General features: G+C 31.5%; 7 protein-coding genes and 1 long non-coding RNA gene across 14 annotated transcripts in view; 5 read left to right on the top strand and 3 right to left on the bottom strand.

The window, feature by feature from the left end:
- LOC108913509 (protein RRP5 homolog) overlaps positions 1-3,638 on the top strand; it is a 15,787-nt gene extending 12,149 nt beyond the window's left edge. The window contains exons 18-20 of the mRNA XM_023455923.1: positions 2,781-3,039; positions 3,100-3,265; positions 3,386-3,638. Coding sequence (XP_023311691.1) covers positions 2,781-3,039; positions 3,100-3,265; positions 3,386-3,548 — 588 coding nt within the window. The 3' untranslated portion in view covers positions 3,549-3,638. The remainder of the gene's footprint in view (positions 1-2,780; positions 3,040-3,099; positions 3,266-3,385) is intronic.
- An 8,469-nt stretch (positions 3,639-12,107) lies between these two features.
- LOC108913518 (L-galactose dehydrogenase-like) lies at positions 12,108-26,337 on the top strand. 5 transcript variants are annotated; one of them, XM_018719079.2, is made up of 8 exons: positions 12,108-12,280; positions 13,006-13,168; positions 17,810-17,927; positions 17,985-18,146; positions 18,220-18,453; positions 19,677-19,808; positions 25,925-26,094; positions 26,148-26,336. In XM_018719079.2, exons 2-8 carry the CDS (start codon positions 13,029-13,031, stop codon positions 26,251-26,253), a joined length of 1,062 nt encoding a protein of 353 aa, XP_018574595.1. In that variant the 5' UTR covers positions 12,108-12,280; positions 13,006-13,028; the 3' UTR covers positions 26,254-26,336. The 5 variants fall into 5 exon arrangements, with proteins under 5 accessions (XP_018574595.1, XP_018574596.1, XP_018574593.1 ...); XM_018719080.2 differs by having other exon boundaries at positions 12,140-12,280; positions 13,013-13,168; XM_018719077.2 differs by lacking the exon at positions 12,108-12,280 and adding an exon at positions 12,299-12,389 and having other exon boundaries at positions 13,013-13,168; positions 26,148-26,337.
- Positions 26,338-30,979: 4,642 nt separating this feature from the next.
- LOC108913510 (splicing factor 45) lies at positions 30,980-35,749 on the top strand. The gene is made up of 3 exons (XM_018719065.2): positions 30,980-31,800; positions 31,857-32,251; positions 35,369-35,749. Exons 1-3 carry the CDS (start codon positions 31,293-31,295, stop codon positions 35,654-35,656), a joined length of 1,191 nt encoding a protein of 396 aa, XP_018574581.1. The 5' UTR covers positions 30,980-31,292; the 3' UTR covers positions 35,657-35,749.
- A 2,082-nt stretch (positions 35,750-37,831) lies between these two features.
- Positions 37,832-42,397, bottom strand: LOC108913517 (zinc finger protein OZF-like). The gene is made up of 3 exons (XM_018719075.2): positions 42,064-42,397; positions 41,422-42,009; positions 37,832-38,599 (listed from the first exon to the last, which is right to left on the bottom strand). The coding sequence occupies exons 1-3, from the start codon at positions 42,187-42,189 to the stop codon at positions 37,970-37,972; spliced, it is 1,344 nt and encodes a 447-aa protein (XP_018574591.1). The 5' UTR covers positions 42,190-42,397; the 3' UTR covers positions 37,832-37,969.
- A 293-nt stretch (positions 42,398-42,690) lies between these two features.
- Positions 42,691-43,544, top strand: LOC111692149. The gene is made up of 2 exons (XR_002763153.1): positions 42,691-42,905; positions 43,027-43,544. It is a non-coding gene; the product is annotated as an uncharacterized LOC111692149 (long non-coding RNA).
- Positions 43,545-45,528: 1,984 nt separating this feature from the next.
- On the bottom strand, positions 45,529-63,977 carry LOC108913516 (dynamin-like 120 kDa protein, mitochondrial). Of its 2 annotated transcripts, XM_018719073.1 has the most exons (16): positions 63,852-63,977; positions 63,555-63,801; positions 63,369-63,504; positions 62,615-62,725; positions 62,493-62,537; positions 62,005-62,437; positions 61,749-61,939; positions 61,592-61,641; positions 61,439-61,537; positions 56,766-56,897; positions 56,563-56,708; positions 54,651-55,000; positions 49,981-50,453; positions 49,639-49,927; positions 46,731-46,841; positions 45,529-45,951 (listed from the first exon to the last, which is right to left on the bottom strand). In XM_018719073.1, the coding sequence occupies exons 1-16, from the start codon at positions 63,878-63,880 to the stop codon at positions 45,887-45,889; spliced, it is 2,907 nt and encodes a 968-aa protein (XP_018574589.1). In that variant the 5' UTR covers positions 63,881-63,977; the 3' UTR covers positions 45,529-45,886. The 2 variants fall into 2 exon arrangements, with proteins under 2 accessions (XP_018574589.1, XP_018574590.1); XM_018719074.1 differs by lacking the exon at positions 62,493-62,537.
- Positions 63,978-64,996: 1,019 nt separating this feature from the next.
- On the top strand, positions 64,997-66,908 carry LOC108913513 (BTB/POZ domain-containing protein 1-like). Its single transcript, XM_018719068.1, has 2 exons — positions 64,997-65,264; positions 65,327-66,908. Exon 2 carries the CDS (start codon positions 65,327-65,329, stop codon positions 66,635-66,637), a length of 1,311 nt encoding a protein of 436 aa, XP_018574584.1. The 5' UTR covers positions 64,997-65,264; the 3' UTR covers positions 66,638-66,908.
- A 1,757-nt stretch (positions 66,909-68,665) lies between these two features.
- LOC108913514 lies at positions 68,666-111,804 on the bottom strand. Of its 2 annotated transcripts, none has more exons than XM_018719069.1 (4): positions 111,752-111,804; positions 81,755-81,855; positions 75,004-75,404; positions 68,666-69,042 (listed from the first exon to the last, which is right to left on the bottom strand). In XM_018719069.1, exons 2-4 carry the CDS (start codon positions 81,846-81,848, stop codon positions 68,884-68,886), a joined length of 654 nt encoding a protein of 217 aa, XP_018574585.1. In that variant the 5' UTR covers positions 81,849-81,855; positions 111,752-111,804; the 3' UTR covers positions 68,666-68,883. The 2 variants fall into 2 exon arrangements, with proteins under 2 accessions (XP_018574585.1, XP_018574586.1); XM_018719070.2 differs by lacking the exon at positions 111,752-111,804 and adding an exon at positions 111,570-111,723.
- Between the last annotated feature and the right edge of the window lie 32,375 nt (positions 111,805-144,179).

Raw genomic sequence — 144,179 nt, 5'->3', positions numbered from 1 at the left:
AATGAAAAATATTTGAGAACAATATAACGAATGCATAGAAAAACGTAAGTTTAATACAATTTTCCAAAAATTTGAGATTGAGGCTACAATTTTTTTGTCTATCCGTGGACATGACATTATTAATTCGTTCATCCATTAAAATTGAAAATTATTTTAATTTGTGACAGCGTTTAAAAGGGTAAGCTGCTAGTGAACATTTTATTTGCCCATTTAATTTTTTTAATTAGATATAGATTCCTTACTCCATTTAGGAAGAATTGATAAAATCATTAATTTTATAATTAGCAATTAACATTTTTAATGATGTTTGGTATAAATCCATTTGAGGGAGTGCAGAGCCCAGTGGTGTACACAAGTTTGAAATAAAAAATCAGTCTATGTGTCATGTGATAGAGTTTTTCAAACTTTATTTTTCAAAAATCCCAAATTAAATGCTTTTTTTCTAAAGTGCTGCTTCCATCTAAAATGTAGGCAGTGGCGGCGCATGAACATTGATTGCATGTGTTTTGCTTAGGGTTGTCATATTTGTTGAATTCGATTCCAGGATATTAAGTGCCCGGAGAGACCCTAAATGGCGCCGCAGGCAAAATTTTTTATAATTTTCAAGGTCATTTTTCTGGTACCTCTGAATTTCAAGGAACAATCCATTTATACAAAAATGCAGACTTTCACAAAAACGATTTTTGAAATTGATACCTTTTTGAAATATCTATTCACGAATTACTTACTGACGGTATAAATAAATTGGAATAAACTAAATATATTTTATTAAAATATTGAATATTGTTTATAAACAAAAAAATTGTTTGTGAAGTTTACCAATGATTCAACAAATTTTAATTTTCGGCTTGTTCCACTAACTTCAATATTTAATTGTGGTGTTGGTATACCTAATTATTTTATTTTTAGTTTATCCTCATAAGGCAGAGAACCAAATAAAGTTTTTTGTAAAAACGAAACACTTCATTTTAATTACTATAATATCCCTAGATGCCTAAACGAAAATGCCGCTCGCAGAAACAAACCACCACATACCATGTACGAAATATTACTGCATTTATTGTAGCAGTGGCTGTCGTTGCAGCCACATAAGTCCATATATTCGTGTACTGGGTCACGCGCTTGATTAGCATCTAACTGTTCGCTGTGCACACATTTTGTATATCAGGCTGCATATATTGAGGGGCGTAGCTCGCGTCGTAATAAATAATAATATAAGCTATTTTTTTATAGATTTATTTAGCGCGAGAACATTTGAATTCTTTAAATATTTTGTTGATATTTAATATGATCAAATACATAAAATTTTATGTGTTCTGCAGCTCTGCAGCTCTCATGGTAAAACTGCCACTGAATGTAGGTACATATTATACCTATTTTCTATTATTCCAAATGATTAGCATACATACGTATGCTAAAGAGATTACAGTATGGACATTATAATCATCTAAATTTATTTAAATACAATGGACAAATTTCACTTGATCCCTGAAATGCACAAATCAAGTGAGTGTGAGAGTGTGCACTTGATATAGAATGAGATGGGAATTTAGGCAGCAAGTTCTCCATTCCCTACTCTAGTAGGTACCTTATATACTACCATCGAGTACAGACAAATCTATTCTGTGTTACTACACTACTGAGCATCCTAATTTACGGCTCAAATGAACTTGGGTTACCTGTAGATGCCATTAGTGAAAAATCGCATAGTTAAGGCAAATATTTTTTCTTTATTGGGTATTTTGCCACCTGTGAAAAAATAAAAAAAAAATTAGTTAATAAAGCCTTGCGCCAAATGGATCAGTCAAGGGTTATTGTTATGAAAATAGTTTTGTCTCGCCAAAAAATCTCATGCTAAAAAAAGCAGACAAAAATAGCAAATACAAAAACACATATCATAGTTTGATGTTTAAATTTGGAAATATTGACTTGCAAAAAATTGGGGGCGCATTTTACCCGTGAGCCCCCCTGCCTGACTAAAATTTTTAAACAGTTTTCGTGCAGTTCATTAGAACATTCATTGAGTGTCCAACATACCAAAATTCATAATGATATGTTAACTGGTTTTGGAAATATTTTGAACAATATCTCCTGAGGCCCCTTTTAGGGGGGCGTAGCTTCCTTAGGAAGCATTTTTCGATCCATGTTTATAGGAAAAAATAATCTAATTGTTGATCGTAGAATCTACTGCTAAAGTATTGCACACTAATTATGAAAATAAAAAAAAAATTGAAAATAAATCATTAAGTTGTTGGAAATATTTTAAGTAATTATAAATTAATTAGTATAATATTTTTAATATAACCCCTGTATATTTTTGTATATTTAAATACAAAACCTTCTGATTACAGCGATACAAGATTTGATGTGTTTATCCTCGTGTTTATCTCTTATAGTAAAGAAGATATGATCAAAGAATGAATTTCGATTTGGCAAATTCATTTGGTCATGTCTGCCTTACTATTAGAAATATAGTTATCGAACTTTAATACTATAATCATAAAAATGTGTTCTATCTAATCTGTGTAAAAAGATTATTCTATTTAAAAAAAGTCTATTTGTTTAACGTCTAATACAACATTCTGATGCTAAAGGAAATTCATCAACTTTTGTATTTAACATTTTTTTCTATTTTAAAAAATATGAAATATATCATTTTGTAGCTTTTCTTCTGAGCAATTTTGAATGTTCATGAAATTTTATGCTTAAAATGACACATCCTACCCCCTATTCTAGTGTGGTGTCATATTTTATAAACACAGGCTAATTCTTTTTTTTAGGAATCCTTTGATAAAACCTTTGACGAAGCAGTCAAATATAACGATGCTTTAGATATATATCTAAATGTTATCAAAATGCTTTCTGAAAGTGAAAAATTCATTGACATGGAAGAAAAAATTAGAAAAGTTAAAAATAAATACAAGCAGGATCCAATTATGTGGCTAGCAGTAGCAAAAACTTACTATTCGATAAAAAAATTTAAAGAGGCTAGAAATATTAAAGAAGCAGCGTTAAAATCTATAAAAGACAGAAAAACACGTAAGTTATTAATGGGAAAAATACTAATAGTATTGTTTTCATATATTTTTAATATTGCAGAATTAAATTTAATTATTCGTTTTGCTATTATGGAATTTAAATATGGAGAGGAACAGCAAGGAGCTGCAATTTTTGAAACAATTCTCAGTTCAGATCCAAAGAAAGTTAATGTTTGGATAATTTATGTGGATCAGCTTGTCAAAAAAGATAGAATTGAGCAAGCTAGGTGAGGTTTCAATCCAATTTTTTACCAAAAATGTTTTACTAATCTTTTTGTCTTTGCTGTACCAGAGCATTATTTTAGAATTCAGATTTTCTAAACCTTTCGCCCTAATGTTATTTTTAGGAAAGTCTTGGAGAGGTCTATTTGTCAGAGGCTACCATTGAAGAATATGAAAACACTCTTCTTGAAATTTAGGATGTTCGAAGAACAACACGGAACTCCAGATTCAGTGGAGGCAGTAAAACAGAGGGCTGCTGAATATGTTGCAAATGCCGTTAAGAGTTAAAATATTCAGTTACATTTAATACAAAAGTTATTTTTAAATGTTGTGTTATTTGTTTCACAATGGATTTGTTAATAAATGTAATAAAAACTATCCCATTTTTTATTCATTTTTTTGTCATTAAGACTGGTTTCTATTAAATTCTTTTTTCCCAAACATTCTGACTGTTTTAATTATGTTAAATTTGTTAAAAACATGTTTACTACAAAATCGCACGGGAAAATGTTTGATATATATATTTTTAAAATAATTCAATACATATTTCACTGTTGCACCTTCAAAATATAACATGCACAGTTTCAACAAAACCTGTCAAGTGCAGTATTTCTTAAATGACGTCAAGGTGTATAAGCTATTAAAAATAATCATGTAATTTTGTACACAATTGCGATTGACTGGTAATATTGAAAAGTGACTTGTACTGTAAGGAATGCGTTAAAGTAAAAAAACTTGCCAAAATCACATAATAATTCACCTTTCTTTTAGGACAAACGTACCTGTGGCAAAAAAGTCCAATGTACAGGGTGTCCCGAAATTCATGCAACAAAATTTGGTAATAGATTTTTAAGACAAATTTGGGGAACCCGTATTTTTTATTTTTGCCCCTCTTTCAGAGTTACAGCCCCCTGAAGTCTGCCCCTAAGGATGATCTTTTTTTTATATCTCAGAACCCTGTTGTACGAGAATCACTAAATTTGGTACACAGGGGTTTTATGACATGTGGAATCTGATGGTGCTACGTTTTTTGTCGGGGAACCCCCTTAAGACAATTTTGGGCCCCCTTTTAAATTTCTTAAAAATTATCAGTTCACTAGAAAGCCAATAAATTTAGAAACTTTTTGTCTCTATAGTTTTTTCGTAAAACGTAATGTTTTCGAGAAAAATGTCAAAATGTGATCGAATGCACATCGTGATTTGCCATTTTCCTCAAAAACATTGCGTTTTACGAAACAAATATCAAGAGACAAAAAAGTTTCTAAATTCAATGGCTTTCTAGCTAACTAATAATTAAAAAAAAATCAAATTTGCGACCAAATTTTTCTGGTTCCAAAGACAAGGGGGCCCACGAAAAAGTGTTAAGGGGGTTTCTCCCCAAAAAGCGTAGCACTGCGAGATTCCACATGTCATAAAACCCCTGTGTACCAAATTTACTGATTCTCGTACAACAGGGTTTTGAGATATAAAAAGGACTATCCGTAGAGGCGGATTTCAGGGGGCTATACCTCCGAAAGAGGGGGCCAGTTGGCAAAAAGAAAAAATACGGGTCCCCAAGTAATACCCGTGTCATGTTTATACTGTGCATTTCATTTGCCAATTAACCACAATAAAAGTAAGTTAAAAAATTGGTTATAATTAATTAAAAAGGGACACTGATTTACAGTCTTCCTTTATAATAGAAGTTGTGACAAAAGAATGCTAATATCTTTTGTTTTTGTTGTAAATAATATATTTCTGTCATTTCATTCATTTGGCCATTATATGTATTACTTAGGTTGTCATAATTAAAAATTATAAAAAAAATAGAATAAAGTCTCCCGGAATGGTTTCAAATGAAGGGTACAGGGGAAAAACCAAAATAGTCACATTTTATAATTTTTACAGGAGAGCAATTTTAAACTTAATAACGTTATATTGTGTCTACAAAATAACAATCATAAAGTTGTATTTGAGTGACTGACAGACGATGTGTCAAAAAAAGAATAGGTGGTTTGATATATGTACTTATTTTGTGTGCGAATTTAACCAAAAATATGGTTTACATTGTCGCACTACCAAAAAACCAGTAGAAAAAGCAGAAAGCTCCATGGACTTCTTTCATTCTTCCCCTTTATGGTCAATATAATCAGTAAAACAAAATAAGAAATAATGTTACTGAAGAGGTGCAAAGCAAATATATATTTGTCAATAGTCAAATAAAATACAAACTTAAAAAAAGCTAGTCATGTGGTAATTGTGAAAAATAAGCTCGTGCGTCTTCACGACAAAACTTCTTAAGATCTTGAATCGTCCATGCCTTTGTCGTTTTCTGGTTTGTTTCTCAAACATCAATTTTATCTTCAGGTGTATCACCCATCTTCACTATTTAACTAACTAACGTAGGTACCAATTGTTTATTATTTATACTAATGAAGTATAGGATGAAAGAAATTGACGATGAATGTTAGTAACTAACACCGTCGCGTCGCAAGGTACGAATGACTGGACTTTTTTGGATTTTCCCCTGAACGGCTAGTTTTCTAACGTAAAATTCAAGCGACTGATTTAGTTCTTCCCCTGTTAGTTTTACACCATAGGTTTAAAGGTTTCGCCATTACCTAAAAAATGGCACGATAATCATAGAATCGCGAAAAATGGACTTTTTTGGTTTTTCCCCTGTATCCTTCAAATGCATTTGTTACTTTTACTGTTTTATTGATTTGAAGAATATAAGGAATATAAGTTTTAATGTGCATAAATAATTAGGTGCTATAATTATTAGGAATTGTTTTCATTGTTCCTCAAAGTCTCAAATAGCACAAACCCGTCCTAATGATATTTTCAGAACATCTGATGATATATACCGATATACCTACCTTAAAACCAGGGATGTACAGTTTCAACTATACCTATCTAGCCATAGGACGTTCTTATGTTACAAATAAGAAGAAATACTCCAGATATCCCACTGTATGTACCAGAGACATGATTCGGGCTATACGCTATCATCAGGACAGCTTGAGAATGTCTGAATATATAGCAGACATAGGTTATCTTCAGGTCATCTAAGACATCCAGGGATGTTTTATGTTACAAAACAGGATATCTCACCGTATGACCCAGAGAAATACGGTTTGGACTATATGCTATCCTCGGGACAGTCTGGGAATGTCTGAATATTATGTAGGATATACAGGGTGGTCCGAATTTTATGCAGGAAACTTCGAGGGCAGATAGATCTCTTTAAAATAATAGGTGTTTGCCTTATAAACATAGGTCTAGAACGGCCTCGTTTTAGAGATACAGGGTGTTGAAGTTGTTAAAAAAAATAGATTTTTTGTTTATATCTCCGGAATCTATTAACCGATCTATCTGGTACAGATAATCTATGATAGTAGGCCTTGCATTCCCTCAAATGCGAGCTCTAGAGGTTCAACCAGTGGTGTACAACTGGACAGGGGTCGCCCTCTTCATAAAAAAACCTACGCCACTGTATTTTTTACAACATATTGTTAACGGATTTATATTCTAATGCACTAAATACGTAAAAAAGGTAACTTGAATTTTTTCCCTAAGATTCGCCGTTCTCAAGTTATTCATACCAATACAGTTCCCTTGTGGCAGACATTTCAAACCATAATATTACAAGAATATTTATGTTTATGCTTGAAAGTAATAATTCAAATAGATGGTTTTCTAGAGAGTTTATAAATTATTGGGAATTTTGATGGTAGCAAGAAGAAAGGTCCACAAACTTTATTGCGAATTATTCCGAGCCACACTTTCACAGAAAATTCGTCTTGAAAAGATCTTGTTCGAATTTCATGAGGATTGAACGTANTCTCCGCATTTTGGTGGTCTCTATGAGGCAGCAGTTAAATCGGCTAAATATTACGTTAAACGGGTTGTGGGTGAAACTGTTTTAACCTTTGAGGAATTGAGCACTGTCATGTCACAAATTGAAGCTTGCTTAAATTCCCGACCCATGCATCCCCTCTCAGATGATCCTTCCGATCTTAACGCATTAACCCCTGGACACTTCTTGGTGGGGACTCCATTAATTGCATTGCCTCAAGAAGACTTAACTAGGGAAGTTGCCGGAAGATTAACAAGGTTCAGACTACTAACACAAATGACTCAACACTTTTGGAGAAGGTGGTCACGAGACTATCTGTCTCAACTACAATCCAGACATAAATGGCAATTTCCACAAGACACTTCGATCAAGGTTGGTTCTCTAGTGCTATTGGTAGAGGACAACACACCTCCGTTGTACTGGAGATTGGGAAGGATTACAGAACTACACCCTGGTAGCGACCAAATAACTAGAGTTGTGTCGGTAAAGACAGGTGCGGGCGTGTTTAGACGGGCAATTACGCGAGTGTGCCTTTTACCGGTAGAAACTGAAAGGGATCAAAAAAATTAATACTGCAACATTGTTCATTTAAGAGTTTACTATTTGGTTTGTAACCTATTAGTTATAAGAATAATATGTATTGTATATTTAGGTTATGTTAATGTATTGAAAGGCGGGCTTTCAAGGCCGGCGGTATGTTGGTTAAATTGTTTGGCATTTGAATAGTGGCGGTGCGCCCGTGCCGTGGGGAGGGGGTGAGCTCGATGAGGCTCGAGTGGCTGCGCGGTCGCGGAGTCAGTAGTTGTACAGACTGGAAGAGAGACGGAGTGTAAGAGTGTATACATGTCTGATAAAACCCATAACATTACTTGTTCTATGTAATAAAGTTATTGCTCTTTATGGTGTACTAATTCAATAAGAAAATAAATAAACAGAAACAAAAATGCATGAGCAACACTTTCAGTCCGACGCGATCGCATTTGTTTCAAAATCAAAACAATGAATTTTGATCATAATGTGTACGCATTATGCGCGTCTGTCTGTTAAAAGCTGCTTAGGATTGATCCTATGATGATCTACATATAAGCACAGCTAGGGTTACCAGATCTATTTCATGACGGACAAAAAAAAAGGACGTACTCAGGAAATATCTACTTCTTTCTTTCGTGACACACCTGGAGCAGATAATAATTGGACGGAATCGGGAAATGTGGAGAAGAAATCCACGATTTTCCAGGACACCCGGAGAAATGACATGTTAACCCGGTGCCCGAAGATGTATGTACCATGAAAACCCGAAGACTCCGGGTCAAACCCGGAAATCTGGCAACCCTAAACACAGCAAAAGGACCCCGCACATTTTATATGGAAAACGGTCTTCCGGTGAAATTTGCTAAAAATTTAGGAAATTGTTCGTTTTGTACCCCTGATCAAAAGTGTCAATGGGATCGAAGCTCAAAATGCCCATCTTTAGGCTCTACGGCAATTTTTAGTGGCCAAAAACGGCAAAAATTAATTCAGCGCGTCTTCTCTTTCGTTTTATTTACATTCTTTCTAGAAATCCGCTTCAGTTATGAACTGCGAACTCTTGGAAAATCTTTGGCAACTCTTTGGCAACTCTTGGGAACTCTTTGAAAAAATGCATGAGAGTTCCGAGTTCATTGAAGGTTATTAAAACCACAAAATAATATTGAGACGGAGTGTATTAAATCTTGTATAATTGTGCATTCAAAAACCCTCTCACACAAATACATATACACACATATTCCTACATAAAATACTCACACGCATACAATTTAATGAAAACTTAAGGGACTGTACAAGCATTAAACATAATATTAAAAAAATGAATTTTTGCCGTTTTTGGCCACTAAAAATTGCCGTAGAGCCTAAAGATGGGCATTTTGAGCTTCGACCCCATTGACACTTTTGATCAGGGGTACAAAACGAACAATTTTCCAAATTTTTAGCTAATTTCACCGGAAGACCGTTTTCCATATAAAATGTGCAGGGTCCTTTATGAGCTAATTGATTAACTTTGATGCTATTCAATTCATAATACCAACGACGTCACTTATCTGTTTGAGACGGAAGTGGAGTAAAGGAAATCAGCAGCTTGAGGAACTTTCTACTTTAGAGACCTTGGTCAGTGCTTGTTTATACATACATAACTGAAGACTGTTTACATCGGTATAAGTTGCACAATATAGAGATTAGTAAAAAGTTAATATGAAGTATGAATTAATGGCTAGAGGCAAAGCATCCACTTTGCTTCAAGGCATGCGCATTTCTTTTTGATTTCAATAGAATCGTTTTCAATTTTCATTAATTAGGTATTTTTCGTAATGCCGTGACGTCACTAAGGAACAACACTGACGAATTGGCATGGAAATGCAATAATTTTTTGTCCGTTTTTCTGATAATTATATTTCCATATCTGTTGCAGCCTAAACATGTTCACATTATAAATTTTTTGGCGCAAAAGAGGCAATGCTTGTTCAAACAAAATATTTATTTTGACACAATATTTAAGATTGCGTTCACTTTTAGATTATACACACTAAACTGACTTTTTAATCGCGGTTCAGACCATGTTATGTAATCGTGGAAATTTCATGTTTTATTTAAATTGTCTGTTTATATACAGTGTGTTCTGACGGACGTCAGGAAACTCCAGGAGGTGATTCTTGGGATTAAATTAATAGCAGTATGTAATGAAATTTTTTTTCGAATTGTCAATGGTCACAAGTTACAGCTTGTCAAAGTTCAATTTTTTTTTATTTTTCTTTTTAAATAACTTATTTAATTTAAGTTTGATTAGTCTCCCATTTGACACAATCACTAAGTAGATCAAGCTTTATTGGACTATACTCCGCGGTCGAAATTATAGAGAGTGATTCAGACATAATACGCACATCGATAGAATCTATAATCGTCTATAGACTGAGTTACACTGAACGTCGATCTATATTCTATCTCTGTCTTTTGCACTTGTTAGGGAATAGGGAAATGCTTTTTTAGTTGGGTGTAAATGGACTTGATTTACCAGTCCTGAGAAACGTCATGGCATAAGCGTAGACGAGGTGTCTAATTCCATGGCTATAATAAATTTATAAATTAAAAAAACACAACTGGGACGTTTTAAAATAACCGTAAAAAATATTAGATGTTATGTTTTATATTCTTTTTTCAATATTTTCTATATCTTGTTGCCTTTTACGCAGACACGCCAATGGATTTTCGTTCCCGGCACGCTTCATCCCCCTTACTAGTCCAAAAGCTACCGATTAGTCACTCTCTATAATTTCGACGCGGAGTATAGTCAGAGAAAACTTTCATTATGCGCCGCTAGAGGGCACTTTACCTAGAAATCAAAATTTTTTTTGTTCATAACTTTTTCCCTTGCTAGACATCACATAAACTTGAACATTATTGAAAAGAGAAACAAAATCAGAAAAAATATGTACTTTATTCAAGCCGATAAATATAACCGTTTAGTAGGAATTCGCTATTAAAGTTTTATTAAACACCAAATTTTTGATAATTTTTTCTGTAATTAATCAAGTTTTCGGCTCTGTAACAGTATTGTGGAAAAATAAGATGAGGATAATGAATTTACTAATAATATTTTATTTATTAACGAAACTGGTTTTACCTACGATCACTACTGTAAATACTTAAAAACACACCGTCTGCGATCAATGTAAGATTTCTATTACGTACGGTAAAAAAATCGCAGTTTTCCTAGCAACCGCCTAGCAACAGTCAATACAATACTGTTTGTATTGAACGTTGCTAGGCGGTCGCTAGGAAAACTACGACTTTTTACCAAGTTGTGCGATTCTTTTACCGTACAGGAATCTTACATTGATTGCAGACGGTGTGTTTTTAAGTATTTACAGTAGTGGTCGTAGGTAAAGTATAGTACGTAATATGTGGTGTAATGTAATTACGCACTCATAGAATTAGGCATTCGCCGCTACGCGGCGTCGTGCGTAACTTTTCCATTCGTGCGTAAAATGCTTTTTACAACACTTATTACGTAATATACTATTACGAGAGATGGTCAAAAAAACGAATTATCATAACGCTCATAACAGTCATAATAATAATAGAAAACAAATGTTAACTAACAAAGTATTTTTCCATCCTATTTTATCATAACAAATGTTCATAGTGACCTCCTTTCACTTCACTAAATTTTCTGATACGTGAAACAATATCGGTGTTTTTAATTGTGTCATTTTTAAAACGTATCAGAAAATGTATTGCTGTAGTGAATATTATGATAAAATGGAATTGAAAATCTGTTATACTTTGTTAGTTAACATCTGTTTTCAACTATTATGAACATTATGATAATTTGTAATACCATCTCTCATAAAACCAGCTTCGTTAGTAAATAAAATATTATTATCAAAAATTTGATGTTTAATAAAATGTTAATAGTGATTTCCTGCTAAACGGTTACATTTATCGGCTTGAATAAAGATTTTTTCTATTTTATTCTGATATTGTTTCTCTTTTCAATAATGTTTAAATGTCTGTGATATCTAGCAAGAGAAACAAGTTGTCATGAACAGAACATATTTTGAGTTCTAGGTAAAATCCGCTTTAGCGGTAAATAAATGTTCCAAATTTTAACGCGATACGTAAAAGGGTAATGAAATTATTTATTAAATTAATTTTATTTTTGAAAACTTTGAAGGCCTATAACTCAAAAACCAAAAAGTTTTTATTTAACTTTTTTTTCGTAGATCCTATTTATTTATCGCCGTGAATATACAGTCAAGCGTTGTCGTGAAATTTGCTGACACCCTGTATAGCTTTCGTGGCACGAATATAGTACCTACTAACTTGCTATCCGGAACAAACAAATTTAACGTTTTAGTTGTAAGTTTTACATAAAAAACTTAACTTGACCTAACTTATCATTTTAAATAATCTTATAATGGATTAAGAGAAGCGCGCATACGGGGAGCTTCGAATTAAAGTGGACTGATTGTCTCTAGCCGCTATTTCTGACCGATATAGTCGCATGTGGGTACTTATAGCACAGATTCTGTTCCACAGAATATTATCTTATAGCGTTGTGTGAATAACATTCACTCAACGCTTATAGATAATTCAGCAGCTAAATTCTGATTGTTTACTTACACTGTTTACATATGTTTTAGACCACGTAAGTATTTATAATCTTTGTTAATGAGCGAAGTGAGGACATAGTGAATATAAAGTATAGTTCAGTATATGTATGTTAAAAAAATACATACCTTTATTTTTAACTACAGGTAATTGAACATGTTTATTTAAACTTTAATTTTTAGAGGCAGTGGCGCACATTGTAATATCAAATAAGAATAAATATTGATAATATACCGACATCGCGGAAAATTAGTTGTTAGAAGTGTAACGTACACAATTGGTTTTTTTAATAAAATCAATCTTTGTGACATAAAAGGTGTACCTATATAAAATTTCACATATTAAAAAAATTACACTATGAGTTTTACCCAAACTTTTTTAAACGCCACTGACAACGTACCTAAATATATAAATAAAATAACAAAAACTTTGGTCCTATGTAAGTGTATTAACAATAATAATTATTTAATAAACAAAAAATTAAATAGGGACACTGGGCATTTTAGTATTGAAACAAATATAAAAGAATATAAATTGAGTTCCAATCCAATTAAAAATATGGATTACGGTTTTTGTTTATAATAATGTAATAATGCAAAAACCACCTTTTTTGAATTATACAATACATATGATAATTTAAGCTGCTAAAATTTGAAATTATTTATTATCTGACTTAGATAAAAATTGTTATATTTTCATATCGCGCATATGTATTTACACAATTTATTTTAAATACGAATGTCAGTATTCATTTTTATTAAGTTTTTAGTAGATTAAAAATAAATATGGCCCTGCCAGATACATTTATACCAGGATTTCATGATGAAAATGAAGTTAGAAAATTAAAATATAATGATTTGGGGAAAACCGGACTTAAAGTGTCAGAATTATCTTTAGGAACCGGAGGATTTTCTTATTTTTATGGGTAAGTAATAGTTTCACTGTTTAGTTTCTTAGAAAAATAAAATTCAATAAATGTGCAGTTACAAAAGCGTGTTTCTTCGAAGATGTATCGTTCTGTGAATTTTCAGTGTAATTTCTTATTAAAATAAATCAATGAAAGTAAAAAAAGAAAGGAATTTAATTCTCAGTCGAAGAGTAAATTGTTACAGTAGTTCCGTTAACAGAACTTTATTAACTTATTATTTTTTTGAAATTCTATCTCAACAAATATTGTACGGACTGTACTATTTATGTACTTAGCGTATAGTCCTATCATATGGACTGTCGCCATTGCATGATACAGTCATTTAAGTATTACAGGGTGCCGTAAAAAAGAAGGCTAATCCGGCAACTACAAATTCTTGGGATCAAAATAAGATGATTTAGATAAGCTTACCTAAAGAAAATGTTTCCTTTAAAAGATATGGGTCGTTAAAATAGAATTTTCAAAATGGTTTTTTCTAGGTACCTATATTCCATGATTTTCGAGATATTAATTTCAAATTTGATTGGTATGTTATTTATTCTATTGCAGTTTATGGAGGTTTGTGCACTTTGAAAATGAAAAACTTTGTAGCTTGTCTATTGAATTTTCATGTACACAGTTCTTTTGTGATTATTTTATCTCTCTGTACATAAGCGCTACCAGCCGCTTTATGACGTGCACCGAGAGACAAGTACAATAAACTAAATTTAAAAGATGGGCTGCGGGACACCTTCGTGAAAATTCAATTTTCCTTTTCAAAAAAATAATGTGTACAGCGACGTATTTCTCACTTATGCCATGTTCGTAAGTTGAAGAGAAGTATCGATTTTATCACGAAATTTTTTTGGCATAAGTGTCGCAAGAGACCTAAAAATGGAAAACTTTGTAAGAAAATGTGGAAAAACATCTTTATTTGTCTACCAATTTCTCATTAATGCCAATTAGAAATATGACATTATTATATTCGAAAAGCTCATAAAAAACATTGGCATAAGTCCTACTAAGGACTAAAGAAAATAGGGCTTTGGAAAAGCTGCGGAAAATTTTTCGTTTTGGTCAACGTTTTTCTCGTGAATAAATTAAAGCTTATTGCAAAGAAAAAAATGAAAGTATTCATTTTTTTTAAAGGGCATAAGTCCCTGGTGAGGACTATATGCTAAAAATTTTTTGAAAAGTTGTAGGAAAATTCATGAAAATTTTTACGTCTTTCTCGCTTATGCCATTTTGCATGCACGTAGGAAACTACATTATAAAGTCATATAAATGTAGGCATAAGTCCACATTGGATTTTCATGTTGTAAATTAATTTGAATTTTAATACGAGTCAGGTCGACAAAGTAGAAAAATAATAGAAAATTGCCACAATTTTCTCGTTTATGCCGTTTCGTACACGAGTAGAAAATATTACTAAAAGCCATTTTCAAGAGTGGCATGAATGCCACAAGGTACCGTCGTATGTAAAAATTTTTAAAAAGTTTATTTCATCGCCTACGCAATTTTCGAAATACTTATACTTACTTGCATTTAGCGTATTTTTAATTTTTATAAATATAAGTAATTCATGTATTTAATGAAAGTTAATAATAAACTATTTCGGCTTAAGTCCCCACATATTAGAAATGATTTTTAATTATTCTTTGAGTCATGATCAGAAAAAGAAAAATTATATAATATTGCCACAAATTTCTCGTTTGTTCGTAAATGAGTAGAGTATTTTATCACAATAGACCATACGTATTTATGAACAATATATTTAAATTTTAAAAATTAAAAATATTATATAATTTGAATTAACCGCTTCAGTGCAAGGATGATCTACTTGAATTGAGCCGACTAAGGTAGAAGAAGAAGAAGAAGAAGAAGAAATAATTAAGCTAGAATACATAGGGAAGAAACTGATTTATAACTGATTTAATATCATGTATATTGAATTTTGTTTTTTGTTTCTGGTACTTTGTACCTTAATTACTTAATTTGTACTTTTATACATTTTATTTTTATATTAAAAGATTTATTTAAGTAATAGTAATTGAATTGAAAAACCGCTGCCAACTCAATTGTCAGAATGCTTCCTCAAAGACTTTGAATTACTAATTTTTAATTATAACTAACACAAACAATAACACTTAAAATAATACAAATTTTTATTAACTTAAAATTAAAGCATATCAAAAATAAAAAGTTTTTTCGGTTTTATGATTTTTTACATTTTCAAATTTCAAACAGTTTTATCTGCAGCTCTTGATGAAAACGGATCAAAATAAAGGCCTTACTACCAGCTTTATTATAAGTTATTAAGAATTATCGTAATAAAAAATAACATGTCGAAAAATCAAACTAAACCCAATATAAAGCTTTCTCTTTTTCATGAAATTTTTTTTATTTTAAATTTTTTATTCCCTTTTATAGTTAGAAATATTCATTTTTTATATAGATATCTTCTCCGACACTTGCATTATTTATCATACATTTTTTAAATTAATTTAAGTATATCGAAAATTGCGCAGGCGAGGAAATAACCGCAATTTGTAATTTTTGACAACTTTTTAAAAAATTTTACATACGACGGTACCTTGTGGCATTCATGCCACTCTTGAAAGTGGCTTTTAATAATATTTTCTACTCGTGTACAAAACGGCATAAACGAGAAAATTGTGGCAATTTTCTATAATTTTTCTACTTTGTCGACCTGACTCATATTAAAATTCAAATTAATTTACAACATGAAAATCCAATGTGGACTTATGCCTACATTTATATGACTTTATAATGTAGTTTCCTACGTGCATGCAAAATGGCATAAGCGAGAAAGACGTAAAAATTTTCATGAATTTTCCTACAACTTTGAGACTTATGCCTTCATATTGAACCCATAGAGGAGTGATGCCTACTTGACACAGTACATTATTTATAGTAAGTATCATAAATTTTCAACGGCATAAATGAGAAAGTTATAGAATGAAAATAAAAATTTTCCGCAGCTTTTCCAAAGCTCTATTTTCTTTAGTCCTTAGTAGGACTTATGCCAATGTTTTTTATGAGCTTTTCGAATATAATAATGTCATATTTCTAATTGGCATTAATGAGAAATTGGTAGACAAATAAAGATGTTTTTCCACATTTTCTTACAAAGTTTTCCATTTTTAGGTCCCTTGCGACACTTATGCCAAAAAAATTTTGTGATAAAATCGATACTTCTCTTCAACTTACGAACATGGCATAAGTGAGAAATACGTCGCTGTACACATTATTTTTTTGAAAAGGAAAATTGAATTTTCACAAAGGTGTCCCGCAGTCCATCTTTTAAATTTAGTTTATTGTACTTATCTCTCGGTTACCTGTCAATACTCTCAGAGGCATAAACGAGAAAGACGTCGTCGAAGTTCAGTCTAATATCTCCCGATCTATTATGTAATATAGTGGAAGATTATAAACGTTCACGAAGATTTTGGAAACATGTTTTGTACAAAGCAAGAGACGGCTCTGCTTTACTTTCAAATTTGAAATTTCAATCAATCAGCGGACAAAGAAGATTGTTGTTCAATATTATTAATTTCTAAACATAAATAATATTTACTACTAACTACTTCAGAAAAAGAAATTCATTGGATTATAATCGGTAGATCATGGTGGCCACTGCAGTGATTTGTCTTCGTCCGATACAGAGATTTAAAATAATTTATTATTTAAGAATTTATGTTGCCTTTTGCAATAATACGTCGATCCAGTTAGATTGCGGTTTCTCTTTATCTCTTCCAAGAGACATAATACTCATGGCGGCTAACGAACTTCGGTGGAAAGTTGTCTCTCAATACGTTAAGATTTTTTTTTAATAAATAATGTTGTCATATGCGTCAATGAATCAGGAGTTACTTTTGTTATTAATATATGATCTTATTCAATATTGTTGAAGTATTTATTTAATTTAAATTATAATAATTTGTTGAGAATCAGTTTGAGACTATTAAAATTTCGTTTAAAATGTCTTTTGTAATTTGTCAAAAAATATATAGGTAAATTTTGTATTTTTTATTGACAATATTTTTACGTTCTTAAAATCGGTGCACATCATAAAGTCTCCCATAGTCCGTTTGTATATTTTAAAATTCGAAAACTTTAAAATAAAACGAAAAAAATTCTAGATGTAAAATAATCGTAAAGAAAACATCCGTCTCAAATTTGTTAATATCTCGAAGATCATCGAAATTATTAAGAAAAAAACTATTTTGAAAATTCCATTTTAACTCACTGTATATTTTAAAGGAAGCATTTTGTATATAGAGAAGTTTACCTAAAGCATTGACATTAGTAATAAATTCATTCAGTGGCAAATAGAATATATTGAAAAATAGGTAATTCTTGCACCATAAATTGGAGCTTCAGAACAAGATATAGTTGTAAAAGATTATCTCTACGTTTGGGATAAACTTTTGAACAAAAAAAAAATAATGGTACTCGACTAATTGATCAAAAACTATATTGCAATGCAATTCAGCCGATACCAGTCTCATGTTGCAAATTTAATTCTGTTAAAATCTAAGCGGATATGTTTAAATTTTCCCTCTGATTGTATTCTCTTTTTAAATTAGTAGAGGTGCACGTCCCTATCAAAATATAAAAAAAAATCATATTTTTTAGTGATTTCGATGTCGATGAATGTAAAAAGACTGTTCATCAGGCTGTCAAAAGAGGTATAAATCTAATAGACACTGCCCCATGGTATGGCCATGGCGTTTCTGAAGAGATTCTGGGAAAAGTATAAAATAGATAAATAGTAAATAAGGCAACATTTTTACAACAAAATATGTTTCAGTGTCTCGAGGGTATACCTAGAAAAGCATATTATCTCGCCACAAAAGTATGTCGCTACGAGAAAGATCCGAAATTGATGTTCGATTTTTCAGCTTCAAAAACAAAAAAAAGTATAGATGATTCGTTGAAAAGACTTGGTTTAGATTATGTTGATATTTTGCAAGTAAGAAACGAGTTTTTTAATTCATTAAACAAATGTTAGAAAATGTAGGTATACCTACTATTTACTTTTATAGGTACATGATATCGAGTTTGCTCCTACAGTGGAAACTATTTTAACGGAAACATTGCCAACAGTAGAAGAAATAGTCAAGTCAGGTAAAGCTAGATTCGTTGGAATAACTGGATATCCAGTCTCAACACTGTTAGAATGTGCCGAACAAAGTTCTGTTAAAATCGACACAGTCTTATCTTACTGTAGATTAACTATGATCGACAACACATTGCAATCATTTATTCCCAAGTTTAAGGTAGGTGCTGTGTTGGTGATCAGACATTATTGAGTATACACAATGTAACTAATATATTTGGCCAAACTGCAATGGTAACGTCACAAATTAATGAAAAGATATGGTTTTTATCAAGTTAAATTGCAAAAGACTTGAGAGGAACCATTAAATAATGTTTTATTTAATGCATGGATGACTTGATTATTATTTCAAAAAGAATTTGATGTCATGACATTTTTAGCAAAGAAAAGAAAAAATTGCAAGCGAAAAGTACCAATCTATTGCTGAAACCACGCCTATGCATGTAAAAAGAAACTGTTATGTTCATATGTTGACGAAATTTGGCGGACCCTCTAACGTAGAAACTAGAATGTAGGTACTTTTCCGAAGGATTTTGGTGCGTTGAATTCGAATCCGAGGTCCAAATTTAAAAATATCAAAATCGCGATTTTTTTACATATTTGAAGTTAAGTTACATGGATAGGTAATTTTTTTTGCTAAAACCATTAATGGGGTCTTAAAGTACTACTTACTCTTTAAAACGAAGTCTATAAACCCTTAACCCAGAAACTCTAAACCCATAAACTCTAAACTCAAAGCCACAAGCATGTAAACTTAAAAACCCACAAGCCTATAAACCCACAAACCTCAAACACATAAGTGGAGTTCAGATTCGTGATCAGCGATATCAAAAAACATGTAAGACACTTATTTCCGGATGCCGATGAATTTAGGTTTGTGGTGCTGTGTTGTGAGTACATTCAAAAATTGAGAAATAATTCAAACTACTCAACATGCGATTTCTCAAAAACGAAAAATGATATCGAGATAAATCCAAGTGTGTTTTAAAAGAGTAAGTACAGTACTTTAAGACCCCATTTATGGTTTCAGCAAAAAATTACCTTTCCATGTAATATAATATAACCTCAAATATGTCAAAAAATCGCGATTTTGGCACTTTTAGGTTAGGATATCTCGAAAACCACAGTCCATTGAGAAATTTGAACCTCGGATTCGAATTCAGCACACCTAAATCCTTTGGGAAAGTATATTCGTGTTGTTGGGTGAAAATCTTGTCGGTCTGTATTATTATAACCAATTGCTGCATATAAAATTTGAGGCGTTTTTGGGTGTTTAAAAAAACACATATTCGTAGGGACTATTTTTTCATTAGATATGACGTAGAATCTGCCATTAAAGTTTGGCCAGCAATTTAATTACACTCTCTCCAACAACTCCTTCAGGAAAACAACATAGGTATCATTAATGCAGCAGCAAATTCTATGGGACTGCTTAGCAATTTTGGGCCCCCTCAGTGGCACCCAGCATCCCAACACATTAAAGATGTTTGTACCGAAGCTAGAGAATACTGCAAGGTAAGTAAGGCAGTAATCGTAAAATATTCTTTTGTGACTGAAATTGAATTTATTGTTTGTTTCCATGATTTGGGAAAATTAAATAAAATTTTCCACTCAACTTTAAGTGCAATTTCGATTGCACTTAAATGCCTAGAATACTTCAACCTATATTTTTTACTCGAAAATAATTGTTGATTATTATTTAAGAACGGGATTTTGTACAAAAAATATCGCCCAGCGTGTGTCACGAAACGGGACCCCGGCAGGTGCTGCTCTAGCGGCCAACACTTCAAGTCTAATAATTCCGCTGCACCAGATATTCGTCCGATTTTTCAGGAACGGCTCCAATTTTTGTACATACAATCTTACAAGGAAAGAGAGTAAATATTTTATTAATCAGTAATAGATTATCGAGGACAATAATATTTTTTTTATTAAGTAGACATTAATTTTTAGTTAATAAGCTTAAACAATCTTATAATTACTATTCCTTCAGAATAAAAGCAGAAATACGATTTTTAAAATTACGTGTAGTTTCTTCTTCAAAAGTGACCTTAAAACAGTATAACATGGAATAGGCAACAGTCTAATGTTTATATTTTCACATTAACAATCCGATAATGTAACTTAACTGCTATTTTCAGTAAAAATATATACCTAACCTGAATTATTTTTTTACTTTGGCGAGTCGTATTAACTTAAAAAATACTGTCTAATTACTAAAATATATAGAAACTTGCTACTAATTACGTTTGGAGAATAATATGTATAGGCATAAAATATATATAAAATATTATTGTATCTATTTAGTCCATTGAAATGAAGGCTGAACCTCCATTTTTTCCTCTGTCGATCAAACCTGGGCGCAAATATGTTTTCGACCCTCAGGAATCCGAATCCGCAAAATTTTTGACCTAGGTGGTCAGGCAAGGGGTCAAAAGGTAAAAAAACCGTAAAAAATAAGGTTTTTCGCAAATATCTCCTAAACTACGGCAAGTAACAAAAAAATAATTGCGCCATCGTGTTCCCAGTGAATTTTTACATCGATTGTAAGCTATTGCTTATTAAAATTAAATAAATTTATGTCATGTTTTGGACAATTACTAAGCAAGAGAGGGGAAGGCATTTGGGGAGTACGCGCACGCTACATGTATCGGCTGACTCGAAGCTGACGGCTCTAGTAGGGGCGTTTCTTTCGAATATAATGCGATTTCAAATATAATTAGCCTGCAGTTGTAGGATCTGAGTTCAATTGCCAGATACACTATTTTTTTTTGCTACTTACTTTAATTTTTAAATGGAAAACCAAAAATAATACTAATGAAGAACAGAAAAAAAACTTTTTTAGAACGAAATACTTATTGAAAAATGAAATATAGTGCTCTGAAAAATCGACTTCTAAAGCTTATTCTACAAATACTTGTTCATAAAAAGAGTCAAAATTGTATAAACAATTGTTCCCAGAATGACAACTTTTTATTTCTTAATTTTGAAGACTTTTGAGGAATTGAATAATGAATAAAACAAGTGTAGTAGTCCGGGCGAATTAGGTTTTTTTTTTCAAAAATCGGGGCTACCTCGAATTTTATGGGTTTAAAATTAAGTAAAAAATACACTAGAATAAAAGCCAAAATTTGTGTATTTGTAGAGGTCGAGCGTCATATTGTTTATAACAAAAAATAATAAAATAATTACTTTTTTTCAGTTTTTCGCTTATATCTCCGAAAATAAGCCTCTGATCGACATGAGGTATACTTATTGATTTTGTTCCTAAGGAAATTTGCTATAAGGGTAGGCTTTTGCGAAAGTTCGCAATTTTTTTTATTTTGCAACTTAAAAATCTGAAATTTACACAGACGCGAGATAATGTAATTACCTTTAGATCCTTTCTTGCGGAATTTCGATATCTTGACTTGGGCAAAAGATACACGCGCTCGCGTTTCCGACAATATAATTTTGCAATACGCCGCCATTTTTTTTTTGGGGTCCGGATTGCAGGTATTTGTTGAGCTCCCCAACAGTTATCTTTTCCTGTAGTTTCATCCAATTTCAGTCAAATTTGTTATTTTTATTTAATTCTGAAAATTTAGTACATTTTTCTATTCACCGCAAATTTTGCAATAAAAAAAAAAATTTGCGAACTTTCGCAAAAGCCTACCCTTGTAGCAAATTTCCTCAGGAACAAAATCAATAAGTATACCTCGTGTCGATTAGAGGCTTATTTTTGGAAATATAAGCGAAAAACTGAAAAAAAGCAACTATTTTATTTTCTTTTTTGTGCCTAGCCTTATTTGAAACAATATTGAAAATCTGCAAACCCATCTTCATTGACACTGTTTGCCCTCTATCCGATTTCTTATACAACTTTTCGCCTTACCGGGGCTGTCATCAGGTTAACTTTTTTAAGTATAGTTGCAGTTTTGGTAGCAATTCATGATGTTTTTCACATACAACAAACAGCAAGTTTAAATTTTAACATTTCATTCTGTATTTGACCTTCCATCTTCAGGTGTCCAAACTTCCAAATCTCTTTATTTTGGATCAGTTAAATGTTTAGAAAGTGACTAAAAATAAGTTGATTGTTAAGACAATATGAAATTAAAATTGTGTTAGTTATATTCATATTCAAGAATGAATTACTTTTTTGGTGGTCACTTTTTTCATTAAATATCCAGTGGTTTCCTCCTTATCGGTAAGTAGCTACTGATTTGTAGATTGAAAAAGAAATCTACCTGAGCCAGACTAATTTTTAAGTTGTAAATTTATTTTGAAGCTACCAAGGCTAGAACATAAATAACGATTTTATGTAGGACACCCTGTACGTAAAATTTAATCTTTATTCTTAATAAAGAAAAATTAGTACATATTATTGTTTTTTTATGCGTTATATTTTCGTACTACTTAAGCTTTACAAAATCTTATTACTTAGGTACTTTTAAAAAATTACCCATATTTATATATCAAAGATAATATTAGACCATTATGCTTTATTTTAGCACGCATTTTATAAGCCAACTCTGTATTTTCGCTTTAATTTTCAAGGGTAGCAACACCTGTGACAGAGTATACAAACTAATTATACTTACAAATTCTTGTATTTAGATAGAAATCACTACAATTCTGGTTTAAATATGAAATAAATATAGAGTCGTGTGTAAAATGTTGTCATTTTACTCGAGGACTTTCGTTTTTGAAATTTACATTTTGACACCCTGTATTTCAAAAATGGGGCTCCTAAATGAAAAGTGGCATAATGAAAGTCCCATTATTTTCATATCAGCTATCTATGGTTAACGGATTGACCTACTAATTTTCGGCACCCTGTATAATAATATTCAATTATGTTAGTTTCTTCGATGATTTGTGTTCTCATCTGAAGCTCTGTTACACTGTAAAAATATACATACTAAATCGCCCCCTTAAATAAGATGAAGTAGGTATCACTTGTATCATCGCATAGTCATTGTTGACATTGTTGAAGGTGTGATTAACGTTACTTGTCAGTATTAATATTTGTTGACGGTAATTATATATTCCAATATTTTTTTATAATATAAGGTATTGCGAAATTAGACAGCAATATTTTTCCAGCGTATTCTGCGACTGAAAATAAGAGAAAAGTTTATATGAACACGAGCGGATAAGGGGCTGCAGTCCTCTAAAGCTGAACCAAAAGTTGTGTTTTTTCCAGATAAAGCTGAAACCGTTCTCGATAATAAAATTTCTAACTGGATCTTACTATAACAATTTGAATCTAATGCTCAAAAGTAACTTCTAAATTTTAATCAGGGTTGTCCTAAGGGTACTAAATTTTGTTCCAGGCTTCTTGTAAGTTACCGATTTTTCAAAGAACGGTCATTTAGCGGTCACCAATGAAAAATAATATTCAATATTTCATTAAATTGAGTGATTTCAATAAATTGAATCGTTCGAGAGTCATATTGATTTAAACATTATGATACATGCTAAAAAAATGCAAGTTGCAGGTTATGCGAGTATGCAGGCGAGGATTCCGTACATATCTGTCACGGTGCATGTTTAATGGTGAAAAGGCAATTACCAGGGGGAGCACGTCTGTCATCTAAGGACATTAGAAAGACTCCTGCAGAGCTAGTGCTCGCTTTTGAACGTAACACCGATCTGTTTAAAATTCTATTACTAGCGGCATGCACAATAGGGTCACAAGTGGCAGAGTGTTGCGGATATCATGCCGCTTTTCAACAATAATATATTCAATTTAACATAACAATACCTCCCCTAAATTTAGAGGACAATTGTAAACCATTTGAATTGATAGCCGACCGATAGTTTAAACATTTACCGTGAAAATATATTGAACTTCGAATCGAATAATAATATTGTATAAAATAAATGCTATTGTTGTGTAGCGAAAGAGAAATAATGAAAAAAAAAACAAAAGTATTCCCAAAAAAGACTAGAAAAATAACTTTGTACATGCAAGTCAACATCAGCATCAGAAGACTACAAGGAGACAATGAATGTTCAGCATAATAACTAAATTATGTTTGTCTGTTTTTCGTTCACTTTTATTTAATCCGACTGTTTACTCTAAAAAAACTCAATAGGTACCTATAAGTAGTTACGTTTTAATAACATAATTTAGTGTTCTTTGCAGTCAGTTTTTATTTAGTCTTGTCAAATAAAATGATTATTGATTACAATTATTATTTTCCAATTATGGGCCGTGTCCACAAATTTCGTTTCGTGATTTTCGTAGAATATTTTAATACATAATTTTTAATTCAATTTTACTCCAAAATGTTACAACTTATTGAAAAAGTTATTTTTCACTATAAAATTATCTAAATTTTATTATTTTTATAGCCCTGAGGCCTGTTTTTGTAAAGTACCTATTCAACTTTTCACTCCTTACTTTTCACTTTTTGGGCTATTTTTTGTTTTATGATTTTTATGGTTCGAAAAGTGAGAACAAAGGAAAGTGAATAGTAACAAAGTAGCAAGTGAAAAGTGGAGTTTGCAAAGTTTTTTACATTTTATCATTTATCTCGAAAACAGTGCATTCCAGTAATATGCAGTACCTAATGGAACTACTTTTGAAAAGCCTTTAATACGGTGATATGCTTATATTTTTTCAGATAATAAAAAATTGAAGCTACATTTCATATTTGAATGAAATTGCCTCTGCCAGTTTTTTTTTTAATTTATAAAAATCGATTATTTTTCTGAAAGAAACTTGTTTACAGTAACTCTCTTTGTTGACTTTTAACACAGAATCCGTTTTTAAAATTTGTCCAAGTATTTTAGTTACACCCTGTACATGCCAATTTAAGAGAGAAAATCATTCATACCTTCAAAATATATTCTCTACAGAACTCTTCCTTTTATAAGTTGCTTATCGCCTTTTTATTTAGTGTGTTTTTGATTCATGAGAAATCATTTAAGCAAATAGACAATACTCTTTACAAAATATTGTGCGGAGTTGAAAAGTAAACAGGATAGGCACTGACGTAACGTACTATTTTTCAAAAAGCAGATACTCAAGAACTCGGAAGATTTCTGCAACTTCTCACTTACATTCTTCTACTTTGCAGATTAGGGCATTTTTTTATAAAACAGAATTACTCTTCACTTTTCTAATTACGTCGAATGAAAAGTGAGGATTGAAAAATAAAAAGTACTTGAAAAAACAACCCCCTGGTCTGAAACGCCTCGGAATGTTTAGAATTATGTACATTTTAAACATTAAGTAGTACTCAGTTCAAAATTTCATTGTCTTGTCTTTGAAGGTTTTGAAGGTACCCGCAAAAGCAACATTTAGGGACTCACATTTATAATAAAAAAAGTAAACTGCTACTTCCGGTGTAATCAAGATAGATGGATTGGGTAGATTTTTTTGACAAACTTCCTATTTAGATGTGGATATAAATTTTTAAATATTAAATTAGTTTCCCAGGTTTAATTTTTCTTTGATAGTGATAGAGTCTTTCGCATACTCTTCATTATACAGTCTCCCATATGAAAACAAAACGAATCATAAAATCTCTGCATTATTAAGTGCTGCTTCGTCTGTTATTGGTTCGCCTTAATGCCAAAGATACACGAAATTATTAATGTTGCCAATAATTTAATAGAAAACATATCTTATTTTATAGAAAAACAACGTGGAGCTGGGAAAACTTGCCGTTTACCACAGTCTACAACAGGATGGACCAGATACTGTTTTGGTAGGGATGAATTCAACAAAACTTCTGGATTATAACCTAAACGTATTATTAGAAGGGCTATCTGAAAAGGAAAAGGAGATGTATCACCATGTAATGAAGTAAGAGTAATAAAGCAGTGTAGATGATTTCTTTTAAAAAATCATGGTTTTAGAATTTTCACTACTGAACTCAAAGAGTCGCACTGGGAAAATATTGAACTAGAGAACTATTGGAAAACAATTAAGGGAGAAAGTGGATCGTCTGGGTTTTTCAAATAATTAATTAATTAATTTAATTTAAATACAAATAATGTTAAATATGTTCCATTGCTTTATAAAATATTTACACAACTCACATGTAGTTTGTATGATACGAAACGAGGTATATCTATAAAGAGTAGTCAATTTTTTAAAAATCAAAACGGCGGTATACATAATTATGAAAAATGTACATATACAGAAAGGTACATCAAACACCTTTTTCCGACGTAGTCGCCTTCAACCTCAATGCACTTTGTGAACCGAGGGATGAACTTTCTGATACCTTCCTAAAACAAAGTTGCTTTAATTTTTCGGTTCGATTTTTCATTGATGGTGAAGACGGATGTTGCCACAATACTGATTCTCTTTTCGTCCCATAAACAGTTTTGATTTCGTTAAAAATCTGCAGCGGCGCCTTTTCCTTTGCAAGACTGACTTCGTAATTATCGGGATTCGAATAGCGCTAATACAACAACACTTCTCAACTGATTGAGACAAATGAGCGCGCTTTCAGCTCTGCGCCAATATCCTTGACTGAATATATGACCTTGGATGGAGCGGTGTTGAGCGGGATTATAGCTCTTTACCCACCGTTCTGCTCCCAACACCTTGGCTTTGAATGCAGTGTTAAACAAAAACCACAGAGCATCAGAGTCTCAGTACTCTTACTTTGTGGATATGCCTCGTATTTCGGCAGTCGGTCGAAACTAGGTGACACGGAATAACATAAGTATTTATTATGATTTCCTCTTAACATTTAAAGGGCCAAAATTTTAACAACTAACAATAAGTCAAACCTGTTTAGTTTAACAATGTTACATTAGTTACAACACATTTGTAAATAAAAAAAATTAAATCAAAACTTGTGTATATTAAACTATTTGTAAAATACGGATAGTTGCACTACTACTTATTGAAATTGTCGATATTACACTTGTGCAAAATTATCGCCTAATTCTTCTCTGGTTGAAAAAGTAATAAAATGTATGAATTTATTTTCCAAAATCATAAATTTTCTATAAATATTTTTTTATTTATCGACAATTTTAAAGAAGTTCAGTTGAAAACATAAAATGCTTGTGTGAAGATCTACTTAGAAAATTGGTAAAGACAGATTTTAGAAATTTTTTGAGGGTAATTTACATCGCAGCATATTTACGTTTGGAAAATATAAACCAAACTCGTGTTTTTTTTAACAGGACATACTGACATACTGTATAATTTTATAAATATCACTTAGTAACGATTTAACCGATTGTGTTTAACGCAAACCCTTTTGTCAAGTCTTCCTTAATAATAAAGATAGAATTTTAAAATTATATCACTGTAATCGTAGGAAAGCAGCGTTAATATGTAAAATTATACACAAAACTATATTTAAACTTACCTACATTAAGGGTAAATTATATCTGAAATGTAACGTTCAGTTACTTTTTTATAAGATTTTTAAAAACGTGACAATTATATTTTACTAGATGTAAAAACAAAAACACATCATTGAGCCGTTTTCGTTGCTCTTGGATGGAGAAGCACTGATCAGGGCCGTAATAAGAATTTTTTTAACTACTTTATGTTTGACATTGTTTTTTTTTAATTGTCCAGATCGATGTTTATCTACAAGGATCAAACTTAGGTTAACACTCATACGGAAAGCGTTTAGATGTAAAAATGATCTTTTAATTGTAACCATAGGCGTCACATTTGGGAGGGTCAGCTGATATGTTTAATCATATTTTTTTTTATCTTTGACTTTTTGGTATTGTGAATATCAAAATCCAAAAATTCAGAGTATACTAGACTAAAGAGGTAATCAGGTAAGCTTAGATACTAAGGACCTTTTATAGCAAATTTAATTTCCTATAAAAATATCATTTAGGTACAGGTTTTTGATGTAAGTCTAGTCAGAGCGAAAAATGCAAATTAAAAATTAACTTTATGATTTTTAAATTTAAATGGATAATTTCGTCTACTCCTGTATAATCCATATCAAATCATATTAAATATCAGTTTAAACTTGGAAATGAACATTATCATGACTTACCTTAATTGACCAAATTTCAATGTTGTCATGGTAACGATTTAGAAGTTATAATTGGAATTTGTTTTTCAAACTTCTTTCTTTGATGACGAATAATTCCACAACGAGGCCCGATAGGATTTTTTTTTATGAAGTACTATAACTATTTTGAGCTCCCCTGTATACCCTGTATATGCAGAAAACATTGTGGGACGACCGACTGCCATTTTCGTTTTTTAGGAGTTTTCAAGCAGTTCAGGATACAGTTTAATACAGTTCTCCGTCAATTAAGTACTAATAGCATGCAGTTCTTGATTTCAGAACCAAAACAAAGCTACCTATAGAGTGGTATGTTAGCCCCTACCACGGTCTGGTAGCATTTAAGGCTTTACAAGAGGTACCTATTGTCAAAAGCCCTTACTGTGTCCAAAAATAACTATCTTTTTCTCGTCCAGCACATATTCTACTCTAGAAAGTAGGTTATAAAGCCATTGTAATGACTAATTCGCCAGGTTTGTAGGCATCACAGACCACCTAGACTGGCCGTATCTAATTCCAATGCACGGGTACCAGTGAATGCAAAATCCGGGGAAGTGGAGTGTGGAAGGCAATCTGATCGCGCGCATCTTTAAGCAGATCCGGATTAAGTAATATTTTTATTACATATTAAACATTATATTGCATCTTATGACAAATATTCAATTTTAAGTTTGTCATTCAGAAAATTTTAGTGTCATATTAAATAAAACTACAAAATAATTTAAATATATTTATTGTCCTCTAAATAATATTAATTTATTTAATATTTGTCTTTTCGTAGATTTTACCGAATTAAATAATTTGACTTGATGATTTATTCGTACATCGATATACTTTTCACATTCAGCCCTTACAAGTTCTATTAAATTATTACAATTGTTAGGCAAATTATCAAATTGATGTTCATGCAAATTTTCATATATGTTCACATTTAGAAAGTTTTTTAATACATGATAAACGATTTTATTTTTCTGTAGCCTAGGTGTTCTGCTTTCATCATTATTAAAAAATTTTATTAAATTTTCTGTTTCTTGGCATATTACTACGACATCTCGAGATGGAACGTCAAACAACCAAGATCTTTAATAAAAATTAATTGACTGTACGAATACTATATATTTGACATTAAACTATTTACACAGTCTTCACATTTTATTGGCTTTATTATGCATTTATCCTTATTATAATAAGAACTTGTTATTACGAAACCGCCAATATATACTATAATGTACTTACTAGTGTCCAGTCCTGTTTTTAATAGCCTTCACCCATCTTCGTTTTATGTCAACATTCGTTGGAAATCTGTAAAAATTTAAATATTAGGTTTGAAAAATCGAAGCGTACTTAATTATTTTTTTTGTGACAAAACTCTCTAATTTTTCTAATCGCATTTTGCCAACTCTCCTTTTCCAGGGTGCTGAACATGAATCTGAAATTAGTTTTATTTGCGATTTTTTCAATTGAAAAAAATAGTTAATTAATTTTCAGCTATCTCGAAATGACAGGAATTGGTAAAATTTCATAAAAATTTGAGACACACATAAAATAAATAATTACTAAAAATATTTTACAGTAATTCATTCATTATTTTATGATTACAATATCACGTTAATCACTACACTATGTGGGTGAACAAAATTATAAAGCTAACCCTGGAAACTTGTGACGTCAACCGAAAAAATGGCGTACATATTTACCTTTTATATGTTCCTTCTATTTTATTATATTCTATTTTACAATATATTTGCCCATGATAAAACGTCTAATTATCGAAATCACAGCGATGCGTACACGTCAAATGCTAGGACACGACTGAGCGCTGGGCTCCAAATCAGGCTCCAAAGTGTTTTCACAAAAGTCGCTCTATAAGCCAGTCTAGCTGGTCTGTGGTAGGCATACTGATATCGATGTATAGGGTTCACCTTCAAAATTGTGTCCCTTCTATCCAATATTCTTTTCAGGAACGGCCTTGATTTGGAATAAACCGTTTACCGGTTCCATATAGTTTTAAACAACGACGAATGATATTTATTACTATTTTTTTTCGACCGAATTAGTATTGGGTTCAAGAAATAAAGTATGTAAATTAATTACCAAGATTTAAAGTTAAATTTTCATTATTTAACGCTTAGCATTTCAAACAAGTAAGAAATAACAATTCTGGCATATACACAGAAAATTATTTATAGCTTCATATTTACAAAGAAAAAATTCATAGTCTCATATTTAAATAATATATTTGCACTATTAGTACTGTATCTTAAGTCAGTTTTAGACAGATTTGTGCAGCCACTATATAATTAATAGTCATAGTATATTAAAGTATATATATAAAGTATATTAAAAGTCATACTTGTATCTTTGTGTTTTCTCTGAAAATATTATGCTGAAGGGTGAATGCAATAAATACAAATAGAATACAGTAGTACTACAAACTGTTATTTATATGCTACATTGAAAAATATGAGGTGATTTTCAATCTTCATTTTTTCCATGAATAGTGCTGAACTTATTAATCATATTTTGTAATCTTTTAAAAGCAGATGTATTCCTTTTTATCTAAAAATATATTGAAATAATNGATATCTCGAGAGATTTTCATAATCGATATAATCGATAATTTTCATTCGAGTAGTCCCATCACTAATTTATTTTGCTGTGCTGTTACTCTAATGTTCCTGAAGTGCTTCTGATCCGTTCCGAAGTACAACTTTTGTCAATTGGAAAGCAGCTAGTGAAAGAAGAAAGAAGGCAAGGATATTTGTTAAATATCCTTGGGAAGAAGGAAGAAGGTAAACAGTAAACAGAAGAGGACACAAGGCAATTAACCTAAAAAAAGTGTGGACACTAAATATAGACAAATATTTTTGTTTTTATTTGACTTTGAAGTAATTTGTATCATTTTATTTGTGTTTGTGACTGTAATATTTTTGTTTGGCGGTTTGAGACTATTTGAGAATTAAATATTGCTGTAGCATCAATAATATAATTTTAAATAAAAATGTCGTTATATGATGATTATGATGTTAAAACCACAGCTACAGAAAAAGTGCAAGGATGGTCATCAAGTATTAAACTATTGCAATCGCAATTACAACTGAAAAAAGCTACAGTGACACAACCTAAACGTGAACAACAACGTAAAGCTAGTCTGGCCCCTGTAATTGATCTAAAATCTAAACGAGACGATGATGATGTATATCCTACTTTTCCAAAAATAAACATTAAAGGAAAGGTTGAATCTAGATTACCTGTAATAAGTTCATCCACTTACAGCAGTGAATACGATTGGAATGTTGTCGATGAATATGATCCTTTATGGCCAAACGAATATGAAAAAGTGGTAAAAGAAATGAGAGACCATCGAGACAGAGGAAGTGAGAAAGAGGAAAAACGAAAAGAGAAAAAACGGAAAAGTAGATTTAATGATCCTGAAGAAAGTCCACCACCACCTTCAATACCACCTGCACCACAAATGACACAACCACCCATTGGTAGCGGGTTTGCTGGTAAATACTCATTAAGACTATTTTTATTTGTAATTGATTATGCAATTGGGTTGCAGGAAGGTGGAATGAAGAAGAGGATGAAGAACCAGTAGCAAAACAGCCTAGGCCGAGTGGAGGTGTAGCGATAGCCCCACCTCCCAGTCTTCAGGAACCAGCCGAACCAGTTCCTATATTCCCTAACAAACCTCAGCCATCTACAAGTAGTTATGGTGGATCAGTGGCAGCCAAAATTATGGCTAGATATGGGTTTAAAGAGGGACAAGGTTTGGGTCGTATGGAGCAAGGAATGTCAAGTGCTCTACAAGTAGAAAAGACTTCAAAGAGAGGTGGGAGGATTATTCATGAAAAAGAAATCCTTTCACCCCCTTTGCAATCCGAAGATTCACTAGGGGTACAAAATCAAGTTCCAGGACAACCCACGATTACAGAAATAATGAAGAATCCTAGTAAGGTATGTGGAATTTAGTAAACGAGTGTCCCAAGAGTCATCATCAAACCGGCAAGAGGTGATAACTAAATTCGACCTTTATTAAAATATCTTTTCAATTTTCAAGATATAGGTATCTTTTTGAAATTTGTGAAAATCACTACCCTAATATGTGAATATTTTTGGATGCCACAGATATAAAATTACGTATTGTGTGATTCTGAGTTTTGCTAAATATTTGAGAGGAATCTTGCTACTAAATTCAATGTTTATTACTGCTACATTTTTCTCTCAATTTTGATGGATAATTAGAAAAAAATTACTATAATAATTTGGCCACAGTTAGCACAGACTAAAAATTTTTGCTATTTGTTTAATTCATATTCACACTGAACTTTTGCATTGCTTTTATACTATGACTTGGTATTCTACTAGGCTGTTTATGTCGTACATGTTCAAAATGCTAAGCAAAGCAAATAGAAAAACTGTTAATATGAGAGCAATGCAAAAGCTTAAAATGTGCAGTTTTAAAAGATAAAAAGCCAGTATTTAAAAGATTTTAAATGAAAAAAATTGTGAGAAAATTGTAACAGCAATGGAAATACTCTTTTTTTACATTTGATAGCAAGATATCTCTATCGTTCGCTGAATCACAGCATACGTGCTATTTCTAGTATTTTCCATTGCCCTGTTGCAGCGAGTCTCCATGCATGGCAGGACACTTCAGGATTTTTTTTTCAGGCTGCCTTGATTATTTAGATCATTATATTGACATGTCTCAGAAATTTTGATAAATGTTACATATTTGTTGAGGTTTATGTTTGTGTTTATATATATTTTTTCTATCTAAAGAGCCTTCATAAATGTTTAGAAGCCATGTGACCCCCGAGCTTAGGCAACCCAACATTGCACGACTGGTAACTGATCGGTAACCGAAAAATCCCTAAATCTTGACATCACCAATAATGATTCATGTACAATGAACAGTAACAAACCGTGAACAAATCATTACGCCTACGCTCGAGATAATGCGATCGCTGACTGGTTGAATAGAATCTCATGAAAAATTACACCAATCACAGCCCATGAAACAATGTTGTTTTAATGTAATATTGATCTTATTGTTTTAATAATTTTTAATTTTTCCGAAATTTAATTGACAAGTTGAAGGAAATCAAATTACTGTTCCAAAATAGTGAATCTCGGAAACGGTAAGATATACGAAATAGCTTAAATGGGGACAAAGTTGCATAATCAGGGGACCAACATTATGCTTCTAAAAAATCATGATTAGTTTTCGAAATATTTGAAAAAAAAAACGAATTTTGGAAATCTTTTTTTGTTTAATTTCAGCCTCGTTTGAGGTGATATTGAAAAAAGAAGAACACTTTCTCATGGCAATTTTTTGCCCTCTATCAAATGGCATAATCAATTTTTATATGTAATGTTTTGTCTCTCCAGGACCATCATCAACTTCATATTTTTAAATACGACCCTGGAAATTTTATTACATTTTTTGCAAGCCTTCATGTCCCCCAATATTGTACTGCCTCAGCTCGAACCAGATTCAGACGTTTTGTCTCTATTATTAATCTTCAATGTATTTGTTCCAAATTTTATCTATATTTTTTTAAGATTTCTATGTTTCTTGAATTATCATACACTCTAGTGTCGTTAGGCCTTGTGAAATCCACTTAGTTATTTAAACTATTACCATCACAAGTTACAATAAAACATTTATTAGAGTTTTAATCTCGTGCTCATAGTTATTTCTAAGTTTCTCGAGTGCTCAAAATTCAAACAAATTTCGATCTAATTATTCATACAAATACATCTGACATGCTCTTTCACAGTTACGGTTACAAGTATAATAAATTAAAATATTTAAAACTAATAATGTTTTAATGTATATGGGCTGGGAATAATCTAAATGTATCTTTTCAAGTTTAAAATAGATAAAAAATGCAGACATTATTTATAAAAGAATTAGATTTAGATTAGATTAGAAATATATATATTTCAAGAAAGTAACATTGAAGTTGCCACACTACAGGTTTGTCATGCAACATATGATTGGTAATGAAGTTAACAATTAGGTCCTTATGGAAATTCGGCTGATTTGGCACACTAATATTATAAAACAATGAGCTAGTCATGGCCCACCCTTGCTGGCTTGAGATATTCTGTTTATTAAATACAAGATAATTGAATATACAGTGAAAATTGGTTATAACTACATTGCTTTATACGACATATTGGATTTAACAACGGAATTTGGAAGTCCCAATTAAATCCTATAGAAATACCATATTAAAAATATTGTTTACTATGATACCATTTACAACATTTCGATTTAGCGATGCGTTTTTATAAACATTTACCATAGAATCTATCGGTTATAACGACCAATAGTGATATACGGCCTTAAAACCAATGCACCGCTCTTCCGCCCGTCTCCCGTCTTTTGATACCTGTTAGTTCGTTTGGGACAAATTACGACTTATCTATACAGTTATATATATTTATCTATTACCACTTTCTACATCCATGTCGAAAAGAAAAATGTTTATAATAAAGAAGAAAAATCACATATAATATAGAGACTAAAAATTGGAGAAACTAATGTAAGCAAGCAAAAGAATGTGGCGTGTCATACTACGATGATTTCAACAATTTGGAAGGATAGAAATAAAATAAAGCCTCTATTCGAAAACAATTAATTGAAAATGAAGCGTACGAGATCTTTTGAACACAAAGCAATACATGTACATACTTAAATACTAAAAATTTCTCATTTTTTCTATAAAAATTTTAAATAAAATATATGTAATTGCTTATTACATTTATCGGTTATAACAACCGGAAACAAATGGTCCTTTGAAGGTCGTTATAACCGATTTTCACTGTATTTGCCTTCAAAAAAATTTAAAACTATTTTAAAATTTAACTTAGCTAGACATTTAAATGAAAATATATTGGGTGCAGCCATACTCCACATGATAAAATTGTATGGTACATTCCCCCTTTATATTATTTTCAATGTAGACGTGTCTGTCCCATGAATGTAGATATTTATATTGTACACTTCTTAAAAATTTGTCTTAACGCAAACATAAATTATTAAAGATCGTTATCTTCTAGGTGGTACTGCTGAAAAATATGGTGGGTCCTGGAGAAGTAGATGATGATCTGGAACCAGAGGTTAAGGATGAATGCAATACTAAATATGGTCCGGTGGGTAGTGTAATAATACACGAAATACCTCATGACGACCACGAAGAAGCTGTTAGAATATTTGTGGAATTTCTAAGAATAGAAAGCGCTATTAAAGCAGTAGTCGACTTAAACGGTCGGTTCTTTGGGGGCAGACAAGTGAAAGCTTCATTTTATGATACCGAGAAGTTTGATAATCTCCAATTAGTAGATTAATCAAATATTACATTTACCTATTTATTAATGGGAGCGTAAACAAAATTGTACAAGTAAAATATATCTTTTATTTAAATTACATGTTTTCATATTCTTCTTCTTTTCATTTTATTGATTTTGCAAGATACAAATTTTTAGTCGTTAGCTCGTTAACCCTAATTTTAAAAAAAAATTACTCCATATATTTTGCAAAAAAGTTTCAAATTAAATAATTTAATGTTAAAGTATGTTGGTAAAATTTTGCTTTTTGTAACAATGACTCATAAAAAATATTGATTTTTAGGAAAGATCATCATTATAGTAAGAACAACCACCACATTGAATGAAATTGGAACAATTTATTAAAATAATAATTTAAAATAAAATATATTCATCCTTTTCGAAACCTATACACATCTTTCGCATATCCACATGAAGGAATTTTGGTTTCTTTGGTAATAATTATTTTTTTCTTTGTTCAATTTTCCACTTTTTCAATTCTTTTTTTTTCCAGAAATAGTTTTGCTCTTTGACAGTGCTCCAGCAAACATCTTGTCTGTGGATCCACATTTTTTTCATATTTGGGAGTAATTTCAGGCCAATAACATGCATTTTTAAGATGACTGAGTTTTTTGCTATTGTATTCACTCACATACCAAACTTTTCTTATAAATCCACAGGTAATGCTCACATGGATTCCAATCTGGAAACCATGAATGCTATAGTATTGGTTCAATATGATATATCAATTATTTAGATAATCCTGCACTTTACATCTAAAATGAGGTGGAGCATTATCGGAAAAAAACATATATGGATTACATTTAAGGGCACACCCTCAAGTAGTTCAGTATAAAAGGGCTAATAAGCACATCACTAATACTGGTCCAAAAAAAATTCTTTTGTGGTATATTGGGTAAAAATTTCCCCATTCCTTATTAAATTAAATTTGGTGAAAGTTCCTGGTTCTCAAGCCCCCTGAATAACATAAACAAACTCACGAATTTCAGGATGAAACCGCAAAGGAAAACCGCGATGCTATGGCAGTATTTTTATAATATTCTCTGTACACTAATGTCAATGAATTCATTACTCTCTTATATAGTGTACCCAAATCATCACTACTTTTATTAAATTTTCTAATTCCTATTTTTTATATACGGGGAAATTCAGTCATAATGTCATTAATTTTAAACATGTGTTTGGAAGGCCTAATAAAGACAGAAAATCGAAAGAAAAAATGTTACTCGATTTTTTAAAAAATAAGCAAGTTGCCCCTTAACTCCCTTTAATTCAGAACTCGTCTTAAATTAGGTAGATATGTACCATACTCATTGAAAAGCAATAAGTCACATAATAAGGTATACATACTACAAACTGAATAATTAGTTGAACATATGTAATACTAAAAACTCATATTCAATTACAAAATGTAGTGAATACGTTAATAATACTAAACTGTATAACATAACGTTCGAAAAAAATTGCCCATTATCCTTATACATTTGTTTTTATTAACAAATGAATAATACTTGCCAATATTTAAATATAAAAAATATCTTACACATTCATGTATCTAGCTAAAAAGCTGTCTTTATTCGATGTAGCTCCATATAGATTAAAAAGGCATTAAAAGCTGAGTTATTACCATTTTATTTTTTCTTCTGAAATTAATTGCAATAATTGTGTTAAGATCTGAACAAGTATTAACTGAAAAAAATAAATGATGAAAATTACGGACTAAAGTAAGTATAAACTAAGAATTTTTTATTGCTAGTTGCTACATAAATTATATGATGCGCCTACGGTTAATTTAAAATATGTGAAGCATTTTTCTACATTATTATCCCCTCCTTTAATCCCCTTTTCATGGACTATAAAGTAATGTCAAGTAAACAAAGAGCTATTTATGAATGACTAGCATAGTCTGTTTTATATTAGAAGTCTGTGGGAGTTGGCAGTCAGGAACGGTCCGAAAAAGGATTTAAATAATAAATAATTATATCAATTTTTTTTTCAGCATATGCATTTTAAAATTTGTTTAATCGCGTATTCGTATTCTACTCATTTTTCCCTATCTTCTCTTAAAATTAATGACATTATTACTGAATCACTCTGTATATTACTTAAAACCTTTTTTTACAAGATTTATGGAATAAAAAATTAATTTTCATATTCAAGCCATTTTCTGTTTCTAAATTCCACCCAGCTAATTATAGGTCTTTGATTGAAACAAGAACAAAATATGATTCACAAATACTTTGAATTCATTTAATAAAAATCTATAATGCTTTTAGAAATTATCTATTTCCTTATTTCTTATGATAAGTATTACTACTTAATTTCTTGAATATGTCCGTGCGTCTTCATATGCGCGCTGAGAGTATTGCTTTGAGTAAATTTCATTCCACATACTGTACAATTGTAGGGGCGTTCCCCGGTATGTATCCTAACGTGAATTTTCAATGTCGAAGATTCCCTAAATGCTTTGCCACAAAAACTACAATTGTGATTTTTCTCTCCAGTATGTATTCTCCTGTGTGATGTCATATGTGACGATGCTCTAAATTTTTTTCCACAGAAATCACACTGATAAGGTCTCTCATCAGTATGAATTCGAGTATGAATTTTCACTTCTCCCGTCGAGGCAAATGCTTTTCCGCATATTTTGCAAGTATGGATAAGTGGTTTCTTTTGACCGGTGTGATGCCTAGAGTGATTTTTTAATTGTTCTCGAGTTGGGTAAGACTGTCCACACTCACTGCACATGAAAGGACACTCATTTGTGTGTTTACTTCTAATATGTCCTATTAAATTGACTTTCTGAGTAAATGACCTTCCACAATCGTTGCAAATGTAAGCACGCTCGTTGGTGTGGATTTTTTTATGAGTGTCTAAAGAGCCACTGTATGGGAATGTTTTTTGGCAAATATCACAAGTGTACGGTCTTTCTCCAGTGTGTGTCTAAAATAAAAACATTGGATATATACAGGGTGTCCTAGTGTCAGCATACAAAAATTTACCAGGGGGTAGACCGGAGCAAAATAAGATTAAAATTCTTATAAATTTTTTTTCTGTGCTGTCTTCTGGCGTTGTTGGGTGTTGTTTTTTAGAAAATAATAATAACTTTCCGCAGTAACTCAAAAACCCTTTCAGGGAATTAAGTAATTTTTGGGTGGAGTGTACATCTATTAAAGGTCATTAAAACTACATGGTGATTATTTTGATCTGATGCCAGGGGCGGCCTAGGCCAACTTGTCCTCAAGGTTATGTCTTTATAACTTTTTCATATCCTAGTTTTATGTAATTTGATTACGTTTTCCTGAATCTGCAATCGATTCTGAACAAAAAATGTGCTCTTGTTTCATAGCTCAAAAATGAACCGTTTTCGAGTAAATTGGGTCTAAGTTATCGACTGCATTAGTTCGTAGAAAAATGCATGTGAAGATTTTATTTCTTGTTATCTAGTAGGTACCTGTCATTATAAAAAACAAAGTTGTTTACAAGTGTACATGTCAAAATTAATTACAGTACTCGAAGTTACTAGAAATTAAGTTTACAAAACAACAATATTATGAAATTTTCCAACAACGAATATGCTGATATGATATTTGTCTACGGTTTCTGTGATGGAAATTCATTAGTGGCCTCACGAGAATATCTACACAGATTTCCAAATAGAAGGCAACCTTCACAGCACGTATTCCAATGAGTTTTCCAAAGAGTCCGTGAAACTGGGAATGTTAAAATTGGAAATACAGAATGCTGCTGTTATTGATGATTGTTCCACCAGTGCCCGAAGAATATCAACGCAAGTAGGTATTTCACGAAGCAGCGTCTGGAGAATTTTAAACCGAGAAGAACTGCACCCATACCACCTACATAAAGTACAAATTTTGCGTCCTGGTGATTCCGAAAAAAATTTTGCAGGTGGTTGTTAGAAAATATCGATAATGGCGAAAATTTCCATCAAAAGATATAGTGGGGTGATGAAACTATCTTTACGAGAAATGTTATAAATAGTTTAAAAAATGTTCACACCTGATCCATTGAAAATCCGCATGTGATACGACCCTCTGCATTTCAAAGAAGATTCTCCATAAATGTCTGGGGAGGAATCTTCAACGGAGTCATTCTGCCTCCTCAAATCATTGTAGACCGTTTGAATTCAGAGATACACGAATTTTTTAGAAAATATTGTTGATGGTGTACTAGATGACGTTCAATTATCTTTGAGAAATCAAATGTACTACCAACAACATGGAGCATCTACTCGTAACAGAAGACAGGTATCGGAGTGGTTTGATTTACATTTTCCAGAACGCTGAATTCGGAAAAATGGACCTATTATGTGGCCTCCCGGTTCCCTGACCTCAACCCGTTTGATTTTTATTACTGTGGTCATATGAAACAACTGGTGTATGCCAAACCCAGTAACACGAGAGACAATTCAAAAAATTAATGCAGCCACCAAGCAAATTCAAGCAACCGTTGATTTGCGAAGGGTTTACAATTCCTTGGTCAAACGATGTTGGGCATTCATTGAAGTAAATGGGCAGCATTTCGAGCATTTATTGAAATAATTATTTTCTATTTTTATTATTAATATTGTCATTTTGCTAACATAATTTCGTTTCTGTTACATAATTTTCAATTTTATTTTCAGTTCCCCTATATGTAACCAAATATTAAATAATTCATAGAAAACTTGTTTAGTTTCTTCATATTCACGGGAAACTGTACCTCAACGGTAAACAAGTTTGTTTTTTATAATGACGGGTACTTACTAGATAACAAGAAATTAAATCTTTACATGCATTTTTTTACGAACTAATGCAGTCAATACTTTAGACCCAATTTACTCGAAGACGGTTCATTTTTGAGCTATGAAACAAGAGCACATTTTTTGTTCAGAATCAATTGCAGATTTAGGAAAACGTAATCCAATCATATAAAACTAGGATATGCAAAAGTTATGAAGTCATAACCTTGAGGACAAGTTAGCCTAGGCTGCCCCTGGCGTCAGATCGAAATCAGCACCATGTAGTTTTAATGACCTTTAATAGATATACACTTTACCCAAAAATTACTTAAATCCCTGAAAGGGTTTTTGAGTTATTGCGGAAAGTTGTTATTATTTTTTTCTAAACACCTTGTAACTCCGTGAGAGTGCATGGCAGAAAAATATTTTATAAGAATTTTAATCTTATTTTGGCCTGGTCTACCCCCTGGTAAATTTTTGTACGCTGACACTGGGACACCCTGTATATTAATGTACTTGTCAAATATTTTGAGATTAAGATAACTTTCGGATTTATACAAATAGTTCGATTTTTTAAGTGCATAAATGTAAGTATAAATTTTTAAATTTTGCAGTACTTTATTGTATAAAAACATACTAAAGATTTTACAAGCTATAACAAACAATATTGTAGGAGAAGATTACACAAAATCCTTGAGAATTTATTTTTAGAGAATATTTCTAAGCACAAACGAGAATGAAACGAGAACAAACATGAATTTAAGAAACTACCGTAAGGGATTATGCGGCATATTGTCTAAAATTTGTGGATGTTCTCAAAGAACGAATGAAAATCTTCTTGGGCTCACATCACTAGATAAGACAATAGATTTCAGATAATAAGAAGATAAAAGTAATCATATACTACCAGTCGTAGAAAATGGTAGTCTTTGCATAGATAAACTGTAATCTTTGTTAAATCTATCTCTTTCGACAACTTTTTAGGATGAAACTTAAAAAATGATCAAATAAAATATTATCTTACCTTCATGTGTATTTGAACCTGAGCATGTGTAGCAAACGCCCTATTGCATATTTTGCAAGTAAATGGTTTTTCCCCTGTATGAGTCCTAAGGTGTATCATTAATTTATTTCTTTCATAGAATCGCAGACCACATTCGTTACACTGATGTTTCTTGTCTTTGCTGTGATTTCTTAGGTGTTTTGTTAGATTGCCTTGTTCTAAAAACTTCTTTCCACATAAGGTACAACTGTAAGGTTTAATACCAGAGTGAATTTTCATATGCCTTCGCAAAGAATGGATCGTTTTAACTTGTTTGTTACATACAGTACATTCAAATTTGTTTCTGGCATGGCTTTCATTTTGAACTATGGTTGCACTTTTCTCTATAACTTGACACTTATTTTTGTATTCATCAGTTTCATTACTGATACAAATATCATCCAAATAAACGTTACTTTCATCTTTGTAATAACTAGGGTTTTGTGCCGATATAACTCTGCGTAACAAATTATCGTTCTCTATAGCTTGTAATCTGAATGAAATAAAATGTTTTAAACTATCCACACAGTAACAACATATTGATTTAGGCATACGATCATTTTCGATATACTAAAAAATTATATGTCTGTATAGAAATTTTTGAAGCTTTAGCACAGATATTACCTCCAAAGTAGTAACTTCTTGAAAAATGGTTATAAAATTCTCCTCAAGTAGAGACTTCATTGCCAAATCTTTATTTAAACAAATTCTACAAATATTATGAGCATTTATATTACAATTACTTTCCATTTTTAAATTCCTATAAAAACATAACCTAAAAAATATTTTTCACAAAAATTGTCGGTACTGTCAATCTGTAGAGGAAAAAATCTCTACTTTTCAATTATCCTTCTATTACGATATTCTATGGATATCCCTGTAGCCTGTACTAAGGGCCGGCTTAAGGGGGTGGGGGGCACGGGGGCTGTAGCCCTCAGACTAATAAATAAAGGGGACACCTTTATTTACATTCGATAGTGAAGTGTTGACATATGTGTATTTACAAACATTGGTACTTTGCGATGTCCTTGACATTGATGCCAATGTTACACTTTTATCTTTATAGCTAGGTACAGCGGTCATTTTAATTGATTATCGTACAAGGATCTACCTCATTCTTGACTTCGACTTACAAATTAGTTACATTGTAATATGCATAAGACTACGACACTATTTTCTTGCAACTTGTTTTATAATTATAGATTTTGAATATCTGAAAAAAAATACATTATTGAAATTCCTAGCAATACAAACGCTGTAAGTGGCATCATTGCCTGGTATTAAACGGTTCTAAAGGGGACGCCATTATTACAGTCTATTGTTGTGAAATAGATATTAGCCGAGTTCAGTGTTTTGTGTCTTTTTAAACTGTTTTTTTATCTAATTTCAATAAAAATGCCAAAGCGGCGTATAATATGCCGACAATTACAGGAAAAGAGCCAAATATGTGCTACTTCTTTTCACAAGTAAGTTTGACATTGTTTCCATGGGCGTTCTTACAAGGGTGTAAGGTGTCCTAAGTATTTTATTTGTTAATTTATTATGTTTGTATTTTGATACTGACACTAGCTCTGTGTTTATTTGTAGAATACCATAAGATCCTGCGATACGAGCAGTGTGGCTAGAAAATTTCGCCATATCTGAATATGATTTTTCAAAGGATAATTATGTCTGTCGAAGCATTTCCGTGCTACAGATATTAAGGTAACAGTAACTGGAAAACGATGTCTCACACATGGAGCTGTGCCTATTAATACAACATTTGGAAGGTAATACGTTTTAGCACAGTGTTGATGAAATGGTTGTGCCGTCTCAAAGGTTCCCTCTTCGAGAAATTGCCAGTGAAGGAAATTTTATAGATGTTGCTATAAAACATCTTCAATCACATGTTGTCCCTGTTCCATAAGAGACGAGCTGTCAATGTTGTGAGCTCAAAATTCAGCTTATTTTTGTTGCGTACATTTAAAACATGCTTATTTTCCCATACGATTAAATGTTGTTCAATGTAAATTCATTTTTCCGTTACTTTTAGTACAAATATGTTTTGTTTTCTTTGCATTGTTTATATTCCAGCAGATTTTAATTAAATATATTTTTGCTCCTTTTCTTGTAGTTTTATTTAAATTATTTATTTTAATAAATGTTCTTCCAGTAATCGAGAACTACTATGAAATAATAGAATTAATAGTAGGCAATGACATTGCTATAGCTATAGTATAATGATAGTTTCAATCGAGGAGTTTTCTTTAGTCACTCTTTTGTTCTGGAAATGTTTTTAAAATATTAATTATAGATTTTGAAGAAACCATTAACTTTTTCCTATTTATTGTCTATTTATTACACATGAAAGCTTAAATAATCGAGCACTTCTGATTTTATTCTATTAAAAAGTGTAATTTTTATGGTTTCCTTATATTATGATAGATTTTAAACCTAAACTCGGTACGCCACTGTACCAGGGACCATTGTGTTTACTTATGTATCATTTGTTTATCAACATACAATAGGTTGAGGTTACATGTTTACATTGTGTACTGAAATAGGGAATGCGGCCTCCCCTTTACTTATTACTCTGAGCTGTAGCCCCGGGCCTCGATAAGATTAATTTTAGCTTTAGAATCAAACCAGTGTTTTAAGGTTTTGGAATTTTTTTTTGCATAATATGTACAGGATGTAACTTTAAGTAGGGAGGTCAGTATTTTAGGGGTAATAGTACATATTCCCCAGATTACTGATCTGAAATAAAATTTTCTTAAATCAAATGAAGTCGAATTATAATTCTTTTTTCAAAATGCATTTAAACCCAGTAGTATGTATGCATTTATCAGTTGCCTGTTCTTTTTTTTTTCTTTTTTCTTTTTTTTCTTTTTTTTTTTTTTAACTAATCATATCTTATGAAAACAACAAAATGGCAGAGAAAAAATGTAATGGAAATTAATTTTGTTAAACAGATTAATTTTGATGACTGCAATATATTTTTACAATTACGATATCCTTTTGATGTCAACGTGGATGAAACACCGCGCCATTATTCCATGGCTAGAAATTGGCCTCAATGATTTGGGATCGAGGGGGATTATCCCTCTTTATCCTGCCTCATCTCGTGTAGGCCTGGACAGCCTTCGTAGGTGGGCCCCATCCGTCGTCTACCCCGACCGCAAATGCGGCCGGTGTAGGCGCTTTGTGGGACCTCCTTTTGTCCTGGCTGGGCACGCCGGCTAGGGCCCTTTCTTCTGGCGCTCTTCTTGCTTCGCCGGCTCGTCTGTGTAAACCCCGGGGGTAGTATCATGTTTATGTGTGGTATGGTTGGGTAGGGTAGTGCGGCTATGCAGCCTGGGATGCGCTTTGCTAAGGTGGCCCTTAGCCCAGCGCGGGAGGGGAGGGGTAAGGAGGGTGTGTATGTATGTGTGTGTGTGTCATTGTCTTCGTTTCTTGATCCTGACTGTCTCTTAAACAGAAAAGGTTAGCGGGCAGCGGGTGGGGGGGATGAAACACCAAACATATTAAAACAATTTTCAAGTTTTCAGAAAATTGTTTTTGTACAATTTATTAAATATTAACTAATTGGTATGTGGAAAGGCATACATTACTATCTGTAAGTAAAATTAATTTATTTTCAATTAAAATAATTATTTTGCTGTTCTATAAAATGTACATGATACAAAACGAAATAAAAGTATTAATTTGATAAATTTGAAACACTTTTTAATCTCCTCAAGTTTTTAAGGGTACTTTACTATTTCTTTAAAGCACTGTGTTTGGTATGCGAGTTTCAGTGTGCGATATCTGATGACCTATTTTAGGTAAACTACATATCAATCCACCAGTGATATGATAAAAAGGCCCTAGGTGGGTGAAAAACAAACAATTAAATTGGCACCGCAGATGTTTGATAGAGCCTGTTCAGTGGTGCGGTATAAAAAATTGCGAAAAAAAAAACAAAATTTGGGAAAACTAACTTATGACATGTGTTTGTAAAGATCGAAGGTAACCTCTGTTTATTATTCAATGGTTGGTAAAATAAATATATTTATTGATGAGGGGATTGTACGGAACTAGCAAAAAATATATATAACTGGCAACTTTTATTTTAAACAAAACAATAATTTTACTGGTAAATGTTTTACAATTAATATCTAACAAATTATATTTTTATGAAAAATATTACACATGAACTCGGTTTTTATATACAGTTGTATACGTGGAACTTCTTATCATGATGAATATTAAGATAAATGTAAATATCGGAATTGGGCACTAGATTTTCTAATAATTACAAATCAAAATCTAGTTAATCCAAAAAAAAAAATGAAACTGATAGTGTATAATCATGCGTTACAGGAAAATAAAAATTTATTAGAAAATGGTGATATAAATAAATGGGTAATATAATTAAAACAGAAACAATGTAGCAAAAAGTTGATTCTTAAAACAATTAGACTAGATCTCATTTTTCTTTGTTTAATGCTTGTATAAATTCCTCCAGTTTTTCTTGTATCTGTCGAACTCGTTCTGAAAAAGGTTGTAATTATTGAGATAATAAAAATTAAGTAAAACACGTGATGAGTCGGATGAACAATTTACGGGTTATGTCGTCGCTTTAGGTGCCTTGATGTTTGAAGAGCCACTAGAATTCTCGTAAGAGAAAGAAGATTTTGACCAAGACTCTACAGGAAGACATTAAAAATTCAGAAAAATCGAGACAATTTCAATCGAGATGTGATATTAGAACTACTTCGATGTTATTTTGAAGTTAATTACTTTAGGCGCAGTTTTCGCCTTTTTTCATTATTAGGCTTTTATCATCGGTGAAATAATTTAAAAAATTAATGAAATAAACCCTTGCTCCAAAAGGATCAGTCAAGAGTTATTTTTAAGAAAATAGTTTTGACTAATAAAAAATCTTAGAGCATACAAATACACATAACTATATCCCGCACACTTCAAAAAGTTGTTAAAGTTTCGATAATCTGTTTTCATCTTACGAACTTTTAACAAATTTGGAAATGAATCCTCTGCTCAAATCTAGGACCACAACGACACAAACCAATAACTACAAGACCACTGCCAATAACTACAAGACCATGGCACCAGAACGCCATGGATGAATGCACACAGCAAATATAAATACCAACCAGACGACTTATCACAAGAATCAAAGTTTCTTCTGAAGAGGAGTATTAAGGCTCTCGAACGTCAAGAAACCTAAACCAACGACGTGACAACTAGCCCGAAAATTGTTCAGTTCAACTTCCATGGATGTTTACAAACCAAGGTAAGAGCTGACTTACTTAATTCTTCGGCTAAAGTAACCCTTCTTCCAGTAAGTAATTTTACTTTTTTCTCATTGTCTTGACTGTAGTCTTCCAACACATCTTTAATTTCTTTGTCTAATCTTCTAGCTATAAACGTATACATATTTTTAAAATGAAAATTATTACTCTTACCTTAAATATTTAGGGGGTAAGTAAGCCAAGTCATTCACTGAGTCAGATTCTTCGTGTGAAAATAATGAAACTGTTTCCAAATTTAATACTTTGTTGTAAGTTAAATGAAGGTTTTCGTTAATAACTATATTCTTTTTAAAAAAAAAAATCAAGTGGGAAAGGAGGAAGAGAGTGCTGTAGTATTCATTGTATCTCCTACAGTTTTTTATAGTACGCTGTGTATTGTGTTTTGGACTCTGTGTTACTTTCTTATACATCTTTCTTTCTTGTAAGTTTGATTTAGTGCTTGATATGCGAAATAATGCAACATTTTTTAATGAATATCGACTCATTTGCTGTTCTTTTAATTTCCAAATTTCTCTTATGTGATCAACAGGCCCGGACTGGCCCGCCGGGCAATCGGCCGCCTTTTCTCATAGGTTTGACACCTTGCCCTCTCAAAGTACTTACATTTATAAAAAAATTCGATAAACTGATCACATCATACATGGCAATTGGAAAAACTAAAAATTAAAATAAAATGACCAGGAAAGTTGATCTCCAAATTCCTCCCGGGGAAAGCGAATTCAATACAGCTAAACCCTAGATAGGTGGGGAACCAAAGACAGACGTGAATCAAATATAAAGATTATTTTCTATTTGCTAATCATATTTAGCTGGAACTAGGGTTTTTATGTTTTTTTTTGAGTGCACAAATACACGAATTTTAAGTATATGCATAACCCAATGTTCAGCAAAATTATTTCTGAAAATTTTTTATAAGTTTTATAATAATATACGTACAAGATTAGATGTATAGTTGTGACCATTTGTTTTTTATTACCCTGAAATGAATAAGAATTGCGTAGGCCAATTTTTGGCTATTTTTTGGTCATCTATTGGCCACAAATGGCCAATAAGTGGTCAAAATATGGCTAATCGCTATTCTCATTTCTACTAGCATTATAACGTGCGCTTTAAATTACTAAAGTCGAAAAAATCGAAATTTTTTTATTCAAAAATAGTGTCCAAAATGTGTCATGTAATTTACAAAATTGGGAATATTGGCGATTCATATAGCTATAGTTCAGATGAATCTAGATAAAACTAAAAAAATTAACATTCATAAACAAAAATTAAGATTGTATTAAAATTAAATAAATATTGCTTTGCACCGCGTCTCATTCATAGCGCTTTGTTAATCTTAAGGAAATTAAAAATTCAAACTCGGAATTCTGTACCCATTTCTTACAAATTTTTCGAGATCAGGTGGATCGATTTAGATAAAATTTTGCACACGGTTTCTACTTATTAGTTATTATTTCTATACTTAACCATCGAAACGATTTTCTCAATAAAACAATTTTAATCAGATCGTCACTAAAAGCAATGAAGGTCTCAGTTGAACATGCATAAATAAAACTGCAAAGTTTGATTAAATCCATACACATTCGTTTTTGAGACATCGCATGAAAAGAATGCAAAAAATACATGAGTATAAACGGTAGATATAATTATATGCGGAAATAAATAATCGCACATAATAACCCTAGATAGATTTTATAAAGTTTTTTTTTAAATCGTTAAATGGTTTCGAGGAAGAATCGTATTGCCAAATCAGTTAGCAGCGGTTTGTTATTTATTGACATGCAGTAAACAACAAATAATATTTTATTTTTATTCAATAATTTATTTTTAACAAAACATTTTAATTTCACTTGCATTAATCAAAATTACGCTTAAAAAATTTATTGTAGGAGGAGGGGGTAAGGTTGTCCCTCAAAAAGTCAAGGTTTGTGCCTTCGTCGTGAAGTCAGTCCAGTCAGACGTAAGTGTTACAAAAATATCCTTGGATGACATCAATTTAGATGATTCTGCTTAATCATCTAATCTAACAACTAAATTAGCTATGTTAGCTTTGCAATTAATATTTTTTAAAAAATCGTTTTGATATTCATTTGTCTATAGCGTAAAATACGTGGTGCAATTTGACAACCCTAAAACTAAAAATGTTCCAAAACGTTTAGTCTTCTTTCATTAGAATTCAATTCTGCATTCGTGAAAGTGATACAACATTTTGAGCTTTTAATTTATAACACTTTTTATGTTAGTATTGTTTTCCCAAGTTCCAATACTGGAATGTAGCGTATTTATAATTATAATTTCAAATTAATCTAATTTCTTCAATTTGATTAAGAACATTTAATCAAATCTCTTGTTAAAATGGATAGGTCAAAATATACCAATTTTGTCTTTTGTTACGTTAAGCATAATGTAAGCAAAAATTTTCTGATTACATGTCCAAAGATATTGCAATATCTTGAAAATTAAACCCTAAAACAAAATTTTACTAATGGGGTACAAAAAATAAAAAAAATTTACACTTAGTATAAAAAACAATACATTTGAACCATAAGCATACCGTGGAAAAAGTGGTTGGGAGGTAAATAGCTACCACAAACCCTTATCTTCCGTTCAAGCTTTGATTTTTTTTTTAACCACAATTACACAAAGAAGTATACCCATGTGAAATATAAGGCTTGCAAAACTTCAACTGAATACCTCAAAATACAAAAAATCATCACAAAATTACCAAAATTGAATAACACCCTGTATTTCTTAAATGAATCAAGATACTGACAAGCAAATGTTAGTTTTTTCTGAAATATTGAGTCCGTGACATGCTAAATAACACTTGTACAATAACTTCTCGGGAAATTGGTAAACACTGTATACTAAATATATACTTTGCTTAAAAAATCAATTTACTCACCTTCCCTATTCGTAATTTGCTGCCGTAAGGCATTAGAGCTCACTTTCATCATTTGTTGGATTCTATGAAACAGCACCACATCGTAACAATCAACATCTTGCTGTTGATGATATAAATAAAAAGCTTTCCGACAGTCATAAGCTCTACCAAGAGCTTGGTTTAGGAAATGTCTCCTGTACACCGCATCCCAAACTTCACGGATAAATTCATTATCTACTTCAAGATTGTTACGTTGCAAGTTGTTTCTTATCGTCGTTAACTCGTCAAAACTAAGAATAGGTGGGTGTTTCTAAAAGAGATTATGTTAAGAAGAAACACCATGAGGAATTTTATGTGCCTTACCTGACTTGAATATAAAATTTTATCTAATTCATTCTTAACACTATTTCGTTTTGCTTGAGTTTCAGTCTGACTCTTCCAATACAACCATCTTTCTTTTGCTGAAGGTCCCAATAAATCTTTTAGAACTGTTTCGCTTTCCTTCAGCTTGTCTTTAACAGCAGACTCCAAGAACTTTACCGCCTGGTCCCAGTCCCTCTTATCGCTGATAGTACGATCCTCTAATGCATTCAACTGAATGACCCTCAGCATTTCCGATGCTTTGTCCTCCCAGGAATGCCTCAGCATGGCTTCAGTTACCACAGCTTCTTTAAGTTGGTCGAAGATATCATCGTGATCAGTGGCATCGGCAGCTTTCTTCATGAATGTTTGGAATTCAGACTTCAAGGTTTGCCAACCTGCATCCACAGATTGGGCCGGCAAGGCCGATTGCGCCCACTGCCTGAGTTTGATGTCTACAGCAGTGTTAAAGGTTTCTGCAAACATTAGAAAATATTTATCAACTTCATTCCCATAAAATTTTATATCGAGTATTATTGAAGGCTGATCATAAATTAGAAATATAGATATTTTGATGTGTATACGTTTGAAAAATTGTTTGGGCAGATGGGTGTAATGAAAACATGGAATTATTTTTTTGCTGACTAAATATGAACGAACTGAGACGAACCAAGTACTGATTGAAAGCCAAAAGTGGACCGCATCCAGTGGTTGCTCGTGACATTGAGAATAGGTGAAGCATATTCATTGTTGAGTAAAAAGAAATAAAAAAAGCGCTGCTGGCAAAAATTTTCAAATTTTCAAGGTCAAACGGCTTTAAATGAATCTGGAAATTTTTAGTTGCATTTGCAATATTACTGAAAAACTGACGTTGGTGAGAAGGATTTTCATTTAGATTTTATAAGAAATAGAAATATTAGCACACCGTACATGTATGTTCCAAAGAAACTTTGTGGTTACGACAACCTCGCGTGATGTTCCCAAAATTGTTTAATCCCTTCTTTTTCCACACGCCCGACTTTATAGGCTATTGAATACAGGATTTTAAAAGTAACTATGACATTCAAGATATTTTATTACATGAATCGTTCAAATGGTCAGTTTAGATGAGAAAAGCATGGAGTGCCTTAAATTAGAGGGTGGAAATTGGAGATAGGGGTGAAAACGCACCCCTTTCAGTTTTTTAATTGTAGCTCGAAAACGAGGCAAAATCTCACTATAGTTCATAGGAAAAATTATTTAAAGAATTGAATTTCCCTTCTAAATAGCTTATTTAAAAAATTAAAAAGGAAAATTTTAAGCAAAAAATTCGTTAATAAACATTTTGAAAAAAAAGCAAAAACTTTCAGATTTTTTTTACATTTTTGCCTCTAGTTTTTTTTGAGTAAAGATAGGTATAGGCATTGGTTCATAGAAAAAAAAGTAGATTAAATTTCCTTCAAAACAAGAGATTGTAAAGTATTTTTGGATGAAAACTGACTAATATATGGCTGCTCAAACTTGGCCAATTTTTCGATTTTCGTCGCGTTAACCATTATTCGTTTTAATTCTCTTTTTTGCGAAAAAGGAAGGAAATAAGACGTTCAAGGATTTTCATCACATGACGTGTTCGGGTCATACCAAAATTTTGCTTCGTTTTCGTGCTATATTTAAAAAACTGTAAAAGTGCATTTTCACCCCTATTTCCAATTTCAACCCTCTAATTTAATAGCACCCCGCGGTTTTTTCATTTTCAATGACCCTTCGAACAAGTCATGTGATGAAAATCCTCGAACATCTTATTTCCTTCCTTTTTGCAAAAAAAATGAGAATTAAACGCGGCGAAAATCGAAAAATTGGCTAAGTTTGAGCGGCCATATATCAGTCAATTTTGAAGGAAATTTTATCTACTTTTTTTTCTATGAAGCAATGCCTATACCTATCTTTACTCAAAAAAAAACTAGAGACAAAAAAGTAAAAAAAATCAGAAAATCAAATTTATTGCTTTTATTAAATTGTTTATTAATGATTTTTTTGCATAAAATTTTCATTTTAAATTTTTTAAATAAGCTATTTCCATGGGAAATTCAATTTTCTAAATAATTTTTCCTATTAACTATATATATTTTGTTTCGTTTTCGAGCTACAATTAAAAAACTGAAAGGGGTGCATTTTCATCTCCAATTTCCACCCTCTATTTTAATAGCACTCTGCGGTTTTTTCATCTAAAATGACCCTTTGAACGATTCATGCAATAAAATTGCTTGAACGTCATAGTTCCTTTTTAGCCCTGCTTTTTTGGATATAATCAATAGCCTATTACACCCACAATTACAACATACAGAAAAGCTTTTTTAAATGAACACTTCCACACAACCACTTATACTCCGAATACCATTCATTCCGAAACTTTCGAACGTACACGTTGTCTTTTGACTTAATAAGAAGAAGTTAGAAGATAATATATTTTCAATATAGAATTATACCTAAATTATAAAATTTATATAAAATTAAAAATAATTTTAAATTGCACAACCAAACGAAAATTTTAGGTGAAGGGGTGCGTCACCTGCGTCACCTGACGAGCCGCCACTGACCGCATCTAATGCTATGCAAGCGAACTTTTTAACTTTTAAATGTTGGAGTAAGGGCCCTCTAAAAATTTCACTCGAAATGAAAAATCTAATGATGTAAAATAGCATGCTATTTAGTTTTGGGTGATATATATCAAAATATATATCATTATATATATCAGATGAATTTTGTTAAAAAAAAACTATATTCAAATTAGTTTTTTTATATTGCTAATGCCTTGCTGATTAATTTGACACCAAATACATGTCATATATATGAACTTTAAGAAAAGTTATCAAGTGATCTTTATTTTTTTTTCATATTTAGATTGGAATTTTATATTTTTTTTATCATACTGACTTCTAATTTTTGTTGCGTGCTACTGACTGTTTATAAGCAAGTACGCTGTTTATTAGCAATTTAGTTTTATCAACCCAGAAATGAAAAATGGGAAATTTCTAGAACAAGAAAATTTAGTCTTTGTATATCACAATACGTACTTAAAAAAAATTAAAGATAAAAATTGAAATAAAAATTATCAAAAACTTATAATAAAGAAACTGCTTTAAAGTAGTACTTAAAAATCTGAAAATTTAGGGGTGTACTATAAATGGGGAGACCTAAGAGCGCACGTAATTTCAACTCACCCCTTTCCACCCTAGGGGGTGGGGTGAAGTTTTTTTTTAGACGTACCCTATTTATTTTGCGATTTTCGGATTGTACGCGTAAAACTACCCCCAGAAACGCGTTCTTGGGGGTACGTCTAAAAGACCACCCCTCACCCCCTCTGCACCTACTAAGGTGGAAAGGGCCAGTTGAAATCAGGTTCGCTCTTAGGTCTCCCCACTTATAGTACACCCCTAAAATTTCAGATTTTTATATTCATTTTTGACGGAGATATTCCAGGTACCCAAGAGCTACTACAGTCCAACTCAAGCCTACCACACCACAAGTTTTTAGTTTTAAAATGTAAGGTTATGTTTGAAATTTGGCTTTATTCATGAAATGGCGGGAAAATTGATATATATCAGCTATTAACATAAATATAATAGCTGATATGTATCAAAAATTGATATATATCAATTTGTTATATATTTTCACTCACATCACTAGAAAAATCGATCAAAAACTGGATGAAGCCTCAAATTTGTGATAATCAAGTCTTAATTTCAGAAGAACGACTGAAAATTCCATACAAACACCACAATTAAGCTTGCAAGATGAACTCATAGCTAGTTTTCAAGCATCAGGACTCTCAACACTCAACGTTCTCAAAACAAATTATTTTTTTGACATTCGCACTTATTCAATTGCTTTGTTGGTTTTGTTTTTTTTTGACAAATGATGCTAAAAACTATTAAACATAAACAGCAAATTAATAAATTATTTTAAGGTAAGTAATTTTTTCTGCTTTGAATGTACAGAGGGAAAATTCCAAAAACACAGTATTTCTCGGATCGTTTCAGCACCTGTAGGGATAAAGATAAACTCACGTTCCAGTAGGTTTAAATTTCCACTCTTTTTTGGATAAATGAAATGATCTAGTCACTTACCGCCTATTATTAACTGTCACTACCAAATGTATAATATAAACGATATAAATAAAGCCTTATCAGTCTGTGGCGAGAAAACCTACTTTACAAAAAGAGACTTCATAATTTCATACACTGCAATATTTGGCGATAGCCCCACTGAAAATGAAATTACAATCGTTTATAAAAATAAGGAGCTTTTGAAGCAGGATGAAATCAAGAATTTTTTTAAACATAAGACTGCATGTGTAAATGACACTGAACTGAACACCTTAGAGTTATTCAAAGCTCTTGACAAGGACGTAAAATGTTACATCACAAGTGAAGATGTAGTTCAAGCCTGGAAGGATACAAAAATTCCATTCTCCATTAAACTTCTAATGGAGTGCTTCAGTTCAATTACCGAGGCGAATTTGTTAGATTACTTTACATTTAGGGAGTTATACATGAAATTTAGTAAATAATTATATGGAATGGAATAAATTCCTCCAACGTTTGTTACGAATTTTTTTTCATACTAGAAACAAATATTTTTAATTTTAAAAATATTAATAAAAAAGAATCAAATGAAAATACAAGAAAGTGTACCTGATGTTCCAGTCTGTGCAGCAGGGATATAAATGTTTTCAAAAACGTGATCTGAAACCTTCTCCCAGATTTTATTCAACAGTCTTTCTTCCCACTGCTTGGGGCTAACTTGCGACAAATTAACGACTTCATCCAATATTTCACCTCTAGCCCTTTCAAAGAGTTCGTCTCTGTCTTGCTCGCGTAGCCTGGGGAAGTTGTTTTTCCACTCTGTTTCTAGATTAAACCGTCTTGCTTTAAAAGCATCCGCCTGTTGCTCCACTGTTTCCTTCACCATTTTCCAGAAACAATCGGCTACTGCCAGACTCAAATTTCTCGTTGTTACTTGAGTTGATTTTATTACCCCGTCCCTAAAAAATATTATTCACTTAGACAAAACCTACCATAATATTTTCAAATATAATTCAATACTCATTATTCTGTATCACATAAAACATATAAAACTTCACAACTGACACATCCACTAGCTAGAATCAGTGTACATTTTGATTCAAATATGGTAGGAATACGTGGTGAGCTCCAAAAGTAACCGATTTGCATTCAGGACATGTTAGTTTGCGCGCAACATGTATTTGTTTACTGTATATTTTTATCATTTGTCGGATTTTGATGATGGAGAGATGTAACCAATGAATTTTCATCAAGTTTTGCTTTAAACTCGTAAAGAGTAGTGCAGAAACTACTGATATGATACGGAAGACCTTTGGGGATGAATGTATGGGCAAAACACAGGTACAAGCGGTTTAAAAATGACCGCACGTCTTTTGATAGTAACTCGCTTTCTGGCCTTCGAACAAAATAACAACGGAAATTATTGAGCCTGTGCAGCTTGCGATTGAAGATCGTCATTTTACTGTGGGCTAAAATGACCTTGGAATTTCGGTGTTTTGAGATTTCTAACTCAAAATTTGGAAATGACTAGCTTGTGTACAAAATTAATTCCAAAATTGCTTACGGTAGAGCAGAAATGGCTTCGCTTCGAAGTAGCTCAGGACAACTTGGAAACAATCGCTAGCGATAAAAATGTGCTTAAAAAGAACATTATTGGTGACGAATCATGGGTTTATAGTTATGATCTGGAAACATAACAACAATCTTCCCAGTGGAAGCTTCTATCTCAGTCATGGCCATGGCACGTCAAAGTCGGAACAATGTCAAGTCCACGTTGACAGTTTTCTTCGATTATGAAGGTGTTATGCACCTGAATATGATTTAAGAGGTCAGATAATCAACAAAGAATTTTACCTTGAAATTCTGCGTGACGCAGTGAGAAAAAAATGGCCTCATATTTGGGCGAATGGCGACTGCCTTCTTCACCATGACAATGCGCAAAACACAAAATTACACAACTTCGCCAATTTCCGTACAGTCCTGAGGTAGCCCCCTGAGACTTTTAACTGCTCCCCAGATTGAAAATTCTGCTCAAAGGGCACCAATTCGACGACACAGACGATTGAAACAAATGCAACGAGTGCACTGAAGGCCATTCCAAAAACTGACTTCCAGAATTGCTTCAGGATGTGGAGTCATGTTATTCAGTCAAATGGAGATTATTTTGAAGGATGCCACAAACTGGATGACGAAGAATAATGTCAATGTGGAATTATGAAGGTAAGCTACTTTTGGGACATGCCTCGAACATCGGAATAGCCCGGAATAAACAGGGCATTTCGTTAATACTTGTGTGATAAAAAAGCAATGTGCTTTCAAACTGCTGTATAGCTTGTTACGAGGAGCAAATAGTAAAAACTGGATCTAAAGTTCATATTTTTCCCAAAAGATGAAGCTATGTGCAGTTTGGAATTCAGCAATTTAGCAAGTAGTAAGTATATCTGTTACAAGTTAAAGTGACGGCAGCGGAAAGCATTGAATCTTTATGATAAGGTTTGTGGTTTAGTTATATGCAACTTACTTAAATAGTTTTGAGTTTCTAAAGAATCCCTCCTCATAATCCTTTATAGTTTGTATCGAGTCATCCTTTCTTCCTCTACCAGTTACGACAGCGAAATATCCTAAGGCTTTCATCGGGAATAGTTTTCCGGATAATATTTTTCTAATCTAAAATATAAAGTTATTTATACTCCTGACTGTTGTTACTCACAAAACCTTTTATACTCTATTAGGATCTGCTAAGTTTTCTTCGGCCATGTCCACTTTTGTTAGTACAAAGATGGTCCGTTTGCCTTGCGGATCACAACTGGCTACTAAATCAGTTACGTTACTTCTTTCGGCATCTACCGATCCGTCCTGGAGGAAATAAAGAGGAAATCTTACATGACGCAACGGACATATTTCATATCAAAAAGATATTTTGGTAGTTACTTAGAAGCAAGACAGATTTAGGTCTCCATCCTTTTCTTGTACAAACCCTCGCTTAATCATCCAAACTCTAATCTAAGTTACAATGCAGTGGTATATAATAGGATTAATAGGTAACAATTTTGACCACAAATATGTTCTTTTGAAGCAATATGATAGTCGAAATTTAAATCATGAAATTCTCCAATTTATAAATTTTTGTAAATAGGATTAATCATATTTAACCTAAGCTACATTTTATCACTTTTCTTCCGAGAAAGAAAACATCTACATTTCAATTACGCAATGTTTTGGGAAACGGTAAGTACCTGTTCACCTCAGAACATTAGATTTATTTTCAAATGAAAATTAGTGTCGATGCATATGGTATCTAAATGGGACAGTCCATTTTTAGGTCAAGGTTATGTTGTTTCAAAGAAATTATTCGGAACACAAAATGTCTGCCTAAATTTTGAGAAAACTGTAGTTGACTGTCATGAAACTATTTTAGATATACAGGGTGTTCTGAAAGTCCGTCAGGAAACTCCGGGAGGTGATTCTACGGATTAAAATAATAGCAGTATGTAATGGAACTTTTTTCAAATTGTCACTTGTTTGCAAGTTACAGCTTGTCAAAGTTCAATTTTTTTATGTTTCTATATAAATAACTTATTTCATTCAAGTTCAAATAGTCTCTCATTTGCCACACCCACTAAGTAGATGAAGCTCTATTGGATCAATCAGAGAAAAGTTTCATTATGCGCCGCTAGATGGCACTTGACCTAGAACTCAAAATTTGTTTTGTTGATAACTTTTTTCTCTTGCTAGATATCACAGAAATTTAAACATTATTGAAAAAAGGAACAATATCAGAAAAAATTATGTACCCTTTGTTCAAGCCGATAAATGTAACCGTTTACCAGGAAATTGCTATTGTGTTATATACATCAAATTTTTGATAATTCTTTCTGTAATTAATCAAGTTGCCATGCTTCAAATAAATATCATTAGTAACTTTGGTGTTGCGAATTGTAATAAAAATTGTTTAAGGCAGGTATGGTTGATTTCCCACTATCATACATTTTTTTTCGTTTCTGTAATAGCATTGTGGATAAATAAGATGAGGGTAATAAATTTACTAGGAATATTTTATTGACTAACGAAGCTGGCTTTACAAGAGATGGTATTACAGCATAGCAACTTGATTAATTCCAGAAAGAATTATCAAAAATTTGAAGTTTAGTAATACATTAATAGCGATTTTCTGGTAAACGGTTACATTTATCGGCTTGAACAAAGAGTACATAATTTTTTCTAATATTGTTTCTCTTTTCAATAATGTTTAAATTTCTGTGATATCTAGCAAAAGAAAAAAGTTATGAACAAAACAAATTTTGAGTTCTAGGTAAAGTGCCCTCTAGAGGTACATAATGAAACTTTTCTCTGATTGGTCCAATAAAGTGTCATCTACTTAGTGGGTGTGCCAAATGAGAGACTAATAGAACTTGAATGAAATAAGTTATTTAAATAGAAAAATAAAAAAAATTTAACTTGGACAAGCTGTAACTTGCAAACAATTGACAATTCGAAAAAAATTTTCATTACATGCTATCATTTTAGTCTGTAGAATCACCTCCCTGAGTTTCCTGACGAACTTTCAGAACACCCTGTATAGATTTCTAGTGAAGTAAGAGGTATTAGGTAAACAAATGCCTTTTTTGTTTGGTTGTCAGTTTACCAATCTATCACCTGACCATAGCCATAATGCGTACTATAGAAAACGAAAAGACAATATGCTATATCTGTCCAGATATAATTTGTTAAACTAGAATTCATTCCAAATTTTAAACTGATGGAGAAAATACACTTCATGTGTCGATAAATATCCAATGTTCAGGTAAATTGTGACTCCCTGTTTAGTATTCCATAAATAACATAAATTTTAAAAGTTTTAAGGAAACAGTATTTGACAGCCTCGAAACAACTCTGATTTATATCTAGGAGACCTAAATTAGAGTGTATGACACAGTGGCGGCTCGTGACATTGAGAATAGGTGAAGCATATTCATTGACTAAATAGAAATTTTCAAATTTTTAAGATCAAACGGCTTTAAATGAATCTGGAAATTTTTAGTTACATTTGCATTACCGAAAAAAATAGAAATATTAGTTCGGCTTGTGAACTTCTGCAAACCATGTATGTTCCAAAGAAGCTTTGTGGTTACAACAGCCTCGCGTGACGTTCCCAAAATTGTTAAATCCCTCCTTATTCCACACGTCCGACTTTACACCCACAATTAAACTCGAAACTACAGAAAAGTTTCTTTCAATAAACACTTCCACACAACCATTTATACTCCGAATACCATTCATTCCGAAACTTCCAAACGTACACATTGTCTTTTGACTTCCCCTTTTTTCCATTTTGAGAGAATAAGGCACAGGTCTCTCCCAATTTAAAAAATCCTTTTTGTCCTCAATTTTCCATCGGAAAATGGTGTTTCCAATAAAATACATACTGCGTTATACATAGGAAACATTTCTACAATTATTATATAAAACAAATATTAACTAAGAACCGTTATAATCGTGCACTGGGCGACGCGTATCGTATGAACTTTTTAAAGGCAGGCAATGGGCGATGACAACGCTGCTTCAACATCCACGTCAATCGTTCCCCCACACTGTAGTTTACTCTCGTGCTGGCCGCCTCGTTGCCATGACAACCGCCGTAAACAACGCTTTGAAGAGAAGCGGAATACAGACTGATTTCGAACTGCGTTACTTGCGTATCTATATGTTGTATGGTACGAGGTTGATGTTCGCGCTCAAGGAAGGCAATGTTTTTTAGAAGGCGTTTACCGCATAACTTCTGTTTATTTCTGTGTATTAAACAAATACAATACATTTTCCATATAGAATTATACCTAAATTATAAAATTAAAAATAATTTTAAATTACACAATCAAACGGAAATTTTAGGTGAAGCTGACGAGCTGCCACTGGTATGATAAAAGTTATGGAGGTCTGCAACTCCCCAAAAAGTAGGAATTCCAAATGATAAGGATTTGTTTTAATCAAATAATTATTGTATTGCTGAGTATTGCTGTAAAGTGTGGACGAAATATTTTAAATAATTCATAATGATATTATTATGTCCCTTGTAGAAATTATCTAAATAAAGTTATATTAAATGAACAAAAAGCATGTGCTGCATGTCAGATTAAGAAAATTAGGTATAGATACTGTGTTGCTTTTTCCTTTATTTTCCATTTGTTAATTTTCAATGCTTTCAGTCCTGATGAAGTTTTTAAATAAAAATGAAATGTCCATTATATTTTAAAAATCCATTGAATAAAAAGTTTCTGATAATTCATTTGCTTTTTTTTTGCTAGAATATTGGACAATTTATTATTTTAATCATTTAATCTATTGGAGTGGTTTCTTGATAATTATATAGGTTACAATAAATTAGTTTAAACACTAGTAAATTGTTATTAATTCTTACACCCGTTGCACACATGCCAGAATCGGCTAACCGGATCCGGTTACCTGGCAGCAAGGTGCACAGTCTTATGGCAGCTTTCACATGTGACGGAAGAAGCTATCTGGCGAACGGCTGCCGAGTTGCAGCCGGTCGCCACCACTGACAGCCCGGCTGCCATGTACCGGCTAACCGGCGACCGAAGGGGGAGTAGTGCATAGATTTGTACCGACACTTTCACACTTACCGGGTGCTTGTCGGGTTCAGTCGTCTGGTTTTATTCAAAGGAACAGCACGTGTCAATTATTCTTTTAAATATTTCTACGCAACTATGTCGAATGCTTGTACGCTAGAAGTAGATATTGAAAGGAGGAAATTGACATTCTAAAATAGTTAAAAAAAATTCTTCATGAAGTCGCAGATTTTCAAACAGTATCTAAAATGCTCCCAACCCTTCCGTTTTCATATTTATTGGATACGCCCAATAAAACCTTTTTTTTTATTGCGACGATGTCGGCAGTAGCCAAGCCAAATAATTGCAATGCGTCTCAATTCATCTCTTGTTGTGATCAAAATGCAATCGGCCAAACCGGTTTGAAAATTAAATTACGTGTGAAAGAGCTAGCCGGATCCGGATAACCCGATCCGGCAAGTGTGAAACGGCGCTTGGGTGGCAAGTAAAATTTATTTGCTTCAGGTACTAAATATTCAGGTTCTGTACTGTTACATGTGTTAAAGAAACAAGCTTCTGTTTGCCGATTTTTTGCAGCTAATCAGTGATTGTATACTAAGTTAACATAGTGCGCTGGGAATTGGTAGAAAGGAAATATTTGCAGAGAAATAGATGGGAATTATCGCAAATTTTAGAAAAATTTTGTTTTTTTGAAAATATGTATATAAACTATAGGTAAGTTGGCCTGAACCACCTACAACAGCAACAACAGCTATCAATATCTCATAAAGTTAATTATATAAAGTTGGTGTCTTGTGCAGTAAATATGCTCACCTGTATACATAATATTATAGCATTAGGATTGTTCATATAAGCCTGAGTCATCTGTTTTATACTTTCTCTGGTGTCAGCCGCCATATCTGTCGTTTGTGTCTAAAAAATAAAAATAAAATTGATATTTAAAAAACAACTTTTCATAAAACATACCGAAATTATTCCTGGTAGATCTACTAAAACCATTCTTTGGAGACCAGGTCCTATAATCACGAAAGGTTTTTAATAACACCAATAACAATTATTACGTTGAATGTAAAATCAAGTTTCATTTATCATCTCGTACTAAAAAAATTAACCATCCAATTACCTTTGACTGTCATAGAAATAACTTCACTGGATACTGTTTTTCCTCCTTTCACACTATTTCTCATTCGGAGTTCAACTTCTCTTCTCAAATCGGCTAGATCAGATTCTTTGGTAAGATCAAATTCCCTTGATGAATCCCTGAATTGTGCTACATGATACGGTCCTTCTGAAAGAGTAACCTTTACAGGTGCCCTAAAATAAAAATATTTTTCTCAAAGACGATTTCTAAAGCGATATATATCATTTCTTCAATATACCTCGTCATCATCTCTCCAGCACCTCTTGGAAAAATTCTAGCTTGAGCAATCATTTCTAATACAGACGTTTTACCACTACTTTGATCTCCAACTACAACTACTCTTGGAAGTTGATCTTGGGTATTGTAACCACTATCAAAATCGGCTAGTTCATCCAAAACTTCACTATACATATCAATGAGACTTCTTTTAATTTTTTTTGTAACTGGTTTCCTTCCTTGCTTTAATAAAAGGTTCTGCTTGCGAAGTTCTTTATTCTCTTTCTCTAATCTTTCTAGTTCCTTTTGATATTTAATTTGTGTTTGTATCATTTCATCTTGAATATCATTCAGTCTGGTCTGGGCTTCTCTTCTTACCCTATCACTGTCGTTTTCAGTATTGGCAAAGGGCTTTGCGTAGACAGTATTTCGGTCCGTGATTTCTTTTTTAGTATCTGAAATGATTCATAATGTATATCCTAGACGCAATAAGCAGCAGAGAAGGCATACCTAAGTACAGTCTGTCTATAAATTCGGATAGATTGGGCAAAGTACCTAAACAAAAAACAAATTGCAAATGTAAAAAAAGAGAAAGATTGTACTCAGATATGAGCAACACGGATTGTATATACCTGTCAAATTATTTTGGGTTTCTGCTGCCGCTATGGCATCATCTAGCCTCTGGTCAAACCAATTTTTAAATTCATTGTATTTCGATTCAGAAAAAGCTTTAATTCTTGGATCTAAAATAAAACACAGAATTAAATGAAAAAATTGGTAATATGTAATGAACTTTAACATTTTTTAAATCTTGTCTTAGTCAATGCTGCAATAAAATAACTTAGAATGTGGCATTATTAAGCCCTCCAAATAAAATTTCACTTTATTCATACAATGGTTGTTTGAATTATCATTATTTAAAAAATAACTTGATGACGACACTTTTAGCAAGAGTAAGAAAAAAATTTGAAACAAAAGTCCATGCACTGAGCCCTTATAGCTGAGCCCAGAAACAAATTTGATTAAAATAACTTTGTTTTCATTTAATCTAAAAAAATACAATTTTTTGAAGTTTTTAACATCTACCATATCTTGGAAATAAAAAGCATTATTGGATACAATTTTATATGAACTTTCTTTATAAAATTATAATGGAGAATCCACTGTTAAAGTTATGTTAAGAATTTTAGTTACATCCTGTATTTTTCTCGTATGTCAAATCTCACTCAAACTGTTCATCCTGTTGCTATTTTTTATACTAAAGTAATATAAAACATATATGTATAAATAAAAAACAATATATTACATTGTGGGTCTCGAGGGATACAAATGAATAAATCGGAATAAATAAATAAACAGTACATTATGTCTAATTTTATTACTTACCCAATTCAATATTATTTTTTATGTTATCTTTAAATTCCACGAGGTTACCTCTCCATTGCTGCCATTTATCATTATCTGGTAAAACTTCTTCTAACCACTTTAAATCGGGTAAACCATCTTTCCAGTCATTGTATTTCTAAAAAATTCTAATGGTACTATTTATATATTATCCAGGCACAAAGTTACCTTTTGTAGAGCTCCTCCGCCAGCAACAGCTCCACCAAGAATTAAGTATCTAATTTTTAAAACACCTCTTAGAGCTCTCACGATTAACATTCCATATTCCCTTTTCTGATAAATATACTGTTGTTTTAACAAAGGCCTAGATCTGTCCAATGCTCTACCACCCCATAAACTACATACTCCCCTTTGGAAACGCCTCTGAGATCCATATTTTAAAGGATCACGAGAATAAGAAGTAATAATAATCCGGCTAAAAAAAAGGTGTTTAACATAACCTAAAAGTAAAAGTTTTTTACGAACCCAAATTTGCCTTTAACTAAATGCTCCATATGAATTATATTTTTTATACCTATAACATAATATCAGTTATTTTTAATAAACAGAACACATTTATGTAAAAGACAAATTTTATGTCATATTTGACATTTCCCGACTTATAAGCGTTTTCCATTCTTCTGCACTTTTGCACTGAATACGCACCGAGACTATTTGCATCCTTTATTATTCGATATGATAATAAAGGATGGATACATTCTCAGTGCGCTTTTAGTGCATAAGTGCAAAGGAATGGAAAACGCTGTTAGAAAGAAAAGAGGATTCATGTGTTTAGTGTTGTGCTGGGTAAATTGGAGCATTCAAATTTTCAAATATTTAACAATTATAAAAATAAAACGCTTTCATGTGGGAGTAATGGATTATAAAATGATTTTAAAGCATTAATAATAAAGCATGTGATTATATTTGGGTTTAAAGTAGGTTTCTAATTTATTTTTCGCTTATATGTCCTGGTATAAATTGGATATAAGCTGCTTTCCAATTGGCAAAAAAGTACTTCGGACCTTCGGAAGCACTTCAGGAATACTTCAGATTAGTATTTTGCGTTCTAATAACCAGGATGTAGCCACATGAACATCAATATCCAGTCCGTTTTTTTTAACCTTGACGGAGTGTCAAAGGCCCTTACATGTTACATGCGCAATTGGATGTTGATGGTTACAAGGTCACGTAATTACAACGAATTCTTGATCACGAATGCATGTGGATCTTACTGTAGAGTTTTGTACTTTCAAACTGTTTCCACATTACATTTATCTTACTGGTTTCGATCCACACTGAAAGAGAGAGTTATAATATAAGAAAATGTTCAGATCTGTCAGTTCTGCACTGAACTGTATCGAATTGCCAATTTTAAATTTTGTTTATTAATTAAAACCATAATCATCCACGTATCCCACGACACGTTCCCGTACTAAAACACATGTCTGTCAAAAGTGGGAGAGTGAGCAGCTTCTGATTCTGATACACGGTCTATAAACTTTACAGACCGTGTCTAGGTGAGGAGTCTCTCAACAGATTTTTCAGTTTCATGCGACGCGATATGGTATGGAATCGATCATTTCGTTCAGAAAGCGATTGGGTGGATTGGGTTTAGTCCACATACTTCTATCCTATAGAAGTATGTGGTTTAGTCACAGCATTTTGCTGTGGTTTAGTCACAGCATTTTGCTGTAGTTTAGTCATTTGGGTCATTCTCGGACGGCACACCTCTATCTTTATTAAATATTCTGTGTCCTGATTATAGAGATGATGGTCGATGGCCTTGGCTTTGGTCTTGTGTTCAGTTCAAGGATAAAATTAATTTATAAACAAAATAAAATATTATTTAGCAGTTCGCATTGGTGCGCGTTGTTTGTTGGTTGGTGTTAGTACGCGGTAAGTAATAAAACAATTCATATTCTCTTTACTTAATTAATACTTTTATTTATTGATTCTAGATGGAAAAGGAAACTATTTTTATGGAACGATTGGCTTCTTTATATAAAAGGGAAAGACTTGTTGCTTTTTATAAAAGTCAGAAGTTTGCTGATTGTACTTTTAAATTAAATGGGGCAGAAGTCAAGGCACATAAATTAATATTAGCATGTAGCAGCCCAGTTTTTGAAAAAATGTTTTTTGGGGATATGGCCTCGAATGAAATTATAATTTCTGACATAAATGAGGAGGAATTCAATCAAGTGCTCGAATTCATTTATACTGAAAATATTAGCATTACTTCGGTAGTTAATGCTTGGTCTTTATTTTATGTAGCAAATAAATACCTATTAGATGATCTTATTCATGTGTGCTTACAGTACATCCAGAAGAATTTGACAATGAACTCGCTGGTTTTGAGTTATGAATATGCTGAGATGTACAGTTTACGCGATATAAAAAAGAGATGCTTTTCAGACATTGTTGGTTATGTTAATGGAGCATTTTCAACTGACTATCATATGAAACCATCTACTTTGTGTGCTATATTAGAAGAAGAAAACATTGGTCTGGACAAATTTGAATTAGTGATACAAATTATAAATTGGGCTGCCATAGAATGTGATTTTAGAAAAGTAGAGGCTATCCCAGAAAACATTGTAGAAGTTCTGAAAGAGGAGGACATATTAAGATTTATAAGAAAGGATTGGTTAATTAGTATAAAATGTGATGAGTGTTGTGATGCTTTAATAATGTGCCAATGTATAGATGAATTACTACATGAAAGTTTGTTGTTACTTGATGAGGAATTGACTTGGAGTGAGGACTCTTGTGAAATACAAAAATTGTATAAGCCTATGCAAAATATTTGTCGTCTCAGAAAAGAATTTAAAATAGCTTGTAGAGTAGACCTGCATAATTCGGAAGAGTATGTCTCGAGTGTAAGTGTAAATCGACGGATGATACTGTTTGGTGTATTAGTTAATACAGAAATGAACCCAACGGGATATTTTGGAACGGGGTATGAGGGTTCGATAACAGTTCGCGTGTGTGAGCAAAACTGTAATGCAAGTATTGCAAAGCCTACTACTTTTAAAGGTGTTATATATTACGATTCCGATTTATATTTGTCTTTGAAAGACTTAGTTACTCTCGAACCAAATGTTCTTTATGATATTAAAGTCTCATATAAAAATCGAAGTAATATTGGAGTTACTCCAGTACATTGTTATTATATGAGTAATAAACTGACAAATGATTGTAAAGATTCAGTTATTTCGTTTTTTGAAATGTGTGGAACTCTTGTGAAGGGACTTTCTTTTTATGCTGCATAGTTAATTAATTTATTTCTTTATTTAATTGTGTAGGTATATAATTATGTGATATTTATGATAATTGTGATTATTTTTGTTAAAACTTTTGCCTTATTAAATTGTTTCCTTTTTACGTACCGTATGTTGTTTAACTTAAAGAAGTACTATTTATGCAGATAATCATTATGCAATTATATTTATTTCATATTTCTCAAGATTATATTTCATGATCCTAATTGTAGGTAAAAATAAAAAAATTATCTTCTGCATTGTCAAAAACGGTATTCTATATTTTTTTATTTCTATTCAGTTGTAATTTTAAGTAATAATAATTAATTGAGTATTAATGTGTATGAAAATAATTTATGAAACTGAAAATTTTTGTAAAAATAGGTCACCATTAACATATACAGAGTGTACAAATATGCAGCCAATCTTTAATGGTGGACTCTATAGAACGATTAAATGAAAAATGTTCCTACATCCAGAAATTTTTTTCTTCCCAAATACAGTTTAAGTTTGAAATAGTTTATTTTTTCAGATACATATAAGAAACTAACAAACGATTTTATTGAAATTTGATATGCAGCTTTAGTTTTTGATTGTCCTACAAAAATTTATCTTTGCTGTAGGTCACTAGTATGCATCGATTTCGAGATACTTAAGTGGAAAAATGTCATATATTTAAGTTATTTCTGAAATAATGCTATTTCAAATAATCGCATGAATGAAATGAAATATTATTTACTTGGTTGCCCTCTTTCATTGATTTTGAACACTCTGTATCTCGAAAATGAAGTAATTGTGGACACTTGCTTATAATAACTTATTGTTAATTTGTGACAGAACCAATCATTAAAATTTGGCCAAACATTTAGTTACACCCTGTATGTTCACCAGTTATACATACATATATTATAATGTGCAATTGTACAGGGTGTCCCGAAATTAATGCAACTAAATTTGGTCACAGATTCTTAAGACAAATTTAGGGGACCTGCATTTTTTATTTTTTGTATTAAGGGGAACCCCCTTAATACATAATAATTTTTCGTGGGCCTCCTTGTCTTGGGAGCCAAAAAAATTTGGTCGCATATTTAAATTTCTTAAAAATTATTAGTCCTTTAGAAAGCCATTACATTTAGAAACTTTTTTGTCTCTTGATACTTTTTTCGTAAAACACAATGTTTTCGAGAAGAATGTCAAAATGTGATTGAATGGATATTGTGATTCTCCATTTTCTCAAAAATATTACGTTTTACGAAAACAATATCAAGAGAGAAAAAAGTTTCTAAATTCAATGGCTTTCTAGCTAACTAATAATTTTTAAGAAATTCAAATTTGTGACTAAACTTTTTGGATCCAAAGACAAGGGGGCCCACGAAAAAGTGTCTTAAGGGGATTCCCCGCTAAAAAGCGTAGCACTATCAGATTCCACATGACTTAAAACCCGTGTCTACCAAATTTAGTGATTCTCGTACAACAGGGTTCTGAGATATAAAAAAGACTATTCGTAGAGACAGATTTCAGGGGACCGTAACTCCGAAAGAGGGGGCCACTTGGCAAAAAGAAAAAATACGGGTCCCCTAAAGTTTTGAGAATCTATGACCAAATTTTGTTGCGTTAATTTCGGGACACCCTGTATTTTAAAACTTATTTCAAAAGCACTCAACTGACTTATTCATAAGAAAAATGGTTATTTCTTTAATCAACTAAATTAGTTTTCTTATCAAACCATAACAATAACAATTAATGAGTGATTAACCTTAAACACGGGGTACTATTTGCAAGGTCGCCTTATTGAATTTATTTTTGAGACGAAATATTTAAAATAATTTTTCATTTTCAAAATTTAACTAAATTGAAACGTGGCGTAGGTCGTATATTTTCAAAAAAATTAAGGTCATTTTGTGACATCGGTAGCCCAGAAAGGTGTTTCAGAATATAATATAACTAAAGGTCACGAGAGTTCGCTCAGTTGTCTGACCTGTGTTGTGTTATCATATCAAGTAGAGAATACACCAACGTAATAATAAAACGAAAACGGTCTATAAATTACAATTTTTAATATTAAAATATAATTTAATATAGATACAAAACTACACCTAAAAAGATTAAAGCTGATATTCACATGCGAAAAGACAAAACGAGAAGAATAAAAATTTTTTTTAACCAAGAATTTGATTGACCCTTCCAACGACAAAGTTAATCAAATTCTTATGACTTTGTGGTAAGGTACACGATGTTTCTTCTTAAACATTTAAAATTTACAGGCGAATTCCTGGGTTTCTTGAGGCTACGAAATTTAATAACTCTTCACTATCTTCGCAGACGAAGGGTTTGACGTGGTGACAAGCTACGTCGTGCCATTTGAGGCCGTCATTGTAGAAGTTGTTCAAGATAGAGAGACAGGATTCATCATTACCCTGAAACAAAGAAAATTGTTAGCCTCAGCTTTTGCTCGCTTTTATAGATTTTTATATCGTGTCGTTAACCTGTGAACTGGTTTAACTAGATTTTTGCTTCGAGGAATATAAAGCATAAAACATATGTGTACCTACTTAATAAGTGTATAAAGTCGTTTTTTTCGCCAAATAATTTAAAATAAAGCATCTATTTTAAACTAATTCCATATGAAATCAACTATTTGGTTTTCTCTAGTTGATTTACATCTAGTTTAGACAATATAGAGTCTAGAATGTAGAACTATATTGTTACATAGAGTTGAGAATAAAAATAATAGTCGAAGTGCGTATTGCGCAGGGAATACTTTTGTTTTACTGTAATAAATATTTAATATTTGTGCGTACTGTGACATAGTTTGTAGGTTTTTAGTGTCAGCAATCGCAAACAGTGTTTAACATAATGAACAGCCCGAAATACAAGTGCAAAAGGCTATTATTATTATCTCCGTGCCGATATTCTACTATTCTAGAAGGCTTTTCAAACCACAAATATCATGTTATTGCACTTGTTTCTACTGCAATCCATTTATAATTTATGTGAATTGAAAATACCCTAATAGCCGTACTAATCACTATAAAAACAAACATTTATTTTATTTGTTACCTATAATACGAAAATGTTTTAAAGACAACCACGCAGACACAAGGTCAGCTTATACACGTTTTGCTGTTTTTTTATACCTACAGAAATTTGCGTTTTAAAACATCATAATGAATGAGGAATCAGTGGCATACAAACGGGGGTTAACCAAACATGATTACTGGCAATACATTTTCTATATTTTATTATTTATTTCAGTTGTCTTTTTTCTGGGAAGACATTTTATTGGAATCATAATATACAGTGATGTGATAATGTAACAGATGGATTCGATACCCTTTAAAAATGCGTCTTGTCAATTTTTGAACCCTGTTGATTGTCTATTCCAACGAACTTTCATTTTTAAAAATGTAACTGTTTCAGTCACTGCGTCAAAAAGTGCCATCTATGTGCTAGTATTGGCCTATCAAATTTATTTAAAATCGAAAATGGTTTAGGGTTATTTGAAAAAAACTAAAACATTTTGCTCACTTTAATAAACGTATTAACTTTAAAAGGTAAAAAAATAGTACTACTCGTATTATTTATCCTGAATTAGGATAATCGAATTAATCACTAATTTTCTTTGAATTGTATACAAAAAATTTATTACAAAAAATATAATGTACTTAGTTGGTAAATGACACATACCTAGTTCTACATATTGAATCTATATACGACCTTGTAAAACTTTTTAACGGTTAAATGACCTCAGTCCAATATTTTCTTAACAGGCAGAACGAACACTTTTAAGCGTGAAAGAATTGCGTACAGACGATCAGCAGAAATGGTAACTCGTCCTAGTTTCGTCAGTTATAGTTATTATTTTTTTTAAGTCAATTTAATATTGATTTCTGTCAAGGCACTATACTTATATACATTTATTATATCTTTATAGTAAAAAAATCGCGTTCTTCTATATCTGTATGTTCTTTTGCAGTTTTGAACATATTTTTCAATGCTATGAAATCAGTTTTACAGAAATATCTATCAGAGATAATGTTTTCTACATCTTTTCTAAATATTTATCAGAAAGAGTGGACTACAATTTAGGTTAGTTATTTTTATTTTAGAAAACGATCGCTGCATTTGGGAAGATTCAATTTTAATTCAGAAAATGTTGTATTTCATAATTCGTCAGAAGAGAATTCAATTTCAATTTCCTGAAGTAGAATTGACTAATATGAAAAACAAATAATGCTATACGAAAAACATTACTGAGGTAATTGAAATAATGTTTTTTGAAAATGAAGTAACCATTTTTGAAACGAAAAACTAATTAAGACTAGATTTTTTTAATCTAGTCTTAATCAGTTATATTTAATTAATTTGAATAAGTTTAAACTTAAGATGTACATTCGTTTGTTTGATTACTATTTAAAAAGTGACCAAAAATTTTATTTGAGAAAATTTTAACTGCTTGATTTGACTTTGATATACTAATTTTTCGTAAAATTTGAGGAGATACCTAGATTATGCAGTTTTCATCCGGGACAACACTTTTTTTTGTTGCCCATTAATTAATCTTATAAGACCATTTAGTAACGCTAAATTTGGAGTTTAATTCATTATATTTTTCACCGCTTTCTAAACATTAGCCGTTCTCTTTCGCTTTATGATTCCCAGTTATTAACCATGATAAAAAAAAACAAGTCAACAATTTGGTTGAGTGTACGATGCTATTGGTTTTTCATCCGATTGTAATTACGAAATTAGATATGGTCGATGGCCAAAAGAAGTCAGATGATTGAAGGGGAAACTGAACTAAGAACTATTGTCCTTATTTGTTGTTAATCCTAATCGAACTAATAAGTAAAAATAATCGATGAGTTTCATCCAGAAGTAGATCTTTTAACATGACCACACCAACAAATTTAAATATTTGAACTTTGCATGCGAACTTGATTTGACCCTTTAGTTTCTCCAGGTCAATCTTGCGTCAAATAATTTCACTTATATTTCTTTCATTGTCTAGCCTAATTAATGCTGCTGTTCTTCGGCATATTTCTCTAATGTGTGTATTTTCCATTTGTTAGAAATGGGATATAATAGCATTTATGGATTTTGAAAAAGTTTTCTATATGGTACCTAGGGAGAAAGTATGGGAAAGTTTAAATATAAGCGAAATCAAATCCAAAATAATAAGAGTAATATAAAAACAATAGGAACTTTGTAATTAGAAAAAACAAGAAATCTGAAGCGTTCACGACAAAATAAGGATTGAAACCAAAAGGAAGTTTGAGTCCAGTAGGTCTAGGTTATCTTCAGAATTTGTATGGATAACATATTAAAAAAATGTGCACCTGAACTAAAAATGTTACATATTGGGTATAAGAATTTACAAAGACTTAACATTGCAGACAGAGCCCTTGTAAGGATGGCAGAAATCCGCACCATTTACAACATGTGCAAAATTTACTTCCGGGACATACAGAGAGACGCCTGAATTTTTATCAGTGGTTGTTTGAATTCTTACTAGAAATACTTTGGACCGATGAGGCTACGTTCACAAGGCGAGGGGTAGTGAATTTTCAGAATCTGGATATTTGGTCACAAGAAAATCCTCATGAAATTCGGAGTCATTTCTAAACTTTCTAGAAAACCATCTATTTGAATTATTAGAGCATGTTCAATTAAATATACGACAAAATAGCTGGATACAAATGGATGGTGCTCCTGCGCATTTTAGGAGAATAATACAAGAATGGCTTAATGAAAATTTTATGAGATGATGGATAGGTAGAAGACCAAATGCCAATGTCAACCATAATGGTGCAGAGGGTCCAGTGTCTTGGCCAGCCAGTTCGCCTGATCTAAACTCCCTGAACTTCTTTGTTTGGGGTGACCTACCTGAAAAATTTACTCTACTCCAATAGATACTAGACCACAACTACTGCAGCGAATAGAAGACGGGTGTAATGAATTAAAAGAAAACCACAAACCAGCACATGATATTAGCTTCAATTAGTCGTTCCATTAATAGAAGATGTCAGAAATGTATCGGTGTGGGTGGTTCGCATTTTAAACAATTGCTGAAAATACGTAACGTTAATTTTGTTTCTTGTTTAGTTGTTGTTGCTTGGTAGATGTATTTTTATTATTATTTTGATTTAAATTGTTCTTATTTGTAAAGATAATGCCTCCAGGGAAAACTAAAACACACCAGGAACACTACATCACATGTGATGTGGAAAGATTTTGTTGATGTGCATACAAATTGGACTTACTTTTAAGCATAAATATAAATATTCTTGTAATATTATGATTTGAAGTGTCTGCCACAAGGGGATTGTATTTGTATGAATAACTTGAAAATGGTGAACCTTAGGGAAAAAATTCCAAGTCACCTTTTTTACGTATTTAGTGCATTGGAATATAAATTCGTTACAAATAACAAAAATACAGTGGCGTAGTTTTTTTTTTATAAAATGGGGGCTGAACCATGTCCAGTTGCACAGCACTGGTTAAACCTTTAGAGCTCATATTTTAGGGAATGCAAGGCCTACTATCGTACATTATTTGTACCAAATTTCATTGAGATCGGTTAATAGATTCCTGAGATATAAACAAAATATATATATTTTTTAACAACTTCAACACCCTGTATCTCTAAAACGAGGCCGTTCCAGACCTATGTTTATAAAGTACACTCCCATTATTTTAAAGAGATCTGTTCTCGAAGTTTCCTGCATAAAATTCGGACCACCCTGTATAGAAAGTAATAAGTAGTAGAAAATAATAAGCTGATATCAATAAAGGAATAAATAAAACAATAACACTATATTACTAATGGAGAGAGGTTATGTAAAAAGGAGATATCTCAATAAAACAAAAAATCAGTATACCGCTCAGTTTTGACATATGTTCCTGAAAGTTGGGTTTTATTTGAAACATAGAGAAGTGAATTCAGGCTGTGGAGAAGAAAAATTTACGAAAAGTAAAAGCATTTGCAAATGAATACGTAATGAAAATCCAAAAAGTGTTTAGGTTTTTAAATTTTCGGTAATAATATCAGTAAATAGTTTAAAATTTTATATCTGCTGATTGCGTGACCTTTGTTTTTTTATTTTCTAATCAAACGAAAAACTGTTTAGGTTTTCAAATTTTATATCAGTAAGTCGCTGATTGCGTGAGCTTTGTTTTAAATAAGGGTGTTCATAAAGACTTGCAACCCCAAACCCCACCATAGGCTATTACGGTCCTGTCCTTTTTGATGCAATATTGGATACATAGGACATATATACATGGCATATATGAACCACGATCTAGTTACTATTATAATATTTTAACTTGGCACATCATTGATTATTTTGGGCGTAAGTAAATTATTTGTAACCATTGATAAGTAAGCGGATTTCGGTAGTAAAACCGTGTTATCAATATATTTTTTATTAAGCTTGGCATGGTGTAACATTAATCAGAAAAATTCTTATCATAATAGTTTATCGTAGCATAACTTTCTTATTAGTAAATTTTCCTCGCTTCTTTTAGGTACTTATCCAATTGGAGAGTTCTGCTCGCTTTATCCCATTAAACTTTTAAGAAGGGAAGCCACATTAGGAGGTTCAAAAAATCGTTTTTTTATTGCATAAATTGTTAACGAAACGAAAACGAAATTCCTATTAGTTACGATATTATGAGCCTAAAACCGCTAACTGAGCAACTTGTTCGGCAGATGCAAGCTCAGAATGATACCCTATGAAGAAGAAGAAGGACTGTCATATGGTGCTGGAATCCCTGATTGATCGAAAAACACTCTATATTATTGATAACTTTCTCAAATTTTTAGTTTTCTGAAATCTTCAAATGGGTTTTTTTCGAAACGATATTTTTTGATTCACGGGACCTTTAGCTCAAAAAGTTATGAACCGATCGTTATGAAAATTTAAAGTGTTTTTATATAAAATTACTAAGAACATGAACCTACAACTGGGATGATATCATAATTTTAAGGGCGTGTTTTATTCAAAATAAGTGAAGAAAATGGTGAAAATCGATACATTTTTCTTAAACACGTGTCTAAACTTCAATGTTCACAATTTTTACCCGCAATGAGGTTCATATTCTTAGAAAATATGCAGGAAAACAATCATTTTACATTCATATCGAAATTGCGACCTCCACAACAACCCACAACTTCGGCATTTTCAACACGTGACTTTTTTGAAAAATTTTGTAAATGTAGTTCAAAATATTGATAAAATAATGTCAAAGTTTCATCAAATTCTAATAAATGTGTCCCACTCAAAAAAATCCATGAGTAACGCTTGAAAATCAGCCTCCTAATGTGTATTCCCCCCTTAAATGTTATCTGTCAGAATTCTGTTATAAATATAATTTACCTGTGCAGCTTCACGGTTGTCGGGTTGGGGTTGGCCGTATCCTCCGGTGTGACTCCAGTCTCCAGAATTCCTCTGCGTGGTGGGACCAATTTTAGCTCCAGAACCGGACCAGAACCATCCGTTGATATTTGGAGGTTGTAAGTCTGGCCTGTCGCAACCGGCGAAGTTGCATTTGCGTCCCGACGTCCATATATAACGTACATTTCCCCTGGCGATCCTCTGCTTGATGAATTCATTTTCTTGGGGAGTTTCTAGAGAAACGGCGTCCATGCAGTGTCTTCTGCAGATGTTTCTGGCGTCTAGCCAGTCCACTTCCAGGCTTCTGGTGGGTGCGTGTTCCCAACTGAAGAAGTATGAGTGCGTTACTCCCCGGGCATCTCTGTATGTGGCATGACGTACCCCTGAAAAAGGATGGAGTCGATGAGTGTCTAGTATTTTTTCGGATTTCGTCAAATCTGATTGCGGGAACAAAAGTTCTCTATAGAAAATTAAGTTCATCATAGAGGATATCCTGAAATCAGGGTGTAATATTTTATCAGAGAAATTCTCCCCAAGGGGACTATGGTTCCTGGAAGGTGATTTACTGAGTGCTATTTTTTCCAGACATCCTAAACCGTTCACGAAAAAGACAAAGAAATCTAAAGATGGATATCTATATTAAACCAATATTTTAGAAACCGCTCAATTTTTGGGGGTTATGGTTATTGATTTTTTTTTTTTCTTTGCTAGTCCAAGTACTACAGCTTCGTACACTTTTCAAACTTCGACATTGTGGGCCCCAAGTCCCATAAGACTTTGGCACCCTTTTTTGAATCTGGGGCTTCCTAAACTTTTTGCGTGTTCTTGGATTTTTATACAGTTAGATCCAAAAAGTTTGATATATAAATGGCGTTACAAGCCACAAAAATAGATGTTCTAAATAATTGCAAATCATTTAAATTAAAGGTAACACATGAAAAACAGGAGAATCGATCAAGTTTGAGCAAAAATATATTGATTTTGGATTAACAATATTCTATAAAATAAGTTAGGTATATGTTTACGTTAAAAAGAAATATTAAAAATTATTAGAAACGAGTAAAAAACTTGGAGAAATAATTACTTAAAAAAATTAGTAAAAACAATATTAGGTACAAAAAAATAGTAGATATTGTTTAACATAAAACTAAATTACGGTCTCCAATTACAAATGAAATATTATTTTTTTCTTTTTGTTTTCTTGGGTATTTCCGCCATACTAGAAGGAAGAAGACATTTTAAGGCCCGGTATTTTGAGTCTCAGTTAAGGCTCGATTCAGGCGATTAGACTGTGATTATACTTTATAAAATAAATTGTTATATGTACACTGCACAGTCTAATCGCCTGATCAGTTAATCAAGCTTTAACCGAGACTCAAAGTACCGGGCCTAAATAAATGTGATATACAGGGTGTCCTTGAAAAGAATGGACAACGCTTAACCACAGGTTCCTTGGATGAAAACAAGACTATTTAGCCTAACTTACCTATATACAAAAGTGCACGCCTACTGAGATATAGCCTTCTAAATATAGAACAGATAACCTAGTTTTTTTCAGAATAATTTGAAAACTGTTTTTCTTAGAAACTTCAAATTTGGTACACATATTTTTTTATATAAGGGCAATGTAAATATAGAATTTGGTGAGAATACATATACAGGATGTTCTCCTTCTAGTGCCTGTGCGCCACTGGCTATCCCGTAACTTTTTTGTATGTGAGCCAATGACGACAGAATTTATATTTTTAAAAATAATGACTATTTTAGAAGATTTTTTGCCTCTTACAAAATTTTGATATCGTTTATGGATTTCGAGTAAAATTGGCATTTTGTACACATTAAATAATATAAAATCAGTTTAAGGTAAATGGAACATTCTAGTACGAGGTGCCATATAACAGAGAAACAAATTCATAACAATAATTAAAATGTTCTGTGTCAAGCTAGCTGTGATTTAATTTTAGCTTACTTTGTTTTTTATTGCAATTTATACTTTTGCTGAACAAACTGATATGTTAGTAGTTTTGGGTTACTGTGAAGGAAATTGTTGTGCTTGTTCGAACATATGCTGAAAGATTTCCTAATTGAAGAACTCCAAATCACAAAACATTTGCTATGCCGAGAGATGCCTTCGGGAAACAGGACGATTTATACCTGTAACATTAAATCGTGGGTAATGTACGGCCGGAATTATTCAGCTGGAGGAACAAATTTTGGAAAGGGTTGAAGAAATTCCTCAAGTAAATAAAAGGCGTTTAGCTGAAGAGGTTGGCTTTCAAAAAGTTCCTTTAATAGAGTATTAAAAGACCAGTTATTACAGGTTACAGGTATTACAGGGTACGGGTAGGTATTACAGGTTATTAAAGGTCTAACAGGTGGATAGGTAGAGGAAATAATGCCCCTTTAAAATGGCCACCTCGATCCCCGGACCTAAACCCATGTAATTATTTCATTTGGGGAGCGTTGAGGACCACAGTTTAAAATAACTTTTCAGTAAATACAGACAACGAAAATGGGAAAGAATACAACATGAAATTAATGTTATGAGAGGTAATGCACAATTATTGGATAATTTCTAATTTTCGAAGAACTAATATTTGCGTTTAAGAACAAGAAAGTAACTTTGAGCATTTACTGTAATATTATTTTAATGTGATTACAAATATCAGTTTATTTAAAATGTTAATGTTGACTTTCTTACATTATTAGTTGATATTGTTTATTTAAAATATTAGTGTTGATTTTTATTTTATTGATTGATAATACTAATATCAAAAATGTGTAGTTATTTTTCTTAATGTGACGTTTTTTCATTATTATTCCCTGCTTTGAGGCTGCAGTTATAAATTATTTTTTATAAATCGGAATTTTTGCCTATATTTAATGTATAAAAAATGTGAATTTTACTCGAAATTCTTAAACGATATCGAAATTTTATAAGAGCAAAAAAATCTTTTAAAATAGTGGTTATTTTTAAAATTATAAATTCTGTCGTCATTGGCATACACACAAAAAAAAATACGGGATAGCCAGTGGCGCACAGGCACTAGAAATAGAACATCCTGTATATGTATTCCCTCCAATTTCTATATTTACCTTGCCCTTATATAAAAAATAAGTGTACCAAATTTGAAGTTTCTAAGAAAAATATTTTTCAAATTATTTGAAAAAAATAGGTTATCTATTCCATATTTAGAAGGCTATATCTCAGTAGGCGTGCACTTTTGTATATAGGTAAGTTAGACTAAGCTTTAGCCTTGTTATGACCTGAAGATGAGGTGTAAAGTGTAGACCTCGAAACTAGTCGTCTTTTGAACATTACAAATAAAAGGATTGTGAGATTACTAAGTCTTTACTCTTTCCCGAAAATTGTAAATACGGACTCACACTTATGAATTTCTTTACTAAATAGTCTTATTTTCATCCAAGGAACCTGTGGTCAAGCGTTGTCCATCCTTTTCAGGGACACCCTGTATAAACTATGAACACCGTAAACAAAATAGAAAATGTTTTTTAGGCAAAAATAAATTTGTAAAATCTATATTCTATTAAATAAAATTTAACAGTAAATAATGACAGGTAATATCTAAATGCAACTATTTCTTTAAAACACACCATTTATAAGTGATTATACCTAATTTTAAGATTGTCATGATTTATTAGTTTTTTATTATCAATTTTTTTTTCTTCTCTTCAGTATGTTTGCCACATTAATGTTTAATTTTACTTTACTTTAAACGTAATAAGTTAATGTAAATTAATTATAACAAATTTTTCTTTTCATACATACAGGGTATCCGGAAAATGGTAGGCAATCTGTCAGATTTGGCGGGATTTGCATAAATATATTTATAATTTATTTTTATTCAGATTCACCCTGTAGAATCATTAGCTCTTGAAGTTGAGAGTTGAAAATAGATTTTTTTTTGCCTGTTTCGAGATAAACGTGTTTAACGATAAAGATTTTTTTTCCGACACCTTAATAGCAGTGAAAACCTGGAAACAACTATTGGTGTTTCATGTAGTAAAATAAATTCATAATATCAAATGACATTTGATATTACTTACCTACTTATTTTGTTACATAAATGCCTATTTTTGTTTTTATTTTATAAATGCGTTTATCTCGAAAACAGTTCGTTGTATCGATACCAAAGAAGTACACTTTTTTTCACTGAAAAAAGTACGACAATCTTTAAAATTTCGATAAAAATTAAAATGGTGGTATAATTTTTATTGGAAGCCGAGACTGTCGAGGGCGTTCTGCTCCATTACACATTTAATGAAAAACAAAAAAGTTATGCCGAAAAATCGATTTCCAAATCTCAACTTCAAGAATTAATGGCTAACTGCAATTTGGATACCATGTATATGAATTGATTTGACAAGATTTACAGAAAAATGTTTAGAATTAATTTCAACTAGACTAATATTTTTAAAGGGAAAATAGGTGCAATATATTAATAAAACATCATTTATTAATAAAAGCATACATTTGATTCTCAAAAATTCTTTTTATTTCCAAATTGTTTAAAATTTGATTCAGACGCAAACAGTTGAATTGGACACATACGAAAAAATTGGGAGCATTATTAATCTACAACCCCCTTAATCTGATGCGCTAATTCCAAATCACCTTGTATAAAATTTGAATTCTTGAAATTTGACTATGTATATCTATAGTCCATTTTCATTAAATACGAATTAAAAATGGAAAAAAGGACATATTCAAATTCAGGTGGAATATAATCATGCACAGACAATCGTTTCAGTACTCGCCTTCACCTTCTTCTAGGTCGAAATATATGACTGGAAAATACAGATTGTTTAAAGATACTGTAATCTTCTCAGTAGCCACCGTCATCGTTGTTTCTATTTAGCAGAATACGTAAGTATGTGCCTAGCTGTTGGGATATACTGAAAAAAGCCCCAGGGAGATGTAAGACAGCATATATTATACATTTAATAAACCGTCATTATAAGTAGAACGCGCAGCGACTTATAATTTAAACATGACGTATTTATAACGAAACAAGTTCAGCTATAGTTATTTTTAATCGACGAATGGTCTAAATAATTAACGACACACAACATTATATTATGTAAAAGAAAGAATGTTAAATTAATAATCGACAAATGAATAACCTAATGCCGATTTTATTTAGGTAGATAGGTATGTTTACCTGTTTGTTAGCAGAACGGTTGTAAGATTTATAGAGGTATTTTTTTAACGAGCTACGAAAATACAAAAAAAATATTGTGACATAAGAGGTATAATTATCATTTTAATTAATTTTGAATGCATTCTAAAGTGTATAAACTCATTTTCCCAGTATCCTATGACGTTAGGAGTTATAAAAGTTTTCTTATATAATGGACAAATATGTTATCTTAATATCGGATTAATTTTACTGGGATTACCAGTTCGATATTATTATATGACTTGCTAAGTAAATTAAATCTGGATGGATAAAATATAGTACAGATAATTGCTATTATTGCTGGGTTATATGCACGTATGAGGATTTAATTATCTACAGAAAATATGAATATATCTCTCAAATATAAATTTTAATGATTTAGTAAGTATGTATAAGTATATATATATGTATAAGTAGTAAGTATCTTTGATCGAGCTTTGTATAATAGTGACACGGAATATACTTACTCGAAGATTTACATAAAACTAAAATACAGCAGTTTATTTGGATTGCCTTATAACCGACATATAATTCTTAATTACTTTGCAGACTCTGTTCTGCATGTATTTTTTATTTAACAATATATCTTAGATATATCAAAAAGATATTACAATCTCTTCCATTTGTCTAACAAAAATTAAAAGGAGACGGATCAATGAAAATTTAGTTCAAACATTTAGCACGCTTTCTTCTCTAGTAGTGTTGTTTGAACGCAAACATTAATATAATGGACTGGTCAGTAGTGCATGATCAAAATGTGTTTTGAACAAGCTATGTTTTTTAAAATGAATACTTACATTTTTTTTATATCATATTACAGAGAATATTGTCTAATTTTGAAAACTTTTTATAGAATCGTTATCAAAAGTAATTTTGTTTTCTGGGTCTGTACGTAGTGTAATATTATATTTATACTAGCTGACCCGGCAAACGTTGTTTAAAAAATAAAAACAGAAAATTTTGTCCAAAAAATAAAAAAAAAATTTTGGGGTGGACCACCCTTAACATTAAGGGGTATGAAAAATAGATGTTGGTCGATTCTCAGACCTACTCAATATGCTCACAAAATTTCATGAGAATCGGTCAAGCCGTTTCGGAGGAGTACGGGAACGAACATTGTGACACGAGAATTTTATATATAAGATTGTGTAGGTATACTTATAGGTATATTTTTCAACATTCTAATTATTCTGTATTTAGAAATTCCACGACTTTTTTCCTTGTCAAGACTTCATCAATAATTATAAAATAATTTTAAATATATATATAGAAAATATATTTATAAGAAAAATATTAAAGTAAGTTCGACAATACTTTCAATATTTTTGTTTCTGAGAGAATATATACATATAATATAAAAATATTAGGTATATAAAGAAAAATATCACTGAAACCTAGTACACAAATAAATGATGTACTTATAGGTAGTTATTTTAACTTTTTTATAAAAGCTAATTTATTGACGATTTTCAGTTTTTTTGTTAGTTTGCCTATAGGCAAGAAAACAATATTTTTTTATAAAATTGACTTACTGTTTGCGCAACTTCTTGGATCAGGTAGGGCTAGTCTCCTTTGAGCAATGACCATAACGGCTCCCATAAGGAGGAGCGACACCTTTCGTAACATTTTTTGTCTGAAAAATAATTTTTAATGTTATTTACAATTACGTTCATTATATGTAGGTATACAAAATTAAGAAATTATAAGAAATCTTTGAATGAATCTTTGACTATTACATCTTTATATATACAGGGTGTACCGAAATTCATGCAACATAATTTGGTCACAGATTCTTAAGACAAATTTAGGGGACCCATATTTTTTATTTTTGCCAAGTGGCCCTCTCTTTCGGAGTTACAGCCCCTTGAAATCCGCCCCTAAGAATAATCTTTTTGTTATATCTCGGATCCCTGTTGTACGAGAATCACTAAATTTGGTACACAGGGGTTTTATGACATGTAGAATCTGATGGTGCTATGTTTTTTGGCGGGGAACCCCCTTAAGACAATTTTTCGTGGGCCCCCTTGGCTTTGGAGCCAAAAAAATTTGGTCGCATATTTAAATTTCTTAAAGTCTAGTCCACTAGAAAGCCATTAAATTTAGAAACTTTTTGTCTCTTTATACTTTTTCGTAAAACGCAATGTTTTCGAGAAAAATGTCAAAATGTGATCGAATGCATATCGTGATTCGCCATTTTCCTCAAAAACATTGTGTTTTACGAAACAAATAGCAAGAGACGAAATAGTTTCTAAATTCAGTGGCTTTCCAGCTAACTAATAATTTAAAAAAAAAATCAAATTTGCTACCAAATTTTTCTGGTTCTAAAAACAAGGGGGCCTACGAAAAAGTGTCTTAAGGGGGTTTCTCGACAAAAAGCGTAGCACTGTGAGATTCCACATGTTATAAAACCCCTGTGTACCAAATTTAGTGACTCTCGTACAACATGGTTTTGAGATATAAAAAAGACTTCTTAGGGGCAAATTTCAGGGGGCTGTAACTCCGAAAGAGGATGCCAGTAGGCAAAAAGAAAAAATACGGGTACCCTAAATTTGTCTTACGAATCTATGACCAAATTTTGTTGCATGAATTTCGGGACACTCTGTATATATATACAAGGCGAGCCTTTCCTATAAAGTTTTTATCTAGGATGCTCCGTTAAAAAGATACAGGGTATTAAACTTAAAAAAATATTTTAAATTTTTTTATATAACCATTTAAAAACTAGTAAGTGAAATAATTTGAAATTAGGCGCATGTATTTATATAAACATTGTCCAAAATTTGAGACCTTTCTCTAAAATTTATATGCTCCAGTGACGGAGATACAGGGTATCGGTGGCATATTTTTCTATATAAAATAGTATGCCACTGCTTTACGGTAACAATCATGATATTTTCGGATTCATCTTTCAATTTTCTACAACTCTCCTCTAGTCTCTTATGTTTTTCGAAAACAGCCTGATTTTCGAGTAAAACTTAATAAGCGAACTGAAGACAATGGCATGACGAGTACTAATCATTCGGTTATATAAATGAATAAAGAAATTAATAACCTTAGTCATCATTTTAATGATTTTATTTCAGTAAATGCTCAAAAATACCCCCATTTCCAAGAACAGAAGCGTGACACCTTTTTTACTAACGAAAATGTAATTTGTTCGAAATTTATCGATGCTTGAATCTGATGAAAAGCATTATTTATTCTTTCTTCTAACTGTTCAGGTGTATTAATTTGTTCACTGTATACCAGCCGTTTAACCGCACACCACAAAAAGAAATCCAGTGGGTTGAGGTCTGTTGTTTTCAATTAGTTTTTTAAGTTTTACTCGAAAATCCATCTTCCTTGAAAAACATAAGAGAGTACTAATTTGTAGAAAATTGAAAGACGAATACGAAAATACCGTAAAGCAGTGGCGTACTATTTTATTTAGAAAAATATGTCACCGATTCCCTGTATCTCCGTCACTGAAGCATTTAAATTTTAGAAGATTTTGGACATTGTTTACTTAAATACATCTGCCCAATTTCAAATTATTTCACTTACCTACTAGTTTTTAAATTATTTAAAAAAATTAAAAATATTTTTTAAGTTAAGTTTAACTAACACCTTGTATCTTTTTAGATAAAAACTTTATAGGATAGAAGGGGGGCTCAAATGAAAAAAATGTATTGGAAGTACCCCCCTAAAATTACTTTCTCCTTAGAATTACATTAAAATATTTGCACATTGTTATGAAACACCCTGTATACATAATAATATATCAACTCCTTTAATAGCATTTAAGATTCGAATTGAAAAAACTGATATTTTATGGACGGTTTTGTCACTGAAATTTGTATCATTTATGATCTGTAGGCACATACATTATTTGGATAACATTTCTAAAAAAATGTATATTTATTTTCATAATAGTTATTACCTATCTTATAAAACGCATGCAAAGGGTAAATATTTTGTTTTACAATTAATGCATTACTCTTAAAGTCACTTAAATTATAATCTTAAAATGGTTGGTTTATGTAAAAATTATTAATCAAACAGCAATATTATTATTTTTTATCTGTTATTAGTGATTTGCATATTTACATTCCAGAACATTATTGCAGATATAAATTTAGAAATTGACCACAAATAAACTATAGTAAAAGAGACAAATGTCTACAGTCGATATTAAAGATAATATAATTTAAAAAATAAATACGTATTAAGATTTCCCAATATCAAACTTTTTTTTCATTAATACTAAGAAATATAGGTAGGTATGTCTCATATTAAATTACTAAATGATTCATTCTAATAACAGACAAAAATAAACAAATATACCAATAAAAATTATGTAATTACTTAATGTGGCGTAATATGTTAAGTTATTTAAATCTAGCACCAAATTATTTTTCGCATCTCCGTTCTTCTATGATTCATGTTGGTAGGTCTCACTTATACATGACGCGCGCACAGGTTTAAAGGAAAAAAGTGTTTCGTAACAGTCCGTTACTACTTATTGATAGCCAGCCAGTTCATTTTGTGACCGAACCAATCGCGCTGTGGGTAAAAAAAAAGAGTGGCGGGTGGGCCCCATCATAGAAGAACTACGATGCTCAAATAATTGAGATTGATCTTCCTTACAGGTAAGTCGATCGAATCTTACAATTATAGATACCTAGTTGTAAAAATTACGTTAATTTCCCGCTTTTGAATTTGAAATCAAATCACAAGAACATCAGATATATTTTTATAGAATATTAAACTTTAAAGAAATATTTTCATTTAGGGTGGCCCAGAAAAAACGAACATTTCTTTTTTCGTGCCTCTTGTGAAAATATGCTAGTTTATCATGTTTTAAGAGCTCCCTCAAAAAATCAGCTCAAAAAATTTTTTTTAAAGGTCGCTCAAGATTTTTAAAAATTTCCAAAATCGTCAAAAATTGAATTTTTTTTTAAATTTTTTTTCTCGAAGTTTTATCATTTTCTAGGTTGAAAAAAATCTCGATTCTGAAAATTTAAAATCAATATTTTAATTTCTAAAGGTCACTCATAATTATTTTAACTTTCAGAGTAGTGTACACCTAAAATGTTTTCGAGCAATCTCTAAAAATAAATATCAGCGAACTAATATTTTTTTTTATTGAATTTGATGAAAAAATAATAGAAATAAATCACGAGACACTTAAAAAAATTCTCGAGGCAAAATTTACTACCGCACTACTATATCAACTATTTATAATTTTTTAATTTTTTAAAATTTAAGTGTGGTTATTTATTTGTGGAGGACTCTTAAAACATGATAAACTAACATATTTTCACAAAAGACAGGAAAAAAATATTCGTTTTTTTTGGGCCACCCTACTGTATATGTACAATGATTTTTAGAACATTTTTGAACTGAATTTATAAATTAAAAATATTCATAGAAATGTTTAGTTTTGACTGATTTATAGGTTAATATATTTGACAATTCTACTGTATGAACAAATTATATTACACAACAGATTTTTGTCGATATTCACATTTGCATGCAACAAAATGTGCACCTATACTTATCCACCTACTGGATTATGCGTTACCTACACATTTAATATTACAAATAAGGCAAGAAATAATACATATGCGTGCGGCATGTGTTATCGTGTTAGCAAATAACATTTTATATTTTATAAATTAAAACGTTCGATATCTGAATATAAAAATGTCCTATTGATTGGTTGAAAGTGTCAATAATCATCACTATTAATCATTTAATAAATACTATTTCGTATTTTATCTGATATATGCAACCCATAAAACACCACTTAGTTATAACTGGTTGTCGTACGTAAATTCGAAATATGTATGAAAATTGAAAAATGATATGCAGTAGCCCAAATCAAAAATATGTTTTTTTGAAATTTTTAATTTCTTTAGTTATTATTACTAAATACGTTTCACGCTCTAGTCTACGTATTTAGGATATAACATGATAAACGGAACAAAGATACTTACTGAATGTATTATAATAATAATGATCTATTCTTCTCTATTATATTTTATAATTCTGCACAGTAGAAGAGTGGTTAATTATCTCAAGTCACAATGCCATTAAAAAGAAAGTTTATTGTTCATTTAATGATTATGACAGTGTTTTCTGTTACGTGTATAGACATTTATTAAGGAAGTTATAAAATGTCGAATAAAAAATATTTTACGCAAATCAAGTTTTATTAAATAAGCAATTTAAAATCAATTGCTCGGAAAATTATATAAACAACTTGGTAAATTGTACATAAATAGATTAATTTTTGCTGACGCCGCAGCTGAATATTCTAATTAGAGAAAAAGGGTAATATAATTCCGTACAATTTGAATTTGCAATGTCAATTGAAATTATTTAATTGTGAAATTATGGTTAATTCTTAAAAAATAATTAAAAACATTATTGAACTCTAGTATTATGTAGGTAAGATTTTTTTATTTTAATGTTTTTTTAGTTATTCTTATATGCTTTGGTTAATTACATTGTATAAATGAGCGACCTTTAGGTGGGTAAAGGGGGCTAGAACTTCCGTAATAGATACTCGTACTTATTTAAAGGCACAATACTTTTAATTAAATACTTATTTTCAAAGCACATTAAAGGAAAAAAGAGCCTAAATATATATATACTTCTTTAAATACAACTATTACATTTTCTCATCAACATGTTGATGTTTTGTTTTCAAAGCGCATGCGTACGCCAGACGTAAATTTTCACCTATAATTAAAAACATAAATATAGCTACGAGCGTTTTTTGCTTTATCTTCTATGAAACTAGCAGTTTCTTTTATCTGAAAAGGTTACTGTTCTCTTAATATTTTTTGTTCCAGTCTTTTTAAAATTTAACCAAAATGTTATAATCGTAAAAAATATGTTTTATTATAAGGTCCGACAGTAAACCGGACATTCCAGGTTCGTACTCTGTTTTCACATGTCGTGATAAAAAATATACAAATTTGTAGAAGGTTAATTTTATACACAACAATGATACGTATGTAAAGAAACTGATAATTTTTTATAGATATAAAAAAATTCAAGACTAAAGTGCAAGAGTTGAATAAGAAATTGTTTACGACTATGGCAGGACTAAGGGAAATGGATGATAATTTTATTGAAATTCGGATTATGAGATGTTTTTATAGCCAAATGTGTATTCGACCTTACTCTGCACAATAACTACCTACGTTAAAAGTCTTGTCTGAAATTTCCTAACTGGGTTTTACAGTATATTACAAAGTTTAACGGACGTATTGAACTTTATGTAAAAAAATTAATACCTAACAAGTACAAATTTTGTGTATAGCTCTTGGGTTAAGATATGTGATTTTTTTCAGTTCTAAAAAATTTCCAAGGCAAAATTCCTCATATCTATATTTTAACTATTACTATTATTGACATTTATTGCAAATGTCGGCATACCGAAATGTCCAAAATCTAAATTATCTTAAAACTGTAACTTTCCAGAATGCGTAGGTGTATCGTGTTAATTATTCTTTAAGGCATAATTTCAATTGAATTGCTAGAGTGTAAAGATGTATCAACGATTTTATTTCAAATATTTTAAAAACGCTACCGTCTCCTCTATAAACTAAAACTAAAATTAAATTTTTGCCAACGGGATTGAAAATTCAACTCTTGAGCTCTTGTTAATTCTGTCAACAACAAGTGAACAACACTGTGTCCCGTGAAATGTTTATCACCCCTTTATTTTATATGTTACATAATCGTCAGCACATTGTCCTGCATTCGTCTGTGCTTTTATATCATGTACGATTTACTTACGGACCTGGTAGGAGATCATGTATTATGATTTTTTTATTTGGCTTCTGTACACGCACCATTTGGCAAATACAATAGACTGGTGTTTTGTTAATAGATACCTGTAGGGAAAAGTTTTACTAAAGTGTTAGGTAAATTAATATGTAATTACAATTTTTTTTAAATTGTCGTTCAAAGGACCTTTTGCAACTTTCGGGGCATCATATGTAATATAGCCACGTTTGTATTGTACTCATTTGTTAGAGGATTTTTATATTTTCTATGAATAATTTGAAAAAAACAACGTTGATTGTGTGAAAAGCATTGATACAAATGGTGAATAATAGGAAACTTATGAATAAGCTAATCATTTTTTATCTTTGATCACAGTTTTACATTTACTTTTTACAAATATATGCATACCACTTCCACAATCTTCAAGGGTTCAAACTGCGATACATTTACATATTTTACCTATTTCACTCATTGAGTTAGAAACAATCAAATTCATATTTGAATTAATTTTTGAGAAAAGCCAATATCGTTGTAACAAAGAAGTCAAAGTGATTCCAAAAAAAGTGTTGCAAATTATTATGCACGGTAATTTTTGCTCCTGTTCTCAAAAAAGTCTATAAAATAGTGAATTTGAGAGGATCATCTACGATCTTATGAATTTTGTTCCTTTTTATTTTTAGTCAGAGAATCGCCGATGGAATATTATAGGTGGAACGTTGCAATCACCTTGTACAGTGTCCAGGGAAGATTTATTTATGTATTTGTCGGAAAAATACCGTCGACTTTTGTCTGAGAATGTGCAAATTGTTCACTGTAACTCATTATCTTTGATACCAAAGTACTAAATCTGGTGAAATTGGAACATATTGCAAAACCCTACCTACGTATGATAAAAAAATTAAGTTTCCGTCACAGTCACCGTTGAAATATGTGGACATAACCACGCCAACCACACCTCCACTTTCGACTTAAAACACCGACCGGGCCTGACATACACTGTTCATCATAAGGTGTTTGTTATTCCGTGTCAAGTGCAGATCTGGTATTCGAATGCCCCGGATTGCAGAAGGCTTCCGATGACGATCTGGGTCAATCGCTGACCCGCGGCCTGTAGCTTTCACGGTCACCAGCCGGAGATGATACGGACGGAGCACTTCGTCTGGGCCTGGATGCCATTTGGCATGATCGAGCTTCAAAGCACGACGGCATACAAGCAAATTTCAAACGAATTGTAACCTCATAAGGCCGATTATGTTTTTATAAAGCAATCTTAATCGAGTCAATAAAATATCAAAAGTGGAGCCAGTTGTTTAGAATTTTTATACCGCGTGCCTCAAATCGGCGATTAGTAATATTCAGGGATCTCAGAAACTGTAAGTGATGTAAAATTAATGATGAAATGGGGAAAGTTTGAGACTAATCTACTAGTATTATTGCTATCCCAGCTGTTTGGGTTTATGAGGAACACGGCAAATTCTGCATACAGGGTGGGCCACCAGTAACGCCTCGGTCGCTAGGGACCAAACGGCAAATGTTACAGAAACCTTTTTAGGTGGGTATGTGTAGGTTGATTACGGCTACATTTTAAAAATATTTTGAAATATACAGGGTGTCCAGGAAAAGCGTACTATATCAAAGTTATGTATTTTTAAATACAGCACCGTAAAAAAATAGGTGCACTTTATTAAAGGTTCTGCATACCTGGGACTTACAGTTTGTACAATATTTCAATTTTAGTGAAAATGCAGGCATAGCGTAGAAATTTAATATTTGCAATAAAAAAATAATTTTAAGGAAGCAGCTTTGGAGGATCTATTTAGATCCTTGAAGTTATAAATTGTTGTATTTGTCGTCACTTAGTATTATACAGGGTGTTCAAAAAACTGCTGAATACTTCTCTCAACTTTAAACAGAAATAACTTGGTTATTTCAAATGGGACACCTAGTATATTTTTACTTTGGGAGTTAGGCAATTTAAAACTCTTTCAAACTGTGTATAGGTTCCCTACACCTATCTCTAACGGTATTGGAGATATTTGTGCCGTTTCGTTTTTTATCGAATTTTTTTGTAAGATGTATCTACGTGTCTTTATCGAGGTCTTTTGAATTAGTTTGGGTTCTTCTGATGACGTCTCTTTATATATAAGGAGAAAAATATGAATGCAATTAGATGGCGCACCTGCACATTTTTCACATTCAGTGAGAAATTATGTAAATCGAAAATTTAGTAATAAATGAATAGGTAGGAATGATCCATGTCTGTGGCTACCTAAGTGTCCAAACCTCCCGTAATGAACTTCTTTGTTTCGGGCTATCTAAAAAAACTTGTACACAGTGTTCCACGTACTACTTGCGATGATGTGAAGGGAAGGATTAGAGATGCATTTGCCACAATCACCCCAAATATTCGAAGGAATGTGAGAATATCATTTGAAGATAGAATAAGATGCTGTATTCAAGAGAATAGTTATTAATTCGAACATCTATTAAAATTTTTCTTTATTTCTTCTATAACTAAAATTTTCTTTAATAGGTAAATATTTTTCATGCTCATAAATAATTCAGTTACTTACTACAAACATATTTATACAAAATTAGTAACTTTTTATAATTATTCTGCTTATAAAATAATATTTTTTATTAGAAAACTTTTTTGAATATAGTCATGATTATGATAAAAGGAAATTTTACTTTTAGAAGAAACAAAGAAAAATTTTAATTGATGTTCGAACTGATAACCATTCTCTTGAATACAGCATCTTATTCTATCTTCAAATTATATTCTCACGCAAATGCATCTCTAATCCTTCCCTTCAATATCATCGCCAGTAGTAGGTGAAACATTGTGTACAAGACTTTTTATATAGCTCGCAATAAAGAAGTCCATTACGGTGAGGTCTGGACACCTACGTGGCCACTGACATGCACCATTCCTACTTATCCATTTATTATTAAATTTTCGATTTAAATAATTTCTCACTGAATATGAAAATTTTGCAGGTGCGCCATCTAATTGCATCCTCATTTTTCTCAATATACTTAAAGATACTTCATCAAGAAGAACCAAAACTATTCAATAAAGACCTCTATAAAGACACGTGGATACATCTTACAAAAAAATTCGATAAAAAAACGAAACGGCACAAATATCTCCAATACCGTTAAAGATAGGTATAGGGAACATAAAACAGTTTGAAAGAGTTTTAAATTTTTTAACTCCCTAAGTAAAAATATACTGGGTGCCATTTAAAATAACCAAGTTATTGCTGTTTAAAGTTGAGAGAAGTATTCAGTAGTTTTTTGAACACCCTGTATAATACTAAGTGATGACAAATATAACAATTTATAACTTCAAGAATCTAAAATATACCCTCCAAAGCTGCTTCCTTAAAATTATTTTTTTATTGCTAATATCAAAAAATTTCTACGCTATGCCTGCATTTTCACTAAAATTGAAATATCTCAAAAACTGTAAGTCCTAGGTATGCAGAACCTTTAATAAAGTTCACCTATTTTTTTACGGTGCTTTCAAAAATGTAGTATTCAATTTAAAAATACATAACTTTGATATGGTACGCTTTTCCTGGACACCCTGTATATTTCAAAAAATTTTTAAAATGTAGCCGTAATCAACCTACACATGTCCATCTAAACAGGTTTCTGTAACATTTGCTGTTTGGTCCCTAGCGACCGAGGCGTTACTGGTGGCCCACCCTGTATATTGTACCATTTTTAATGTAAAATTTTTTAAGCCTGTATATTATTGTAAATTGTAAACTTGAAAGAACTGTCGGTGCAATTTTTTGAAGATTGTCACTATGGATTCATATTTTTAATTTAACTTTCTGGATTCGAGATAAGTGAAAAAAGTCAATATGCAGAACAAACAAATATTTATCATAAATATTCTGATAAATCTGGCAACAACGCGTCATTTGTTTATTATATATAATTCTTTTTCTTAAAAAAGATTCACCAAAAGGACACTAGGTATATTAAATATATAAGAGGGTATATAAATATTAATCAATTTATTGTACGCAATAAAATATGTATATGTATATAATTTTTATTTTATTTTCCCTAATAGTACAGGGAACAACTACTCTCGGTGGGCTACATGTCCCATCCAGCATGGAATTACACTCGCAATGTCTAGTAACCAGCTAACTACGTAACTTTCATTCAAAACCTGACAGTAGTTTTAATTATTCGATGGTAAATTTAAAAACATGTTTCCTAAATTCTTAGAATTTTGAAGATGATGCCATATAACATCGAAACGTTGACAAAAAATTAAAAATTGTGTTTAGCCTTAGTTCTTTGACATTCAGAAGATTTGTTTACACTCATCGCCCACTTTTGACAAGTTCTATCAGCACTCAAGTTTTGTTATACTTTTCTTTTGACAGTGTATATACATCACGATTAATAGGTGTAGTTATTTGGGGAATGATAATTTAATTATGGAGAAAAAATAGTCGACAATGTTGTTTTTATTTTTCAAATATTTAATATAATTATTTTTTTATTACAGAATGGAAAATATGTTTAATTAACGTTTCCTTTCACAAACATTCTAATGAAGGTTTCTCCAAATTAATAAAATTTAATTAGATAGTTAGATACATACTTATATACTTTTTGAATGAAATAAACGTCATAAACGTCAAGGAACATCAAATTTATTATTAATTATTGAATAAGGAAACAATTATATTTCTTCAACTGCTTTGACGAAACATTTCTTCTTAGCTATAACTAACCTCAATCTAATTAACGTACTCCGTAAAAATTTTAGACGAACCTTTTCAAGAGACAAAACTGTTATTCTGCGAATCTAACGGCTGCCGTCACCGTACTACTTTCAACATAAGATGTAGCGTAAGAGTTTTACAGGAAAAATAACGACGCGTTTGTGGATTTCGCTGTTTGTCGGTGATATTAACGGATACACACTGTACAGAAATTTAAGATGATTCATTCAAAATTTAGGTCGAATTTAATATAACGTTCTACTTAAAAGTTCGATTCATCGTTTAACATATTCATATTTGCTACCAATATGAAAATTATAAAATGAGTCCAATAAAAAAAAATAAATGGCGATGTTAATATTGTTCATAAGAGAAATTAATTTATTATTCATTGGGTGAAAAGAAGAATCTAATAAATTTTTTGTATGGAACAGCTTTTTAATATTAATTATTCGCATTAAGACTAAAGGAAAATAGCTATTTTGAATAGAGCTAGAAGCTAATTAAACATAATTACCTACAATTTTTATGGTTCTTCAAAGGTCAAATAATTATATGAAAATATAAAGTACATAATTAATTTACTTTCAGGTAATGAATACCCGAGGAAATGCACAAGCTTCAAGGGAACATTTCTCATTATAAATATTCAAAACAATTTATAAAAACATTCGGATGTAAATGCAAGCCTCCAAATTTTTTGGCCTTCTACCACAGAAGATAAATATCTTCTGTGGTAGAACACTTATGAAAAAAAATTCTCTTTTAAAATGTTCGTACATTTGGACATTATTAGGCAATATAGTTTTTCAGAATATTTTCATTAAAAAATAAAAAAACTTCGACGAAATAGGGTTCATATATAGAAATAACACTTAAACATAAATTAAAATTAAAAACTATATCAATCCTATGTGTTTTCACAAAAATTTTTGAAAAAGTTGTGTATAGTAAAATGTACAATTTTTTAACAAAGTTCAGTATTCTAACGGAGCATAAGCACGGTTTCCGTAAAGGTAAATCGACACAATCAGCAGCTTCTGCCTTATTAGGGCACGTTTATCAGTGTTTTGGTAGTGGTAGACATGTGGTAGGGTTCCACGCGCATTCGACTGCCTAAATTTTGGTTTTATTGAAAATAAATTGTTTAGTTTAGGTTTTAGAGGTATATTCTTGGAATGACTGATGACTCTTTAAAAAAAAAAAGGTTAGTAAAAGTTAAAAATGTGACATCGGATTGTCTAAAAATATATATGCAAACCGAGATGTTGACCATATTTGCTAATGACACCTCTTTGTTGGTCTCAGGATATACCTTCGAGGAGTTGGTTTTATCTTCGGAGATTATATTCAAACGTTATATTATAAATTGGTGTAGCACTAATGGCCTGATAATATTGAGAAAAAAATTGCATATACTTCCAGAATCATGGATTAAATAAAGACTTAAACCTAACTTTTAATAATTCAAACATAAAGTCAACTGATTACACAAAGTTTTTTGAGAATTGTAGATAGGAATCTTTCGTGGTCAGCCCATATCGATTTGTAAGTAAAAAACTCAATAAATCATATTATGCTATCTCTCGCATCAGAGATTCTTTGTTGTTTAAAAACTAACATGTTCAGGGTTCCGGATAGGGGATCATATAAGCCCTATTTCATTAATTATAGATTGAATCTGAATCTGAATCTATTGGTTCATGTGATGAGTACCAAAGAATACGAATCGCTACCAGCGAAGTCAGACGCAATCCAAATATGTTGTTTCAAACCTGAAGATATCTTCTTCTTCGAACAATTATTACTTGAAATCATTATTACGTATTGCATTTGTTTTATCATTAATTGTTGTAATAAGATGTAGAACCACTTAGTTTGTTTCGCTTTTAATTTCTCGTATTATCAAAACATAGTGTTCGTTAAATCGATTTTTCTCGAAAACGGATCGAGATACCGAAATGAAACAAGAGTACATAATTAATGGAAAAATTATTGCTCTTTTAGCTTTTGAATAAAGTTTCATATTAGACATACAGGGTAAAAAATTATTAACTAAATTTTCGGTAAAATTGGTCGTAAGTGGCGCCCTCAATGACCAACGCTGAAATTGCAATTGCAATCTTATTCGTCGCCTAAAAAAATATAGTTTCACAAATTTTCAAGTTCCTAACCAACATATTTTCAGAATAATCGCAAAAAACTATTTAAAATTTTAACTTCCAACTCCCTGTATTTCCGAAACTATTAACTTTCGGATAAGGCGTGTTTGCGCCAATGGTCACCATTTCACGTGTAGTATCTTCAGCTTTCGACTTTCCCATTGTTAATGAATCACCTTGTATATGTCTAAAGGATTAATAAAGGTTATTATTATTATTTATTATTATTTATTATTATTATTACTGTTTTTAAAAAAATTAACAATTTTCACGATTTAGATGCGTTACTAATTATAAATAAAACTAATTTGTTTTAAAATAATTATTTTTGTTGTTTTAAAAAACATGATAAAAAATAAATAAAAATACTAATCTGATTGATGTGAAATATTTTTTCAAAATCGTTTAAAGTTTTTACAAATAATTACGTGTTACTATTTTTTTACCAGTGGCGGGTGGTGTAAATATACTTTTTAATAACCTTTCCTTTAAATTATCAGATTTGACAACAATACATAGCCCAGGTTCCAACTGTGCATGCACTGCGTAGAACGCGCGCTATTGTTTGAAGTTACACTAGCTTCACCAGTGGTGGAGTATGAAAATTACTAAAAAAAAGATGTTTTCGGAATTTGAAAAAAAAAATATATTGATACATGTTTCTAAAGGTCAAAGATAGCCACTCAGTCACACTATTTATGAAAGTTTCTGCTTGTTTTTACATAACAAACAACCTCCTCGAGGAACACCCTACGAGTATATGTACATAAATACAATATCTAATACCTACTACATATCAGAGATATCAAATACCAATTTTACATTCACGTTTTACAACATACCTGCATTAGCATTTGTTATGTAAATATTATCAGAACATACAGTTATTTGCTTCAATTAACTGTGTAATAAGAATTTTCACAACATAAATTTCAATGTCGAAAGATAAGTAACAACGAATTTCTCATGTATTTTCACTTTAAAGATGTCAGTAACCGATACATCCTTTACTTAGCTGTAGACGTGGACATCCTTTCTGTAATGTAAACGTTAGACTGTTAAATGCTTAGGACATCATGTTACAAAAAAAGATAATTAATCTTTATACAACAGAAATTAATCGTTAATTAAATCTGCTAATAATAATATTATATGCGTGGCATATATTAATCACTAACTACACAATGGTAAATAATATAATGAGTAATTTTATAGCATCGCATTATATTGCTACACAGTTAATTGTTGAAAGTAAATAATTTTCAATTTGTTCAGTTAATAAACTTTACTGTTGATAGATTCGTTGTAATTACAATATATCTATGTATGGACTACATATGTTTCTATAATTTTCTCTTTATTATTTATTAAATTAATTGTTTCTTATTATGCAAGATAATAGGTGGAAACAATATATTTCTTAAATGTATAATACAAACTTTTTCTTCCTATAAAATGGCGAATGCGCCAGTAAATATTAAGTAAAGAAAGGTGCAATAATTTTGATTTCATTTTCATATAAAATATGAGATGTAGCTTCAAACTAAAATACTATGCACATATTCTTCGACGAATACTTAAAAATTTTTTTTTTAAAGTCAAAATACAATTAGACAGACATTTAGTCTTTTTCTTCTGCCTATCCATGTTTTTATATAGGGTGGTTCTCAGGTACATTTTGAAGTTCCTAAAAAGACGTTTCAGTCTTATTAAACATTACGTTTTATACCCCGTTAGGTGTAAATAAGGGTATGTGATAGTGTAGTGAAAAAAGTGGTACTTACTAATTTTCTTTAGTATCCTGAATGTTTTATTTAAAATAAACGAAAATTTTTGAAATATTGTTAAAGGCAGCCATTTTTGTACAAATCAAGAACAAGAACAAGATCGTTCTGAAATTAAAATTCTTATGCTTAATGAAGGAGAATGTCGTGATGATGCTTATTTTGACATTTTACACAAAATTTAATTATATACGAATTAAATCTTTTATTATGGAAACGTACTTCTTAAAGTATGGGATGGTCTTTACCATCCCTCTGAATCTAAGAACATGGTCAGTAATTTCCAAGATAAGAGTAATTTTGTCTTGTAAATAACATTAGTTTCCATGTCTGAAGATTATGTAAGAAGGTTGTTTTCGCCTCTTCAGCATCTTGCTGATCAAAGTTTTGGTTAGAACAAAACTGAATAGGTTTTATGAATTCATGTCTAATACTGAGGTAAATGTTGTAACGGTTAAAGTATTTTCACCTCGTTGCAAAATACAAATTCTAATAATTAATATTAATTTAATGCTTTGTCAGTATTAAGGCAAATTAACTGTGTATCCTGGCAGGATCGCCATGTATTTGATTTTTTCCAAAACAAGACTTATATTTTGACTTTTATTTCTCCACATTCTCCAGGTCTAAATTTAATGGATTTTTTCAAGGTCAATTTAAAGTCAAGAGTAGCCCTTAGCTTAATAAACATAGAAGTCATCTTTAGCTTAAAAATGTTTAAGCATATAGAATATAGCATACAATGTAAATTATGTTCACTGAGATAAAAGTTGCAAGGTGGTTCAGAATCGAAATTATCCATCTCTACTTAAGTGAGCTATCTTTTAATCATATAATTTTAGCAAAAAGTGTAGCTTAGTTTATAAGGTTTATAAGACAAATTTGAAATATTTTTGATGTTCTTCTAAATCTCTCAATAGAACATTTCAGTGAATCACCTACTTGGGATATCATTTGGCTTGTAAGAGAAATTGGACTTTTTGCACTCAATTTCACTCAATAATGTATCAATTTCTGTCCACCCTGAGTGAAACTATCATTTTTAGTTCAAATATTATCAAAAATGTGTAAAATTATCAAAATGCCCAATATTGACTGAAAATGACAATAATTTCACTCAATGGAACTCAGAACCTTTTTGCTTTCACTCAGACCGATTTATTTACAGTGTATACAAAAATTTGCGATTAGGATGAATTATTACAGCCTTAGGAGGTTTCAATGTATAGAGTAATAGAAAATCATAAAATAATATATCATTTTAGAAAAAGTGAAAAATCGCTGAAATGTGGATCATGAGGTTTCAAACAAAAAAAAATGTTACTCGTTCATTGATATTTTTCTCTTTAATTAGACTGAATATTGGCAAGCGATAAAATATGTATGCGATGAAACGTTCTACCACAGAAAGCCAGGCTTAATGGGCATATAATGTCACACGCGGGATCTTTAAACATTCCTAATGCGACGAGAAAGTTTTCTAGAAGGTAATGTTTGGAAAGTGATATGGTTTCGGTTTTCTCCAACTTTATCGGTTAGTACCCCTTCTCTTTGTCAGTTTTCATGTGTGTACCTTCAGTAAATACAGACAGGTGTGTAAGACTATAATCAAAAGGCAAATAGTCAGTCACAGAAACATAAAAATTATATCCGCATTCTTTTAAACATCTATTTTCGTTTTGAGGTCATGCCACGAAATTAACTTAATTACCTGCAGCAAAGTCTTTAAGGCTGCTTATATAATTTTATTGCACCATTAAATGTAAACAATCCGTAAATATAGCTTTTTAAAAAGCTTTGCAAATCAAATTCATCGTTTTGCAAATTAAATCTATTCTGTTGGGTTTAGTATTTTACACAAATATTTATTTGAAAGCAACCATCTTTCAGAATTTGTTCCTATAGACTTAATAAATAAAACAAGAAATTAAATTTGAGAAAAAAAAACAAGGTGTTCTCGCTGATATAAATGAAAATTTTACAAAAAGGTGATCATTAAAAAAATCACCCATATTTCAGTGCCATATTCAATGAAACAGAAAATGTAATAATAAGTAATAATACTTAATAACAATTTACGCATTCCTTATACTCTTTTGCAAAATGAAACATCGTATTTCTCGTACTTCATTATAGTGTAATAATTATTATTCTATAGAAATTCTTTTTATTATCTTCATATTATTCAATCATGAACTATAATTATTTAGCTATCCATACATAATGTGCAGTTTTGACATTAATTAATTCCTTATCATTAGCACATCGATAATTATGCGTTGAATTACTTTCAATGGCAATGTAGCAGGAATTTGCATATGGAAAAGAGAAATTTTAATTGGTAATACATAGATGATCCATCATTTCTTGCTAGGAATGTTTATAGAAACGTTAATTTTGTACCACATGAAATACAGTGACTATTATTTATATGAAATAAAAACATTAAGTCATATTTCATATTGCCTCTACTATATTTTTAAAATTTTGTTATTTAATCTCAAAATAAGTTAGGTGCTTAGGTTTCATAACAAAAGTAAGTGTGGATCTATTGTTCAAAGAAATTACGAAAATTGTATTGTCATGTACCATAATAGATACGAAAGAATATATTATATATACTTATCAAAAGTACCGCTAATTGTTTAGAATATTATTTTAAACATTTATGTAGTGTGTCCACGAATGGCGTTGAAAAGAGGGACAACATTTTTATCTTTTAATCTTTTTAATTGTATGATTTTTATTGAAAAATTCTGCTTGTGTTCAAAATTGTTTTAAGTGTTCTATTATATGCAAGATATCTCCTATTAAGAAATCATTAGAAATGTAGCGATTTTATCCTTGGAACTCTATAATAGAAAATGCTAATTAAGAAACGCATATATAATTTATTTTTTTCAATATTTAACTTGCACAGAATGATCCCATTTTCTTAATCGTTATTGTTAGTGATAGAAAATATTTGAGCAGAAATTTGAAATTATGAGGATCAAATCTGCTTGGCTAAAAAATAATCTGCAACAAAAAATATAAAAGCTCGCCAATATCTCGGAAACTATAGGAAATATACTCCAATAAAATAAAAAGAAAATTAAATTCTACACTGTTATTACTAAATTTAAAAAAGAGTTCCATAAAATAATAATAAAGCAAAATATTTACGCAATATACATAAAATTATTTATTTTGCAAAACAACTGTGAGTTCGTTAATTTCGAAAAAAAAGTTCAAATTAATGCTAAGTTCTAAAGCCTAGAATTTCGGACAAGTAATTTTCAACAGTTAATATGTATTTAGAAAACAGTTGAAAATTTCAAAAATGCCAAATAAAGAAATACAAGAGCGCCATCTAGTAATATGAATATACAACTAACATGTTTTATTCTGTATATAAATGTAAATCACTTGAAATATACCACGATCTAGAGAATTTAATTAAGTGAAATCGACTCAAAGAAAAACGTACTTTTTAAAATATACCTACAGGGTTTGCAGCAAATGGCATACAATTTTTCGGTAGTGATCTGTTTGTGTTAAATAAATTACGATATTGAAACGCGATCCCTGCCGTTCAATTCTTATTGAAAATTGATCCAAAGGCATTGAACCAGTTTTTTATCTATTATATTGAAGAAGAAGAAAAATTATCATTTTAAAATGTCGAAACTTAATTACTGATTGATATAATCATTTAAAATTGTCATCCATAATTCTAAATTGAAGTAAATATAAAAACTAAAAACGAATTAGGTTAGAGTTGTAGAATTCCTCTCTCGCTTTCAGATGTCGACTGAACTAAATTACGGAAAAGTGAATGCAAAAAAAATCAGCCTAGGATCATCCTCTCCCTGCCAACAAACTGCATGCCCACCCGCAGATTTCACACAGAAGATTTACTAACCCAGTTAATAAAATTGCGGGTTTACGCAACCGATGCCGCAACCGGTAGATTGTTCAACGGGATCGAAACCAGAACACATCATACTCCGCTCTTCCTGGAGACCGTTTACAATGATGTTAATGATCATTATATGACGCCATTGCGTCACGGACTAACCATCCCGGTGATCGATTAATTTCCAATCCTTTCGAATTTAACGTAATTTGTATTATTTGGTGGAAACGGATTATTGCAAAATGCGTTCTAACTGCTTAATAGCAGTTTTGGATCGGATTCATTATAATTTCAAATCGTATCGTGCAATCGCCACCTACAAATGAAAGAATTTTTGAAAACGTCGAAGGTCTTTTATATGCCTAATACGTACATACTTTCATACATAAATTACAGCACGACTGTAATAAATTTTGTTCTAATAACAATGAAAATGTATAAAAGCATGTAAAAAATATTTTTTGAAATAATTTTGAAATTTGCTCTACGTATGCTTAAATTAGTTGTTGACAATTTGTTAAATCATCTAACTTTTATAGTGAACACATCCTTTTTAATGCATACTTTTTCCAGATGTTGAAAAAATGGTGATGTTATTCCGTTATTGAAATTATCTAATGCTAATCCCCAAGAAATTTTCATATTAAAAAAATTTAATTTTAAATTTACTTTACAATGTTATCCGGATAAAGATTAGCCTTATGAAACACATTAAAAAAGAAATGTTAAATTTGTAATGTGGAATTAATGTAACTCCGACTTGCAAAACTCTAAATACGTGGGCTCCGCTCATTCCTATATCTGTATAGTATTTACAGCGGTGGTCACGGTTACCGTCGCGCAGAAGTGTTTCAGCAATGACCTAATAATCATTTGGGAATCATTTGTAGATTCCGTTGACAATTCTACATAAAAAAGGTATACTTGTTGAAAATCGGTATAGTGTATCGTTTTACCGAAAATCTCAGTTTAATGGGAGACCGTTCTTCTGATAAGAAATTTAGTATATTAAGAATTGGAAATCAATTTTAAATTAATATTATGGCACGTAGTAACTTAGAATTCAAAACAATATTAAATAATATGTCTCTACATCGGCGAAACGACTGATACATTCTAAATATAATCCCTTGTGTTTTATTTATTACGTTCGTAATGTGATGAATTTCGAGGGTGAATTCTCTATCTGATACACAATTTCTTAGATCAGAAGAACGATCTTCCATTCAACTGAGATTTTCGGTAAAACGATACACTATACCGATTTTCAACAAGTATTCCTTTTTTATGTAGAATTGTACACGGAATCTAAAAATAAATCCCAAATGATTGTTAGGTCATTGGCGTAGAAGTTTGGGTAAAAAATCCCACTTTACTACCTATTCCTACGCCAATAATATATAAAAATTTGTAAGTTTTACAGTACATTATGCACATATGTAAATGTTAACACTACACCAAATTTGAATCAATTTGTTATAAGCATACCAAAAATTTCATAAATAATATGATTTTAAAAACCGACCCTGTACAGTGAAAACGGTGACCCTTAGACCCTTGCTTTACAAAGTAATTCTGAATTATTTATTGAGTTCTATTTGTGGTTAAAGTTTGATTCACCCAAACTGAAACACCCTGTATATATTTTTCGGATAGAGCACAGCGAATAATTGTTAACTCTAATATGTTCTAAAATGGAGTTCCACGGGGCTCCATTTTAGGACCTTTGCTGTTTTCTCTTTGTATATTAGACTTCTAATACATTACTTAATAAATGTATCTCAGGTGTCGCATCCATGAATTGTATTTAATTAATATTTTTGTTAAAATGATTTGAACTCTTTTCTTTTATTGTGATTGTATACATGGTTCCGCTCTTCTACTTTCTGATACACAATACTTGCCGAGAATATAAAATAGTTGCTTCAGATTTGCACATGGTAATAGAAATTTAAACGATGAATTAGTGACTTAATTATTTTTTTTAAGTGCTCCATACTCTTGTAAGTACAAGTATACAAGGGAATGTTCTCAATACTTGTATAAAAAAATGTATTTTCAAGTTGTTTACTATTTTGAATAATGAAAAATTTTTTCTTGTGCATAATTTTATTACCAAATAACTTCCTATTCATCATACTTTCTATTTAAGCATTGTTCCGTCTACGCATCGCTATTCAGTTGTTTTTTAGGATCTTCTTCTTCTGTGGTCTAATTGTTAGCTGTGGGTTTTGTATCTCAATTCATTCTGAGTATATTAGGCGTTTTATGTAATTATTATATATTATATTCATATCAAATTTCCGAGTTAAATACTGTACGTCAATAATCGCATCTACCCCACTATCTCTTTCGTTTTTGTACCAAAAAAAAAAATGTTAAAGACAATAGTATTAGAAAATTGTCTTCTGTCAGATAGCTTTCTTAGGATTACAGTTATATAAAGTTTGACGAATCTAGTTTAGACTCGTTTATAATAGGAGTAGGTTCACAATATTATTTGAATAACCTGGTTGACTTTACAGAACTCATTGGAATTTGCTAAGTTTATAGATTAATTAAAACTACTCATTCAGAAAGTTTGATTTAATTTGGAAGATTATCAAATTTGAAAGCAAAAATATAAAGTTAATCAAGTGAAAAGTGTATCATCTTAAATAAGTAATTATTTCAACAGAAATATTATATTACTGGATTTGCTAATAGAAAATATATATTTTTTTAATTTATTAATGTTTTTTTTAGTTAAAAGTAGCTTGTTACTGAAGATTTTCTCATAAGAAAATAGTAAATTCGATAAAATAGCACTCCACATAGTTGTTCATTTCAGACGTAATACTTTCAAATTGTTTTTATAAAAAAAATACATCCATTAAATTTTAAGAGGCAAATATGGATATATAATTATCTACTAAACAGATGCCAAGGTTAAAGTCAGGAATGAATAATAACAACGCGGAATTTAGACTTTCTTTGTTAGAATAAGAAAAAATTCCACTGCAGGTCATTTACATCTTTTTTTTTTGTATACCCAAGCAAATAGTTCAAAAATTATTGAATACTTTCACAATGATTTACATATTTTTGTCGATAACAGGGTCATATTTATTTGGCGTGTGCTTTTATACTTTCACGGAGGTTTGTATGCCAGATGTATGTCACACAGTTAGTTAATAATTAATTAATTTCTAACACTGAAAATTAGAAATTAATGGTGATATTTAATGATTGTTTTTATTTAATAATGACAACTAAAAAGTTTTTTTTTTGACTAAATGGTAGTTACTTTAATTTTCTTTAATGTCGTTAACCAAGTTATAGACATATGGTTGATATGGATGTTTTCCAGATTATTTTAGTGTCTTTTTCGAGTACATATCTTTAATTGATGTATTTATGAAAAAGTAATAAGGTCGCGCTGGAAACAGTTACTATACGCAAAAATGTAGCTTAAAATGGGAATATAATAGAAATATAATAGAAAATATAATAGAAATATAATAGTAAAAATGTAATAGAAATAAAAATCATAAATGTTTTCTCTCCCAAAACTGACGTTTTCATTATACGTTTTCTCGTATAAATGTAGCATATTTTATTTTATTGTTTATGTGTTTTAGAAAATAGAAATATAAATATAATATTTATAGTCTATATCATTAGATACTCAGGTATTTACTTCAGGTTCACCGAATAATTTAATATACAGGGTGATTCACAACTTATCCAAAAAAATTTGGGAATAGATGCGGCATGAGAAATGGAGTCAATATTGTAAAAAAAAATTTGTAAAATCCTTATAGTTTCTGAGAAAAAATTATTGAAGTTATAGCACATTACACCACTACATAGCTGGACAACTGTAGTCCCTAGCGTCATTCGCTATACGCGTGGAGAGCCATGTGACTCCTAATACTGAAATCCGTCTTTGCGGTAGTTTTTACCTGTTATCTGTGGTATATACATCAGTTTTTTAGTAAGTGTCAAAAATGGCTTGCGTGTATAGCAACTCAGAGTTGATGGATATCGTTTTAATTTATGGTGAAGCAAGACAACATTTGTATTATGGTGAAGTATTTGTGTTATGGTGAAGCAAGACATCATTTGTGTTAGTTCGTAGAAAGTGAGTAAGACGGACCCAAATGTGTTTACACGTGAGTGGATAAAATTTTGAACAATTGCTGTTGCAGCATCGGGTATGTCAAATGATTTTATTATTTAAAAACAAATTAATTTTATTAATAATTAATAAAGGCAAACGCATTTGAATTTGCCGATATAAAATAGGTGCGATAAAATTCTATTTACATATTTCTTTCCTTGCGAAAGTTTTTATCCGTTTTTAGAGACAATATTTTAGGTTTCGATTAAAAGAATGGGTTTACTGATCGGACGAACAGACTACCGTAACTTGTATTCTACGTTACAGACACCACGCCACGAGATGACCTGGATGATTAACCTATGGTGAGGCCCAGAGGCCGTATCTAAAAAGAAACCGATATGGTTCTATGTAATTCTAAAAAAAGGTCACATCAATCAGCAGCAAATTGTCGATATAAAACGATATAAAATTTCAAAACCTAAACACGTTTTGGTTTCATTTAAAAAAATATTCTTGTCGAGGGCCCCCGATCTCGAGAGGCCCGGGACTACAGCCTCTGTAGCCCTCTCTTAATCCGGCCCTGCCTAATGGGGATGATGGGAATAGACAAAGACAACGTACGACAACCATAGATTGCGGTGGGGGTCACTCAATAATAAGGACATTTACTCTGATTTAGGTATAGGTGTAGCAAATACGAGTTTATCTGGAGAATTTATTAAATAGATACCTATATTTGAGTAAAAGTATTCAGTTTTAGTTCAAATACTATTACAAATTAGTAAAATTATCAAAATGCTCAATATTGAATGACAATAATTTCGTCCAATGGATTTACTCCGTAGCTTTCACTAACACCGATTTTTTACAGTGTATAAATGAGATCTCATTGAAAAATAATAGAACAAAAAACGAAGAAAATGCGAAAATAACTAGAGCTCTTAAAAAATATCTAAGAGTAACGTAAACGAAAAGGATATATGTGTCAAAAGTCAAGAATTGCTCAGATAAACATTATTTAAATTAAATTTTTCTGATAATCTAGATTTCTTTGTGTATGTATTTTCTCTTTGTTATCTTAGATAATTGTTTTATCTTTAATACTATTTAAAAACTGGTATAGGTATTCCAAGTTTATCAATTATTTCTTAGAACTTTTTTTATTATTTTATTTTGTTAGAACATTTATTTCAAACTATTTAGAATTTTTTTGTCACAGCAAACATTGCAAGCCAAACATGTTAAAAACGAATAATATTGCAAATTATTAACTTTTCGGATTTACCAGGAAAATTCTTTGTACCTATTAGAAAATGAAAGTAACCTTTACACATCGATGCTAATAATAGTAATAACTGTTTACTTCTAAACAAGTATGTGGAACGTAACCTTAACACCAGCTTTCGCAATGTTTTCATTACTAATTTTTCAATTTCGACCTTATTTGATTACCGTGTACCATCCTCGGAATCCTCTGTTTCGTTTACTGTCGACGTGAATTACACTAATTGAATTCACATTCCCAGCGAATGCTTATAATGTGTAGCGTATGTTGTTACAACCGAAAGTTGCGTAACAAAACAATTTCCAATGAATAGTGAAGGTACCAGCATTAAAATCATTCAAAAGCTCCCTACACGTTACACCGGTGAAAAGAACTAATTATAATAATGCGAGAGTAAATGTTAAGTTTGAATGGCACATTGAATGACTTGATTTCCGAGGAGATAATGGCATGTAAAAACTAATTACGCTGTTGCATAAGTCGATTGTGCATTTCTGTCTTTTTACAACTATAATTTCCCGCATTATTTTCACACGGTACGCGGAGATCTGCTTTATTTTCAAATACTCGTCAAAATTAGCCAAGGCTGTAATTAGATATCTAGTTTTATGGGTGCAAGAACATTGTATATATGAATTGTTTTATAATTACATATTGTGAATTTTATAGAAAGGATTTATTTATTTCCACTAGGTTGCGGTTAAGACAATGACTGGTTTATTCTTCGTTGGTTCTTGAGCTTTAAACCGTATCTTTTATTTTCACATTTGAGCAGCTGTTTCTTTGGAGTAATTCAGCTTAATAAAAACCTCAAATATTATTAAGAATTTATCATTTAATAGTTGATAGTGAGATAATTACTTGAGGTTGGTCTTTGTCAAAGATGATGTTAGAGCAACACGAATACAAGATATATGTTTGAAAGATTACATTTTTATTAAGTTCCAATATGTTAGGTATAGAGAGATAGATAGATAGATTGATAGATAGATATATAGATAGATAGACAGATATATATTTATTTGACCATTGCTTACATGCATTCATACAAATGTGGTATCTCTGAACTATAAAAGAATTTTTAATAAAAGTCACTATACAATCATGTCTACATACATTCCACAATTGCGGTGTATCAAATTACAGTCTGAACTAAATAAATATATTTCTGCTATATAATCTGCGTTCCAAAGTAGACAGGACTTTTCAAAAATAGGTATTTCTAGCGAGACCATCTATTGGCAATTATATGTGATAGAAAGGTAGACTCTTCATTTATGTACTGTCAAAATCTCATGACATTTGGACGAATGGAAGCGGAGTTATTGCGTCTGAAGTGACAGTATGTTTGTGTCATCGGTCCAAAAATGAACATCGAACAAAGAGCTAATATTAAGTTTTGTTTTAAACTTGGTAAAACTTTTACCGACACGTTAATATTGATAAACCAAGTTTATGGTGGTGATTGGTTATCCCATGGTAGAGTTAATGGTTGGTATACACGATTTAAAAGTGGTCATAAGGATATAAATGATGAACAAAATGTTGACCAACCGAAATTCGTGGTCACGCGTCAAAACTGTGCGTGAAATTCATGGAATTGAGATTGAGCATCTCAACGATATCAATTTATCGCATTTTGTCCGAACATTCGAGCTACCGAAAAATGTGTGTAAGGTTTGTTCCCCACAAGTTGACTGCCGACCAAAAATTGCTCAGAATTCGAACGACATCATCAAGAAGGTCAAAAAGGACAAACACGTCATTTACTATATTGTAACTGGTTATGAAACGTGGTATCGTGGTTTTCAATTTGGTCCAGAAACTAAGTGCCAAAGTGACGAGTGGAAGGTGCCAGATAAGCCAACACCCAAAACATCTCGTTTAAAGAAATTAAAAGTGAAGAAAATGTTGATGTACTTTTACGATTCCAAGAGCACAAAGAGTTCGTTCCACCGGGCCAAACCATTAATACACAATTCTATCTTGGCGCTTTGAAGCGTTTGGTGCATCATATTCGGCCTAAATATCGCACTGAAAGAAATTGGCGTTTGTTTCACGATAATGCGCCATCTTATCGAACTGTTAACCACTCCTCGTATTCGCCATTTCAGAAAAATGAGTGTGCTGATGAAATAAATGTATATTTTATGCGATTATTTGATGTTTGTAATGTTATTGGTGCAAATGTAAAACTGTATTGTTAAAAGTTTCACTGTAGTTGTGAGAAATCGTAATGTGACGACATAATTTTCATTAAAAACAATGTTGATTAGTACAACATCTGTACGTAAAATAAATGTAGCATTTTAATGGTTATTCAACTGAAGGTTGAGATTTCAATAAATATTATTTTAAAGTTCATATTATTATTGAGACGGAAACATCAATTAAGTGCCATATAGATCTAACAAGTAAGTAAATTTAATTGAAACTTGAAAACGCCGACTTTTAATGTTCGTAGTTAAACACTAATGAGGTGAGATTAATAGGAATATTTAACTTTTTCATTCGAAAAAATGCTGAAGAATTATATCTTTAATAAAATAATTTTATGAGAATATATATTCTTATATTTATGTACTTTTTTATGTTGTCGGTTACATACATTAGTTACCTACTATAAAGTATATACAGGCTATCAAAAAATTAATTCTCACATAAAATTCAGTAGTGAATTAAATTCGAATACGATTCAGAAGAGATATTTTAGGTTAGGACGTTTTATCCTTAGTTTTTGCCAAGTTTCAGGTAGGTAATTATTTAAATCATTTGTACCCAAAAAATTGGAATGTTCATAACTTCTTGAGTGGTTGAAATAAAAATTTGAAAAAATTTATGAAACCAAATCTAAATATGTACTAAATAAAACCAAAAAATCAGGAAAATTAAAAATGGTTCTGTAACGACCTTAGTGATTTGGTATAGCCCATAAAAATATGAAAAAATTCATATGCATATTCTAAATGTGTAGTAAATAATACCAAAAAATCAGGAAATTTAAAAATGGCCCGGTCACGACCTCAGTTATCACCGTAAAGAAATCAACTCAATTTTTTGTTTAAACGAATCTACACCCAATTGTGTTGAAATAATAACTGTAGTAGATGAGTACTGTTCACTCAGTTATATGTTAGCTAAATAAATCTTATATTGATAACATTGAATAAATATCGAGTTAGCTTGCTAACTGTATGTCAATTTACACTGTTATTTTTTATCGTGTACATAATTTATTATAACAGAATTCAGGTTTTAGATAAGATTTATAAATCATTATTTAGAAATTTTATCAAGTACTACTAAGTACATCTGTTATCAGAATTGTAAGACATGAGAAAGTACGGCTAAAATTTTATAAAACTCGAATAATTGAAGATTATCTTCATATAACTTTCTCCATGATTCAATAACCATGTACATCAAAACATGTGGTTTATAAATTGTTGTTCATTCTAAGTCAGTTTATCTTTACGAAATTGTAACATAATATTATGTATTTACAGATAATAGGTCACTCCCGCATTTACCGATATGTACATTTAAATTCTACTATACTTACAGTTTCATTTTATTGAGTATTTTATTTTTATTAAAAGAAAACATGCGAAATAAATCCCTGGATCTAAATACATTGTTTTCATATTTAGAAGTAGAAGAATTCCCAATATAATCAAATTTAAATCATTGTAAATCAATACTTTTTTTGTATCTTGTTTAATATTTAATATTATTTGGAAATGTTTCCATTGATATGACATTATGTATAAAATTTGGTGGACATTAAGATATGTTTTACAGTTGTAGCATTATAATAGCTCTTAGAATATAATTTCCAGAAGAATTTTTATATGCAATAAGAAAAATGAATTCAGATGTACGTTACAAGGATTACTGAAAACATTAACTTACGATTTCATGCTGTTCTTCATTTGTATTTTAACTACTGAAAATAATAAACATTAGACGTTGTGTCAGAAAATATACTTAAATATGATAATAAATTAATTTTTATTATTTAAAAAATGCAAGGGAGTTTTTATTTTAATTTAAAAAAGTGTTCTAAGAGAGTGGAAGAAATAAAAAGAATGAAGTAAATACCACTTTAAAGTTTCTCTTAGATCTCAAAATAGGCGCCAGAGAGAATGCCAGTAGTTTCATCATTTCAGTATTTCAAAATCATTAAATTATATTTATTGCCATTGAGAAGTTCATGCCTGCGTAATACATAATATGAAGTAAGAAAAGCTACTTCTAAAAAGAACAATCTTAAGAATGTCTATAGATTGTGCCAATTTATAGATATACTGTTCCAAATATAAAATACAAAAATTTGCCTATATGAAATTCTTAAATAATAAATATGTTTTTATTCTTGCTAAAATATGGCACGGTACAATAATATATAAAAGTCGAATTGTAGAAGTGAGTACGAATAAAGAAAAATTAGGATTGGTTTTGCAGGTAAATTTAAGTTGTAATGTAATGTAAAAACCAGTAAGATTTGCTATTAATTCGAGAATAGAATTTAAGACCTTCCACTAATTTGTAGTCTAGCAAAAACTACAATTTCAAAAGTGTGACACATTTTGTATTTTCTAACGATTACGATTTCTGTAAAACCAAAATATCAAGAGAATTGAAGAAAACAGTTACTTGTGGGTTCATAAAAGTCAAACAGTTTGTTAATTTGTTGTTTGTTAATTTAAAAAAATATATATTTACGCAGTCACCATCAAACTGAAACGTAATAAAATAAACTTGATATGATATCTTATTTGAGTTTCTAGTGTAGTTTCAGTATCTTTTCTGTTTATTGGAGTATTTTGCCAGCTGGAAAAACTTAAAAAAAAACTGGTACCAAAACGAACAGTGAAGGGTTGCTGTGCTGTTATTAAATTATTTTTGCTTAACCAAAAATTCACAGCAAAAAATAGATAAATAAAAAATATGCTTGACTATCCCAGTGAAAACATGATGGTTTAAATACCATTAAGATACGTAGTTTTCGTTAACATAATATTAAAGATTGAAAATGCATTGTATTAAGTTCACACGAATTTCCAATCAAACGTTGAGAAAACTTAATAGAACTTATAAGAAATGTTCAATGCACAAGTTAAGTAATACTTACATTTAAAAGATGTAAAAACTGGGAAAATTTAACAAACAAAACTCATCAACATTAATGAGACTTTCGAAAATTAACTAAAATCTTAATATCCCTTCATTAATTTATAACAGAATAACACCTCGGTATAAATATAAGTAAAGGAGATATATGAAAAAATGCTTCTCAGTAATATCTTTAGCACAACAAGAGTATAAATCAACGATTAATATACAAAATAAACAAAAAATATAAATTTTGTTGTAGTCCGTCGAACAGGGTGTTCAGATAAAGTATCATATATTCTACTTATTAAATTATTAATTAAGTATTATTCGTTACTTAACAATATTAATAACATTTTGTTTTTTTTTGGTGCATTGGTTAATTAAAACATCAGTTAATTTATCTTTTTTTCTTATTATTCGCAAATCATCCACTTATAATAGTTTTTCTGAACTCACCCTGTAGAGAGACTTCAACGGTCGCGCAAGTAGCGAATCCCTCAACTGTTAACGAAAACAGGACTATCGAGTCTAAAAATAATACTGTTCCCCAGTTGCCTCCGAATACACCGCCGTATAAACTTTCAATTAACCACTAATCTTTACAACAACAAACAAACTCTGCCGCACATGAGACTTACCAATTATATTCCAACAAGTAGCGGCGAAGAAACACTTTGAATGAACTGTCAGACAGATGCTCAGTCGGAGTATATAGCCGGCCTACATCCCCACAACTCTGTAACCTACATTGAAGCGCTGCTCCCCGACATCCCCCGGCCCCCCAAATCCTCGTGATTATCATTCTGACATTTGACCACTATCACTATCGTACGGAATATTCGCAAAGGTATCCTCTTCGGTTTTACTGCAATTAAACACGCTAGCACTACATGTCTCGAAGGTGCTCTTCGTGTTGGACAATTTCAGTTTCATGGATGAGATATCACGCTTAAATGCCAATTGTGCGAAAAATTAGCGCTATTAGCGCAACGATATGATTAATAACTCCGTAGTATATGAAAAATACTTGTGAGTTCAATTACCTTTGGGTAGACTATTTACATCGCCTCTAATATTATAAATTTGTTGTAGGCATATCTTAGAAATATAACATAACAAACATATACAAGGATATTTCAAAGACTGTAACTTTCGACCGCGTACTCCCGTCATCAAAAAAACGATAATAATATTAACTTACCTTTACAGGCTGCCTAGTTAAATTTTAATGGCGGACTTTCCATGCTAAATCAATAAAAAAGTTCATGTAAACACTTGTTGAAATAAGTAGTGGTTTCCAAGGCCAGGCTGTTATTTAAAAAAATAATATTTTTCGGATTTTTATGTCGAGGTCTATTTATGAGGGTGGACCTGCTATCGGAATTCCTAAACCTATTCTGATGTTCATTTCGGTTCTTATTGTTGGTTCTAAGGCACCTCAGACAACGGTAGTCTTCTGAGACGTTCCTCAGTAGCGTCTGTAAAAATAACTAGTCTCATTCATCTTCAGAAGTGACTTTGCAAATGTTTCGCCGCGACTGAGAGAGACTCTGAAGATGACAGTGAAGAATGGTTCACCATTTGGAAGCACTGGATTGAAGAAGCCACTGCGGAACGTCTCAGAGGGTGGATCTAGGAGTTCTAACAGCGGTTTCGTCACCACAGCGCCTAGCCCGAGAACAACAAGGGTAGGTTAAGGGCGGAAGTGTAAGGTAAACCTGCATCTGGAGGTAATTAGGCATAGTTGAGCCGAGAGCCGTTGGATCTTTATGTTCACGTCATCAACATACATAAATATAAAGGACAAATGTTCAATTATTATTGATCAACTGGAATTAACTAATGATAGAAAAAGACGAGCAATCCCCTTCCTGTGTTGTGCGACAGAGGTTATTAATTGTCCCTTTTGAATGAGAAAGACACAAACATACTGTCGTTCGTTGTGCGCTTAAAATGTAGAAATATTATATTTGACCAGCATCGTGTACTGCGTTCTTCGTTGTCACAGATGGATTTCTTGTGCATTATGTGGTTGTTTCAGTAAATCGAGATTAAGTTTGTTTGGTTTTGGTGGATTTTATAAAATGATGCAAAGAATTACAAAACATGTTTTCATGGCACAAACGTGCCATCACTATTTCTTAAGTGAATACAAACGCTGATCAATCAATCGTTTGAAATCTTAGTTCATACGATTATGCTTGATGACGTGAACGTAAAGACCCAATGGCTCAACTGTACATAGGCCAAGACATAATACCCTGAAAAACCATCCTGGATAGTTTCCTCACAAATCGAACGTTTTCAGTACGAGTTGTCAAATCTCAAGTAGTTCTTTCTGGGGTACCACAAGGTTCTATTCTGGAACCAGTCCTATTTTTGGTATATCTAGCCGACCTCTCGCTAAAGCTCAAATCGCAGCATGCACTATATGCCAATTGATGGAAATGCACTGCAAGATCATCGGACTCTACAAAATTATATTATTTCCATCGAGCACTGGTGCTACGATTGGCTCATCCCACTGAATTTAAATAAGTGTACTGTTATACATATTGGTATAAATAATCCCAAGTCAACATATACTTTCGGTCAAGGTCAACTTATAACAACTGTCGAAAACCAAAATGATTTAGGTGTAGTAATCAATTTCAATCTCACCTGGTATGAACATATTTCCACCGTTGTAAAAAAAGAATTATATTTTAAATAAGTGTTTCCATCTGGAATGCTGTGTGAACATATGGTCCCCTTACCTGATAAAAGAAATTAATCTGATAGAGAGCGTGCAAAGAAGATCCACAAAATGGATCCCCAAATTTAAATCACTTCCATATCAACACCGTTTGGCTAATTTGAAATTACTTGTACTAATGTGAGACGTCTTCGTGATGATCTTATCCAAGTGTACCTACAAGATTCTAAAAAATCATTACAGCTTAACTTTCGTAGACTTATTTAGGTTAAATTTCGATGAACGTTTACGTGGTCATCAGTTTAAATTGTCGAGAGAAAACCAAAACATCTTTGGGTAAAAATTTCTTCCCAAATATTGTGTTCTACCATTGGAATAGCCTACCTTCATCTGTTGTTACTGCCCCATCGGTCAACTCTTTTAAAAACAGGTTGGATGCATGGAGGCATGGTTGGATGCCTGTTTCGCTAGTTGGCTGTGATTTGTATTGTTATTTTGGTATTCTGTTCACATATTTATTTGTTCTTTTTCTTTTATGTTATTTATTTTACTTTTACTTTAAAAGCTGTTAATTGTCATTTTGTACATTTTATTGGACTTGCTAATATGTAATAATAAATATTTTATTTAAATAAAAAAATAAAAAAAATAAAAATTTTATAAAAAATAAATATTTTATTGGACTTGCTATTATGTAATAATAAATACACGGTATTAACTTGGATTCAATTCTCTTAAAATACGAGCGATTTCATTTAAATTTCACAAATAGCTTTAGTTTCTGATTATCCTTAAACGTACTTATACTGATGACACAGTATCGTTACAAAAACGGTCGTACTTCCAGGGCAGGACTTCGTCGTTTTTTCCACATTTTCTTTCTTTCATAACTAAAGGTTTTCAAAAAATTTACTCACCCTGCATATTGCTAAGACAGATTTTTAAAATTTCTCAATAACCACGTTATCAAGAATTCAATATTATTTACCGCTCAGCTGATTTTCGTAACTTGAAATGAACTTCAGGTTTTCATTCATTTCGAACACACTGTAAATTAAAATCGAAGGGTTTCCGGTCATGTGATTATAGTAACTTTTTTTATTTAACACAGGTGTTGATTTTTGTTTGGGTTCTCACTCCCATGATTCCTTGTAACTTCTTCCATCTACACCAACGATTATCTAATACAAACTTGGTTTCAAGAGAAAAACAAAGGAAAATCTTCCGTCTTAAATATACTAAAAAACGAGATGTTCGAAAAGAACATAAATAAAAGAAAAATGTTTATATGAACTTCATTACTAAAATGCCGCTCCAAAGATATAATGCAACATCGTTGAGACAAAAGACAAAAATGTAAGTTAAACAGCCAGACACATAAAAAGTTGCAGGTAGCTAAGAGGTTAAGAATCCCAAAAAATATCCTTTTTTTACATACTTATTTAAGAAATGTATTGCATTCACACAAACATCAAATAAGAAGTATCTGGTTAAAATAATATACAAGAATGTTGTTTCTATACTATATTCATTGTTTGATTTGTGCATCTAAGTACAGTAAATATGATATTTTTTGAGATTCCAAGAAAAGAATAAGCCAATAAAGTTCTGTTATCGGAAAATTTTCCGCCAATGTCTTTCTACCCCGGGTATTGGTGCAGATAACTCCAGGAAAGTGACGCAGGGGTCTTCTTGGAATTCTATCTCAATAAATATTGTATGGACTGTAAATTGGTCTAAATCGTCTTATCAAAGAAGTCTGTGTGTCATCCCAATATATCTGAGACACCTTGTATTATAACGATTATTAGAATTAGTTTTTCTTTTAGATAGAAACTAAATTTCTTGACATGAAGTGAAAATTTATAAATTATTTAATACTTTTAATTAAACTATTCAATCAGTAGTTAGAAGGTTTAGTGACAGTGTCTTTAATACATCATACAATTGTAATACAAAAACTAATTAAAAAATATAAAACTTTTAATCGTTAGTGGCTAATACTGAATCAATTATAGGTACTTTTCAAGGGGTGTGACCAGAAATTTATTAAAAAAGAACCAGCACATATTTGTACATCTTTATTAACTTATAAGGTTTCTCTAATGCTTGCGGTCTTATTTTGATTAAATAAACTACATAATACAATTTCGTTTTGTTAAGTGACATCAGATAAATAATTGAACATGACAGGGAATATTGTTAACTATATAGTCATTTAATTATATACTAATTAATATTAATTAGGTAGTTTCACTAGGCAACAATATTTTTTTTAATTTCAAAATTTTTGCATATACCTAGGTAAGCAATTTTTTATGTAAAATATAAGTAAGTAAGTAAGTAAGTAAGTAAGTAAGTAAGTAAGTAAAATCTTTATTAGTTCACTTTGCATAAGAAATACAAAATACCCTTAGGGTGTAGGACTCGTCAATTATATGTAGTAAAAAATAGTAAAAAGTTAAATATTTAAATATAAGAAGTAATATTAAATATAAAACAAGATGCACACCAATACTAACATTGCTAATAAGTAAACACAAACAAAATAACACAATTACTGCACTGATACATACATACATAGTATAATGACAATAAATCAATATATATTATCTTCAAAAAATTCCTTTAAAGTATAATATGCTTTATCTAAAAGAATTTTATTTAATTTTACCCTAATATCTTTGCACGGTAAATTTCTTATACCTAGAGGTAATTTATTATAAATTTTAAGTAATGAACATGGGACATTCCTTTGAATATAACTATATTTTACAATATTTTCAGTCACTAATGCATTTTTGTTTCTGGTATCATATAAGTGAGATAAGTTAAAATCTGCGAATAAATTTATATTTTGCTTAACAAATATAATTACTTCGATAGCATCACTAGAGTTTCCCCAGAAGACAATTCCATATTTTATTTGAGATTGAACATATGCATGGTATGCTATAAATGCTGTAGGAATATTAATATTTTGAGCTATTACTTTTAAAGCATAACAGTATTTAGCGATCTTTTGACCAACATGGTCTATATGTTTCCAGTTCAAACGTGAATCAATCTTTATCCCCAAAAAGGAGTTGCTATTCTATATGTTATGATGTCATTGCCAGTAGTATGTATAGTCTCATTATCCTCCTTTTGGTATGTAAAGTTGATTATTTGTGTTTTTTCTTTATTTAATTTTAAATTATTTTTATAGAAATAGTCCCCCAGGGAATGCAATGTGGCGGTCACCATTTGTTTTAGGTAATCCTTATTTTTATTACCGATTATTATAGATGTATCATCAGCATACATAATAGTTTTTACATCAACTGTTGAGGGCAAGTCATTTGATATAAAACATACAACAAAGGACCCAATATCAACCCCTGAGGTACACCTCTTTCTATTAATATTACGCTTGACTTTATGAGAGCACCAGTGTCGTCCGTTTCTACAACAAACTGCTTCCTATTCAGTAGGTAAGATTTTATCAATTCTGAGGCAACACCTCGAATGCCATACATTTGAATCTTTTTATTTAGAATGCAACGCTTTGGATAAATCCAAGCATACAGCCATGGTACTATTTTTTTCATTTAGTAATCTTATAATTTCACACAATGCCTGATATATAGCCCTTGTTGTTTTATTTTTCCTAAACCCGTTTTGTGCATCTGTAAGTAGATCATGACATTCCAAAAAATGTAATATTCTGTTATAGACTATTTTTTCAAAAACTTTGCTTTTATACACCGCCTTAACATGGGCAGTTTTAAGATTTTCAGGAAAAATTCCTGTTTTTAATGTTAAATTAATTATGTATGCTAGTGGAATTGATATTTCAGCCGCTGTCAATTTAAGTAATTTAACTGGTATTTGATCTTTCCCTACAGAATTAGTGTTTTTTAAACTCATAATTACATTGTAGACCTCATTTGGGTCGGTCGGAAATAAAAATATGGTGTTATTCGAAAATTGAATGTCTTTTTCAACATTAATATGAATAATGCGATTGACTTGATCGCCTTGATTTGCAAAGAAGTTATTTACATTGTTCAAAACTTTTATAGAGCCCATAAATGTTTACAAGCCACGTGACCACTGAGCTTAAATAACCCAATATTGCACGACTGGTACTGGTACCCCCTAAATTTTGGCGCCACCTATTTTAATGATTCATTCACAATGAACAGTAACAAACCGTTACGCCTACGCTCAAGATAAAGCCAATGGTGATTGGTCGAATAGAATCTTGTGAAATTTAATTGCTAACATGAAGGAAATAAAATTACTGTTTCAAACAAAATAACTGATCACGTGTCTTTTAATCATTTATGAAGGCTCTGTATTACACCTGTCACTGTGTAACTGTAACAATTTTAACAATTACAGCACTATTCGCTCATCAATATGTACATCATACAGTTTTATCTTGTATTTGTTAAGTACATGTTTCTAAAACGTTGACCAGTGTTTAACTGTATTAACCACTGTTACTTGAAAATCCTCATGAAACACCATCAACAATCAACATTGAATTTAAGAACTATTGAGAGCATGTGCAGAACCCGTCTGGTATAGGTTAAAACAGTGGCGGCTCGTCAGGTGACGCAAGTCACGCACCGCTTCACCTAAAATTTCCGTTTGGTTGTGCAATTTAAAATTATTTTGAATTTTATATAAATTTTATAATTTGGGTATAATTCTATATTGAAAATATATTGTCTTTGTTTGTTTAATACGGTGAAATAAACAGAATAGTTGAACGATGAACGCCTTCTAAAAAACATTGTCTTCGTTCGTCTTCGTCAATCTCGCACCATATAACGTATAGTATACACAAGTGACGCAGATCGAAATCAGTCTGGATTCCGCTTATCTTCGAAACGTTATTTCCGGTGATTGTCATGGCAACGAGGCGGTCAACACGGGAGTAAACTACGGCGTGGGGGAACGAGTGACGCAGATATTGAAGCAGCATTATCATCGCCCATCGCCTGCCTTTTACAGTTTATAAGATACGCGTCACCTAGTGCAGGATTAGAACGGTTCTTAGTTAATATTTGTTTTGTATATAATTGTAGAAATGTTTCCTATGTATGATAAAATACCTTATTGGAAACGCCAGTTTTGGAAAATTGAGGACAAAAAGGATTTTTTAAATTTCGAGAGACCTGTGCCTTATTCTTTCGATATGGAAAAAGGGGAAGTCAAAAGACAATGAGTATTTTCGCAAGATTCGGAATGAATGGTATTCGGCGTATAAGTGGTTGTGTGGAAGTGTTTATTTAAAAAAACTTTTTTGTATGCCGGGTTTAATTGTGGGTGGTTAAAGTCGGGCGTGTGGAATAAGGAAGGATTTAATAATTTAAGGAACGTCACGAGAGGCTGTCGTAACCACAAAGCTTTTTTGGAACATATATGTACGGTGCGTCAATGTTCGCAGAAGTCCACAAGCCAAACTAATATTTCTATTTTTTATAAAACCTAAATGAAAAATTTCCAGATTAATTTAAAGACGTTCGGCCTTGAAAATTAGAAAAATTTTTCGCCTGCGGCGCTTTTGTTTTAATCAGTCAAATAATATGCTTCACCTATTCTCAATGTGACGAGCCGTCACTGAGTTAAAAGGATAAACATCGCGTGGGTCTATACGAAGATCTATCCATATTTAATAGAAATCAGTAGTATTTACAGGAAGATACATTCATTTATTCGAGAATCCTTAAAGAACTATTACTTATTTTGTTATTTACATTAACTATTATTAAAATTAGAAATACATATTGTGAAACAATATTCTACTAAAAATTTAAATGACCTAATATTCATGATTTAATTTTGTTCCCGAAATATTCAACGATTCTCGTAAGAGACAAACAATATTTTCAGCTAAATGCTTAGGTAGGTAGGAAGTAATTTGTATTACAGTTTAAAATTAAAATTTATGTACAGGGTGTCTCAGACTCGGTGCCCCAGGGCTATAAAAAACGCGATTAAAAGTTTCGCGAGGGGGTTTCAAATAGGACCATTTAGACTTGCTTTTGAGACAAAAATAATATTTTTGGAACTTTTGGAAATCCCTATTATTATTTCACGAAATATATTTTCCCCAGAAACATACTTATTTCAATTTGTATTAGGAAAGTCAGAGTTTTTAAGATACACCTTCATTAATAAACTTTTTTGATATCACCTTTCGTTTAGAAGTTATACAAGCAGGAATGTGAAAACGCGCTTACCTGTATTTTGTTGCGAAGCAATTTGTCAGATAACTATCAATATCGAAATGAGAATTTATCAGGAAAGATATCCTGAACGCCGACTTAATGGTCACAAAAAAATTATAAGATCAAAAATATATGTCATGACGTTAACAGGCGTTTCCAAAAGTTCCAAAATAATATTTTTGGCTTAAAAGCAAACCTAAGTGATCATTTTATGAAACCCCCCGCGAAATTTTTATTCGAGTTTTTTATTAGCCAATAGCAGCCCTGGTACGTTGAGTTTGAAACACCCAGTATATAGTTATCAGTTTTTGTCTACGTAGAAATTTTCTTTTTCAGAAATTTCAAGACTTATCAGCGGGTATCTTGAAAATCAACATCCAAAGGAATATTGATGTTCCTTAAAATATCTTTTGCAGTGAATATAAATAATTTCAGTACTAACAATGAAGAGTAATGTGTTTGTATGCACTGTACAATAATTTTTAAGAACACTTGAACACAAGTAGGTAAAATGTTGTTTTTCTTTAACAGAAAAGTAGTAGCCAGTTTTAACTATTAAAATATCTTTACGAATGTACTGATAAAGTTTTGGAATTCGTAATACGCTGGACAAATTTTTATTTTGTATGTTATACATATAAAGAGAACATAACATTCCAGAAGATTACACGGACATTTTTTTGTTTACTTAAACTGCGTTTTTAATGATCTATGACATTTACTGAAGATGATGTTATGTAATATAAATTGAAACTTTCTTTTTATTCTCTGACTAGGGTACTAAACATTGAGAAATGTGACGACTTTGATTTATTTGCCGCTGTAAATCAGTATGAGTATAAAGAATTACCGCGGAAGTCTTAGAAATTAAATTAGGTGTTGTTCAGGGAGGGTACAATATAACTGGGAAGAATTAGAATAACTAGTTATTTATTTCATTAATGGGGAATAGATGTATGTTTTTCGTTTCACTAAACTTTTACAAATTGACTAGCACTCCATCATCTGAAATCAAATAATTTAAAAGACTTTTTCCACTTCTGATGAATTTAGTTTTAAGTTCTTAGAGTCTTAGAGGCTGAAATGTAAATAAACACAGTGTTCAAGAACTAGCCATTTCTCCATTATCTTTTTATTTATTGACGAATTTTAATGAACTCTTTTCTTTTAGGTCTCGTGTCAGTGCGTCCCATTACATTTATAAATCAAAACCGTGGCGAACTGCAAAAATTTTTTTCTGAAAAATTAGAAAAGTAGGCATTGTTAGTTTTTCGGATTCTTACTCAGGCTCATCTGACGCACAAATATACTAATTTTTACAGTAGTTAACAATGTATGATTTGGTTTTTAGATCAGGAAAGTGCAATATAAATGACGGCAACTACCTACATATAATGTATGATATACAGAGTGATTTACAACTTATCCGAAAAAATTTTGGAATAGATGCGTTATGAAAAATAGTCAATATCTAAAACATTTTTTTGTAAAATCCTTATAGTTTCCGAGAAAAAAAAATTGAAGTTGTAGTATTTATAGCCCTTACATCGCTGGACTACTGTAATCTCTAACGTCATTCGCGTTGTGTGCTGTACGTGGTCCCGAATAGTGTTTACATTCGTTTTTCAAGTATCAAAAGTGCCTTACGTGTATACCAACTCGGATTTGATGGAGATCGTTTAAATTTATGGTGAAGCAAGAATTTGTGTTACGGTGAAGTATTTGTGTTATGGTGAAGCAAGCCAACATTTATGTTAGTTCGTAGAAACTGGGTAAGACGGGCCCAAATGCGTTTACACGTCGCTGGACTAAATTTTGAACAGTTGTAACATTAGGTATGTCAAATTATTTTATTAATTAAAACCACAAATAAATTGTATTAATTAACAATAACAATAGCGGCAAAAGCAGTTGAATTTGCTGATATAAAATAGGTGTTATAAAATTTTATTTTTTTCCTTGGGAAAGAAATTCTTTCAAATTTTTGTTCGTTCATGATGCATGCTTTGCCTTGGCCAAGGTCAGGTTTTACAGTGGACCAGTTTCCAGTGCCGTGCAGAAGTGTATTTTTAAATCATTTTCCCCTGTATTTATCGTTTTTGGCATAAACATAGTGTATTTTAACTTTCTAAGTATAATTTGGGTCTCTATATACTCGTAATAGTTATAGGTACTATTACATGGTGGTATAACTGATATAAGTTCAACTCAAAAATGTGCTAAAAAAATTTACAGTTACCTATGACTTAGCAGCAGTTAATAATAAAAATCTGTGATAATTTGAGGAAAGTTTTCTTTTAACTAGGCAGCCAAAAATATTTTTTAAAATAATCATGTAAGAAATCAAATAGCACCTTGGAATTTGAGAAGACACTGCAGTGATGCCAAAAAACAATTGCAAACCGTTTTCGTTTTTAACAATCTGTTGTGGATACATTATTGAAACTTTTTCTTTAAAAAATATCTCTGCCTACCCAATAGTAATCCAAATTAGTCACTAAAATTTTGTCGCTTCCCACGAACTTTCATACGATTTTTGTAATAGAAAACTGTTTTAAAATCGGTTAATAACTAAAGAGTTGCGGGATGGTTAGTTCTTATAAAAGAATCAATGCGTACAAAATACGTAGTCAAACTCTAGGATTCTGTCACACATGTTCATATAAATATGTATCTGGAAAAGCTTTGTTTTCGAAATAGTTACATGGTATTAAAGATGTCAAAAATATGTATTTTTTTAAATTACAAGAAAATGAATGAACTGATTTCGTTCAAATTGATATGCAGTTTGTCTGATTACCACAGTTTTTTTATACAGGATATCCCAAAAGTATGGAAACCCCAGAATAACTCGGAAGTAAAGGGCTATACGGAAAAATGTTTCATACAATTTTCAGGATTTTTTCCGGGCTATTCAAAGATGACCTTGAATTTGACCTTGGCCTTGACCTTGAAGGTCGTTTCAAGGTCAAGATCATTTTTTCAAATGGAAACCCCTACCTATTATCACGCCATTGGGAAGAACGGAAAATTTTCATCATTGAATAGCCCATAAAAAATCCTGAAACTTTTGTATGAAACGTTTTTCCGTATAGCCCTTTATTTCCGAGTTATTCTGGGGTTTCCATACTTTTGGGATACCCTGTATACAGTCTTAGCTTGGTGGAGACTTTTTTCGCTTGCAATTTTTTTCCAAGATATTTCAAATTTGAGCTCATTACTATAATAGAACACTATGTGCAAAAATGGATGCCAGTTGTGAATCGGTAGGATGCACCGTTTTCGCGATGAATAGTGAAATGTGATACAATGTCTAGGTCATTACTGTTAAAAGTGTCATAATATTTATTAATTATTTTTAAAATAACGATAAGAAGAATCCAAGCAATCACGTTATCAATGAATAAAATAAAATAAAGTATTATTTTCATAGCCTGTACCTATGTAAAGAGACATGTTTATAGGATTTCTATTTCATTTATTTAAAATACGCCATTAAACTTTGGCCAAATATTTTAGTTACACTCTGTATAAAGAACACTAAAATATTTTAAAAATTTTCTAGCCCACCAAGAATTTTCCTTTACATTTTCTCTTTAAATTCCTTCCAGAGAAAATATTGTAAATGGGATCTTTCTCTTTAGGATATTCTTTTCTCTACATTTTATTTTGGAAAATACTGAATTTTGTACGTTTCCTTGAAATGTCAGTAAATCCTTCGCCACAAAATGTTCTTTGTGGGTTTGCATACGCATTTCAGTATTTAATGTAGGTTTTGTGTATGTACATTTCAAAGAAGAAATGGAATACTAAGTACAATAAAAACTTTCTACGACGACGAGTTTCATTCGATTAGAATTTGTAGGTGCGTAAAGAGACATTTTAATATATCATTATCAAGTTTTTATGTGCTCACTTTTTATTTTCCTCTGCCTTCAAGCTATAGGAGACATTACAATATAAATAGTGCCTACTTACTTCCCACTAGAGGTTAGTAACCGATATGCATATATTTCGCGTGCATGGCCAATGTCGGACACACCTAGTTCCTTATGAATGGCTCTGAATTTTTAGAAATCATAGGCGGTTATGGTATACTTATAAAATAAGTTAGATAATTTGTCTGAAGGCAGAGAGAGTAATCACGTGAAATATCTGATCTGTGGAAAGATTATTGCATAAAAGAAATAATAAATTTAGATGGACCAGAAGAATTGCACATATTCCGAATATACGAGGTGTTTCGGGAGGACGAACTGTACATACTATAGTGACAGAATAGGCAATCTAGATGAGTATGGAATGGCCACTTAAAGTCTTGGAATAAAATTTGTGGATATTAAAATTTGTAAATATACGCGGCGAATGAAATTCACTGAAAATTATTTTACTATTACCATTTGTAGAAATTAACTTATATTGGAGACATTTAGTGATATGCAGTTGGTAGCCCTGCATTGCGCATAACCTCCTCTGTTAACATATGTTCTTGGATTGTTGATACCTCATTTAATTTTTGTGATACTATTGCAGTACAGCATGTTTAAGAGTTAGTGACGATTTTTGAAATGTACAATTTTCTGGGACAACGATGCAACCTAAAATTTTGCCTGAAACTCGGGAAAACTTATGGAAACGTTGCAACTTTTTAAACGNATATGCATATATTTCGCGTGCATGGCCAATGTCGGACACACCTAGTTCCTTATGAATGGCTCTGAATTTTTAGAAATCATAGGCGGTTATGGTATACTTATAAAATAAGTTAGATAATTTGTCTGAAGGCAGAGAGAGTAATCACGTGAAATATCTGATCTGTGGAAAGATTATTGCATAAAAGAAATAATAAATTTAGATGGGCCAGAAGAATTGCACATATTCCGAATATACGAGGTGTTTCGGGAGGACGAACTGTACATACTATAGTGACAGAATAGGCAATCTAGATGAGTATGGAATGGCCACTTAAAGTCTTGGAATAAAATTTGTGGATATTAAAATTTGTAAATATACGCGACGAATGAAATTCACTGAAAATTATTTTACTGTTACCATTTGAAGAAATTAACTTATATTTGATATACACTAAAACTATAGGGTAACAGACTCTTGAAACAGAAATTATAAAAAAAAAATCGAACAGTATCGCGAAAGTTCTATTTTTTTTGTCATGTTACTGAAAAAGTTTAGCTTGAATATTTTTTTACGATTTCAAATAGCATATTGAAAGTAAATGAACCAGACACAAAAACCATGTTTTCATTTTTTTTGCCACAGTTTTCCCAACTTTTGAATGAACAAACAATTTTGATAATACATTTGATTTTAATTAGCTTCTCGATAATATGGTAATGGATAATAATGGTTAATTCTCTATGGGCAACTTACTTCAAGTAGCATTGAGTTACACCAGCAATAGGTACTCAGTCAACAACTAGTGATATTTAATAATTGTCCAAAATAAAAACTAAATTTATGTATGTATAAATACAGGGTGTCTCATAATTAGCTGCCAACTCTGAACAGGCCGATTCTATGATCAAAAATAAGTTAAAAAGTTCATATAAACATGGGTCCGGAAATGCTTCCTAAGGGCACAGGGACCCATTGAAGAGGGAGGAATGGAAATCATTTTTTTGCAATATATCTCAATCGCGTTGTGATAAATGAATGAAATTTGGTATACACAGCTAAATTTTNTCTCTGCTTCCCCCACCACCACCACCACCCGTACGATTTTCTTGAATTTCTCGCATAAATAACTTTAAACGTGTTTTAAAGTAGGTTGCCAATGAAGAAAAGTATTGCAAACTTAGACCTGGTAAGTACTCGGAATACCAAAGGTATTTTTTAAAAAAATTAGCCCGTATGTCCCAGTACATTTAATGTAAATGACGGTTAACTTTGATGGGCTATAACTACGTAATTAATTGACCAATCGATCTGTTTTTTTTAAGAAGCGTTTTTCCAGTAACTTTTAAAACCTGCTTTATTTTGGCCATTTTTGGCGATTTTTCGATTTTTAAAATAATAATCATGATACATTCGATTTGTAACTAGTCATAATTTGTAAAAAAATTTAATTACAAACATTTTTTCCATATTCGCCTAAAATCAACTCTTGAAAAGATACATAACTAAATAGCAAGAAAAATATAACATTTTTCGATTTTTTTTTAACATATTGTGCCGCCAAAAGTTAAGCCCACGTTTTTTTTATGCGCATAGAAAAATTTTCATTTCTAGTGATATTTGAAAGCCTAAAAGCCAAAAATCCACGGATATATGACCTTGACCATGGTCTCAACGTCATGGTCAAAGTCATATTCGGACGTAAAATTTCCCGCTTTTTCCAATGGCGTGATAGAAGTAGGGGCTCCCATTTGAAAAATGACCTTGACCTTGAAATGACCTTCAAGGTCAAGGTCAAATTCAAGGTCATCATTGAATAGCCCGGAAAAAATCCTGAAACTTTTGTATGAAACGTTTTTCCGTATAGCCCTTTATTTCCGAGTTATTCTGGGGTTTCCATACTTTTGGGATACCCTGTATACAGTCTTAGCTTGGTGGAGACTTTTTTCGCTTGCAATTTTTTTCCAAGATATTTCAAATTTGAGCTCATTACTATAATAGAACACTATGTGCAAAAATGGATGCCAGTTGTGAATCGGTAGGATGCACCGTTTTCGCGGTGAATAGTGAAATGTGATACAATGTCTAGGTCATTACTGTTAAAAGTGTCATAATATTTATTAATTATTTTTAAAATAACGATAAGAAGAATCCAAGCAATCACGTTATCAATGAATAAAATAAAATAAAGTATTATTTTCATAGCCTGTACCTATGTAAAGAGACATGTTTATAGGATTTCTATTTCATTTATTTAAAATACGCCATTAAACTTTGGCCAAATATTTTAGTTACACTCTGTATAAAGAACACTAAAATATTTTAAAAATTTTCTAGCCCACCAAGAATTTTCCTTTACATTTTCTCTTTAAATTCCTTCCAGAGAAAATATTGTAAATGGGATCTTTCTCTTTAGGATATTCTTTTCTCTACATTTTATTTTGGAAAATACTGAATTTTGTACGTTTCCTTGAAATGTCAGTAAATCCTTCGCCACAAAATGTTCTTTGTGGGTTTGCATACGCATTTCAGTATTTAATGTAGGTTTTGTGTATGTACATTTCAAAGAAGAAATGGAATACTAAGTACAATAAAAACTTTCTACGACGACGAGTTTCATTCGATTAGAATTTGTAGGTGCGTAAAGAGACATTTTAATATATCATTATCAAGTTTTTATGTGCTCACTTTTTATTTTCCTCTGCCTTCAAGCTATAGGAGACATTACAATATAAATAGTGCCTACTTACTTCCCACTAGAGGTTAGTAACCGATATGCATATATTTCGCGTGCATGGCCAATGTCGGACACACCTAGTTCCTTATGAATGGCTCTGAATTTTTAGAAATCATAGGCGGTTATGGTATACTTATAAAATAAGTTAGATAATTTGTCTGAAGGCAGAGAGAGTAATCACGTGAAATATCTGATCTGTGGAAAGATTATTGCATAAAAGAAATAATAAATTTAGATGGGCCAGAAGAATTGCACATATTCCGAATATACGAGGTGTTTCGGGAGGACGAACTGTACATACTATAGTGACAGAATAGGCAATCTAGATGAGTATGGAATGGCCACTTAAAGTCTTGGAATAAAATTTGTGGATATTAAAATTTGTAAATATACGCGGCGAATGAAATTCACTGAAAATTATTTTACTATTACCATTTGTAGAAATTAACTTATATTGGAGACATTTAGTGATATGCAGTTGGTAGCCCTGCATTGCGCATAACCTCCTCTGTTAACATATGTTCTTGGATTGTTGATACCTCATTTAATTTTTGTGATACTATTGCAGTACAGCATGTTTAAGAGTTAGTGACGATTTTTGAAATGTACAATTTTCTGGGACAACGATGCAACCTAAAATTTTGCCTGAAACTCGGGAAAACTTATGGAAACGTTGCAACTTTTTAAACGCGCTTAGGGAAATGCTGCTCTGGGTTGTACGCAATGTTATGAATGGTTTTTGCGTTTTAAAAGTGGTCGTCAGTCAATTGGAGATGATCCTCGACCAGGGATGCCTTCGACTTCAACTGATGATTACCACGTTCAGAAAGGCAAAGATCTGATGCGTGCAAGTCGCTGGACTATCAGAGAAAGCATCTCAATTGGGTCATGCCATGAAATTATGACAGAAAAATTGAACATGCAACGAGTTGTAGCAAAATTTGTTCCTCATTTGATAACCGAACAGAAATAAAATAGTGTAAACTTTTGTCGGCGACGCCTTGAAAAGTCCAATGACGATGAAACACTCATTTAAAGGATCATAACGGGAGACGAAAGCTGGGTTTACGGCTACGACATTGAGATAAAAGTTTAGTCAGTCTAGATCCAGTGTCAAAGTAATGCTCACTGTTTTTTCGACTTTAATGGAATTGTGCATTTTGAATTCTTCCTTCAAGGTGGAAAAGTGAACCGTGTGTACTATCATTGAGTTTTACAACGGTTACATGTTCGGTTATTTTTGGAACAGATCTCGTATATGTAAAAAATAGCGACAATAAAGAGACCTTTTTGTTTCCACATTTCATTTAGGATCGTAAATTTTCCTCGTTCCTTCTTCAAAAACGTAATTTTTTCAAAATTTATTATAAATTTGCTGAAAGATGCTTCCTAATGAAATGATCCTAAGTAAAATGTTGTTTGTAAAACAAAAAGATCTCTGAAGTAGCTGTTTTCACGTGCTATTCTTCGTCAAGGGTGATGATAAAATAACAGAAATACATACAAGATATTACTTTGAATGATTGACATTACTTAATAATTTGAGTTCAATGGTGCATTATCATGTTCTTCCTGGAACACTACATTATATTTATTTAAGAATTTAGTTATAAAAATATTTAAACAGTTTTTTCTAAGAACCTCTATAGAATCATACACGTTTCTTTAGAAAATACTTAATGAAATTCTAAATCAGTGAATATATATTAAAACAGGAAATGTGAAAGAAATTGACTATGTATTTTAGAAAGCTAAAAGAAAAGATGAATTCTGAGATGCTAAAACATTTTGTGTTAAAATATAGCTCCTTATTTATTACGACCTGTCAAGAGTTGCCAATAATCAACTAAGGTACATCGACGCTGCATCAAAGTAAAAAAAAATACCTTTTTTAATACCTATAATTAGCAGGTATTTAAATGTTCTTTTCATTAAATTCAATTGAAGTCATAAAAGGTCATAAAATAACTTGGCATTACAAAATTTGGTTTTATAAAACACCACGCATCGGGCAAATCATCTACCTCAACTAATTTGAAGGTCGAAAGTTCAACAATCATGACATCATGACAGCAACAAACATGGTACTTGCTTATGTAAATACATGAACAAAAATACAAGATGTCTCTAGTGAGGACAACATATAACTTCCTGCTTTTAATATTGAGTGTTCCTTATACAGGGTGTTCCTAAATAAGTGTCGCAACAGAAAACTGGAAATTCCTCTTGAAAAAAGAAACATTCTTTTCCTCTTCCATTTTTTTCTCTAGGTAGTCTTAGTTTTTGATTGTCTATTAACATATACACATGATGAAAGTTTGTTACATTCGAGATCTGTTCAGAAATTAACCGAACTTTTTGAATTACGGAGATGCGAGTATCTAATAATGGAGATATTTAGTGATATGCGGTTGGCAGCATTGCGTGCGCATAAGTTCTTCTATAACCAAATGTTTTTGGATTATTGATATCTCATTTAGTTTTCTTGATATTGTTATTTAAGTGCAACATGTTTAAGTGTCAGTGACAATTTTTGAAATGTGCGATTTTCTGGAACAACGATGTCACATATAATTTTGCGTGAAACTGGGGAAAATTTTCACGGAAACGCTTCAACTTTTGAAGCAAGCTTACGGAGATAATGCTCTGGGTTGTACGCAACGAATCGTTTTCACGGTTTAAAAGTGGTCGTCAATTAATTGAAAATAATCCTTGACCAGGAAGGCCTTCGACTTCAACTGATCAGAGAGTCAAAGATCTGTTGCGCGCAAATCGACGATTGACTGTCAGAGAAATTGCAGTAGTATCTCAATTGTGTCATGCCATGAAATTTTTATCGAAAAATTGAACCTGCATCAAGTTGCAGAAAAATTAGTTCCTCGTTTAATGACCGAACAACAGAAACAATATCGCGTGGACGTCTGTTGGCAACTCCTTGAGTTAAGTTAATAATTTTTTTTCTTCCAAGCTATTCCAAATTTGACCCATTGCTATGATATAGGGAAAAAAATTGATTCTGAAAATGGTTTCTTGTTGGTAGTGTACACCGTTTTTAATAGGTATAAATGTTAAACTGTTATACCACGTTCTTTTCTAATAAAACATTTTATTCAAGGTTCCTCTTTATTTATGAACGAAATTAAGTATTATTTACATGATTGTCCTCAAGTGTGTTTTGCAACTTTTAATAAACAACATATTTTCAGTAGTTTCGAATCATCTGATTATCGTAACCGAACGCTTTTTATATTAAGCTTTTTTTTTAATTAATAATCGAGGCAGAGTCGGCTATTAAACTTTAGCCAAATGTTGTAGTTACACTCTGTTAAACAAGTTATATATGAGCTTTTTTAATATAGTGCTGTAGAAACAGATAATGAGAACATTATCTTTAAGGATAGGGAGTCCCAATTTCGTTGAGATATACGTTGCAGCTTTTATAAATGAGTATATTCCTTTTTTTTAGTTTTTTATGTTGAAATAGGTAATGTAACTACATTATCTGTAAACACCTACCTACATTACTTTTAAAATTACAAGTAGGGGAACAAAAGTCTAATCTATGAGAATCTTTACAATTAAATGTAAAAAACTCGTTTTTTTCTGAAAATCCTAAAGGTGTTTACGGTAATTTATTTCATTACAATCATTATACAATCTCGAATATTAATCACAATCTATAAATAATAGCATCGTTTGCCTGATGCAAATTGCTAATAAGTCATTTATGAATATTTTCAATACAGTCATTAACTGTAAGGCATGATCTTTAAATATTATCTATGAAAATATTTTACAAGAATTATAAATATATGCCTCTATGCCAAATATGGGTAGACTGAGAGAAAATGACCATAAAGCTTAAGCAACTTTAACTTGCTCAACAATTAGGTATTATTTTATGTACGTAAAATAAATGTAATAAAATGTTTAATTTCCCATGTTTCGACATTAAAGCAGAAGTTCGAAATATAATACGTACTTTTTATTAATACGATTTCAGTTTGATTCTTTAGACAAATATCTCAAAATTTTAAGATATTCTATAAAGACGTGATTTAACTAAACTTCTGCAAAAAAATAAGGGAGCAAAAAAATTTTTCGAATTTTCAGTGATTTTTCAGAATGCTGTATCTCAGTTAAAAATTATCGTATCAAGGTTTTAAAAAAAGCATTTAGTTTCCAGATTTCTTAGCTCAAATTTTTTAGGAGCGACAGTCATCGCGAAATTCTAATAAATAAGACTAAAAAATTTGTTTTCAATTTTTTGCGTTTTTTTTCTCGGTCCACGGGCTTGTAAAAATTTTTTACACAAAAATCATGATATGGACTTGATAGCCTGTTCATTCAGCTTTAATTTCTTTTTTTAAATTTTTCTCTACGTTAATTTGACCCGGAGATATTCGACTACGAATACAAAAGCATCCCTTTGGCTTTAACCATCGATATCTCAGCAACTAATGATCAGACAGAAAATTGACGGGCAGTTTCGAAATCTCGAATAAATTGCATATGCATATATTTATGCTAAAGTCAAGTATTCTTTTGGAAAAGTAGACATTAACACGTTGCGCAGTTGAGATCTCTATTCAAAATTACTGTACGTCTGCTTGTTGAGCAGAATAATATAATTCAACTTTCCCCTCATCGTTTGTACAATCTGCACATAGCACTTAAGTAAATAAATACATTGTCATTATTTGTTAAATCGTTTCCTTCAGTAGAAAGGAAAAGTTGCAGTGCCTTAATCTCAAATACTTATATAACAAAAGTTACTTTTATATTTTATTATAATTTGAACAATTAATTAGTTTCCTGGGAAAAGTTAACAAAATTTCTTATAGAACTCTTCACTTATCTCATAATTATTCCTAGATATATCTGTTTAAGAAAAACTAATCTCAGTTCATCTCCTTGTCTCCATAATATATGTTAAAACTAAAATCTTCTTATAACATAGCTAGCAAATATGAAAATAATAAGATTTTTACAGACTTAACTACTGTTGCTTAAGATAAAATCTAAATTCAAGTACAGTAACATATCTACTTTGCAATTTTTATACTATATCTACAAGAAAGTACTAGGACATGTTTTGCACATTCTGGTTTCTTAGTAGGCAATTGCTTATATTTTTTGAAGTCACGTATCACTTTATTTTTAAAAACACGTGACTGGAAAATTTAAAAAATATGTTACAAATATTATATGTACAGGGTGTATTCGAGCGTGGTGTTTTTATTTTATAGCTGATGCCAAAATAGAGCGTGTAGTGGTAGTGATTGTCTTATTAGCTATAGTGATGGTCTTATTACTTATCTTTGTATATAAAAGTTATTTATTTTTATCAAATCAGCTAGGGTCTGTGGTAGCTAAGGAAAATTATTGACCAAAAAAATTAAGATTTTTGTATTAGCAGAAAAATAAACAATATTATTTTGAGGCCTCATCCTTTCCAAATTTAATTATATCAGCAAGAATTTAAAATATATTATTTATGTTGCGATAAATGTTGGTATGAATCTGTGATAAAAGTTGACCATTCCGATGAACCTTTGTAATTCTTTAAGTTTTTTTGGACGCGAAAAATTTCGAATTTTCTTTACTTTTGACTCTGATGCCAAGATGCCTTTTTCAGAAATGATATGGTCTAAAAATTCTAATTGTGACATTCCAAATTGACATTTCGTTGGATTGATATTAATTCCATAAGAACTTAATCTTTCAAAACAAGATGGCTGCTGAGCCTCAGTCGAAGAGCCCTAAACCAAATGGTGGGGGTTCTGACAGGCCACTGCAGACTTAGGAGGCATTTAAGCTTAATAGGAATTGAGGAGGACCCTCTATGCCCGAAATGTGGCGAAGGGGAGGACACCCCTGTCCACCTTCTGGGACAGTGTGCAGCCTTTGGGAGAATAAGACATAAAGTCTTTGGTGCTGAAGAGCTGCAAGGGGTTGAGGTGAGAGACCTTCCATGGACCAAAATCCTGGCATTCATTAGGGCGTCGGGTAGGTTCGAGGAGGGTCAGAGGCAGAGAGTGGTCAGGTGATGGGACGGCGGGGTAGGCAAAAAGGGCCCACTTGTGGCCTAATTGCCAGGCTGAGGCCGCCCCTTTACTACTACTATTAATCTTTCAAAAAGCTTTGTTAGATATTCGATGTGTGTAGTTTCATCTGAGCTTGCTACTAAAATGTACACGAAAACAAAATTTAAACCTGATACTACCTCATTAATAAATCTTTGAAATGTTTGTGCCGAATTTCGTAGTCCCAAAGGCATTCTAAAAAATTCATAGAATTTATCATCCGGGAATACGTTCAACAAAAAAATTTATAAATTCAAGATGTTTTTGGCTAAAAATGAATGCAGATATCACTCTATGGTCAAAAGCTTGCATAGATTGTCAAAAAGCTAAAATTACAAAACATACTAAATCTCCAATTAGCTCTATTAATATACCGAAGGGTCGTTTTGAACACATTCATATTGATATTGTAGGCTCATTAACAACATCACAAAATTATCGTTAATTTTAACAGTGGTTGAAAGATTCACTAGATAGCCTGAAGCTTATTCTCTGTCTAATATTAATACAGAAACTATAGTAAAAAACTGTTTAATGGATATTTTTGTCGTTTTGGTATACCCAATACTATAAAAACAGATCAAGGATTAGTTTTTGAGTCAAAACTTTTTCAAGAATTTACAAGATATTTAGGTTTTCATCGGATTTGTACTACTACTTACTATCCATAAAGTAATGGACTAGTAGAAAGATTCCATAGAACACTTAAAGCTGCTCTGATGCAAAACGCGAAACCAATAATTGGTTCAAAGTACTACCTATAGTTCTTTTAGGAATAAGAGCATCTATTAAAACTGCTCTTCAGCAGAACTAGTCAACCTTTAAGACTACCAGGTGAATTCATTAACAATTCACAGCAGAGCATTGACACTTATCCTTTACTCACTGGTTTACGAGGCTTTCGCTAATATTAAACCTACTACGACTAGTAATCATTCAAATAATAAACCGTGTTAAACTTGTTAACCTGTAAATATACATTTTTAAGGCCCGAAAAACTTAAATCTTGTTTATTATCTAAGTATGAAGGTTCTTACAAGATTATTAAGAGATTCGACAAAACATTAGTTATTTTAAAGATACTAAAGAAATGGTGGTCAGCTTAGATAGAGTCAAACCTGCATTTATGTTGGCAGACAATTTAGAAAACACGTCATGTAGCAATTATCAAAAGAAAAAGGTTACATTCGTTTTAAATTGATATATTTTTTTTGAAGGGGGAGTAGCTGAAGTGATGGTCTTATTACTTATCTTTGTATATAAGATTTATTTATTTTTATCAGATCAGCTAGGGTTTGTGGAAGGTAAGGAAAATTATTGAGAAAAAAAGCAAGATTTTTGTACTAGCAGAAAAATTATTTTGAGGCCTCATTCTTTTCAAATTTAATTATATCAGCAAGAAAATATATTATTTATGTTGCGATAAAAGTACATCAGTAGTAGTAGTATAATCTTTATTCATAGAACCCATACAGGACATGATGCGTCAATACAACTAGTGTAAAGTAAACTACAGAAATACAGAGTTACAATATTTGACTAAATTGTTACATCTAAATTTCTATGTGAAATACAGGAATAAAATTCCTGTACGGAGTAAAAAGTATGAGCACACAAAAACTTACGCAGCTCGTATTTGAATTTCGATTAAATAAAAATATTTCTAATATTTACAGGTAGAGAGTTATAAATATTGGCACACAAAAAAAGCGGACCTCTCCTGAAAGTGTTTAAATTATAGTTTTGAATGATATGACTTGCATTTCTTGTACCGTGAACATGCAAACTATTTCGCAGAGGAAACTTGTCGGGGTTTAGCTTCACAAACATAGCGGACTCGTAAGTAAGTATTGAATAAAGAGTGAGTATCTTGTTATCTTTAAATATTGCTTTGCAAGAATCTAACGGGTTTAAGGAGAAAATCAATCTGATAATTCTCTTCTGTAGAATAAATATTCGATGTGCATGCGTAGAGCACCCCCAGTATATAATTAAATATTTAATGTGCGAGAATGCTAAAGCATAATAAACATTTTGCAGATATTGACTGCTCACAATGTATTTCAGGTTCCTTATTGCAAAATAAGCTGACTTCAGTTTACTGGCAATGGAGTCCACATGCACCGACCATGAGAGATTCTCATCTACATGAAAGCCCAAAAATTTGGTATTAGCAGCATTAGTAAGCATCCCATAAAAAACACTATAGTAAAAGTTGTATAATAAAAAACATACTTTATATTTGACGTTGACGAAGTTTCTTATGCCGGTTCTGTAATTAATCATATACAGTACTACCTGTGGTACTACCGCACGGAAATAAATCAGTGCATGCATCATTTCTGTAGGTTGTCACTCTTTCGATGTTTTAGTAATCACTTTACATCAGTCATCATCATCATCATCATCATCATCATCATCAACGCCATCATCCTCAAAATTAATAGATGGCCGTTAGAAGAAAACAAAGAAAACAAATATTTCAAAAAACTGTAAATTACTTTATTTTCTTCAATTACTTTGATTGGACGAAATTTTGACTGTAAACAAATTTTCTTAATAAATTTTACTAGATTTTCTACATCTAAGGTGATTTTTGTTACATTTTTTTTTAATTTCATGTTTTCAGTTCTCGATCATTAATTAGATGGGGAGACAATTCCCATCAATATTTACTAAAATCTAATAATTTTCTATTATATAATATTATTTATCTCTTATTTGATACTGTTGAATAAAAAATTTTTTTTATCTGACCATCGATATTTTCTCCATTTCTGCCGCCTCTTAACATTCCGAGGTTCATGTAGACGACCCTGTCCTATCCTAAGATGTTTCACGATAATGTCTCTCACATGACCAAGACCATTACCATTAAGATGAATCCTTGTCAGTCCTACCAGCTTGGCATAACGCTGCCAGAACCGGTCTGATGATATATGATCAACCGAAAAATTAATAAAACCAAATGCGTTGAAATTCAGAGCAAGGTAAAGTGGGTTTGTTGAGATTATCTAAAATTAGTGTGTCAAATGTTGGGAGTCGGATCCAATTGAATATTATACTGCCCTATATTTTATAAAAAAATAAGTACAAATACTCTTGCATAGACGTTTGACCACTCGTTTCTGAGATACAAGCCGACACAGTTTTAATATTTTTTTAGTTATCTGTATTTGTATTACTGGTAGAATAATTGATACTTACTAATGGCCGTAATTGCTAGACAGTTAGGTCACCAGACTTGAAACCATGTTATGTTTTATGTAAACTGTTTAAGTAATGAAATAGTAAAGGTTAAAACAGAAATTGTCAAAAGAAGAATTAGTGTTGTCTCAAAAAAATTGATGGAACTGGTCCTGATCCCATTGTCCTCAAAAAGTGATGAGTTTTAGTGGAAAAAAATGTGTAAAATAAACTTTAAAAACGAAAAAATTTTAAACCGTGATATATGTTTGTTTAGTATAAATAATGTAACAGAATAAAGAAAAATCGACGTAATTTCTAAGCTAGAAATTTAGTACTTAATACAATGGTGAAAACCAAAATGTTCATCTTAGCAATTAAGTATTCTTAGTAATTATGTTGCTAAAAGGTGACGATTTCATGCTTAAAAATATAACTGATGGTATGGAATTTCAATGTAAATTTCTATAATTTTTCATTTTAAAATAACAAATAAGAGCAAACGAAAATACAATCCTCACTGAAGTTCAGTCTTTATGTATACATACTTATCTGCAATCAAATAATCAGTTGTTCGTAGACAAGAACTATAGATTTAAAAATTTCTCGGTTCGTTTTTTGTTTGTCGTTCTTTGTCGCCCTTGAACCTAGCCAGGGCCATAATAAAAGATTATTGTTATTAATAAACTCTAAATAGTTCAATTATTATTAAATTATTAAAATCTTTTGTAGAAACTGTGATAAACATGAAATAATTTGTCCAAACCAAATAGAATAGAGATGCGCATCTCTAGTATGTTTTTAAACCAATTATGTCTCTGCTTTCAAATTTTATTATATTATTCTTAAAATAAAAAAACTTAAGAAAATTGATTGTGACATTATTTAATGCTAAATTTAAAGCCTATCGAATTTATAAAACAATACATAGAGGGAAACAGGAAGTTTTAGCAACAATATTGTTTTCAATATTTTCTTTTGCTGGTTTTACTTTATTGCTAATTTTCTGGAAGGAAGGTTCAAACGTTTTACGTTTATCACATCTTTTCATAACAATAACCTGCTAAATTTACCTCAAGTCGGACCTGATGTAGATATTGATGTGCTAATGGAGACAAGGTTACTTTTATTTAAACTGATGTACTTTTGTACAAGATATTAATTTAAGGTCTAATGTTATGCAAGTCGCCTTTCTATAGTCAATAAATCATACAACATTGCAGTAAATAATTATTTATTGCATATATACATATTTTTTAATTTTTTCTTCCAAAATTGTAAATATGATCGAAGGTTACAAATGCGTCTCCTTTGAGTTTTGAAACAGTGCTGCTGTTTACCATTTTAGCATGCATAAAAAAATTGTTTATTTCGTATGCAAATTTAGTTCCTTAAATTTGTTAATTTTTAATTATCACATTATTACTTTGTGGTTCTAATTGAATTTCACTATACTTCTGAGAATCAGTTTAATCCTGGTATTCCGGGATTAGATTTCGATCTTGAAATTAACTAAAATACAACCGTAATCTTTTGTTAAAAAAATATTCTATAAACTAATTTTTTATTGGGCTAAATAATAATACTTAGGTCATCTAAATTTTGCTGTCGCTATCACAAAAATCTATGTACAGGGTCGGATCCCCATGGTTCATCGGCCGTTACGTGAGAGCGATAAAGTAAGTCAAAGAAATCCGTGCGCTAGAGAAAGATGGCTATAATGAAGGTGCCTAATAGTCACCGCCCATTTCGCCCCTCCACAAATAAGAAGTGGATCTTATCCATTTTTCTCTATCGCACGGATTTCTATGACTTTCTTTATCGCTCTCACGTAACGGCTGATGAACCATGGGGACTTTCCGACCCTGTATACCTACTTACATTACTACTTGATTTGACGTCAAATACAAACATTTTATTTCGGAAATACTTCGGGATTTTCGTGATCAACTTATAAAATGTCCCGGATATTGGGATTTTGAAATTTCGACATGCTGAGATTGGATTCTCTCTAGAATATTATCCTGAAGTTAAAGGAAATTCTAGATTACCTGTAAAGAATTATACATATTTCGAAAAGTAGATCATACAATACTCTGGTTTGCACAATTTTACAATTTGTAAAAAATTATATAGTGCTATTGAATACGTAAAAGGTCTTCTACCGCTAATATTTTAATAAAAAGGGGTCAGATCCATTAGCGTAAATTTTTACCTTTGCATGATAGATTTAATTTCTTTCTTTCTTATCTTTGAATTTTATACTGAATGTCGTGTCACCAGACAAGATAATTTATTTACCATATTAATATGATGTTAATATGGTCAGTAAAACTAGCCGTTCAACTTTCTAACAGTAGGAATACGTTTGACAAGTAAATTTGTTTAATTTTTTTTATACAAAAAATTGTTTAGCCATAACCATGTAACGACATATTTTTAATTTATGTATGAGTTTTATAATTTCATTTTAAGGTTAGACTGAACAAAAATAATAATATAATATATTGAAAAATAACACTGAAAATATATAAAATATAGGAAATAATACAAGGTTATTAATCATTTACGAGCGTTATATAATGAGCAGTTGAGATGAAACTTTTAAAAAAGAGAAGATGATAAGAAATAATGAAATAGTATGTCGTGTTTAAATGCGGGTACGAAGCCACTTATAGCAAACCAGCAAAACAAGAAATATGCCAGTAAAATATTATGAATTCCTGTCAAAATTCGCTTGTTTATATTCAACTGTCTTTGAGAAAAGTAGAAAAAAAAATAGAATTTATCTCCCTCCTTTAAAGAGTTGTAACTTTTTAAGAGACACTCTAATTAAAATACATGGAGGACCCCCCTTAAAATTTGCCAGGTATTATATACAGGGTAGCCCATCGAAAACGTACCGCAAGGCATTACAGGGTAGTAAAGAACTTTTCGGCAAAATCCAAAAAACAGGTCAAATTTGTTTCTGAGGGGGACAACTTTTGGCTTAAAAAGCATACCAAAATCTTCAACCCCCTAAGTGGGGGTGCTATCCCCTAAATTTTTTCAAATGGGAATGGGGGTCAAGTGGGGGGTCATTAGAAAGGGCTTTTAATTCTCTATACATCGATTCTTACTTTTTGAAAATCGATTCATTATTTTAGAAAATATGCAGCTTTGAAAATACGAACAATATTTTTGACGAGAAATGCGAAAATCGATTTAATTTTACTTCAAAACTTACGGTATTAGTCAAGTAAATGCTGAAAATGTTGTCCGCCAACTTGCATACAATGATACAGGTTGTCTTCAAACCGTTGTCGAACATTCTGGAGCACTTGCGGTGTTACTTCGCGACATACATTAATGATTCGTCCTCGCAGATCTTCCAAGGTATCAGGTGGAGTGCTGTAAACTTTGCTTTTAATGTGCCCCCAGAGAAAGAAATCTAAAGGATTTAAGTCGGGTGACCGAGGGGGCCACTCAATTGCACCTCTTCGTCCTATCCAGCGTCCTGGAAACGTCTCATTTAGGTAATTGCGCACATTGAGCGAGTAATGTGGAGGAGCTCCGTCTTGCTGGAAAATCAGTTCGTGTTCATTGTAAGCAGGGTCGTCCTCTATGATATTTGTTAGAGCTGGGTCGATGACATTTTGTAGTAAATCCAAGTACATATCGCCTGTCAAATTTCCAGGAAGGAAAAAAGGACCTACAATGGAATTTCCAAAAATACCTGCCCATACATTCAACTTCTGGGGGTGTTGGGAGTGTGTCTCATGGAAAATCCTTGGATTGGTATCAGCCCAGTAACGACAATTATGGCGATTCACTAAACCATTCAAGAAGAACGTACACTCGTCCGAAAAACACACATTAAAGAGGAAATTATCGTTTATCGCTCGTTCAGTCATTATTTCGCAAAATTGCAAACGACGATCAAAATCGTCTTCATTTAGCTCTTGCACTAGCCGAATCTTATAAGGATGGAATTTGTATTTTTTTAATATTCGTTGGACACTTGTACGACTCACTCCTGTCGCAGTAGCCAATTGCATTGTACTCAGCGTACTATCCATTGCCACTTGCCCCAATACCGCTATTTCCGTAGGTTCATTTAGTACCGGATTTTCAACCTGCCTCTTTTTGTTATGAACGGAGCCAGTTTCGCGAAATTTGGCCACCAATTCGCGAACAATTTTTCCAGACGCATGTTTCTCAGGATGCCGTTGGTTGAACAGTTCGGCGACCCGATTTCCGCATTCATTGTTTTTGAAAAAAAGCTCAATAATTTCTACTCTTTCTGGAATTGAGTACACCATAATTAATCAATTTAAAAGACTCGGCAGTATTGGTACTCTTCAACTACAAGTCACAAGACAGTTATCTAGCAACTTCTTGTGGCCTATCTAAATACGAAACAAAAAGCGGACAATTTTTTGCTCACCAAAATCAGGCTAAAGAATTCGCAAATCAAAAAAAAAAACAGCGAATTCTTTTGAAGGAATTTACCAAGCTAATACCGTAAGTTTTGAAGTAAAATTAAATCGATTTTCGCATTTCTCGTCAAAAATATTGTTCGTATTTTCAAAGCTGCATATTTTCTAAAATAATGGATCGATTTTCAAAAAGTAAGAATCGATGTATAGAGAATTAAAAGCCCTTTCTAATGACCCCCCACTTGACCCCCATTCCCATTTAAAAAAATTTGGGGGATGGCACCCCCACTTAGGGGGTTGAAGATTTTGCTATGCTTTTTGCGCCAAAAGTTGTCCCCCTCAGAAGCAAACTTTACCTGTTTTTGGATTTTGCCGAAAAGTTCATTACTACCCTGTAATGCCTTGCGGTACGTTTTCGATGGGCTACCCTGTATATCTACAACCTATATTTAATTTTGAAGTTTTTTCTCGAAGAAATACTTCATCTTATGTTTACATCCCGTGAAATCTGCGGCGAAAATTGGGTTCTGTTTTAGCCCCAATCTGTTTTTTACATATGCCATTTAATGAAGATCTCTCGTCTGACATTTTTATTTTAAAATGATATTACTTTGAAGATATTTACGCAGTCCGTGTGCTTAAATAATGTTATTTTATATTCGTTAACTCTGGAAAGTTTCTAGAAAAAATATACAAGTCAATAACATACTATTACGCACTTGAAAATGTGATACACAATTTTATGTAGGCAATGTATCCGTTTTCAACCGAAGATGTTTATTTAAAGCATTACCAGAGTTAGTTACATCACCAATTAACGGATTTACTTATAGGTTCAATGCTACCAGAGGAATACAAGGTTGACTTATTTGGGGCACTCTTTCTAAGACTATATAGAAGTTATAATTAAAACTAATGATTTTCGTAGTCTTTAAAGATGAACATGTTTTTTTACTTCAGTGGATCTTGTTGGGTGTAAAGTAATTCGGTATCTGTGTCAAGTTCCTTATGTATTGTTCGTTAAGAACTTTTACCTTCTCAATTACATTTATTTTTTTCTTTCAGTTCGCTTTATTCAGAGTGTCCTGAAATTAGCCTGTAATATGTTATCATCGCTTTCTGTGGCTGAAAATAGTAAGATAAGTTAGATGAACATAAAACTAAGGATATCTCAACACGTCGCAAGTTCATAGTTTGAAAACTCTTTCTGTATTCATTCTCAAATCTTTAGCTTGAAATGAGGGAAAGTCAAACGTGGCAGCTTGTTTGTTAGATTTATCTACCGTTCATGTAAAGTTCTGTACAATTTATTGCTACTACCTCGTCATTGAGGGTGACCAATCGATAATGGGATCATTCAATAGAATTCAATTTATGACTTGTTTTTATATTCGTCCTAAATATATGGTGTAAAACCACTTATCCTCCTAAATATATGGTGTAAAAATCAGATCGTTAGGTTTAATATTTCTAACTCCTGTTTCTAACAGCTTTCAACTGTTGTCTCAAATTATTTATTTGTAGTACAGTTTTAGATTGTTTCCTTGTTTTTGCTTGACTAAAAATCAGACACTTTATAAAGCAGACAAGTAAAAAATATGCGTCACTATATCACACACTTCAAATGAAAACCCTACTGCAAGAAGGAAAGAAGATATTTTTTTCGAAAAACTATATTTCTGCAGATATATTTGTAAAAATTTTTATAGCTTGAGACCAGACAAACACGGATCCACCCCCAACCATCCACTGCCCTACATACCCCCCCAATAACCGACCCAGATTCAACTACTATGACAGGTAGTAATGGCAGAAAAATGTCTTTTTACACATTCCTATAATTCAAATCACGTCCAGCTTTGTGACAGGCAGGAATGCCAGAAAGCTCAAACTGAAACTGAGATAAGCACAAACTAGAGCTTGGATAAGCTCAACCTGTATAACGAACTGGTAGAGTGTAATTAAATCATGGCCAGGAAAACCCAAACTGAAGCTCTGACAGACAAATTAAATCTGAACCTCGGACAGAGCTGCCAAAACCAGGCTGAAGCACCGACAGCAAACTCAAACTGAAGTCCAGTCAGGTAAACGCAAGCAGAAGCTTGGCCAGGAAAACTCAAACTGAAGCTCTGACAGGCAAATTAAATCTGAACCTCGGACAGAGCTGCCAAAACCAGGCTGAAGCACCGACAGCAAACTCAAACTGAAGTTCAACGCAAGCAGAAGCTTGGCCAGGAAAACTCAAACTGAAGCTCTGACAGGCAAATTAAATCTGAACCTCGGACAGAGCTGCCAAAACCAGGCTGAAGCACCGACAGCAAACTCAAACTGAAGTTCAGTCAGAAAAACGCAAGCTGAAGCTTGGACAGGGAAACTCAAACTGAAGCGCAGACATAGAAGCTCAAACTCTACCAGAAGCTTTAGCTGGTAAAACAAAGTTGAAGCTCCGTCAGGCAAACGCAAACTGAACCTCGGACAGGGAAACTGATCTCGTACAGTTTCGTTCATCACCTTTGAGCTTTTGCTATTTTCTCAACGACATTTCTTTCATTGGAGTGAATATCTTATAAATGCTAAAACCCCTTTGTTATTTGTCAGTTTAATCCTACTATTGGCTTTACCCAGGAAAAATGACGTGAACGTGGTAGATTACTGCTCCTATCGGGATGCTTTTTTTTAACATGAGTCGCCTTACCTCACAAAGCGAATTTTTACTCATCATCTTCCTCTTCGGAAGTTTCTTCATTTGCTCCTTCATCTCCAGAAATGTAAACGGATGCGTCTAATAAATAGTTAGTCACTGCGTCACTGCTATACTATGGGGAATTTTCACCATGCTGGTCGTAAAGAACCAGTTTTGTGACATTATTGCTTGTCATAATAGTTGAACATGGGTAGGGGAATGTGGGTTGGATCTGTTTAGCTGAAAACAAGTGAATATTGGGATATGGCTCTAGGGATGTATAAAAAATAAATTTTTTGTCATTAAGTTCTACCTGTCATAGTAGTTGGATCTAAGTCGGTTATTATGGCGTATGTAGGACAGGGGATGGTACGGGCTGGGTCCGTTTAGGCTAAATTCGATTGA

Source organism: Anoplophora glabripennis, unplaced genomic scaffold (assembly GCF_000390285.2).
Source record: "Anoplophora glabripennis isolate ALB-LARVAE unplaced genomic scaffold, Agla_2.0 scaffold777, whole genome shotgun sequence".
Classification (NCBI taxonomy): domain Eukaryota; kingdom Metazoa; phylum Arthropoda; class Insecta; order Coleoptera; family Cerambycidae; genus Anoplophora; species Anoplophora glabripennis.
The sequence above is the reverse complement of the archived record's forward strand: the minus strand, read 5'-3'. Positions and strand labels throughout refer to the sequence as shown.

What these genes read in the sequence shown, in the direction of transcription:
- LOC108913518 (XM_018719076.2), top strand. Translation starts at nt 12,353, where the DNA reads ATGTTAAAAAAATACATACCTTTATTTTTAACTACAG. An exon ending in CATTTATTCCCAAGTTTAAG is followed by an intron (nt 18,454 to 19,676) that starts GTAGGTGCTGTG and finishes CAACTCCTTCAG; the next exon opens with GAAAACAACATAGGTATCAT. An exon ending in AAGCTAGAGAATACTGCAAG is followed by an intron (nt 19,809 to 25,924) that starts GTAAGTAAGGCA and finishes CTTATTTTATAG; the next exon opens with AAAAACAACGTGGAGCTGGG.
- LOC108913510 (XM_018719065.2), top strand. Translation starts at nt 31,293, where the DNA reads ATGTCGTTATATGATGATTATGATGTTAAAACCACAGCTACAGAAAAA. An exon ending in CATTGGTAGCGGGTTTGCTG is followed by an intron (nt 31,801 to 31,856) that starts GTAAATACTCAT and finishes ATTGGGTTGCAG; the next exon opens with GAAGGTGGAATGAAGAAGAG. An exon ending in TAATGAAGAATCCTAGTAAG is followed by an intron (nt 32,252 to 35,368) that starts GTATGTGGAATT and finishes GTTATCTTCTAG; the next exon opens with GTGGTACTGCTGAAAAATAT.
- LOC108913517 (XM_018719075.2), bottom strand. Translation starts at nt 42,189, where the DNA reads ATGGAAAGTAATTGTAATATAAATGCTCATAATATTTGTAGAATTTGT. An exon ending in AAGAAGTTACTACTTTGGAG is followed by an intron (nt 42,010 to 42,063) that starts GTAATATCTGTG and finishes ATAATTTTTTAG; the next exon opens with TATATCGAAAATGATCGTAT. An exon ending in AGGTTCAAATACACATGAAG is followed by an intron (nt 38,600 to 41,421) that starts GTAAGATAATAT and finishes TTTTTATTTTAG; the next exon opens with ACACACACTGGAGAAAGACC.
- LOC108913516 (XM_018719073.1), bottom strand. Translation starts at nt 63,880, where the DNA reads ATGGAGCATTTAGTTAAAGGCAAATTTGG. An exon ending in GCTGGAGAGATGATGACGAG is followed by an intron (nt 61,940 to 62,004) that starts GTATATTGAAGA and finishes TTTTTATTTTAG; the next exon opens with GGCACCTGTAAAGGTTACTC. An exon ending in TGCACAGACTGGAACATCAG is followed by an intron (nt 50,454 to 54,650) that starts GTACACTTTCTT and finishes TAATGTTTGCAG; the next exon opens with AAACCTTTAACACTGCTGTA.
- LOC108913513 (XM_018719068.1), top strand. Translation starts at nt 65,327, where the DNA reads ATGGAAAAGGAAACTATTTTTATGGAACGATTGGCTTCTTTATATAAA.
- LOC108913514 (XM_018719069.1), bottom strand. Translation starts at nt 81,848, where the DNA reads ATGTTACGAAAGGTGTCGCTCCTCCTTATGGGAGCCGTTATGGTCATT. An exon ending in TCCAAGAAGTTGCGCAAACA is followed by an intron (nt 75,405 to 81,754) that starts GTAAGTCAATTT and finishes ATCCTTTTTCAG; the next exon opens with GGGTACGTCATGCCACATAC. An exon ending in ACAACCGTGAAGCTGCACAG is followed by an intron (nt 69,043 to 75,003) that starts GTAAATTATATT and finishes TCTTTGTTTCAG; the next exon opens with GGTAATGATGAATCCTGTCT.